Source organism: Carya illinoinensis, chromosome 9 (assembly GCF_018687715.1).
Source record: "Carya illinoinensis cultivar Pawnee chromosome 9, C.illinoinensisPawnee_v1, whole genome shotgun sequence".
Taxonomy (NCBI): domain Eukaryota; kingdom Viridiplantae; phylum Streptophyta; class Magnoliopsida; order Fagales; family Juglandaceae; genus Carya; species Carya illinoinensis.
In genome coordinates, this window is record NC_056760.1 from 5,658,259 (window position 1) to 5,760,271 (window position 102,013).

Sequence of the window (102,013 nt, forward strand, 5' to 3'; positions counted from 1 at the left end):
TAATTATAATATAATAATATTAATGTAATATAATATAATTATTATTATTAACATTTAATAATACTTTTTTTAATATTAATCTAATTAGAATATAATTATTATTAATATTTAATTGGTAGAATTACAAAATGTGAGAAAATTTATTAATTTAATAATATTTTATTATTATATAGAGAATAAATGATTAATCCAATGTGAGGATTAAATTTTGATGAAGTGGACAAATATAAAAAAGTGTTGATATTGACTAAATTTAAAGATAAATTTGACCAAATCAATGCCAATACTCTTAATGAGATCTGAATAAAACTGGCGACAATGGAGGGCCATCCCCTACTCCTGGTCCCCCCGGCCCCACGCCCAAGAAAAGAAATTAGAAAACATCCCCTTCAAGAAATTAACGTACGTAGAGTACCTAGCTTCCAGATTCCAAAATGTTTGAGAAATCTGAAGAAAATAATTATCTTTTAGTTTTTATAAATATAAAAAAATTGGCCTCCACATCTTATAAGCTGTAGATAAATATAGGAAATTAAAAAAAATAGAAACTCAAAAAACGTTTGGTCCAAAACTTTTAAAAAGTCTCCTTCAAATATATATATACGAGAAATGATATTTGCAGTCGTAATTGTGCAAACGGCGTGTAGTCGTTTTGAAAAAAATGAATTAATATGAGACTCACATGAAAAAAAAAATTAACTTTTTAATCGTGGACCTCACTTTTTTTCAAAGCGAGTGCATAGCGTTTACAATTCTACGACTGTATATAACATTACTCTATATATATATATATGAATATATGTACAGTACGTACACATGTATGCGGAAACTTATTTATTTATTTATTTTTAAACTGGAATTAAAGTCTAATATGAGACATTGAGAATAACCCTTATCTAATTAATATGAATATATATACACACGCACATAATCATTATCATATATTAACTCGACCGGCCCCTAATTTATACTCAGCATGTGAAACAGCATGCATCCTAATTAATTAATGCTTGATTGCAAAGAAGATTTGTACAGCCTACAAAGATATGGAGGCTAGGAAAAGAATTCAAACATAATGTTGATCAAAACAAATTAATATGAGTCGTTGGATAATTACCCAAGATCATTAAACCTTGTACGCCACATTATAATTTAAATTATTCATTCGTTTTTAATTAATCCTTGATTTTCTGATCTAGGATTGTTAACTTAAAAAATTATACGAAGTTAATTAATTTTCGTACTTATGAATTTTGAAATTATCTCTTTTCTTTAAATTAAATCGAATATATTCATTTTGATTATCTCTATTCACTTATTAATTTATTTTTGACCTTTTGAAACTCACTTCTAGTTGTAGCATTATTAAAAATAAAAAATTAACCCAATCGTACATGTAAACTATATTGTAGTCCCCAAATATCACCTTAATTGCCTCGTAGGATTAGAATTAATTAGTCCTAAGTACGTGGTCTTAGGCCGCGCACGTTATACGTACAATTCATGCATGCATGCGGTATTCCTAGCTAGTATCCACAAAGTCTAGACCTGTCACAGTACTACGAGTGCAATATTCAATAATATTGTGTGCAATATAAATTGTACATATAATAAGATTTTACAAAGTAAACTTTATTATTGGGAAAGGGGAATATACTGTGGATAATTTTAATCATGTGAAGAGAATCTCTGCATCGGTTGTCGATCACGGCGCTATCCAATTCCAGAGTCAAGATCAGCACTTTGAGGCCACGGAAATGAATTAGCCTATTAATCAGGGAAAGCTTTTAGTACTGTACGGAAAGAAGTTCTGTTCAGGAATCACGCGCATATGTTGTTTTCTGATCTGATTCGAGAAATGCAAAAGAAAAAAAAAAAAAAACAAAAAAGGAGTTGTTGGGATATGAATTAATTGACGTGTCCGTAAGCTAGCAAAAAATCAAGCTGTTAAGCCCTCGTGACCCCAGGATTAGCTAGATCAAAGAGCAATTAACTAGCTGCTAGTACTGACAAAACTTGCCTACAAAACCAATCAGTTTGGACTTTTCTCGAATACTTTATTTGGTGAAACAGGCCGAATTTTCCATTAGATAAATTAGGCAATTGCCTAAAGTTTATCGTGGAAGATGGTCTAAAAAAATATAATTTAAATAGTTTTTTGAAAAGAAAAAAATACCTAATAAAAAAATTAATTAATTTAATAAGAAAACATCAAAAATATTAAATAAATATTATGTTATTATTAATTTTAAAAGTATCTCATATAATAATTATTTCAGGTACTTTCGTGTTAAGAATAAACTTTTCTTTAATCATTAGTAATTTAATATATAATGTAAAAATTATAAATAGAAAAATTTAATTTTTGAATCTTCATAAAATTTTTTGTATAATCTTTTAAAGAGGCAATGACCTACTTTTTTTTTTTTAAATGTATAGGTTGTTTATAGAATTTTATTAACAATAATGATTATAATTATTTTTAGGATTTATTTGGATACTAAGAATATTTAAAAATATCTATGAATAATAGTGAAATAATTTGAGTTAAAATATTTCATTAAATTTTATAAAATGATAGAGAAAAAATTAAATTTGAGAATAATTAAAAATATCTAAAAAGAATTGTATTCTCGAAGTGGCCCTAAAAGACTAGATTTGATAAATTCATTTCTAAATTAAAAATTTTCTAACAAAGTTATCAGTTAAAAATGTGGTATAAAATCTTAATCAATAATTTTAATTTACAAAATTATAAATGTTATTTTTAAATATAAATATAAATATAAATAAATTTATTTAATTTTATTTTTAAAAATAAAAAATAAAAATCTCATTCAAAATTTTAGCCTTAGAATCTATCGTGCCGGCCCTGGATGAAACATGCCTAGCTAGTTTATAATAAGCAGTCATTTGTTTCTCAAGTCTTATTCTTAGTCAAGGGTTTCACTGTCGTTTTTCGTCGGCGTTGGAGTCAAAGTCTTTCAGCCAGCTTGGTCAACCAGAATACCGCGTACGCGTGTCCTAGTTTTGATTGAATTTGTACTAGTAGAGTTCGATTTGGTTTCGGAGTCTTGAAATCTTCGTGGAGTAATTATATAGAAAAATTCTATTTATAAGTCCATACATCATATATCAATTTTTTTTAATTTTTTTCTTTTATCAAATATTTGATATATAAATAATAAATAATAAATTTGAATCAGTTTAAAAAAATTAAAGTCAAAAAAAAAATTTTAAAAATAAAAAAAATGAAGTGTGTGATATATGAGGCTTATGAGTTGCAAAACTCTATTATATATATTCTCAAATCAAATTGATATATAAAATATATCATCTATATTATTTATAAAATCTTAAAATTTGATTAATAAGATATTTTAAATTTTAAATTTTATTTTTTAAATTAAATTATATCACGTAAGTACTTTAACAACTAGATGCATGTACTCTGCGCATTAACTTAATAATAAAAATTTTTACAAATGTAATATTATATTTTTATCTATAATAATATATAATTTTTGTAAAAATATAATTGCAAGCACAATTGTGTACTAATCTGTGCACCAATGTGATGTGATTGGCTAAAAAGTAGATTTTATTGAAAATAATGTTAATTTAAGTTTTAAGTATGAATAAATCAATATTGGTACACAGATTAGTACGCAACTATATTTGTATGTAGCAAAACTCATAGTTTTTTATAGAGTTTTGCTACATACAAGCACAGTCGCGCACTAATCTGTGTACTAATACTGATTTATTCATACTTAAAATTTAAATTAACATTATTTTCAATAAAATCTATTTTTTGATCAATCACATCATATTAATACACAGATTAGTATATAATTATACTTTTAACTATATTTTTCCTTTTTTTTAACTATTTGTCATGTCAGAAAATGATCAAATAACGATGGATGGCACTATATATTATTAATGAATTTGAGAAACTATTAAATATTTTTGGACCCTCTTATTTTATTATAAAATATTTTTGGAGTTTTAATGATCAGGTCACCCTCTTAGAAAACAATGTGTTCATACTTAAAAAACCTGCAAGAGAGTTTCTCCATGTGTTTTGTGTAAATATTATAGTTGGAGAAGTGCTATAATTATAAAGATAAATTTATAAATTGATATAATTTTATATAAATGTTAAATTTATTTTATAATAAAAATAATTTTATAATTTAACGTAAAATATCAAAACATGTTAGTTAAAATTTTTAAATAGTAATGAAATTTTTTAATTAAGATAAGATAATATAATTTATAAAAATAAGTATGTTTGAATAGTAAGATAAGATAAAATAGTTTTAACTATTCAAAAATTTGATAAAGTGGTAGGTGTCACCAATTATTGAAAAGTTTTTTAATTATTGAATTGAAAATATTATAAATATATTAAAAATAAGTATGTAATATCTATTATTAATTTAAAAACTCATAAGTAGAAGAAGACAATGTGAAAACAAATATGAATGCTTGTATTTATATGCAGACAATGAGATTGTCGATACCTTATGGCTAGCTCGTGGCAAAGTCAAGATTTCACATTTGCATAATATTCTTCATATTTTGAAAGTTTTTCGTAATATTAATTAATACTACCAAATTAAATCATGTTATTCTTAACAAGAAAATCGTTTATTGAACGGCCTGCATTCGTTAAGCAGTTACAATTTTTTTTTTCCTTAATTTCCTCATTTGATATTACTGCAATTTATTATTTATTTATTTATTTATTTATTTTTTGCAGAGAAAAAGGTTACAATTTTGTAAAATTATACTCATTTTAAAAAACTCAGTACTCTCAAATGAATTGCATTCCTAATTTCATGCAGGAAAATGGTTTACAATTGTATATTAAATAATTATTTTTTTTATTGTACTTTAAACTGTTATTAGGATAATTATTTTGAATTAAAATAAAAAAAATAATTTTTTAATATAAAATTATAGATAAATTATAGAATAGTTAGTGATGTAACATTATCCTTTCATGCATGTACGTGAATAACGTGAGTATGTGAATATTGTAAGAGAAAAACAAAATCCTGAACACATAAGTACTACTAACGGACAGTTTATGACATTATTGATGCTTGGAAAACGAAGGTTCAACGAAACGAGACGCACGATGCGTGCTTGGGACTTTCGGACGTGAACATCAGGGCGGGTCCGTAGCTAGCAATAATACATCATGACGGGTCACGTCACTACAGCTTGGCTTCCTTCGTGGGATCCTTTGGATTCCTATTAATTTTCTTTTATATATATTTATACACGCGCGCGCGCAAGTATGTGGTGGTTACGGTGGTTCCGTATACGGCTATATATTTTTTTCAAAAATTCTAAATATAAGTTCACACGTAATATTTATTTATTTATTTTTCATCAAATATTAAGTATATTAATAATAAGTAAAAAAATTCAATTTATTTAAAAAAATTATAACAATTAAATAAAATAAGTTGAGATGAATGGAATGCATAATCCATTGGATGCACTTTTAAGTTGTTTTCCTTCAAATTTTACATAAAAATAAGTTTTACAAAATTTATTGTGAGTGCTCTAAGATCCCTTGCTTGTTTGTTAGGATAAGTTGCTTTCAGCTCTCGGTCTTTAATTGGATTTTTCTCTTTGTTTTATTTGTCTCTTTTTGTAACTCATGTTTGCCCCAAAACAGAAAGAGACGGATCGGTTTTTATTGTATATATATATTTTTTCAATTAAGGGCTTTTTAATCTCCATGTCCTTGGGCTGGATTCTTGTATAGCTGTCCAGAACAGCAAAAGCTAGCTCGGGTCCAACAGCATCGGTCCTTTTGTAAACATTTGAATTTGTTTTGGGCTTTAGGTCATAAAGTCCACATGCCTTCACAAAAGCCTTTGTGAATTTTTCGGTTGGCTCCTGAAGTTGAAAGCATACATCAACCCAAAGCACTCCAGCCATATCTAATAAATATGAAAAAATTTTCTTGTCATTCTCACACTTTATACATTATACTTATTTTAATTTTTTTTATTTTTTTATAATAAATATGTAGTGTGTGGATGATAAACAGAATAATTCAATTAGTTTAATAAGAATAAAATGAAATAAAAAATAAAAAATAATATTTTAATATATAAAGTGTGTGGTGTGGGATGATGTATAACATTCCTCAATATATAGATGCTAATGATATGCAATTTTAATAAAGGAAATATTCTAGCTACAAAATTATTATATAAAATAAATTTATAAACTGATGTGATTTATTGTGATATGTTAGATTGTAATTTTTTTTAATTGTAAATTAACTCTGACGAATCCCATAAATCCTTATTAGTTTATATATTTATTTTTGTGTATGTAATAGCTCTTTTTTAATAAAGTCAATTCTATTTCTCAAGAAAGGAAGGGGTGATTAATTAGAGGGATGAATTAATTAATTAATTAGGTGTTAAGACTAATTATTTCTATATTAATTAGCGGTTGCATGGGATGGTCCCACAAGTCACACCATTTGTGAGCTAGCTAGCTGATCTTGTTGTCACGATTAATTTGTTACCGTGGAGAGATCACAGAATTATTCTTTTCTCATGAGGCCGGTGATCTTATCATCCCTGAGACAGAAAATGACACCATCCTCCCTTATAATCTTAACAAGGTTTTAGAGTACCACACATCAACAACCAAAATACGAAGGCAAAATATCCGATTGATTACTTGATTCGAAATCTGTGGATTATTAATTTAATGCTTAAATTAGGGACAATAATTGGTTGGCACACGTAATTAATTAATTAAGAGAAAAGCAATGATGAGAGACAATATATATTTCTATATATGATCATGAAATAAAAAGCCCATGTTCCCCATTTTTGAGTGTTTACATTTGAAATCCGAATCTGATAATCTTAATGTTGGAGATTATGACATGGATCGAATAATCCTACGTCATTAGTTGAAAAATATGGCCGAAAACTCATTTTTTCACGTCTTTTATGTGTAAACACATCATGATCACATCTTTCGATCGGTTTCTGAATTTTATAATACTTAAAATGTAAATAATATATATATTTTGACTTCAAATGTACTGAATTACGTACATATATATATACTTTTCATGATTAACTAATTGATCTTATATTATTGTATTATCTGCTATATATTTAATTATTAACTAATTAATTAGACATGTTATTTGCAAATAATTAAAGATGAGCAGTTGTGAGCTGGATACGTCATAATTAACTCGGAAAATGAAATTTGTTAACCTTGTTGATTCTCAATTCCCCCGGCCCCTTTTAAGTCATGCATTCAATTAACTTTTATCTGATCTGTTCTTAAATGCGCACATGATCATAAGTCTTTCTTTTCTATCCTTTACGATTCCATGATCGATCTTTTTGCAGATACTTTCAAAACTAACTAATTATTAAACGCCATAGCAGCAAGATTATATAGAATATATATATATATACTTCCCGCGCGCCATGCATTTGCACATGATGGACGTAAACAACCTACTAGAGTTTGAAGATGATTTGTTTTTCTATTTCTTTGTATTTTCCAGATCATCGATCAAGAAATTAAGACAAATATATAGGATTAAATCTTGCGAAAGATTAAAACAACAAAAGTTAAAAGAGAATATAAATTGACATAATTAATTAATAATTAAGGACGTAAAAAATCGGGTAGAAACTCATGTTTATTAGAAGTAATCATAATCATCCGATCGAGGACATCGATCGATCTTTGATCGTCTCTTACTAGCTAGCTGGTTAATTAATTAATAGACCAAGCCCACAAACAATTAATAAATGAATAATTTATAATCATATCGAAGCATATAATATTCAGGCCACTTTATAAATTAACTGATGTAATGAAAACTATACATAAATTAATATAACTGAAGATCATAAAATCCAGACGAAGAACATTTATTTCTATATATGAACCATCTCGATCTCGATCCACATAAATCTTCTCGTATACAAAATGTAAATATTAATTTCAGATATTCAAGTTGTGACATTCATTCATATATAATATATAGCAAGTTGTTCAGTATTTCTTAAAATGAGAAACAACAAATTAAAGGATCGATATACGCGTATGACCTAACCTGATATTTGCTGCTAGCTAGCTATATAGTTACACCAAGAGAAATTAACTCAACCTATTAATATGAATCAGTAGTCTGTTTCCAACCTATTGTCGCGAAGAAGTCTTCTAATGGAGCACTTTTTGACCTTGATCACACTCCTATTAAGAGCATCATATATGGATAGATATCATGTTTTATCATGAACAACCCCCATGACTCTGTACTACGAGTTCCAGTTCATGCTTGGAAGTTGAAATTGGTGCCTCAAAACCCCATCTCCAAGGGACCCAAGAAAGGCGTTTGGATGAAACTGCGCAGTGCCCTGAGGCAGCTGATTTAGAAGAGAAACAAAGGAACTGTTGTTTTCATCCAATCCCAGGCTTCCACCATTAAGATCACCTTGGAATCGCTTGCCTGAGCTAGACCCTATCGACCCTGTTCCATTCCAAAAGCTATCTGTTGGAAGCGTGCGTTTCCCCGCTAGTGTACTTTTCGAGCTAGAAGAGGCTAGATGAGAAATGGAGCTGTTTTGCAAGCCTTCTGCGCCTGTTAATATTCCATCGAAGTAGTTCTGATCATCGTTTTCAAGTGCTGCGTCGTAGTTTGCATTAGTCTTTGAGGGCAAGGGTTTTGGATTCTGCTGCGCAGCCAACAGAGGAATTATGGCTTCCACTGAATCCTCCTTGTCCTGATCCATAATCGGCCTCTGAGTGTTGTTTTTCTTATAAATCCGACACAAAACCCAGTCATCAAGCTACAAAACACGACAAATACCCAAGACGTACAACGCCATTACCAAACACAAAAACGAACAGTCATGTAGATATATCCCAAGTTAAGCAAAAAAAAAAAAAAAAAAAAAAAAAGGTCAAAGTTTTCACGTACCCTCAAAGAACCTTTCTTGTTTGCGGCATGATCAGCACCGGGAGGCTTGGAACTAGAAGTGTTATGATTGTCAACGAGGCGGTACTCGTGCATGATCCAATTGGTTTTAATCCCTTTAGGGGGCTTCCCACCGTAGAAGACAAGCGCCTTCTTAACCCCAACCTTCTGATTTCCATTAGATGTTAGTATAGGCTTGTCGGTCCCCGTTGCTTTCCAATACCCGGACGTGGCTGCCCTATTCGGCCTCGCTCCGTTCGGATATTTCCGGTCTCTTGGACTGAAAAAATACCACTCCTGTTCTCCAAACGTAGCCTTACCTACAAAATTTTCACAATTCATTACTTTTCTTAAACAAAAACCAAAACAAAATCTCCAAATTATGAGTCTCGACAGAGAAAATCAGAATAAAACAAAATTATACAACATATCAAACACTTGTATATATTAATATTACTTGGGAGCTCCCATGGATCAAACTTGTATAAATCGACCTCTGCTATGATGGTAACTGGAAGTGGAGCGGAGGCAGCCTTCCTTTTGAGATAGTGGACGACGAGCTCTTCATCGGTAGGGTGGAATCGGAAGCCCGGCGGAAGCTGAGGGTGTTGCGACCCCGACGATGAATCCGTGCTCTCCATAATTTCACCCATCAAGCTAGTGTTGATCAGATATCTATATACCTGTTCGATCTGATCTAAAAAATTAAAGTACTTCTTAATTTTCTTGCTTGGAATTATAAATATGACGCGATTAATATTATAGATCGAAGTATTAAGTAGGGTTAGAGCTAGCTAGAAAGGACGTGGCCAGGTGGTTTTTGGAAGGAAAACATAGGAGAGGTACACTGGCCGTGACTAAAACTTGGGTATAATTTATTTATTTATATATATTAGGAGGTTAGGCAATGGAGGCGGTTAGGTTCTCATAAAAGGTACCAAACGGGCTGCCATGATCACAAGACACGTGTGGATGGAGAGTTTACGACACGTGTTGAGAAAAAAGTGTGGGGACCACATGGGAGAAGAAGGCAAAGGTAATGGGGTTCCGAGGTTTAGAACTGCCTTGTACGCTTTTGATGTCATGCTTTTCTTATGCCGTGGATCAGTACTGGAATTAATATTGGAGATGGAAATATATAAGGAAGCCTAACGTCATATATTTTTAATTTGTTATTTTTTATTATTTAAATATTTAAATACGTGTACGTATAAATAAAAATAAAGAAATAATAAATTAGAAATATTTGGTATAAGATTTCGATATTCCTAATCAGTCAATTCCCACCTGGCCCCAACTCGAGTCTCGATCGAAGTCCACAAAACAGATTGGTGGTTGTGTGATGGGTTGGCATGTGTGCGCACGTTGATCTAGCTAATTATTACCATGCTTTCACACTGCAATTCTGTCGTTTTATTTATTTATTAATTTATAATTATCTGTGGCTGTTTTTATTTTTTTGTCTTTTATTGCATGATATGGTCAATGATACTTTTTGTTTAATTTGTACTGCAAGTTATCATGATCTACGTAGGGAGCGGCCTTCGATCTGGTTGAGACATGACTCTCATCTCTAGCTGCAGGATCCTGCGTACGTAATGCTTGCGCATGTATACGCCTATACGGGCAGAGCATTGAAACCTACTGATCTCGAAACTTCATGATTAATCGCTACATAATGCATGCATGGCCAGGTGTTTAAGCTTTTTTAAATTCTATTTCTTTCCCCTTACTTTTTCCGTTAATTTCTCGTGTACGTTGATCTACCAGCTAGCTTATGCATTAATACATGCATCATGTGGCATGGTAAATATATTGTGAAGAATTTTCATGATCACAAGGCCCAGTACGACGTTATACGCGCGATCCGTGTGATCATGTCCCTGTCATTCATATAAATTATGTCGCTTTCCTACATGATTGAGTTTATTGTATTTATACGTAATTTTCATAAGATTTTACTGTGGTGAAGGGAGTTGTTGGATGCATGGGTATAAGATAATTTACTGTGGAGATCATTCTGATCTCATCATGTGTTGTTTCTGTTATCCAGAAAGCTGGATCGATTACGTACGTAAATTTGGGCATAATTGGCACATGAATTAATTAAACAATAAATAAATATGATCCTGATAATGAAGCTAGGCTTATCATTGAATACATGTACGTACTGGGAATTGACAAAGTTAAAGAATACTACTACATTAAAGTCATAATTTCAGACAAAGTACTAAAGCAATATTCAAGCTGATAGACTGAACTATATATTAGAAGATTTCGTGATCTTCTATATGTAAGGCAATTATTATACGGTCATCGCCATATATATATATATATATATATAAATTATTGTACACGAAAGCAATATAGATATATCTCAAAGGCCGCGGGGCCCATGACCATACATCCAATTGATTCAAACGGGGACAACCTAATTAATAGAGTTGGCGGCCACTTGAAAAACTTGCTGTGGCCACCTCATTATTTTCTTTATTAAGATGATGAGCCTAACCAGCTTGCCGTGTTTGGTTAAAGAAAATGGTTTTATCTGGCCAGAAATTACAAAAAATATGAAACAAATGCCCACATGTAGTATATATATATAGTTAATAATATTACAATGAGGCAAAGTAATCCTCTATTTAGACCAATGAAACACAGCTTTGAAAAGTAATGGCATATGCCTGGCACCTTATCTTTGCAAGCATTGATGTTGCATGATTTGCGGCGTACCAACTATTCGGATCGAGTTGGCCCAGAGACAAAAATAAGATCGATAGATCAGAAACGTATGTAGGAGATCTTGATCATGATGATCTCAGATATTGGAAGCATTACAATAGAACGTACGTACTGCTTCACCAAAATGATACTACTTCATTAATATTAAGCCTAGCTGTATACATGATTGACTTGAGAAGTAAATAAGATTAATTAAAGCCAGAGACTCGGACGCCTGCTTGAATTATCAGTACTGTCGTTCCATGTGCCTAAATGCAACTGATATGTCATCAGAGGCGGCAGACCTAAAATATACACATTGGTTTCATTTTCTGTTTCTGAAGTACTTGATATTTCAGTATAGTAGACCTGACTGACTAGCTAGCTCTGATCTGTGTTTAGAAAAATGATCAGGCAGGCCGGTACTGATGTACCATTCCTGCTTTTGTACATGTACATTATTATTCTTGAAGATTGGTATTTGGTTTGATGATCATGAAATTAAGATTTCTTGGATTAAATTTTAACATATATATATATATATATACACACACACATTCTACCATGATAATTCAAACACATGATGCTTTTGTTTTTGGTGTGCGAGAGTCTCTCTAATGTCCATGGTCGGGGAAGTTTCCATTGCCCGCTGACCATTCCCCAGCAAGATTCATCTAATTGAATTCGATCAGAGACCTCACCATACCGTTGCACAACGCAATTTCTTGTATTTAAAAGAATGGCGCCGGTATATATCTTAATTTTATTTGTTACTCTCACTTTTTGCAGGGCAATATTGCAATAATACATTTGATCACTTAACATACGAAATATCTAATCGAAATGAGAGATGAAATCTCAAGATCTAGTAAGGCTTCGAAGTCAAGAGTATTTGCTCTACTTTAATTTCAAGTTAAAAAGTTAATAATTATCTGATCAAAAGCTTAAATTTATTATGAAAAGAAAACAATTATTTGAATTATTTCTCTAATATATAAGTGCTTCCCATGATCATTACTGTTACGTTTTTCCTGAACTTTAGCATAATCAGCTCCCAATATTCCAATCATTGTGTACGTACCTTCGTCGAGTTGTAGTGCATGAGGTGCACCAACATGATTCTCAATTCCAATCATTATCTTCTACTTTGTATATCTTCTGAATATATTAAAGCAGTCGTAGGATTCCAGCTTGTTTTTGTTCTATTTGATTTTAATTTCATTTAGGCTAGGGTTTTTATCCAATCACAAAATGAATTAATGACCTCGACAGCTTCGTGGTGGCCAAGAGATTCGTTGAATGTTATTTTCCACAGGCATAAGCAGTCATTACTTTGGGGGTAGTACACCAAATATGCTTTTAGAAGCACATGTTGGACGTACCAAAAGCCCGATTGTAGTCGATGGACGTTTGACTTCCATCTCTCTCTCTCTCGTGGATATATATGCGATTCGAAGCCCATCTCAATCAAACAAAACGTAGAAAGCTTATGCAGATGTAAGCTAAATTGTATGCTGGTGGCTGCCTTCAGGTGCATGCAATGTTCCGTTGCCTTTTAATTTAATTAGCTACGCATGCACTTGCGCTAGCTTCTAGACGAAAACATATATCTATAATAATGACTTTGATTATGGGTAATGATATATTTATTATTTTTTTATCATTTTTTTATTATTTGTAATGTATTTATTTTTTTATTATTATTTTTTGAATATTTTTTTAACATTTTTAATTATTAAAAAAATTTTAAAAATATATAATTTTAGTGATAATCACTTGTTTAATTATTAAATAAAAAAATTTAAAAAAATTAAAAAAATAATAAAATAATAATAAAAGAATAGTAAATCTATCTTGTTATACCCACCTGCCAAAATTTAGAAACTCGCCGACGTAGTGTCCATCATTACTCATGTGGCGGCCGGCAACAGGGTTCATCTTGCAGCTATTATGCAGGTGGGCTAGCTGTGACGCAATTCGTCCCTATTTCCTGCTAACTATTAGGCACCCTAAACATATCTATATTGACAATTAATATTACTTGTGCATGCATGATATATAATATTGTAGCACAACCCCATAACCCTTTCTTTTTTACAGTACATATACATACATATATACATACATACATATATATGTATGTATCATGTGTACGTACATGTGTCCGATCGAAGCTGCAAATTGTTGGAAAAATAATAAATGAGCAGCAATTATCATTAGCATTTGAACGTTCACTTTCAATAAATAAGACAATGACTAAATGTGATATCGTTTAATTAATAATAAAGGAATCTGTACATCTTGATTTTTTTTTTCTTTTGATTAAATGTGATATCGTTTAATTAATATTTAACGACAGGTTATAAATAGCATGGATATTTTTCTCAATTTTTTTTTTTTTTTTTTTTAATGAGCACCTTCGGCTTATACATATAACACGAGTGAAAGTGACTGCATGTGTAGCTCTCACAAATGGGTGTCTTAATCGAAATACAGAAATATATATATATATATACACGGTCCAATAGGCAATGACTAGCTAGCCATTTTCGAAAGGCCGACAACGATGATGGATTCTTGACTCCGTTTGCATAGGTGTCGAAATATCACAGGAACCTTTTCACTCAACAATCAATTGGCATGGCCATGGCTTACAACAAAACAACCTAGGACTGGAAATTAATCCCGACACCAAGGAAAAAAAAAAGTCCACTGTTAACAAAAGTAGGTCGTATACATATATAGATACAAATGCGGGATTAAGCTTGGGCTTGACGTGCTTGATACATAATATATGAATTGAGAAATCTTGGGCTCAGACCATTCATCAAAGAATGGGCCACATTTTCCACAGAAAGATCTTCCTTTCGATAGGGCAGTACTTCTGTCCTGCCTGTGGGATGCATGCTTGTCGGAGCCATATCTATGGTCTGCATAAAGATAATGGAGACACAGCAGCTAGCACCCAAAGTGCCGAGTTGCTTTTGTTTTGATTATAATCGGTGGGATGAGATGTCTTTGAAAATTACGTGTTCTGTTAATCAAGAACATAGGACCACATTTGTCAACACAAATTAATATATATATATATATACTAGGTGGGAGTAACGTGCAAAGCACGTTTATCTAATTTTATGAAATGATTATTTGTAAAAAATAATATATATTTTATAAAAATTATTGATGTCACTTAATAATTTAAGGCATATTGGAGAAAATAAAAAAAATTAGTTCAAAGTATCATATAATCCAATACATGTTTATAACATCTATAATTTTAGCAAAGATGTATACGAAAAATTTAATAAAAGTCTAACACAAATGATAGTTCAAAATATGTGTCGTTTGATGTTTGTATTATAATTCATCAATTTATGTCATCCTGTAGACAATCAATAGAGACAACATTGAAATTCTTATTTTGCTGTTGGTTGAGTTGATCAGAGACAACATAAAGTTAAAACATAATCTTTTTATAAAATTTGTGGTATAATATTTTCTATATATAGCATATATATAAATCATAAAATATATTTTGAAATTGTTGGCCGAATTTACTCTTTCTTGATTAGCTCAAGGATCACGGCCTTTGTCACGTGCCTATTATAGCAAGCCCACGTATGGAATATGACTTAGCGGAAGCTACGTCCTACAACCATGGGGAAAAAAAATACTTTGATTAAACACACTTGTATTATATATTATATGAGATTTTTAAATTTGGAATACTCAGTAATCTGAGTTAATGAAACGTATAATACACGTATATTATACTTAGGGATTCACGTCTTATGCACCTAATACACGTGTATATGTTAAGGAGAAAGAGAAAAATATAATAACTAATCTTTAATTACTTATTATTATATAAACTATTAAGTATTATAATTATTGAGATTAATAAATCATATAACAACATTGAATGCTATATCTCTCAATATTTATGTCTTCATTTTATGTGCCAAACCGTTAAAACAAACGGTGTTAACTTTAACGGAAAAACAAGAAAAACCGTTAAAACAAGATTTTCCGTTTCATACACACTTTTTATATATAGAAGATATAAGCTGCAGACATGACCCTTGATCTCTTTAAATATTTATTTACTGTTAGCTTTCTAAGCATAATTGTAAGTTTATAAATTCAAGCGTTATTCTACTTATAACTTAGTGAGTAAAAACATTACACATTAAGAAATCACGCGACAATATTGATCATATAAAAATTTAAATTATAAATATTTTTCATCCTAACTAATTAATACATCAGAAGTCAAGAGTTTAATGGTCAATGACATATAACCCAGTTCTCCAAATAAAAAATATGGTTTCGAGAATCAAAACCCCCACTCCGTATAAAAATAAAAATGAAAATGAAAATAAAAATAAATAAATTAAATTAATAGATCATGAAAAGTAGCTAGATTAGCAAATTATTCTAAATTTTAATGCTCTAAATTAATCACGTCAATATTTGTCTCCCCAACAGTTACTAAATCAATCTATCAAATTCCTAGATGGTATGTCATGCGTGACCATCATGATGATAAACACAAAAAACCAAAAGAGGCCTCGTCACTTTCTCTCTCTCTGTTTCTTTGTTGGGCTGAATGCCTCTCACTTCAAAAACTAAAAAACTTTGTTGAACAAACTGCAGATTGACAAAGCTGCTCTCGATAAGCCACCTTTCGCACCAAGAAACTACTACTTTTGTGTTGTGGGCGCGCGCACTATCCAATATTGCTTTGAAAATCTTCACCTTGATCAGTGTGTTTTGGGCACTAGTAATAATAACCATGAGTGTGTTTTCAGCAGCAGTAGTCGCCATAAAAGCATGCAAGATGATCACGGTCCAATTAGCATACAAGACGGCAGACCTTTCCTTCATAAGCATCCATCGACGCTCGTGAGGAAAGTTAGAAATAAAAACTGAGCATAGAAGAAGAGAAATGCAACCTAAATTGACAACAGAACCAACAATTCAGAAACCCTTATGAAGAAGATACGTAGACTGTAATTATACTCAAAGAAAAGTAACATCATAAATTATATGATCAAAGTTCAAAGTTGCCAGAATCCTGAAGCTCTCTCTGTGCGTTCAATTTGTGGGCATGATTACTCATATAAGCCGATTTCTAAAGCTTATATATAGTGCCGGAGAACCCAGTGCCGGTGATGCCGTTAAAGATCAGTCTGATTTTGATTTATGTTGAGAAGCTAAATATATAGGGCTAGATTTAACCTCAACAGAATTAAATAATTCATCCATCCTTCAATAAACTTGGGTTTTGGGTGGGGTGGGGGGGTCCCAAGCAAAACCCAACTCAAACCTTCATTGATTTTGATTTTGTGCAAAACATATATATTCAAACTGCAATAAATAGGTGCATTTAAAAAAAAAAAAGGCTGTCAAGTGAGATTTAAGAACGAGTTTCATCAGGGAGGTTCTTGATCTGTTTATTGATCATCGTCTAGAAACAAGAACTTCTTTGTACACTACTCCCAGTGGATCGCGCGTTTAAACCCATCTTTCATAAAGCCGATTTTTTGTTACAAAAGATCCAAAAAAAAAAAAAAAAAGAAAGAAAGAAAGAAAAAGAGAGAGAAAGATAGCAAGTAAATAAGCATACTGTATCCTTGTGGCAAAAAGTCCTTTCAGTTTAGCATATCATAAATACATATAATTAAATATCTTCATTTCATCAAGCTGCCTTCTGAGTGGGACACCATCTCTCACTCGACTATTATATATAGACCAAAGTGCCAAGCCTCTCATCCATTTAGATTGGGGTGAGAATGTACATCTTGCAAGCATGGGGAGCAACATATGCAGTCAATCGAGAACGCATCTTCTTTGAAACAAATGAGTGCTGCAAGAAGAATGATATGGGGTTTTTTTAGCTAAGAATATGGCTGAAGTGACAATAAATACATGAGTCTTAGAATACAGCCTAACATAGAAGTTCAAAAGAAACCACGTCAATGGAATCCAAACTGATAAGGAACAAAAAGAAAAACAAAAAACTGCTAAAAGCATAAAAAAAATGGTTCATACCGCCCATAAGTCTCGAACAGTCACAGACATAAATGGAGAGAGTCCAACGTCCCTCCATCCCACAGATATTGGAGCCCTGAATCTGCTTCTATTCCATAAGACTATCACTATTCTTCTCCTTGATAAAGGTCCTGCCCAAACCTGCATCACAATGATGAGAAACATAGAGAAACTTGTTGGGACCTTGTTACTTTTAAGATTAGAGAGACACACTCTCGACAAAGCCTCTAGAGGTGCTAGAGAAACTTAGGCAGGATATGACTACTTGAGTTATGATTCTTAAGTAAAGATAAATATTTTGAGATAGTTGTTTCAGAAAGGCCTGATCAATTTCGCATTCTTTTATTTTTCCAATATGTAAGATTTGAACTAAAACTATCCCAAGTTCCCAACACCATACCATCTCTTTACCAACTGGGCCAAGGCTCAAAGGTCATGGGAATGCAGATATCATAGGTTTTCCTGTATATATAGCTGTGGTATAAATATTTATATATCATTAATTTCACATATGAAGGAAAAGAACAACCTTCCGGATATACCTCTAGACCAGCTTCAGATCGAATTTTTCTGGCCTGAATTCCCAGTGGATCCTGATTAACACCAATCACCTCCTTGTTTCCAAGAATCCCAAGAGTCTCTGCGGTTGCAGATCGGATATCACATCCAATGAGTAAAGGAGCCTGTCAAATTAAGGATTTTGGATCAAACAAAATGGAAGTTGTAAAGATGAAAATGGGAAAGATATAAATTGGAGACGGACTTTCATTGCAGCCCAAATACTAAAATGAGATCGATACTCCTCAATACTCATCCCTCCATTTCCCACTTCCAACATGTCAGGATCTACAATGATCATAAGCAGGATTAGTTTAGTGAGGTTCCATATATGTTTATGAAGATTGACATAGTAACCTTTGCACATTCCATTTGTATCAGATCTATTGATACCGATACTAGCACAGGAACATGGCATCCGTAACTCAAGCTAATACTTAAACTTGACAATTACCATTCCACCTGCCGGGTCCTGCATATCTTCCCCAAATGTTGTTTTCATCTGCAATTGATGTGATACTGAAATGGTAATATATAATGATTAACTAATTTTCTCAGCCTCTAATGTCAGATTCCGTGTAAAATAAGAATCAATTTAAAAGTAAGCATAGGGGAAAAAAAAGGGGGGGGAAGGGAGTGCCACCTTTCCCAGATGTCTTTTATGTCTCCCGTAGTTCGCCAAGCATTACCATACCGACTGGCCCATTTTGCAGGATTGTCTTGTCCCCTATGAAAATGATGCTCTGTCAAAGCCATTTATATAGCATTCAAAAAGTTCGAGAAATCTGCAAGTTACATCTAGCTCTTGAATCCCAATGCTCACTCAACCACTGTTACTTTTCAAAATATGAAGCACATATATCACCTAAAACATGCCATAGCATGCAAATACTTACACCTATTACACCTAAAAAGAATTTGGGGTTAAGGGATGGTCAACCAAAATTCATGGGGCTTACCATTCACATATAGCATAAAGGATTGGCCTGCCAACCTTCTGTAATGCATTACTCATCCTAGCAAATCTGCAACAGAGGACAATATTTTCTAAAACACAGGCTCTGCACAGTATAGACGACCTTCTCTGCACTAATAGAAATCACACTAGGTACAAAGTATCAAAAGATAATACCTGTATAATGGCTTAGAACCATCATGATAGCAATTATCATACTTCAAGTAATCGATTCCCTGCAACCAAATGCCCCCATAAGACAATAGCTGTGCTTACTTTCCACTGAAACAGAAACCAAATGCCACTAATAAATCCGAGTCATGTTGTAGCAGACTAGAAAAACTAACCCATTCTGCAAAAGTTCTTGCATCTTGATCTTCATGCCCAAGAGATCCAGGCATTGTCTTGCTGCAAGTTTGGTAGCTAAGGATGCAAAAATATAAGATGGAAAATAGTGAACGTTTCGAATGGTATTTGCAATTGTATGGAAAAATAATCTGGGCTTGTATAACACTGGTCACTGTGATCACAGTTATTATATAAAATCCAAACAAAGGGCAGAGCTTTACCCAGCATCAGAATATATGCCAAGCTTTAATCCTTTTGCGTGAACATAATCTGCAAGGGCCTTGATTCCAGAAGGAAAAGTAGAAGGTTTTACCCTTAAATTACCCCTCCAGTCTCTATCTTTTTCTCCCCAGCAATCATCTGCCATTTAACCACCACTAAAAATATGTGAGAAGTGTTATTGCGAGCCACTATGTTTGCTAAGTTTTTTTATTCTAGTTTTTTTCCCCTATGTTAGCCATCACCATGGCAGATAAAGGGAAGAAAAAATGCTAGCCATAGGTTGCTAGCAGAGTAACACCTTGTTCCACAATCGGTACTCTGGAAAAAAATCACTAATTCTCACAAGAACTAAAGGAAGATAGTATGAGGATGGCATACCAATATTTACATATTTGTACCCAAGTGCCGCCAAACCAGTAGAAACAAGAGCGTCTGCTGTTCTCAGCAATAAAAAAGTTGCAAAGAATAAATAAAATATTAATCCTCAGAGAACTTGAAACCCTGAATAGATCAATGTAGGCAGCAAACCATCAAATATTCAAGTACAATTCATGCTAAAGAGACCCCAACTTCTTCACGCAGTAAATAACTTACTCCATGCCACATAATACAGCGTCACATGACTTGCTTGCCTATATTAGGTAATTCAGTTAGGTACTGTTCCGTATTAGATTAAAAATTGCGCGTGGATTTAATCTGCAATGACTATAGTTAAAACTTTTAATCAAGAACTTTCAATGGCTGTTGGAAAATCATTAATTGGGCTATTCTCTACAATCCACCCAACTTCTTAGTCATTCATGAGGAACCTAATCAGGAAGTTCCTTTGGTTTTCCTAGTTCGGTGAAAAACAGTTCAAGGTTTTGAATAACGTATTCCGTGGGATCGAAAATCTGCCTAGGCATTCCTAAATCGACAATACCTAACCTTAAATTGTTATAATTAATTTCCAAGGAAAGATAAAATAATGAATAACGCTACAATAATTTTAACAATGAGCGTCACTACAAACTTCAGAGCTGGTTCAAAGTCAACCCAGAAACGTGAATCTTCCTCCACGTTATTTTGATATAAATAATTCGTATGAATAAGAAAGAGTAAGTTTATATATTGTTAAAAAAATATGTTACTTCCAACTTTGCATTACGGAACAACCATTTTCATAACACAATTCAAGGGAGAGTCTTTGGAAAAAAAACACCAATATTCAATAAGCGTGGAGCGCAGTACCCGTGCTTTTCACAGTCCGCTCGTCTATATCACATTGAAAATGGTTCCAGCTGTTCCATCTGCACTCCAAACAATTTACAATCTCACTTGAGCATTCACACAACCATGTTGAAAGCAAAAAAACAAATAAATAAATAAAGAATTTCATAGCAGGCCGATGGAAGTTTACACACACCCCATGGGCGGCGTGTGAGCAACACCATTGGCAAGAAGGAACTGAGTGTAGTTTTCATGGGAATTGCTGCTGAGATCCATAGCATGTGCCACTTTGCCACTGCCTAAAACAACAACAATAAGAAGAAACAAGACAGAACCACCTCGCCAACCCATTGTCAAATGATAATAAAACAAAAACAAAGAGGGATCAAAGAGGTATTTGATGGTTATAATTATTTCATGATCCGTATTATTGGGGAGGCTTCAGAAGTGGAAAACTGGAGATCGAGACTGTGGGGACGGAAGAGCGTAGTTTGAACAAGTAATGGACAAATGCAAATGGGTATTGCATCGAGAGGATCCTCCATTAACAAAAGCGAAGGGGGCTGGTGTCGGTGGGAGACAACAATTCCTAGATATTGGACACTACGCGGATACTGTGTGGGACGAGCAAGTACTGACCTTAATCAAGTGGTCAATACGTAAATGCGAACTACTTATTAATTTTTTTTATATAATTCGGAAAGAGCTTCTTCTTACCTAATCACGTATCATTATTATAATTTTTTTTAATTTTTATATAAAATATAATAAATAATTTAATTTTTTAAAATTTTAAAATAATAATAATATTAAAAAATAATATTTTATTTAACTTTTATTTTTCATCTAAAACATTATCATTTAATCCAAACGAACCCTTAATACGAGAATTAAGCTGTCTCTTAAACTACTAACATTGAATTAATATTGGGCCTAGCTAATAGCACTTTCTAGTTGGTTAGGGTAAGGATATGGGCCGGGTCGAATCTCTGGCCCTGTCAAGTACTGCATGGGGCTTTCTATGCCCTGAAAAGTTGCTGAAAGAAAAAGAACAAAGAAAAATAAATAAAAAATAAAACCGAGTGACAGTGGAAACAAGTGGGTACCTCACCTGACATGATTCGGACCCCTAAAACATGCTAAACAGGTAAGCCAACTGGACCAAAAGAGACCAGTTGTAAGAGATTAATAAAATCTAGTTACAAACAATATGTATTTATTTAATATGTTTTATCAGAAAATAGATTTTTTAACTTAAATTTTAAATATAAAAATATCAATATTAATATAGAGATTAATATATAAATTTAATAAAACTCAATATATATATATACACACACGAGTAACACGAGGGAAGAGATCATAGGCTATCGCTAGCTAAGTAACTAGCTCTAGTATTAATTAAGCTAGGTTTGAAAGGAGAGAAAATAAATCAGGTGTAGGCAAAAAGACGAGACACAGAGAGAGAAAGAAGAATAAAAAAATATGTCAAAACGAACTTTGACAAAGCAAGGCTAGCTCCGAATACTCGGATTTAGCAGGGTTGACGAAATCACGACTGAGTTGGTACGACTATTTTAATTGACCGATCGAATTCTGAAAAGACAGGAAAATGAAACCCAAAAAAAAGGCTTTCTTTGCCTTCACTCAAAAGGTTAGAACCGCAGATCTTTATTTCAAGCTCCTTTTGATTTTACTGTAGCTTTGGTGGGCGGGTGATTCGGCTTTTGCTTTATCGCGTGCGTGCATGCATGCGTTGAATGCATGGATCAGATGGTCGGTGGACGGAAGTTAATTGTTGGCTGGCCTGAGTTTAAACCTTTTATTTATTATAATAACCGGTATTTGGATCTCCTGCACGATGAATGAATTACATATGCATGCATCTCTATCTGTATGTATGTAAAATAAGCATGCAAAAGCCCGTAAGAATGAATCGTATTTTCTTCTTCTTCTTCTTCTTCTTTCTTTTTTTAATTCTATTAAGGAAACTGCATTGCTTCTTCTCCTAATATCGTTCGGTGCATGCTCACACACATAAAGTGAAAAACACAACGGGCCTTTGCATTTGAAAGCACAAGGGATCTCGTTTTTTGTATATAACATTCTTCTCGTCGTAGGATCGATATATATATATAAGCTTTATATTTCAAAGGAAATTTAATATTCAACAGGGTCAAAGGTTGTAACGCTGAAATTTCTTTGCTTATAATTAATTATGATTATATGTAAATTCATCAACAATAGGCCGGAAGGTTGTACGTAGCTGCGGGTTAATTTCAACCGAACGGCCAGTAACGATTACGTTCACCTCGATATTGTTTATGATATATATTCAAATAGTTGACTTGAGTAAGCTTTCCTCCATTGCCTATAGCATTGCTAGGAAAATATTCGATGCCTTCCATTTTTTATGAGATAACGAGCTAGAGCTGAAACTAAAGAGGGAAAAAAATTGAATTTAGCAGTACTTTCTATATATAGAAGCCTGGGTTCTTATAAATAATCTCCAAGAATATGTACATACATTTACCATTAAATAAATTTACAACTTGGCAAATATATATAAATACATTGTAAGTACGTACGTATAAACTTTACTGTCACTGATCAGCATTCACAGTTTTATGTACACAAAATAAAGAATAAGAGCAAAAAGGGAAGAACTCGTGGCCCCATGCACCCCGATGCATGATAATCCACGTGAAAGATACAATAGCCTAAAATCATGTACATGATCTTTTATATACACATATATATTCACAGCAAGATATATTTTTACAATTTGATAAACGGCTTTAGTCGTGAACCATTAATATTATTGATTAATTTCTTCATACGAAGTTTAGTTATAATCGATCGATGAGATCTTGATTTAGTTTTTGTGGTATGAAAAGTGGATTAAACTTCAACTCTTGGCCGAGTGCTTGATTTTTAAATTTCTTCTCCCAATATCGTTCATCCCCACCTACCTCGAGTAAATTCTCTATGACTGCATGGGAAGCCCTTCTTAGGAACTCTGACCAATCCCTGAAATTAGGCCAAAAATAAAAGCAACATTAGAAATATGTATTATTAATTTATTTTTAAGAATAATATTTACATCAGAAATTGTGTGAAAGATTTGTTCATCAATTAATTAAGATACCAATCAAAACAATATAACAAGGAATTATAGGAAAACTGGAAAGTACCCTGTTGACGAATCGAAAGCAAGCCCTACGGTATATTTAGCTTCTTCGAGTGCCAAGCTGAATCTCTGAAGCTCCTCCACCGAACAAGTTCCATTGTCCTTCACCAATAGCTGGGATGGTTTTACGTCCCAAAAGATGGGTATAACTCTTTTCTTGGATTCCATGATCAAAGCCAATTCATAGAGACAAAACTTGGACTCACAATATCGGGGCGAGAACACAGCAACGCCAACCTTACAATTTCGGATAGCGATATCGATCTGGTCGAACAGCTTGTCCCCAGGTTTCATGTTTCGACTGTCGAGGAAAGGCCTAAGCCTCAACCTGAAAAGATGGTCATAGAGCAACCCGGTAAGAGTTTTCCTCGTATCATCTCCCCGGTGGTTTAAGAACACAGCGCATGATGGGCTTGGTATTGTTCTGATTGGGTTCCGACCGCCGGGATTAAGGAATTTGCGAGCAAAGTTCTTGGACAAATTAGCTGGTGAACGTTGCATGGCTGCTCCAAGAAGCTAGCTCTAGCTATTGGCATTGACGTGCTTCCAAACAAATAAAAAGTTTCTATATATATAGCTCTGTTCATAATTTCCATGCATACTTCCCTGAATATCCACAGAATGCTGATGGAAATTTCCATCTCATGGGATATGCCCCTAAACTGAGCATAATCACGTTCAACCATTAATTAGATACAAGGTTGTAACAGATCATAAGGCTCATTAATTAATTTTGTTGAGAAAATAAAGAAATAGCTTCATGCAATATTGTGTACGTCTATATATCAATGGAAAGTTACAAACTATTTCTCACTACATTTAGAGTAACTTCGAGTGGCGTGCGAGCGTACTGATGCCATTGAGTTTTGAAGTATTGATCTTACATTTTATGAAATTACTTCTCAATGCTTGACTTGCTGAGATGTATGAAATTAAGCCTGCATGCAGCATTCGTTCATCATGTAAAATGTTCAATTTTGTTCAATATTCTGTCCAATATCATGAGAATTACCATGTAGCTAACGTCAAGGACGGCGAACAGGCCTAGGATGACCCACGTCGGCAGTGCTCAATTCATACATACATACCTACCTACACACACACACACACATATATATATATAATTTAGGATGACCCACGTCGGCAGTGCTCAATTCATACATACATACCTACCTATACACACACACACACATATATATATAATTTAGAATGACCCACGTCGGCAGTGCTCAATACATACATACCTACCTATACACACACACATATATAATTATTCATCACAGATTCCACGGAAAACAAAAGCATGAATAAAATATTTCAAGCACCGACGCCGTGTGATCGAGGGCCTGCAATATCACTCGTACTTCACCAACATTACACTCTACAATAATAATATTTTATGATTCTATTGTGGAAAAGGAAAATTTGTTAAAGAATATATATATATATATATATATATAGGTAGAGCAGTTAGATCATGTCTCAAAAATAAAACAAACGAAGCGGCCGCGAATAATTAGCTAGAGCAGTAATTAGAACGTCCGTAGTGCCGCCAACCAATTGCCGTGCGTCTATACTGAACAAATTTGATTGGAAAAACAATGATATATTCGATTTCTTCACCGAGATCAGGTAATTAATCATGTGCTTAAATTCCTTTTCATATATATATATACATATATAAATAATTAATGATTAAATATTTGTAATTTCCTGCACATTTATATATTTATATACATGATAGTTGTAATAGTGCGTGTGCAAGTGTCGTATAATTATTTTAAAAATGTGAATAAATATGAGAGATTTACATAAAAAGAAAAAATTAATTTTTTAATAATAAAATTTATTTCAAAATTATTGAACGGCCAATTCTACCGTTAGCATTACTCTTGTTGGTAGGTCGTACCGCGTACGTAAGAGGCCCTTTTTCTTCCATTCCGCAAAAGTACGAATAATAGTGCAAAAGCTGCGATCGACCAGCTCTAATAAATTCAGAATCAACATTAACCCATGCATGTAAACCAAATATATAGCCATAGATTGCTGACCGTTGTTGCACGCTGCACATGAGAGGTGCTTCAATACTAGTATGGCTGCTCGCTCGATTCGAACTGATGGCTAAACCCTCTATGCCCAAAACATGGTACCTTAATTCCTTCTCTGATAGACATAGATTAATTCCCCGGCCAGCATGAGACCTTAGCTCCAGTACTACTACGATTCAGATTAGTACCCTTAATTAATCCAAAAATTACATCTACCAGCTGGGTCGAGGCGAAGAGAGTAGTTAATTTTGCAAGATGCACCCATGCACCCTGCGTGCGGAGTCCATATAATATAAAAGCTTAAGACGAGTCCAGCTAGCTCTCTTCACCGTTCCCACAATTAATTCGCTTCCACCAAAGTGCATGCATGCGACATTCCTTCTTCTTAATTAAGTCTTGATCAATAAGTCACTTTACTACAAATTAATGCCACAAGTAATACCGCACGGGGACTAAACCCGACATAATAACTAGACTTCTGTAATTAAGCCCTCATGAAGGAGAGATACGCAATTGAATTTGCCTTTGCAGACAATGCGTCCGCAAATTTGAGATGGGAGATAATCTTTCCCTTATCACATCATGATTTGACTTTTTGCAGGTCGCTCATGTCATGATATGTTTCAAAAGTTCGGAGATCAATTACTTCCATGGCTAGAACCAAAACGTAAGGCAACATCGAGTTTGATAACAAGAAAGTATCAAACTATAGGTATCATGAGCCTGATCATTATCATATGTATATAAGGTATTGAACCTCTTAGCGATGCTACAGTCTAGGCAATGGAGGAAAGATTTCGTCTAAGCTCACGGAGCTTGGAAAACGAGCGGTTTCCGTTTTTAACCCCCCCGAGTTAAGTCGAAAGTAGGTGGCTGATTTGGAGAGAGATCATCTTATTCAATTGCAGTATATATATATTTTGTCAAAACATGAGCGAAAAATAACCTAACGATCCTTCGAAACTTGGATTTGTCACAAATTAAAAGATCTACAAGGATGTGCACACAGTACCGTAAATGAATCGTGTAAAAATATTGATTACATGACATGAATACATGAATTTACAACTTGGAATACAAATAATTCCAGAAACTACAATCCTTCTTTATTGTCAGAAGTACTTTGCACATATCAACTTATAACCTCATTGATACGAAAAATTTTTATCTTCTTCGACCCTTATAACCTGCTTTAATGCACAAAAACCTAATAACAAACCTTTTTGAACGCATTTTATACTATGATGTTACAACATGGGGATAAAAAAATCAACATTAATGAATTTTAATGTTATATTTTTATTAACAGAATAGTTAATTGCTTTGATCGATCCCATGATTTGCTTATAATGAGAATCGATCTCTTGATCATTAATTGCTCATTTTGTTATTAGAAGTGAGCTGTTGCACTTCAGCACATGTTGTTTAGGACTCTTGACCTCCAATCGCTCCCGATCTACCTCGAGCAAATTCTCTATGATAGCATCTGAAGCACTTTCTAGGAACTCCGACCAATTCCTGAAAACCGAAAAAAGAACAAGAAAATTAGAGGTATTACATCAACCAAATAACAAAATATGCGAAATATACGTTCACGGATTTAAAAAGTAGTCGAGATTATGAAAGATTAATGCGTACCCTTTTGACGAATCGAATGCCAGTCCAACTGTATATTTAGCTTCTTCGAGTGCCATTCTGAATCTTTCGATCTCCTTCTCAGGTATGGGAGATCCATTGTCCTCAAATCGAAGCTGAGACGGTTTGACGTCACAAAAGATGGGAATGACTCTTTTCTTGTATTCCATCATAAGTGCCAGTTCACGGAGACAAAAATAGGATTCACAATACCTGGGCGAGAACACTGCAACCCCAACCTTACAGTTTCGAACGGCAGTATCAATCTTGTCAAACAACCTGTCCCCAGGTTTCAAGTTTCGACAGTCGAGGAAAGGTCTGAGCCTCAGCCTGTAAAGATGGTCGTAAAGTAACCCGGCAAGGTTTCTCCTCGTATCTATCCCCCGGTGGCTTATGAACACCTCGTGTGAGCGTGGCAGTTGTTGGATTTGATTCCAGGGACGAACAAAGCTCCTGGACAAGGCCACTGAACGCTGCATGGCTTCTTCAATAAGGTATCGGAATTCTTATGTTTCAAGACTCAAAAGATGATCAATCTGATCGATCTTGCAATATACGCGCGTTAATGTTTTTAGTTCCGGCCGGCCTTTTGTTTGTAGTAATTGTAGTATGGATCTAATAAAAGATATAGACCTGTGAAGCCAGGGTATATGTGTATATATAGTATTGAGGGGGTTCGCGGACTTTTGATCAATGACCAGAATCTGAGTTTGATTTTCAAGGTGGGAGAATTCCAAATCTTGGTTGGACTGTGAAGAAACTACCCGGTATTCAAGAAAGCAAATAATAGAGTAAACACGTTTGAATGTTTTGACGCTCTAGGCTTATTTGGAACTGTTTAAACCTTCAAACACGTTAATTATGTTATTAGCTTTAAAGGATCGCTGAAACGGTCACTCGTCTCCTGTTTGCATGGTTTTCTGAATCGGGAGATAATTAATTAGTGTGTAACTACTTTTTTCCCATGGTCCTTCTAGCTAGTTGCGGCGAGATTAATTAATTAATATTATTAAACTTTTTGCCTAATCAATCTGCCACTTCTTGACTGCTCTTTTCAATTTATATCTTTTGTCCCCTTTGCCGGTCGAGCGAATTCAGTCGATCGTGAAAAGTACTCAAAAACTGATCTCAAATTAATTATCATCATACGTGTGATATATAATTAATAGAATTATGTTACCTACAGTTATTTTTATGTATTTTTTATATATTTTATTAATATAATTTGGTAAAATAATTATTTTATTTATATATAAAAGAATGATGCAACCAATTGTATTAATATAATACACAGAGAGAAATATGTAAAAATGTCTACACTTAAAATTTTTTATAATATATATATAAAAAAAGGATATTTATAATTATAAATTGTACAACTACCGTTTAATCGTTTTAAAAAAAGTGTTAAAATATGAGACCCACATGACATAAAAAAAAATTAATTTTTAATAGTGAAGTATATATACTCTTTTTCAAAGCATTTATACAGTATTACTTAAACACTTTACGATCGTATGTAAAATTACTCATATATATATATATATATAATATGTCGTGGTAGTTAGAATCAGAAACTCATTTGAATTTTTAGAGTTTATTGATCATCGATCTGCATATAGTGTAGACGATTATAATATTGCGTTTCCAGCATCGCCCAGTGATCAGGATTTGTTTATTTATTTTCCTCTTCGCGTATGATCGCATATAAGAATTGAGAGAAGTATGTATGAACTCCAGAATCGTTCAGAGAAAACGTGGTCTTTGACTCGGTCGAGATCGCGACAAGTAGTACTGCATGGGCCATGGATGATCTGTCTTCATCTGATAAAGCGGAACGAAATCTTACTCGGTCGGGCGAAACGGCGACCAAAGTACGACATGGTCAGTAATTTTCCTTAATTTCTGGGTGATCTTGCATCGCATGCATAATAAAAATTAGCAACAAAAGTTTGTGAGCAGATCATTTTAAACTCCATACTTACTGAATTTCGTTTTAATTGCAATAAATTAAATTTAAGCAATATTAATGTGTTCATGTCTTAGACTGAACTATTTATTTTATTCTTGAAATTCAATGCATGCACCTTGGAATTTCGCCTAATATTAAATTAAAAAAAAATTTAGTTCCATTCCTAACCAAATTTTAAAATTAACAAGGGACCTCAACTAATTGCCTCCATGATTATCACGTACGTACTTGCAAGTCAATATATCGATATATATATTGTACTTCCATCCCAATTTGGTTTTATGATGGAGTTTCTAGTTAATATATCGATACATGGATATATTATAGAGTCACATTTCAACTTATCGATATTTAAATAATTTGTACATGCTATTTCCAAATTAAGAAAGAACTATTTATGTCATATAGGGTGCTCATGAGTTTGTCTCTGTTTTGATAATTTTAAACAGATGGGAACACTCTTCAAAACTTCAGTACTAGTGATGTTCATTAGCGTGCACTGAAGGCACCAACAAGCACAACTTGGTAGCTCTTTGATTTTGGATGTAGTAGAGACTTGAACATGTATCAAATATTAGTGATTATTCTCTCTCACATAATCAGTAGCTCAGCTTGTAGTTGATATGACAGTATAATGCACCATCCAGTGTAAAAATATATATGACTTTGGTCTCATTGACGACTTTACTTGAATATTGATATATTCCAAATTTGTTGATGTATGGATAATTAATTAGCTACTCATGTCAATCAGGTACATTTAGACGAATGACGGGCAAATATTTGGTTTTCATGATTAATGCATGGGTGAAAGATGAGACCCAGTATTCTTACTGGGTTTCATTTAAATGAGAACTCATTGGTCTCATTTAAATGAGACCCATGTAGGAATATTGAGTTATTAAAATTAGGAATTCTTAGGATTTTTCAGCGATTTTTTAATCGCCACCAAAAACTTACAAAACACCATAAAATAATTATAAAAAAATACTGTAATTCCAATTCCGGCGATTTGAAAATCGCTAGAAGATAATGAAATGGCTGTTATAGTATTTGCCGGCAATTTTCCAATCGCTGCTATATTAAAGCACGGCGATGGGAAAAATGCTATATTAAAGCACGACGATTTTATAAACGCCGGTAAATAGTTATCTAGCGTTTCATCAATCGCCGGTTAATAACTTACCAGCGATTCCTAAAACGCCGGGTAATAATTCTCCAGCAATTTATGAAACGCCACATAATAAATTTGCAGCTATTTCCAAAACGCCAGTTAATAAATTAACGGCGATTTATGAAACGCCGGCTAATAATTTACCAGCGATTCTTAAACGCCGGTGATTAAATTGCCAGCGATTTTTTAAACTCCGGTTAATGAATTCCCGTTTATCATTTATTTCCCGGCGTTTTATAAATCGCCGCCTAAGAATTTTACAGCGATTTATTTATCGTCGGCATTTACTTTTATATTTTTTATACATATATTCCGGCGATTTTCTAATCGCCGGGAAAGAGCGTGTATTATACGGCGATTTGGAAACTTTGCTGCCGTATAGAAGAAATGGCTGATTAGTACCGGCGAGTATATAATCGCTGGGATATAGATATAGCGGCGATTTTTGTTGTTTTACCGGAGATTTAAAAGCGCCAGCAAAAATGCTTTCTATTGTACAATTGTATAATTTGTCCACGTGCCTAAAACATTAGCGGTGAACGGATGATATACATATATATTAATCCTTTGTATACAAGAGAAATGGATAAGGAGATAGAGGGTTCCATTGTCTCAAACATCTAATCGAAACAATTGGCCCTTTAGGATCATCATTAATCAACACTGAGTATGTAATAGTAGAGATACACTTCATGATCATATTCACCAGCTTCTTCTCAACCCCATGGTACTCAAAATAGTCTCTAAAAAATCTCACTCAACATGATCATATGCTTTGCTCATGTTTAACTTTATAGACATGTGGCATCTTTCCCCTGCCTTCTTGTGCTTCAAATAGTGAACAAGTTCATAAGCAATGAGCACATGCATTATCAATTATAAGACGGTGTGGAACAAAAACACTTTGAGACTCCGAGATAAGAAAAGGGAGCACACTTTTCAGTCTATTAGCAATTATTTTGGCCATTAGCTTATACACAACATTGCATAGACTAATAGGAAGAAAGTCAGCCACTTTAGCAGGAGATTTCTTCTTAGGAATCAATGCTATCTAAGTATGGTTCAAAGAAGTGTGAAACTCACCACTGTTTAGAGCTTTCATAATAGCTGCAGTTACTAATCTATCAGCAACAGTCCAGAACTTTTGGTAGAAAATTGGGGTCATGTCATCTGGTCTTGGAGCTTTCGAAGGATGCATTTGCCTTAAGAGCTTCTATCTTCTCTCGCTCAATTAATGTACATTGGTGCTAAGCCTTCATTAGTTTGGTTTGTTACCCTCCCAGCTAGGCTTCCCAAAAAATCGATAAATCCTCTCTGATCAAAAGTAAAACAAAATTTTAAAGAAATCTAGGATAACCAATCTTTTCTATCACCATTATGCCATTCTCTATTATCGTCTTGAATTTTCAAGATACTATATATCTTCTTTCTCTTGTATGAAAAAACTTTGAATTCTGATTTCCTTCCTTCAGCAACAGAGTTTTAGATCTCTGGCGGCACATTAACTGCTCTCTCTCCAACCTGTTGAGCTTCCTTTCTAGTAGATACATGTCCTTCCCTATCAGCAAAGGTCGCTTTCTTGCATAAATTGTAATCGTTGTTGTGCATTCCTAAGTTTCAGATGAACCCTAGCTGTACCAAACTTAGGGTCACTTTCCTGTACGTAGTACTACTTCTCTAGGCTTATAGTACATAATCTGATCAGTACCATTGATTTTGGACACATATTATATTTATAACAATAATGACCTCCTAGCTACAAAGTACGTACATACGTATTTCTGGCACCCAATTCATGATTCACAGTCTGAGGGGCGGCCAAGTGATCTAACCTATTCATTGTTCGTATACTATTTAATTAACTCATGCGATGAGAGGGAAAAGAAGGCTAGCATGTATGCATCGATCTACTAATTTATTACTTACCATTAATTGTTTTTGTTTATTGGAGAAGAACATGAACCCTAATACATATATATATATATATAGTACTTGTATTTACCTGAAAATTTTTTATATATATGGGCATATAATATATATATAGTACGTACGTACGTACCCAAATGATCAGTTAAATAAAAACTAATAATTACATATGATGTCGTTGATATATATTAATGATGTTGAAAATACGACTTGACAACGGGTGGCCGTACACGTACTTCGGCCCGCCAAGAAGGAAGTAGCAAGAAATTAAAATGTACGTTGGATTATTTGAGTGCTTATAATACGTACGTACGTACCGCCCTAGCTGCATGCTAGCTAGCTGAAAGTATTAAGAAAAATAATACTGAAGATTAAGAAACAACGTACGTAATTAATAGTTTAAAATAAGAGTTTTGTTACGTACAAATAAAATTAAGTATTAATCTGTATATCGATATTGAGTTATTTATATCTAAAATTTAAATTAATATTATTTTTAATAAAATTTACTTTTTGACCAATCACATTAGAGTAATGTATATGTTAATACGTAATTCTACTTGTAACTATATTTTTTCTTAAAATAATATTAGTTGATGGGAATTTATGAGCGAATCATGATCATCAGTATCAGTGCGTGAGATCAATATTAATGCATATATCTTATAAAATATATATATATATATTGATGCATGATATATGCACCTTAATTCCTGATCTTTTCCAAGAACCTTCGCCTTTGCTCGATCGGCTGATGCAAGGAATTTACGTTATAAATTACTGCAGGGGCAACATTAATTTTTTGCATGCGAACGAGCGCGCAGTAATCAGCAAAGCTAGCAGTTTCAAAGCATGCATGCAAGCAGTTGCTTTTACTTTTCCTGCTATCTATTTTTTTCTTCTATATATATTCCGCGCATATGAATGCTAATTACGCACCTTCCTTACTACTTGGAATAAGACGTAATAAACTTCTCCGGGTTGAAGATTCTTCAATACCCATAAAATCTTCTTAAATCCTCAGCTTAGAAAACTTTTTTTTATGGCGACGTACGACCTACATTTTATTTTTTCGCCCTAGGCCGCCGCCTACGCCTCTAATTACTCTGTATATTTCCAAGTTCCTTCTCTGAAATTCTCATCGAAAAAGTTATACTCTCTTCTTTCGGGAGGTACGTACGTAATTAAAGGACAATATATAGATTCTAGAACATTTATTAATTTTCTGTGGGAAACTTCTATTAATATTAGTAGTACTAGTTCATAATTGTCGTTTCCATTAATTAAAACTCATCAATTCTCCTGACTGCATGCAATCCCTATCATTAAGAAAGCTATACATGCATTTAGGACTATTCATACGGGCATAATTTTATCTGGTCCGGTCTAAAATTTAGTAAAACCGGATTCTGATTTCGAGTTCCGGTCCGGATTAAATCCGGACTGAAATCCGGATTGTAAAATTCGAACCTATGCAGTTTGGATACGGATTTAAAATCTGAGTACCGGATTAAAAACTCGATATTTGGTTTCATTTATTTTTTTTCCCCCGGGCCCCGACTAAATATCTCCCCCCCCCTCTCTCTCTCTCTTTCATCTCAGAGTCAGAAATCCTAGTTGCCACTCATCTTTGCCTCATTCTCTCTCTCTCTTATCAGTCCTGGGGGCCTTCTCCAGAAGAAAAACCTTCTCCAGTTGAAATGTCGTCCCTCTCTCCATCTTCTAGCATTCAATTTCTAAATTCTATTACAGGTTTGTTCTTTACAATTTGGGTCCATTTTATTTCGATTTGGATTTGTTTTATAATGATAAGAAAAAGCTATCTACTGATTTTTTTCTCACCCTCGATCTCTCTCTCTTCTCACCCTCTCTATCTTGCATCGTCATATACCTTGGAATCACGATGATGAAATGGTATGGCTTGTGTAAGCTTTGTTCAGGTAAGATCTATGCTACGACATTCTGTGTTAGCATCCTTTTTCTGCTACGGCTACGACATTTTGTGCTAGATCTAGGTTTTTTTGTTATTTTGTTAAACATAAGTATAAAGTATATGCTGTTAGTTTGATAGATCTGGATTTTTTTGTTATTTTCTTAAACATGAGTATAAAGTATATGCTGTTAGTTTGATAGATCTTGGTTTTTTTTAGTTATTTTGCTAGTAAAATGGCCTAGATAACGTGCCCTTTCAATAGAAGATTATAGTTTCTCATTTGGCCTTAGGTCTATTTAAATAAGATGCCATCACCTTGGAAAAAAATAATTGAAAATTTCTAGCCAACTCTGCATATGATAAGATCATGTTTCCGATCTTTCCTGACCTTATGAAAGTCTTGTGGAAGGATCAATGATTTTAAGAACAACATGTTATTGTGAGCATATTTGTTTTCAATGACTTTCTGCATTAGCCTGTTTGGCTTCTAAATCTTTGCACCATTGCTAAATGTAACTGATACTTTTTTTTTCCCTAGATTATTCTGTTTCATTGTGCTATATGCATGTATAGATAATTGTGAGCATAATAATGAGGAATGGTTGCTACAATATGGCCAAGTATTTTGATTTGTAGCATATCATTTTCCTTTGTAAATGAACATGTGCTCTTATATCCCGCAAATTTTTTGGGGGATGTAATTACATTTATATAATACTTCATATTATATGTGGTTATATGGGGAAAAGAGGTATCAGACTTTTTTTTTAAGGAACTCTTGTTTATTTCAGCTTCTCAAAACAAAAAGTTGCCCCCCCTACCATGCAGTTCAGAGAACTATGGAATTGTGTGATTAAATTTGCTAGTTTTCATGGTTTCCTTGTATCTAGTTTTAGTCCTTCTAATTGGGCGTTCTCATTGTATACTTCCTATGTATTTGGGTTTAGACTCCTGTTTTTTCTTATCAATAAAATTTTATTTTACCTATTAAAAAAGGAAATTTGTCATGCCAAGTTTTGCATTTTATGTGTGGTGTCCTTGGAACTTGTATTGACAGAGTTGGACCAGTGATCTATATATCTGATCAGAGTTTATGTATGTACCAAATTGAGGTTGGGACTAATGTATCATCCATTAGGAGATGTTATATGATTTAAAGCTAAAATATGATTATGAAAAGCTTGTAGATGAGTGGATTCTTATAAATAAAAAATAGATGAGTTGATTACTTTTGTCGTGGTGTATGTCTTTGAGCTTGTTGCAAATGCATGCATTTATTGTAGTCGACTACTAATGAACTTTTTAGTGAGTCAGGTGTATGTGGTTGATTTTAAAAAGCTTAAATTAACTCCTGTAGGGTTGCTGTTCTACAACGTGGATTAGCATTCAACTGTTTTTCTGAATTATATCATAGCAATATGCACAACCTACCAATAATTATTTTATTTTTAAAAGTTTGCTTGTGTGTATTTTTTTTTAAGTTCTTTATTTTTTTGGATGTGCACTTACAATATCTTTATTGGATGTGGTACCAGGTTTTGTTGATCATGACAATTACAATGAGTATTGTTGCCTTATTTATTTAATTGATTCCCATGTATTTTGCTTTCTATATATATATATATATATATATATATTAATGTGCAAGGGGATGCCGTGGCATGTAATAGAAGTTCGACGTGCAAGGGGAGCAGTGAAGGAGAGCTGGCACCAAGTAGTCCAGAAGCTCTTCCTAAACTGATGATCATCAATCATGATAAATATTGTGTAATTGTTTTGTAATCATGATTATCAATCATGACTTGTAATTTTGTGTTTTGTAATGTAATGTATAAAATATCAAATAATGTAATATATATGTAGCAGAGTTGCATTATGTGTTGCATGTATTTTATATGATAAATATTGAATTTCTAATTTTTTTTTTTTTAGTTGCATTTAGTTGAAAAGATAAATAGTTGTTCTATATAAAAAAATATGTTTTTAAATTACAACAGAATATAGGCTGCTAGATTTTTATTTTTTTTTTTAAAAAAGGCTTTTAAGAATTCTAAAATATAAGCTTTTAAATTACAATAGAATATAGGCTTCGTTTAAAAAAAAAAAAAAAAAAAGGAGGGTACAGCCCGGAACCCAGATTCCGGGTTGTAAAAATCTGGATGCATTCAGGTTTCGGCCCGTGTTATAATCCTTGTATACCCAAGCCGCAATCTGACCCGGATTTACAATTCGGGTTTCGGGCCAGATATATCCAGATATCCGGTTCGAAACCCGGATAAACAGCCCTGCATGCATTATCTCCAACAAGTTTCAAAAAATAGTTGTGGGTCCTTAACTGTACGTCCGGCCCACTTGGAACCCAATTCAATGCAAGCGGGGTATAACTTTAAGCAATTATATAGTTGCATGCATGTTCATATGGTTGTCCTCTATATATATATATATATATATATGATTATCTCTTTATATATTGCCACCGGGGCGCCGCCTTGACACTTCGGTCACGGTGATATATAACATAAGAAGTTTAATTTGCATGCATCGTGAAGTACTGGAACTCAGCGAGAGGAAGAACTTTCATATCACTATCAGTTCTCAAATGAATGTATATAGTCTATTATTGTCCCCACACTATTAATGGACGAAAATAATGAGAGAAATTGTCTCAACTTTGAAGCTAGCTATATGCAAAAAATACATCTTTACGTCATATACAATATATATATATATATATATATATACATATTACAGCTAGCTGCAAAAAATAAAATATCATACGCACGACGAAAAAGAAAAGCTGCAGCTTGGAAACGACGATAATGTTTGTGATGCCCACACAGCAATGTGACACACTGCTCGTAAATATACGTAAAGGTTATAACTGGTTTACTTACCAGGAACATGAGAAACATTTGCATATATACGTGTACGTAATTGAATTTAATTGATATTGGAGGGACTCAGCTTTTCTCTCATTGATCAATAACCGTCTCTTTCTTTTGATCATAGTCTTTCTTACTATAGCCGCCAAAAGATAGCCCATTAAGTACCATATATAGAGAATAACGATTTCCGTTAACATAATTAATTATCCCGTATAAATTCTTGATTAATGGTGTTCATGCCTTATCTTGTATTAAACTTAAGTTCTTCAATTATTCTTTTTTTTTTTTAATTAAATTATTTCCAAATATTATATATACACATTATACGAAAAACACACCATGATTTGTTTAGAAAATCTACTGATTTTCTGAGAATTAAGAGAGTAGATATGGAGGAAAAAAAAAACAGTAGAATAGGACCTAAAAAGCAAGAGGGAGAGGTTCTTCAAAAAAAAAAAAGCATGAGAGAGAGATCCAACTGTCTCTATGCATGTGGGCCGCGCTGTCTACTTTGCATGTGGGCCGCGCGTTCAGATAGCGAAGAAATAGCCCATCACCATTCATGTGCTGTGCTTCATCAGTTCCCGCTGGCGCTCTCTCTATATCTCACAGTCAATGTACAGTTCATCTTACGATGCGAAATGCGACGTACAGGCACGTTCAAGAACGTGATCTTTCGCTCAATAATGTTTTAGAGCATCAACTTGCATTTCCAGCAACCGTTCTGAGATAGTTAACCTCTGAACCCTCCCTCTCTCACTCACTCATTCTGTTTTTCCGCCAAATATGGACTCCAAAGCTCGTCTCGATTATGCTCTCTTCCAGCTCACCCCAACTAGAACCAGGTTCCCCACTTTCTTTTCATGTATTTCGCTACAATTCTCTGTTTCTGTTCTTATATTAAGTTCTTAACTGATTGAAAAAAAAATGTCTTCTTTTGTGTGCGCTTGTTTGAATTTTGTCAAGATGTGATCTTGTGGTCTTTTCTGGAGGCATTACTGAGAAACTAGCTTCTGGATTATTTGACCCTTTCGTTTCTCACCTCAAATCTTTGAAAGATGAGATCTCAAAAGGTGGGTACTCGATCAAGCTTTGCCCATCCGCCCATGCTGCACCCTGGTTCACCAAAGGCACAGTCGAAAGGTAACGCTCACAGCTCATTTACTTTATGTCCTAAATTATAGTAAATTAAGGCCTTACCCATTGGTCCTGGAGAAACAGCATGACACCGTCCTTGATTTTGAATTTCATCGATTGAAGCATATGTCACTTAAGCAATTATGCTGCTGCATGATTTATAAAGGTCGGAATAATCACTGAGTTTTCTCATATTAATAAGTTGTTGACTGTGTAGGGAGGTTATCTACAGTCTGGTCCCAAACATTTCTTGGATTTCCACACTTTTTCTTATAGTTTAGGTATTTAATTTGGATCGGTTGCTCATATGTAAAAGTATGAGGGTTTGTTCTGAAAAGAATAGGTATTCTTAGGAAACAGGGGGTTATATCTTTGAGTTTCATAATTCATTGAACAATTTTGGGCAGATTTGTGCGCTTTGTAAGCACACCAGCACTTCTTGAGAGGTTCGTCAGCATAGAAAGAGAGATCTTGCAGATTGACAATTCAGTTCAAGCTAATGAACTATCCAATACCCATGTACATGGGCAACCGATGGAAGGTACACTCAGAACTTGGATACCATTGTTAAACCTTTTTTCCAATTGCGTTGGAGTTACTTCAGTTTGGTCCCCACCTCATAATTATTGAGCAACATGTTCAAGCCTAAATAACTCAAAGCTTCTCCCTGAGATTGGGTTCGATGATTTTCATCCATTAGTTAATATATTTAATGGAGTCAACATGATGCTCTGTTTCTGAAGCTTAATTTTTATTTTTATTTGTTATTTTTTATTTTTATTGTATATGCCCATACATATTGGATCACATATGAAATACATCTCTTTAATGTTCAAGTTTGACTTGTTAGTTAGGTGCATTCCATGTCAACTCTGCTTAACTCAAAAAAATCTTGAATTGCATTTAAGATATTGATTCTGAGTGTGGAAGAAAATTAAATGCACAAATAAAACACGTTTAAGGGATTATACATCTTTTCAATTTGATTTACTTGATCCTGGAAGAAAGAATTGGGAAGAGAGTTACAGTACTTGCTAGAATGTCGTAGTAATTCTATCTACTAATTAACTTCATTTTATTAGGAAGTGTTTTAGCTGCTAATGGTCTTACAAAGAAGCCTCCTGATTCCCCCAAGGTATTTCATTTGTTCAAATAAATATGAAATGGTGCTGCTTTTCCAGAAATTCATGTGATTAGTTTCTTAGTATATTCTTCCATTTTTCCTGCCAGCTAAAACCTGAAGTAGAATGCACGGATGATGTCGTGAAAGAAGAAAACTCCAGGTAACTCATCCTGTATTTTAATTTTCTGCATTTGCTGAAATGCCAATACACTTAATTGTAGTGCATAAAGTACTTTCATTGATACTTTCACCTTTGTCATGACTAGGATTCACCTCCAACGCCTTTTAGATAATCGGAAAACTTTGCTTCAGAAAGAGCAGGCGATGGCTTATGTGCGTGGTATTGTTGCTGGATTTGAGATGGAAAATATAGATGATCTCATTTCCTTTGCAGGTGCCTTTGGAGCATTGCGTTTAAGGTATGAACTGTCATGTTCTATACATGTTCGTTAGGCTAGAATTTGGGATGTAATGGAACTAAACCGTCCAAAGACTCAAGACCAAGATGCAGACACTCTATACAGTTGACCAATAAAAGTAAAATGAGAATGATAAAGATCATAGATTCTTGTTTTCACTAGTCAAAATTATGCTTCTTGTTTTTCCCTAATTTTCAATGATGGAAATTTCCTTCAAAAACGTTTTTTGGCCATCCAAGTAAGTCCATACTAAAAGAACTGTCGTCAGGGTTCATCTCATTTGAAAGCCTTTTTCATTCTTTTACCTTCTTCCTTTACTTGGCCAAAATATATCCCTACTATCACACGTTTGACTCACTAATTTATGTGCAACATTATGTCAGTCTTAAATAGTTTTAGGAGTATGATGTTAGTCTATGAAGGGTACTGTTATGCTTCTAGACTGTTTTAAGATGCATCGGGTAGCATAAACCTGTAAAATCCAAATCCCTTCGGTTTATTTCTCTCTCCCATTCAAGGAATAAAATTCAATCTAAAAAGTATATTCTTACTCAAGTCTTAAGATCAAGTGCCAACCATATGCAGGGAAGCATGTATTAATTTCAAAGATTTGTGCAAGAAAAAGGATGCAGATGGTCTTTGGATGGAGGAATTAACAGCCATGCAAGCATGCTCCCCTTCAGAACTTTCATATGTGGAAGCATCTGGAATTGTATTGAAAAATGAAATAAGTGCCCACAATCAACGTGCTGTGTTTGACTCATCCAAAAGTAGTGTCTCTACCATTAAAGGTGTGCCAAATGAGTCTTTGGATACATCAAAATCTGGCTCTTCTACAAGTCAAGCAAGTTTACACAGCAAAAAAGGCATTATTCATTGTTGTATTGCTTATTCGCAGTGCTATGAAAACTATTTTTCTGTGATTCAAGTTAGTAAAATTACTTCCTCATTCAATATGTATGTGTTCTGTTTTCACCTTGTAATATCGTGCTTTACATTCTTTCTATAGCATGCTGTAAACCATTTCACAGATAATCCACCCAGTGATAAACCGCATTTCAGGCATATTGAATTGATATGTAGACTCAAGTTTTTCTTTACAAGGAAACAATATATGTTTAACTATTAAAAAAAGTCAAATAGATACATCAATGGTGAGTTATAGACCCACTAGACTAACAATCTCCTAAAAAGCACTCAAAGACAAACAATTCCATTTGTCTTTTTGTTAACCTAAACTAAATGATCGGCATTTCAGTTAATAATACCTTACCTTTCCTCTAGGAATAAACACATCTTCTACTTTTCTATGCAAAAACAATTTAAAGTTTTTTATCTAATTGAATGCAATACACTTGAGGTTCTATAATTGCACCATTCTCTTAATCACTGTGTGTGGAACCTAGTAGTAAAAGTTTCACAGCAAATACTGCTGCTGCTTGCATAAACCGGAAAGTTACCATGAACTTATATAATCCTTATGTTTGGCGATGGAGTGTATAATAAATACAAAATCTAGACACCTCTGTTCTAAGGTAGTTCTGTGATGCTAAGGTTACATCATTTGCAGATAATACCTTGCCATCAGATCAGATACCATCCTCTACTGCAAAATTACAATTGCCTATGCCATGGACGAACCAGATTCCTCCATATATATACAATTTCCAAATTCCCATCCAACAAATACCTCCACATCAAGGATATCCTTTCCCAACCATGCAATCTGTTCCTCACAATGCAAAGAATATGCAGTGGCCACGATCCGATTATCATAGGAATCAGAAGTCATATTCAGTGGGGAGCAAGAAAAACTTTCCAAATAAAAAAGAAGTTGTATATTCAGAAGAAGACAGACAAACAGAGTCCAGTGACTCTGATTCTGGGAGCGATTCAGATTCAAATTTACCACAAGACAGACAGAATTCTTTAATGGAGCATTCATACAAAAAAGAACGCAAGAAGAAGTCCTCCAGAACAGTTTTCATTCGTAATATCAACTATATCAGGCCTAAGAGTACAGATGGGGACAGGGGTGGAGTCCCAGTTGAAACTTCTGCAGATGAAGAATTAATTAATGGAGATTCACTTAAACAGGCGATAGAGGATGCGATTGGATCATCTGAGAAGATACATTACTCAAACTCGCGGAACGAGAAGACAAGGGGTTTGGATAAGAGCTGCCACAGTTTGAACCAGTCAAGTGATGCCGCTGATCAGGATCTTCTTAGCGATCTGATCACAGATTCTTCTAAGGGAGAGAGAAGAAATGAGAACTGGGATTCTTTTCAGAACCTTTTGATGAAAAATGATGAGATGCATACTCGAGGGATGGAAAAACTGCATCTGATAAATGTTCAGAATGAACATTGTACAGTCGCAAACTCTGAAACGTCAATCTCATTCAAACCTGTTGTTGAGAAAACCCCAAACCAACTGACAGCTGCAGCTGATTCCTTTGTTGCAACTGAGAGGATGAGTGAAAGTGGTGGTAGAGTTGAATTGGAAGATTTTGAAAACAGCAAGAATTTCCATCATGTTACAAAGAGGAGGGACTCTGCAGATGAGGTATTAGTAATTCCCCATAGATTGGGAGAGTCAGGAACCGGACTTGGGATTACATTATCTAATTTTTCAGCTGAGAGGACAATAATCAAGACTGGGAGGACAGAAGATTGGTTTATTATCAATCACTCAGGAATGCCAGTAGACCAGGATGTAAACATCCAGCAAACGGTCCTTGATGACGATTGCATTGTGTCATTAGAAGGTGATTGCCCCCACACCGAGAAAAGTAGAATAGGGACACTTATTGATGATTCTTTCATGATAGAGACTCGATCAGCAGTTGATGATCTGTATGACTCACAATGGAAAACATACATGTGTATTGAGACTGATATGACTTTAGCTGCCCACTCAGAAAACGGAACTCCAAATATTTCGCAAGTGAAGCATGAAGTATCTAATGCCTATGATCCAGATGATCTTTGTGTGGTATTTGAACGAGATTCCAGAGTGGATTTTGCTGGGTTTTCTTTGAGTATGAACTATGGAAGTGACATCTCACTCACAGAAGCTAATGGAAAATGTTCTGGTGCTGGAACAAGTGAACATGTGGACCAGAAGCTACCTTTGAATTGTAAGAGCAGCAGTGTCAATAATAGTGAAGCTACTGGAAAAAAATACACCAGTAAAGAAGCAAGATCAAAGGTTTTGGGTGGAGCTCTAGGAAAAAGCAAATATCAGATCATGTCCAAAAGCAAGAAACCATCTCCTGTGAACAGGCCCATTGTCCAGAATAGCAAATTGGAGACGGTATTAACAAATATTCTGTTTCTTATTTCCTGAGTTAGTTCTTTGGTTACCTTCATTTCCAAGCACTAAAATTGAAAAATGCTTGTTAACAGGAAGAAGAAATCCGGAAAAAGATGGAAGATATGTTGATCCAGCGCCAGAAAAGAATTGCTGAAAAAACTGCAGCTGGTCGTTTTGCTCCAACAACATCAAAGAAAGTCGTATCACAAAGTAAAACAATGAAAAGTTCCTTTAAGAGTGAAAAGTTAATTTCCACAACTAGCAATACAAACAGGATTGGTTCTGTCAAAATCAGTGCTACTTAACAAATGCAAGCTTGAGAAGAAGATGATGTCGTGGGTGCACAGAAGCAGAAGCCCCTGTTAATCATGACAAAGCATTACTTGGTGCTTCTCTGAAATTTGAAAGGGTTTTCTTTACAGTTCAACCGCACCATTACCAACCAATGTGATGGAAAAGGAGCTAATTGACCAAAGAGATGGTCCCAGCCAAGAAAACATTCACCAAGCTGGATCGAGCTACTTAAATTTGTTTTTTCCCTACTTGTTAATGAGATGATACTGTTCCAAGTCTGCATTTGCAGTATTAGTATATATTACACGCCACATCATTTTAGTGTCTTTCACTTATTACCGATTCAACTGTTGCACCTGAATTCGCCTTTTACCTGCTGAATTCTTAAAACTTTTTATTTCAATGTGCTTCTCATATAGTTGATAAAGTTTTCTAGTTTAGGCCATTATCCCTTAGTTTGCAGATACTTTTTGAGTTCTATATGTAGATGCTGCTGGTTACTTTATTCTAATCTTTGAACTGCTGGTGTGCTCCAATGGCATATTTGGAGTTGAGATGAATGGTATCATAGATTGCCAGGAAAATAAATAGTAACCCATAAATTTGTTTGTTTCAATACTTCTGCTGTGCTTATCACTATCTATGTGAAAGAGAGTGATTATTATTGTCTGGATCAAAACATTTTGTGCGTATTTTTTAGTAACGGTCAACTTGGTATCAAAGTTTTAGACCTAGGTTGTAGCAGGCCAAAATGACATCCTAGGACAACTTCCATCTGCACCCTTTTGCTACTTCTCCCTCTTCTGGCTTAACTGCAACTGCTTATATTGCTTCCGTCCTTGAGACAAGTAATTCAGACAGATTATATTCAACATATTTTGATAATTACTAAATATTTCCATGCATCTCGGTTTCTTCTCCCGGAGCATTTTACGGAAGACTTGAGCATCTTTATACTGCTGTTAACTCTCATGGACAGTCAGTAGCTTTTGGCCACTTTTTAATATTTCAACATCTACAGTAATTTCTCCCTTTTCTCCAAATGATTGTTATTGAAAGATACCAATATGGCCAAGTCCTCAAGCTTTTCGTAGCCTTTTGAGATTTCTTGGAAGGAAACTCGTACCTCTTGCGATTGATGTATCTGTTTTGATTCAGTCGTACCTCTTGCGATTGATGTATCTGTTTTGACTCAGTCGTCCATTAACAACTGAAATTATAGTATGACTCTGTATGTCAACGATCAATGAAAGCGTGGTCGGTGGTTTGATCGACTCTGAACTGTTGACACCTTCATCAATTAAACCATGGGGCACACACATATATACATGCTTTGCGATACAAGAACTTGGACGTGGACCATATAATTGATATCGTATGTCGTGTGTTCCGGTCCCACCTCCCCTCCCCACCCACTGTCAAGGATGCTCGCCCGACCACCCTTTCTTTGGAAAAGGCTAACTCCATGTCACCCCTTGCCTTTTTTGTATATTTCATATAAAATAAATTTTTTTTTGTTATTTTTTTTTAGTTAATCTTAAAACATATGTGTTTGTTGTTTGTTAGAATTTAGGTTTTTTTTAACCGTGTTTACATTTTCAATTTATTAAATTTATCATGTTTAAATTAAGTTTTATTTTCTCTTGGTTTTATTTTATTTCTTCGCTTTGCTCCTTTTAAAAAATCTTGTTTTCCAAATTAATCTTTTGGTTTTCAATTTTGTACACGAGACAAGCATGTAACCTATCAATTAACACGTATTAAACAGTCATTTATATTTATGTGATTGCATTTTTAATAACTTGAAAAGTGTTTTATATTTGACATATGTTTGAGAAGAAAATTATTAGAAATTTTAAGAAATTTTTATCTCATCTCATTATTTAAACGTAGTCCAAATTGATCATTCCATAAATCATAGGAATGAAAATTGTGAATCAAGAACTACAGAACTAATTTGGATTTAAAGCAAATTACGATGATTAATTTTGTTTTTAATTATTATTAATTAATAAAACAAAGAGGATGGACCCTAGTCTAATAAAAGTGTTTACTGCAGATAAATTTAGGAAATTGTGGCACAATTGGGGAATTTTGTAACAGATTACAATGGTTCACACGACAACAACCTCAACCTGTCTCGCTCTTTCTTTAGCTATAGCAACCACCCAACCTTGCATCGAGTGGATTGTTTACCCGTTTCTGGTGCACCCACAAGCACAGACACTCGACCAAGAATGACACAAACTAACTCACTACAAAGACAGCAGCTCTTGACGCGGGATCGATGTCTAGTTGTTCCTCCTTAAAAGCACCATTCTTTTTTCCTTTGCTTTCTGAATCTCTCTTTCCCGAGAATTTCCAAAATGATGGTTGTCCATTAAGACTTGTATGAGCTCAAGTGCGCCGCACGTATTGATTTTTCTATTGATCTCAAATACTTTTTGTTTCTCCCGGCCTTTTGCAGCTTTCTACACAAAGCTTTTATAAATTCATGTATTAACTAAGCCTTGGTGTCTGACCAGGTAAGGTAGGGCAGATTTTTATGGTCATTGGTCATCATCAACATCATCATTATTTTCTTGCCGTTCAAGTCTTCATAAGACTAGGTGTGAAGAATTGGTGTTGTTGATAGCCATGGCTACAGGAAGCTGCTGCGGTTTGGTACCAACAATGCTGTCTCGTCTCAAGGCATATGGATTTGAGGTACGTACAACATGGTTTCTCAGTTTTTTCTTTTCTTTTTTCTTTCCTCTTTGTGTGTATCTTTTTTCTTCTTTATGAATTGTGTTAATCTCTTTTGCTTTATCTGTTGATCATCGTGGCCTGTTCCCGACCTTTTTACACATGATCTATTATATGTAGAATTAATATTGATTGGTTCTATGAATTCTCTGATGATTCTATGCCTTGCGTTTCTGGGAGCTTTTCCAATATCCAAGTTTTTTTCGTTAAACCCGATTGAACAACTTTTAAAATCAGTCAACTAAGCAATACTAGGTACATTGATTTGCGAAGAGAAATAAAACAAAACAGCATCTTCAAAGGTCTTGTCATGTAAGATACATAAAAGCATTTTTATTTTCAGAATTCATCATGTCGGTACGTGTTGCTAAAATATGTTGGATCCAATTCCTGCAATGAAAGGCAAAGAATTCTAGACTAGTAGAAACCTTTTGGATTCCCTACATAACATTGGATACAAATCTTTGATATGAAAAAGAATCTCTGCTACAGGAGATGAAAGGCCATGACATACCCAAGAAGCTTTCGGCCAAGAGTCACAAGAAAGTGCAAGGCATATCAATAGGCAGCACATTTGGTAATGCTGGCAACTTAATTTTGGCGATGGAGCTCCGAAACAAGATCTTGTCCTTTCGAGACATACTCGATCTGCCTCCTTGTCATGGCTCGGCTTCCATAAATGAAGTATCATTCCCATTTCTCTTTTTGCAACTTACCATAAGTAGCAACTCCTAGCCTCTTCTCTTGAGTTCTGCTGCATTTATTTTGGTCTTCCTACTAATTTGTCTTCCTACAGCTGTTGATCTGCACAATGGAAGATCTCCAAAAGCTTTACCCAGAAATAATATCCAGTAATCGGCTTTCAGAAATAAACGGAACATCTATGGATCAGGTTTATCATCTCGTAATACCATGATATATTAGCTTGAAGTTCTTAATTGGTTGCTAGAGTAACTTAGAGCAGTACTAATCAGGCTGTGTTCGGTGCAAACAGAGTCTAACTTGCTTCTTGGGGGCTTTGAAATCTATTGGAGATTCATGGATGATGCGGCATGATTGCGTCGACAAATTTAAATATGATTTCCCATCGTATAAGGAGAATACCAATCCGGAACAACTCGGTATAATACATATTCTCTCACCTCAGGCCACATTTTTCTCCTTAGAAAAGACAAAAGAAAGCATCTTACACGAAGTTTTTTTAAGATATTTTCTTTTCTTTCACCTTTCTTTCAAATTACCTTCACTAAGGCTAGATCCTTATTTTTTTGGTGGTTGTAGTTGAGATTGTCCTGGAAACACTTGATTTCATGAATAAGATGGCACGAGAAAAGTTCGATTTCATGGATGAAGATGACCAGAAGGACGACTGTCCACAAGCTGACACATTGCAGAAAACCTTCATGGAGTCGGCCTATTCAGACAGCAACACCTTCTGCTGCCCTTCTCCAGCTTCGCCAGCCACCCCGACCTCAGTGCTTCCAGATTCATTTTATAGTTATACGAAAACTGCAGAGAAAGCGAATACGTATTACAACCCACCAACTCTCTGGTCTCTCAGAGTTCGAGCAGTTGGAAAACTGAATCCTGTTGATGTAAAGCGCCTCGCACTAAATGCATTATCAAGTGTAGGAGGCCACGATTCCAATGCTTTGAGTTTAAACAAAAAGGTTAAGGAACCAATGACAGAAATAGAAAAAGGAAGCAATTTTGAAGTGAAAAATACCATTGTTGAAACAAGAGACAGCAGTACTAAAAAAGACACACCAGAGGTTCCGAGGTCTGACTTAAATGGTACTAGAAAAAGGGAAATAGTGAGAAGAATTGATGTTATTAACGACAGTCCAGCTACAACTCCAGAGACAACCCATATGATCACCTCGGTGACAAGCCCAACTGAAGAAATCCTAGCGCCAACACCACCTTCACCACTCATGCTGCCACCAAACAGGGATGTATCAGCAGGAACACCAATAATACCAATATCATCGCCGCTGCACCCCATGCTACAGGAAAACCTGGTACCGGCACCACCACAACCAATTAAACAATCACCACTCGGGCTTCCTTCAAATGCAGAACCAACCAGATTGCCTCTGCCTTCTCCACCACCGCCACCACCCATGCTGCCTTCCAAGGGTGCAGCACAGCCACCTCCTCCACCCATGTTGCCTTCCAATTCCAAAGGTGCAGCACCCCCACCTCCTCCGCTCATACTGCCTTCCAAAGGTGCAGCACCCCCACCACCACCGCCTATGATGCCTCTGAAAGGATCGGGGTCATCAGCACCACCCATGCCACTTGCAAATGGGGCTCCTCCTCCACCTCCTCCACTTGGCGCAGCAAAATCCTTACGCCCCAAAAAAGCAGCTACTAAATTGAAGAGGTCATCCCAAATGGGTAATCTGTATCGGGCTCTTAAGGGAAAGGTGGAAGGGTCTAACCTTGAAAGTAAATCATCTAATGGGAGAAAGGGGGTTGCTGGTAGTGCATGTGGAAAACAAGGAATGGCCGATGCTCTTGCAGAGATGACAAAAAGGTAGCTTTAACATTAGAAAATCTCTCTTAAGTGATAATATATGTCAAGGACATAGTATATAAAGGCAAACCATATAGCACAATTTATTCCCCTTTTTGTGTCTCAGATCAGCATACTTCCAACAAATAGAAGAAGATGTTCAAAAGTATGCAAAATCAATCACGGAGCTGAAGTCTGCCCTTCATACTTTCAAAACCAATGACATGGCCGAGCTTATCAAGTTCCACAAAAACGTGGAATCCATTCTTGAACATTTAACGGATGAATCGCAGGTCACTATGATATGAACTTCTTCAATATAAAATCCACTACTATTTATACTCCACAGTCATCACTGCCTAGCTATTTTGCTACTACTATTTATACTCCACAGTCATCACTGCCTAGCTATTTTGCTACTTACTTTCTTGACATGCAATACTGTAAGCTACAGGTGCTAGCAAGGTTCGAAGGCTTCCCGGTAAAGAAGTTGGAAGCACTAAGGACAGCAGCGGCATTATACTCAAAGTTAGAGGCCACAATCACTGAACTACATAATTGGAAGATAGTGGCACCCTTGTGCCACTTGCTTGACAAAGTTGAACGTTACTTCACTAAGGTAATTTGGGATCTGTAAGGCTTTGATCTTCTTCATCCATATATGCATATTCATAACGAACAAAAAAATACTAACATACAGATTAAAGGAGAAGTGGATGCACTGGAACGAGCCAAAGATGAAGAGTCCAAGAAATTTAAGAGTCATAGTATAGATTTTGACTTCAGTATCCTCGTAAGAATCAAAGAAGCTGTGGTGGATGTTTCCTCAGCCTGCATGGAGTTGGCTCTAAAGGTAATTGAGATACCCAAATGGGTGACCAAGTCATGATATATGAGATATTTACTAGGTTGAAGTACTTGAATTTATAGATAAAACATTTTGATTATCTCTTTTAGAATATGGTGAAGGCATGACGTCGTGCAATTTTCTTAATATTGACATGAATGCTAACTTGAAATAACATATACATCATATACAAATATTAGGGCTTGACTATATATGATCTTGTGTGGACGTTTTTACAATCTTATAGGAGAGGAGGGAAGCAAAGGCAATAGAGAAGAAAGAACCTGGATCAAAAAGTGACACACGAATGAAGGGATGTACCAAAATGCTTTGGAGAGCTTTCCAATTTGCATTTCGGGTCTATACATTTGCTGGTGGACACGATGATCGTGCTGACAAGCTGACAAGAGAATTGGCTCATGAAATAGAGAATGATCCCCCCCACTAGTACTGATCACTCGATCTCTCTATTTTCATTCCTACAAAAAGCACCAAACCACACAAGGCTAGCACACCTTATACTCTCGAAATAATGAGATTTTATTCATTCATGCCAAATCATATATTTGCTAGATGACATGGAAATAGATTTCGCAAGGTTTGCTCGATCGAGTTGCATCCAATGGTCGATTTTGGTAAGTTTATCTTGATAAGTCGGGACTTAGTACGGCTTCGGAAGTTTTTATAACTCTTGAATTCTTCACTGCTCCTGTTTGTAATATTTATGTGGGAGTTTTGTTTTGCGTGTGAATGATTCTGTAATTTATTTAAACACATTGCCTTTGCCTCCTCATGCAGGGATATATTTACATCATGGCCTCATCATCATGTGCAATTGCTTGCTCACACATCTTGACTCGTCAATTTCACGGTCTACTGTCACTCAAACGATGCTATAGATGTCTCTAGTACTCTTTTCTTTTCTCGTTTGAAATTTCAGGCATGAATATATATCATGTCGCAGATGGATCATGAAAATGAACACCCGATTCTCTAGAATTTGATCCATTTGGTTCGAATATCGTCTTTCGCATTAAATATATAAGCGGAGCCATGCATTAAATATTTAATTAAATTATCTAAATTAGGAGAATAATTAATAGTTTATTTATAAATCTGGTTACTAAACATTACAAAAAAAAACAAAACACAAGAATACCCTATCAATCGGTCACTCTAGAAAATAACCATACACGTTGCTTGAAAAAGAGTTTTGACATTTTCTTATTTTTATATCAAACACAAAATTTTTATCTCATCATTATAATTTTTTCAAATCTCTATATAAAATATAATAAATAATTAATTTTTTTTTTAATTTTTTCAAATTTTAAAATAATAATAATATTTAATCTTAAAATTCAAAATTCTTATTTAAAAATTCTCAATGACTAAACAGAAACTAATAAATATCATGATTTTCTCGGTCCTTGGGACTAAATTAAAATATATATATTTAAAATATTTGTTACCTGGTCAAGATTTTTTTTTTAATTCCCTGCCCAGGCATTCTTAAACTCAGTCTCCGTCCCCCCGTTCGGCGACGTCAGTTCTTGTTCCTGACGTCATCGCCCTTCACCGACAGGTACACATCTCTCCTCGTGGTGCAAAAGAAGGCCGCGCAGAGCTTGGGTTTGGGAAAGGAAGGAGGAGGGGAAGAAAATGAAAACCCTAGCGTCATTGCCCGTCCTCGACATCATCGCCCCATCCCTCACAGGCAGTACACATGATCTCGTGTATTTAGCAATTAGCAATTTTCTATCTCAAAACTTTATTATAAAAATCTCGTGTCGTTGAATTTTAAAAGATCCTCAAATTCATTTGTAACGCTTGAAACAGATAAATTCTAAAATAAGTTTCTAATCGTAACTTAATTAAATCCTACTAAACTATATATTATAATTAAAATCTAAAATTTGAAAGGAACAATGGTTGGCAGTTGGCCTGAGTTTTGAAACACGGAATATGGTAATTAGTAATTATAAAAAGAAAATACTGCTGTGCCGTTCGGGCGGTAGGTACAGTTCAAATGTATAGAGAAAAGATATATATTTTTATTTAATAATTAAGAAAATAATTTTAAATATATTGATATATATTTTTTATTTAATAATTAAAAAAATGATTAAAATATATGAAAAGAAAATTAAAAAAACAACCGACAGCACGCCAGCGGTAAAACTCACGCGGCACAGTAGCCGCGTCCATTATAAAATGTCATGTTGAGACAAAGTTATCACCGAACAATGCCAGCATTGCCAGTTAGGGCTGTAATCGAGCCAAGTCGAGCCGAGTTTTGACTTGTCGAACTCGAACTCGACTCAAAATACTCGAGATTTTTTTTAATTCTTTGTTCGAACTCGAGTCGATAAGTTGAAATCTCAACTCGAGCTCGAGCTCGAGTTCGTCCCACAAACGAGTTCGAGTCGAGTCGAGTCGAGCTCGAACTAGAACTTGAATTATTATTTTTAATAAGATTTCATAATTAATAAATTAAATAAATAAAAAAGAATTAATATTGAATTTATACAATTAACAAGTAGAACATCTATTAAATTATAAAATTTTAAAAAATTTATAAATAATTAATATCTAACTAGTTGATATTTTTCCAAAATAACAATATATTATATGCCTACATATATTATTAATACATATACTTAATATGATAAAATATATCTATTTCATATATGGTTTCCACATACTAGTATATGAAATTATTAAATTTTATCAACTAATTATTATACAAATTATAAAATATACCTATAAAGTATATTTACTATATAGATATAAGTAATTAGAATACATATTATATATTTAATTATAAAAGTGGTATACTTATATTATTAGCTAATACATATATATATATATATATGCATAGGTGTATGTATATATTTATTAATATATGAATAAATTTTAATCGAGTCGAGCTAACGAATCGACTCGAGCATAAACGAGCGAGCCTAAATGAGCCTTAGTCGAGTCGAATCGAGTTTTATCGAATATGTATCATTTACAAATCGAGCGAGCATTTGCTTTAACGAACGAGCTTTTTTTTTTTCACGAGTCGAGTTCGATTCGAGTTTAATCGAGCGAGTACCGAACAAGCTATCGAACAGACTGATTCATTTACAGCCCTCTTGCCAATGGTCCGTGCCTGCATCATTCTGTCAAGACACTCACCAAATTCTCGTGCTGGACATGCTGCCTTAGTTTATTTTTCTTCAAAATTTGTCAATCCAAGTAAAACAATTACTTTCTTTTTATATTATTTTATTATTACTTACATATTCTTAGAGATGCTATTTATAATCAAAAGAAATATTATCATTATATTAGAGATCCAATATATATATAATGAGAAATTTTATTTATAATTTTTATTTAAAAATTGTATATACAGATTTTTTATTAAATAAAAAAATATCATTTTAAGATGGATATTTTTATAATTTTAAAGATAAAATTATCTAGACTTATATTACAGTTTCTAAATAAAAATTATATGTAGCATTGCTCATGATAAGAAATAAAGAAAGAGATCTCAACCTCTATATTAATATAAGAGAAATTATATCTACGGTTATAGAGAAACAAGCATCATGTAGTTATTTTAAAAATAACTAATTAAATATTAGACTCATGAGAAAAAAAATTAATTTTTTAATAATAAATTTTACTCTTTTATTTAAAAAAAATGTGATATTTATATAATCCATGACGTGGGCTAACTCATTTTCAGCCGTTGGCTTTCCAAATTGAGTGATAGGGAGCATGTCTCTGGGCAAATATTTTTTTATAATTTTTATTTTTTAAATACTTTTAAAATATATTTAAAAATATTAATATATTAATAATTTCTTCTTTAATCAGGAAATAAAAAAATTAAATATAAAAGTGATCAAAATAAAAAGAAAAAATAGAGGTACAAAATAGAATTATTATTCCAAATTGACGAAACTCACCAAATTTAGAGTCAAAGAACGTTGGGTATGGACGGAAAGGTAACCAACCATACATTTATATATCTACTTTATTAGTTTGAGGGATATGCCATCCGATGGGAGCTATAACATACGAATCTTAGTGGATATCCAAGATATCAGAAGAGTCAGAGATTTTGGATAAGGTTGCTTGAGATTTCCTTAAAGGTTACTTTTCTTATCCCAACCTACTACATTAATTTGTTGTCAGACCCTACCATTCCAGTTTCAATTTCAGTTGATCAAATCTCAAGCAAATTAATTATATTTTTATGTTGACCGTTTATATATTTAATTTTTGTTATTTAATAATCAACAAAGTAATTTTTAATATATTAATATATATATATATTTTAAAAAATAAATAAATAAAGACGGCACACTAGCAGCAGCCTACTTGTTAAACATAACCTACAGATCTAGATATATATATAACAGGGTAAATGTATTCATGATTTCGTTAGATGATGGGATCGAGAGTTGAGAAAAACGTTCCAAATGTGTAAAAACTCATTTTTATTCCTTACTCCATACATGGTATTGCTTGTTTTATTCATTTGATCACAAACTTAGGAAGAAGAACGAAGAAAAAGAAAAAAGAAAATGCAAAATATGAAAAGTTGTGACCGAAACATTAAATTATTTAAGTAGTTTGCCCATAATATTGGCCAATAAAGCAAGGACAGCAAACAACTTGTAATTACTTACTAATTAAGTTCTAACCAACAAGCTCAATCTTGATCCCACTAATGGTGGCCTGCCCTTTCCCATACCGGGGTACCAAAGTCACCACCACGCTGTCATCATCTTCAGCTCCCAAGTCTTCCAACAAGTCAGAGATCCCTATCCTCAGGCGAGTTTTCTTCTTCTTCCCCTTCTTCTGCTGCGGCACGCTCACAAAGCTTCCTGCAAACTCCGTGTTTCCAGGCCCGGTAGGTGAGTCATCCTCGTCGTTGATAAAAACATCAAACTTCACTGGAACATCTCTCTCAACCTCAATGCCGTCAACCACTAAAACTTCTTCCTCGTCGTCCTTCTCTTTCTTGCTCCTCGATTTCTTGGGCCTAGCGACAACAGTCCTTATCACCTTGTCCAAAACAATTGGAAACTTAACGCTCGATGTTTCAGCCGCTTGTGCTACACTCCCATGTCCGACTGAAAAGACTTTAGCTACTTTCTTAACCTTAGATTTACGAGTCGGCTTGGTCTTTAGCCATGGAATCTCCACATCTTGATAAACATATCTCAGCTTAGTGTTATCAACGCAGTCCTTAACCTTAACACGAACAGGATCAGCATTTTCATCATAGAAGAAAAATGTGGAGTTCAACCAATCTGGGTCTGTGATATCTTTTCGTTTCCCCCCTAATGTTTTCCATATGGTCCACATCCGGTCCACATTGGAATGGTGAGCGAAAAAGATTGGATCTCTACCGGCCGAGTAGAAGTTCCCCATGTCCTCGTTGTTAGGTTGGGTGTCGTCACCGGTCCATAGGTGGACAGGACCGTGGGGAGTGGTCTCGATTGAGCCAGCACCTGGGTCAGGATCATCCCCAGCCCGGTAAGGGCTGCCGAAAAATAGCCTCGGGTTCTTGGCGCCGGACACCATCTGCCGGTACATGATTTTCAGGTTGCTAGAGTACTGATCTTCTTTTGTCGTTGACTCGTCCGTACCGCTGTAGTCAAGATCAAGTAGGGTCGGTGGCTGGTGGTCGGCGTCGCGCAGAGTGTTATAGAGTGCTGAGTTGGAGTTAGCATACAAGGATGGCAATTGCATGCCAGGAGGGGAGTCCCAGTTCCAGAATGGCAAGGCAAAGGTGGGATCGCCAATCAACTTGCCCAATATTTTCTCGTAGAAGTACACGTAGTAGCGATGGAATGGAAAGAAGAGCCAACAATCGTGAATTTGGAGGTCCAAGTCTGGAAAACCGACTTGTGTGTAAGCCCCGTCGCAGTAGGCGCAGTGGACATTAGCTTGTTGGGTGAAACTACGCGGGTCATCAGCTGGGAGGGCTTTCATGAGCTCAATGGCTTTGTTATATTTGGCTATGTAATCCTTGTTAACCAAATGAGCGGCAGGCCTAACACGTAAGGGAGAGTTTTGGGTAGGTAAAACAAAGTCTTTGATCTTCTTGGATGCCGGTGGGCAGCAATTGACTGGTAGTGCGCCTTCTGGAAGGTCTGCCTCGCTACACTTTGTTAACTCTGGCGCGGATATCGGATCTGCCAACGCAAACGGGTCATTGCGGAGATTGGCAGCACCATACATGCCTCCGAGGCCAAGGAGTACATCTCTTCGATCGAACTTCCCTTGAGGATTTTGTCCATTATTAATATTGTGCTGGTCACCATTTGTAGCTCTGCATGCCACTCTAGTAGTAATGCGGCGGTATAATTGCTTTCCAACTTTAGAAACTTGTGTATTTCTAGGAAAACAGGGAGAGAAAGAGGGGGTGGCCGGAATGGTGGTGGTGGCAGCCACCATGTTGGTGCTTCTTGGGGAGGAGGAGGCCAAGAGAGAAGCCATGTGCAACAAGTTGTGTGAAGGTAAAGCATAAAGGACCTTGCTTTTATAATAAAAATGGCAAGACTTTTCTCGATGGGAATTAATTCAAGGGGGAAAAAAATAAAATATAAAAAAGAATAAAATGGTCGTTTTAAATATGCTCATGGAGTGTCTATTCTTCGAAGCCGAAGCCGACAAAACTAAAAATAGCCACAGTGCGCGTGGAAATTTTCTTTTTCTTTTGCGGGGTACGTTGAAAATAAAGGACGAGGGGTCATTATAAAATGCATGTGACCTATTGTTGGAGGCATTGTATTGCTAATACGTAATTGGTTGTCTATCCGAGCAAAGCATTTATTGGTTCAACGTTTAACTTGGGTAACCAACGATGGCTAAGCTTTGTTACTTGAGAACGATATCCTTTATTCCTTTTAACGTATCGATGAATGCTGCAGTAGACGGCTGCTGCTAATCACATAGAGTCCACAGTCTCCCCGTCAAGGTCCCTTTCGAAGAGGAAAAGTAAAACGCACACCCTAGACTTTTAGCGACAAGGGATGGTGGCGTGGGCGTAACCTGACATTTTTCTGTGGGGTCACTTTTTCTAACGCGTAACATTTATGTAAAATAATAAATAAATCTTTTAAGTTTGAATTTTACGACATCATCATGAGTATATATAAAACTTACATCTCAATAAAATCATCTATTTAAAAAGAGAGCTTTCATTTCTAAAGAAAAATATTTATAATTTGCAATATATAGAAAATAAAATAAAATTTTTAAAAAACACAACTTAATATTTCTTTTTGATTTCTTACGTCATCTTTCTCAAAATAATATTAATCTATTAACACTTTTGTAATGATATTTTTCTAAATTTACAAGTGAATTTTTATAAATTCATCTTGCATTTCAGTATATAAGTTAGTTTATACAAGTTTTATGTAATATATAAATATTTTAATTTCACTATATACTAAAATTGAGATTTGAAATAACTATTTTCTTGTTTAATAAAATCTAAAGGATAAAATTTCTCATCTATTTCTTCAAATAAAATATCAACATTAAACTATTCTTCTAGTGTTTAACTTCAACTTTCATATTAAGAAGTTCAATATCGTATAAATAAGAAATTTGAGATCCATATTAATAATTTTATTCTTATTATAAATTTAATTTTAATTTTAAAATTTTCTAGAATTTATATATCTATCAAATTGAAAGAATTATCGGAGGCAAAGAAATTAATTTTGAAGGAGTCACATCATTGTAAATACATAACATATAAAATTAAATAAAATTTTAGATCATATAAAAAAAATTAGAGTGAGGCATTTCTATATATATACAAATTTTTAAAGATTTTGAAAAGCATGCAAGGTTTATAACTTTCTTCTATCTACATAAAAATTTGAGAAAAAAATGGAGGAGATTTTGAATTATTAAAAAAAAAAAAAAAACTCGTGGACCCCACTAGCTATAAGTTGCACGTTGTTCCATCAGCGTGCATCATCATAAACAGACCAAAAACCCTTGGGATTTTTTGTTTTTAACCAGAGATTTGGTGCGAAGTGGGAAGGCCGCCGGGTCCCCCCTGGTGAGTGGTGCCTCACCGCCCTGATTAACGCGTACTTAGCGGCCTAGTGATCCCGATAGATATATAAATTTGAATCATGTGATGTGTACGTACTGGGGTTGTCACGCGCTGGAGAGGGATATCTACGATATATCATATATGTGGTGGAAATTGAATAGGTATTCAAGTAATTAGGTTTCTCCCTTAACATTCGGTACCATTCCTCAACAACTAGTGTTCAACTTCTTAATCATCTTTTCCATGCATATTGTTGCAGCGTTGCTACTTAATTTGCCTGAAACTGCATGCGCTAAAACACCAGGAGATACACCCAGAATTATGTTAAGAATTAAACGAAAAAAAATAAGGGCGGATCTGGAACGTGGCAAACATCTACATATGAGACAGATGTGGGCCGAACTGATCTGTCTCCCCAAGATCTGATATTTTAAGTCAATAATTGCTTGTCAAGCCCCTTTTCGAGTTATCATTTCCACGTCGCACCTTTAAAGTCTTGAATCTCTCATCAGGATGTGGTTGGTGTGTGGTTAATTTCTACGGTCCTAGACTTCAAAGGTGAAAAAAAGTAGTAGGTGGAGGTCGTTTCCTCTTTTAGCTTTTTGGTTTCTTTTCTCCTCTCGTCATTATTCTCAGTACAACCACTCACCTGCTTCACTAATTACAGTGCTGAGGAATTGGAATAGGAAAACCACTTTAAAACTGTAAAAATTGCACACCGATCGATGCAAAGTTCATCACAGGCTGATTCGCATTCTTGCAAAAGAACAAAAAACTAGCTAATTCACTTCGAAATCTAATAGTCTGACCTAAATCTACGGTTGACCTGTCGGTGGTGCGATGTGACTTGGGAGACGCAATAATTCGTGTAGATTTTAAAAAAAAGTAGTAGTAGTATCTAGGGAAACATACAGAACAATAATGGCAAAAAGTGGATGAGATGCGTCAGGAACAGGCAATCCCAGATCAAGAAAGGGGGAAGGAAGGACAAGACCTTAAAGGAAGGAGCGATCGGCCGGTAACCATGCATCATGCAGATCGATGAAATTATGATATGAGAGTGTCGTTGGTGCTATATTGAGTAATTTATATATGTTTTGTTTTTTACAGTACAAGACTAATTTCTTGAGAGTACAGATTGATTTGGCAGTAGTACAATTCAGTACATGTTTCGAAGCTAGCTGGGAAGGAGTCGGACTCTATATTTCTAGTGGGTCAAAGGGAGCTTTCATTGGTCCCCAAGTAGGCCCAATACCAATGCCAATAGGACCCAAGATTTATCTAGTCCCGGGCCAGATCCAATGGTAACATGACCCAAAACTTGTCTTCTTCATAGTGGACTGATATTACCCGGTTTGGGCTTATCTTATCCGCGGCTCTGTTGGGCTGGCTCAGATTTGCCGCTAAAACGAGATGCTCTAATAATATTGTAAAGCAGCTATAATGATAAAAGACTCAACTATTAATTCAAAAATTTTAGGACTGTTAAATGTTAATTTGGTTAAATTTTTAACCTTTAGAATCATAATATTAAACTATGCTTCTGAATTCAATGTCCATGATGGCCCACTCTATCGAACCTGACTCGGTGGTAACCCTTTCCCTTTTGACAGCTTCTTCCATCTATCAATATTCAATGACTTAATATCATGTCTATATATAATACTAAAACATTTTAATCCAGCCTATAGTCACCTCATCTGTAACTTAAACTCATGACGTAATTCCTGCTCTAATATTATTTATTGAAGACTCAACTATTAATCTATAAATCTTAAAACTGGTAGATGTTAATTTGGTTAAGCATTTTGATTCTCAGAATATTACATATAATAATATGCCTGCGAGAGGACATTGCTCAGCAACTTAGAATTAATGGCCTAAACCAAACTGCAGCTGCCTACTAAATCTGAGCACGACTGCAAAAACATTTTCTGAGTTGCTTCCGGACTTTACAGAACTAGGTCGTCCATTTCCATCTCACCGGGAAAATTTTGAATTTGACACCAATACATACGAAACACAGGACAGGAGGGCATGCCTAGGGACTCTCGCAAAACGGTGATATAAATTTGAAAAATAAATATTTTAGTAATAAAGATATTACGTGAAGATAAATTTATAAATTGACATAAATTAATATGATAGTATGTTAAATTATAAAATTATTTTTATTTTAAAATAAATTTAACAAATCATATAAAAATATATTAATTTATGAGTTTATTTTTACGTGATACTTTTGTATCTATGACACTTGATCTCTTTTATTTATTTATTTTTTATATTGTATGCATGTGATTAAAGAGAAAATAATAACAGGATATACAGAGGCGTATGCAAGCACGCATGGGATGTGTAGACTCTTCCATTGAAATAAGAGTTACGAATAATATATATATATATATATATATATATCAATGCTAGGTTTTCAAAGTCTTTGTAAACACGCATTATATATATATATAAAATATAGAGAGAGTGAGAGGAAATTAAGCATGTTTTGGGGTGCACAGATTAATGTGACGTGACCATATGAATTGATTGCAAGTTGTTTAGTATTTATAAGGTATATCAAATTTTTAATTGTTATTGTATTTTATTATTTTGGTTACTTGAGACTTGAGTCGTTCATCTAAATCATTTCGTACTGTGCTTTTATTAATAATCCAAATTAAATAATTCAGGGGGTTTAATGCCATTTAGAAATTCTCGTGGTCTGCTATAAATGTAATAGAGTGTTTGGCAGGTAAACCTGCCCTCTGCTCATATATCTTGATTTAATGAAATGCTTACTTTTAAAGCTAGGTTGTGCACCAAGACCATCCTATAATTAATGATGCATGAATGGACGAAAATCTCATCTCCCATATAGGTGGGTAACCATTAATTCATGAACGATACATACAATCTCTCTAAAAAAATTGAAATAATAAAACCTGACTGCGTACGTGTGATATTGGCACTCACGTACGTGTGCATAAGCCAAATGGACAGACGGATGGGACACGTTGCAGGTAGTGATGCTATTTGGTGTATCGATAGCTTATAGATCAAGAGGTACTGAAGTAGGCCAGTACGTGATAAGTGTAGATAAAATCTCCCACCAAAACAACAGAAAGAAGGAAAAATTAATATAAAAAGTGAAAATACATCCATAATTTAACAATTACTTCATGACAAAAAAAATAGACGAGGGAGACGAAAAAGAGACGTGCACGGAACAACTTGCTTTAATTGACCAATCTCAGGATGAGTACTAGAAGATCCACCAAAAGCCGAAAGGGGATGGAAATCAATCGTGCTAGCTATACAATAATTTCTTTCTAATTTGGTAATCGTTAATGGAGCTTCATGTCCCGCCCTATGCATCTTTAATAATACTATTCAGATTCATCATGATTCATTATGAAGACAGGTACAATTCAAGGACGGTGGCTGTCCGGTACCACTCAAGAAAATATTTTAGATTACAGTATATATCTTGTTAAAAAAAAAATTATTTAATAATCAAAGAAGAGAAAATGATTTTTAATATATTGATATATTTTTTTATTTTTTTAAAATATTTAAATATTTTAAAAAATAATAAAAAATTATGCCAAACGGACACGCTCAGTGGTCAAAATTGGACCGCACCCTAACCAAAAAATAAAAAGGTTACCGGTGACTCTACAGAATAATGTTAAAAAAAAAAAAAAGAATTACCGACAACCTGGGTAGCTGTGCTTACTCCAAAAAATTAACAAATGGGATGTCAGAAAATCAACTGTAGACTATGATAAAGTTTCAAAACTCAAAAAATCCTCCAAATCCTAGATCTCACTGTTATCTAGCATGGCATCCAGTAACACATATTTTAAGCTTAAAGTAACAGTAGTAGCTCCCAATCGTTCCTAGCTAGCTAACAGGATCCTACTACCTGTTCATTTTTATTTTTATTTTTTCAATCTAGCTCCTCATTTCATTTTAAATTTTATTATATATAAATAAAATCGCGTACTAATTTATATATTAATATTGATTTATTTATATTTAAAATTTAAATTAATACTATTTTTAATAAAATTTACTTTTTGATCAATACATAAATTAGTACATAATTATGCTTACAACTATATTTTTCTGAGCAATATCTTTTTTTTAGCATAATTACGAGACACGTTTTCATCGTTGTATTTTTGAAAATATTTAGCTAAATTCATGATAAGTGAAAAATGATGAAGACTCTTATCATATATTTTATAATAAATGAATATTATCCCTTTCAAATGGAGAGTTTTGTTTATCTGATCACTCACTTATACCAATTATATATTCATATCGGTTTATATATCCATAACCATTTAAAAAATAAATTCATACAAATGAAGAAAACTCGGGCCCTTCCGAACGTGCAACAGTATGGGTGACAAGGCTTATTTCATGCATCCGATCGATAACCTTAATTGGCTGTCGACAAAACAACGGGAAAACAAATGGAAAGTGGAAAACCATAATGAACAAAGACAAGATCATGTAGATGATTTTATTAGATAGACAAGCTGCTGCCCAATTACAGGATAATTTAAAGAAAATAGCCCGATTGGTCGATTAATAACGTACCACAATTTCGCAAGAAATACCGGGTAGGAATTAACACAAAAGATCAAGAGCAGACCATGATGAATGGAAATTACCACAACAGTACTACTGATTGTTGAGGATTTCAATCACTTAGCTCAATCTTGATCCCACCAATGGAGGCCAGCCCTTTCCCATACCGTGGAACCAAAGTCACCACAATAGTGTCATCGCCTTCAGCATCTAAGTCCTCCAACAAGTCAGAGATCCCCAACCTCAAGATGGTGTTCATCTTCTTACCATGTTTGTGCTTATGCGGTACGTTCACAAAGCTTCCTGCGAACTCCGTCTTGTCTGGCCTAGTGGTAGGCGAGTCGTCCTCATCATTTATAAAAACGTCGAACTTCACCGGCGCATCTCTATCAAACTCGATGCCTTCAATCACTAACACTTCCTCCTCTTCTTCCTTTTCTTTCTTGCTCCTCGATTTCCTGGGCCTAGCGACCACAGTACTTATCACCTTGTCCAAAACAATCGGGAACTTGACGCTTGGGGATGTTTCAGCTGCAATTGCTTCATCCCCATGATGCCCTAAACGAATAAATTTCGCCACTTTCTTGAGCTTAGATTTGCGAGTCGGCCTAGAGTTTAGCCAAGGAAGATCAACATCTTGATAAACATAACCCAACTTGGTGGTGTCAAGGCAGTCCTTAACCTTAACACGAACAGCCTGTCCATTTTCATCGTAGAAGAGAAATCCTGCATTTAACCAATCTGAATCTGTGAAATCAGTTCTTTTTCCTCCCAATGTCTTCCATACGGCCCACATTCGGTCAACATTGGAGTGGTGAGCGAAAAAGATTGGATCTCTACCAGCCGAGTAGAAGTTTCCCATGTCCTCCAAATTAGGCTGGGTATTGTCACCAGTCCATATGTGGACAGGACCGTGGGGAATATTCTCTACAGAGCCGGCACCTGGGTCAGGGTCATCCCCAGCACGGTAAGCGCTGCCGAGAAATAGCTTGGCATTCTTGCCATTGGATACCATTTGCCTGTACATGATGCTGAGATTGCTAGAGAGTTGGTCTTGATTTGTTGTTGCCACATCAGTACCGTTATAGTCAAGGTCCATCAGGGTCGGTGGCTGGTGATTGGCGTTGCGAAGAGCATCATAGAGTGGTGACTTGGGGTCGGCATACATGGCTGGCAATTGCATGCCAGCAGGAGCGTCCCAGTTCCAAAATGGCAAGGCAAAGGTGGGATCCCCAATCAACTTTCCCAAGATCTTCTCATAGAAGTACAAGTAGTAGCGATGGAATGGAAAAAAGAGCCAAGAATTGTGTACTTGGATGTCAAGGTTTGGGAAACCAACTTGCTCGTAGGCCCCATCACAATAGGCGCAATGGACATTAGCCTGTTGTGTGAAATTACGTGGATCGTCAGCTGGAAGGGCTTTCATGAGCTCAATGGCCTTGTTATATTTGGCTATGTACTCCTTGTCAGCCAAATGAGCAGCAGGCCTAACACGCAAGGGGGAGTTCTTGGTAGGTAGCTTAAAATCTATGATCTTTGTGGATGGTGGTGGGCAGCAGTTGGTTGGTTTTGCGCCGGCCGGAAAGTCTGCCTTGCCGCACTTTGTTATGTCCGGTGCTGACACGGGAGCTGCCAAGGCAAAAGGATCATTGTAAAGACCAGCAGCACCATAGAGTCCTCCTAGGCCAATGAGGACATCTCTCCTGTCGAACTTCCCTTGAGAAGGCTGTCCATCTTTGGAGCTAGACGTAAGGTTTTGGTCATTGTTTGCGGCTCTGCATGACAGTGCTCCAGGAGCAAGGCGAAGGTTCCGCTTTCCAAATTTTGAAATCTGGGTTCTTTTTGGAAAGGTTGGATAGAAAGAGAAGTTGGTGGTGGCAGCGGCCACCGTGTTGATGCTAGTGGAGGGTGATTGAGTTGAGAGAGAAGCCATGGCTGCTTTTGGTGCCAAGTTAAAGAGCAAAGGCTTATGTTTTTATAATCGAACTCCGCAAGACTTTTCTCGATCTGAGCTCATGCCAACTCGAAAAATAAAAATAAAAATGGAAACAAAAATACTTATCTCAAAATGTTCATGCACATTGTCAATTTTGGAAGCTGACGATCGAGTTTATTTTGTAATGAAGACCACACGTGGGGAATTTTATCGGGGAATTAATTAAGCTTTTTGAAATTAAAATTTTGCTAATTAGTAATTAGTGATATAATTAGGATTCTATTTCGGTGCATTAATTTCACTGCTAATACTAATATTTAGCAACTAGCTTTAAGATTAATTAGTGATATAATTAGCCAACGTATTATAATAAGCTTTGCATGTGAAATTGTGACAGTAAGTCCTGGGATTTCTTTAAAACATAGTAATTTGAAATTCAATAATTAAGCAAAGTTTGGACGAATGCTAATAAATAAGCATATGTTGAATGTGTAAAGCAAATATTACACTGATGTTGATTCCTCAAAATCCTTGTCATCAAGAAAATCTCTAATTGTGAAAGTGGTTGCTTGTCAACCTTTCCAAGTTATTTTTTCTTTGTTTGCCAGTAGCTAGGAAGGGAGATAAAAGTTTTTTAAATTGGATTTTCTACATTGACCAAACTAATTTGAATTTTCTGTCGATCTAAATATTATCTTTATAATGAACGAGCCAATGCAAGTTATCTAGCTAGCTTGCTCTAGATCGACTACCATATATGAATATTAATAATTGAACACCGACTTTTTAGCCATTGGATTTGAAAGTTAGATGAAAGTTCGTCCAACTTATTAAAAGTTGATGAAAATAAATCAATAATAAGAAGGCACGAGGAAGAATAGTGCAGCCTAGCTATGCGGGTCATGCGGGACAACTCTAAAAGACAAAGTCAACAACGTGGCTTCCTATGATCCCATCCGATAAAAAAGCACGATCGACTTGGCCATCTCATTCACATGGGTTTTCCATTTAATTAAGTAAAGTCATCACCTTGTTTTTGGGGTTCGATCTATTATTTCTTAATATTATCTAGAAAAGGCATCTATATAATAAAATAGAGGGAAACCCTCACAAGTTGGGCATCCAGTGTAAATTTATTATATTTATATGATAAAATATGAAGTGATTTTCGATGTTTAGAGGCGACGAAATTGTCAGAACGTCATTTTTCACTGGACGCCTTAAAAAAATATTTAACCTAATCCTTGCAATATGCATGGGGTACTAACCTAGTGGGTTTGGTAGAGCTAATCCGCTTCCATTAATCAAATTAAAAAATGAAAATTAAACACATCATTTTCCTACTGCCATGCATGTTACTTTGCTCTCAACTCAAGGTACATAGGTTCGATCACTATGACTCAATTATTCACGAGCTAAATTATATTGATGATGCATGGGTTGTTGGAATAGTGAAAAAGAAAGAGAAGTAGTGATTCATTGTTTGAAACTAATATAAAAAAGGATAATTAGCTAGATTTAAACAAGAGTACATTATTACTCATTAATTCTCAAGAAAAAGACAAAATGGCCGCAAATTCATCGAGAAATAAAAACTAGATATAGATTAGAAGATTCAAAGAAATCATGCTCCGTTCATACCAATTAATGCCGACGTACACCACGAATAAAATGAGCGTAAGGTAGAGGTACTCCTCTAGAAACCGCCCGCAGGCCAGTTGAAAACCGGCTGAGTTCTAACTCCACGGGTCGTTGTACAGCATTGAAAAAATAATATAGGACAGCTTGCAGCTTGATTTTGAAAAATACCACGAATCGTTTTGAGTGTTCGTCTCGTCTTTCAATGGTGTACTGGCATGGGCGGTTGCGTTAGTATCTGGCGTAGAAGATCAAAAGATAAAGAGCTAGCTGGAAGTATTGTCTTGGGAGTCATGGAAAAGAAAAGACTAGGAGATCATGTACGTGAAGAAATAAGGAAACGGCCGTCGGCAGGAGGAGAGATCAGATCAAGAGGAGCCGTAAGATCCTTGAAGGAGGGCTTGGACAATGGACACCATGTATATATTAGCTAGAACTTAATTAAAGAGCTGAGGTTTTCTATATATAGCAATACATAAATCCAGTACATTTACATTCCTGTTAAGTTTGAGAGTAAGTACATGATATAGATTTAGCAGTACAATCCATGCAGTACACTTGAGGACACATCTCCATCGATAGGATTACTAATATGTCAATACCAAATATTGGGAGGGACCCGTGGGTACTTCAATGTGGAACATTATAAGTACATGCATAAACAACAGAAAAGTGCAACCTTTGTTATGTCTTGTTTGATTTGTAAAGGATGCCTGAAATGTCAAAGATATATAGTCTCAATATTATATTAAATTACATGCTTGTACGTGGATATGAAGAATACCATACAAGTATGGAATTAACGTCTTAAATTAAGAAACCGAAAAGGCTCTAGTATTTACTGCCCTACATTACAATGCCAAAAGCTTACCAAAAAAAAGTACGTGTTTGGTACTGAAAGGGGAAAACATGAGTTCTCATGGGATTTAATTGTTACTATTCTTTTTTGTTTTTATATTAGAGGATTGTCATGATTTTTTTATTCAGAAACCATCTCATCTCATATCTATTTATCATCTTATTATTATAATTTTTTTAAATTTTCACATAAAATATAATAAATAGTTTAACTTTTTTAAATCTCAAAATAATAATATTAAAAAATAATATTTTATTCAACTTTCAATTTTTATCTAAAACCATTTCATCTCATCTAATCAATTCATCGATCTCACCATCCAAACAGCCCCTAATTGATGTTTTGTTTGAGAGTTTAAATGATTAATGTTATTATTATTAGATACAATGCATGTTGTGTAGATTGTAGTGGGTACTATAATTTTTAATTTTAGCATTTTTAATTGTAGAGTTTAAGTAATAAACTTCATTGTTAAAAAATTATTTATTGTTTGATAATCATATATTTAAGACATTTTTCAAACACGTTATATTTAGAAATAATATAAAAAGTGTTTTAGAAGTATAAATGAAATAAAAGGTCATTTGAAGTAGTGCCTGTTAATTTATGATAAGATCACAGGGCAAAATTGTAATTATATAAAAATTATATGGGCACTATTGTCCAGTAATAATCTTTTTTAAAATTGAAATATTATTTAAAAGAATATGTTTGAGGAAAATGAGAAACAAACTTTTTATGTTTTTGGAGATTAAAAATCATATAATTTAACATGTAATAACCAAATAATCTAATTTTACCGTTAAAAATAGCTTTTTAGAGCAATTTTACGGGTGCGTCCTTTCCTAGACTACCACAACTGCAAATATCATTTCTCTTTTTAATTTATCCAAAAAAAGGCGCACACTATGGACTTTCCCTTCTTAAACTTCTCTCATTTTGCTCGCACAAAACATAACTGCTGCTACTGAAAATGCCTCCACTCAGAACGTGGAGCAGTTTTTGGAGGCAAACTGTCATGCCAATTTCAAACAATAAAGCTTGTTATTTAGCTTTAGCTATGTATGCTGCTAACTTCCCAACTGTCCAATATTGTGAGAACAACATGGCCTAGTTCAGTTACCTCCATGACTACCACAGACCATTTCTCTTTCACTCTCCTGCACACCAACTTCTGCCTGTAATCTATCTGCCGGAGGCCTGTCCGCATGATTATTCCGACATGTTTGACATTCTCTTTGGATGGAACAAAGCTTCTAAATGGTAAATTAGATGAAAACCATCTACATTATCTTTATTCTTAAGCAATAAGAATTGATTAGTGCTTATACATGTATACATCATGCTCGTTGCAGCAAGAAGTTGGTGAAACGCGTCCAGTGCCGTCTTAAGATTCTGAAGAAAAGGAGATGCTCAATTGTGAGGCATTTACGGGAAGACATTGCTCAGCTTCTCAAGAACGGCCAAGACGAAAGTGCTTTTGCCCGGGTACCAATAAATTTCTCTCTGAAGCTACCAAGTAAATGTTATATTGCCAATATAATGAAATAGATCACTGAGGTATAATTGTAATCGTGTGTTCTGTTTTCAGATATGATTGTGGCATAGGAATGAAATCATGTCATTTGGTTCCGTGCACAGAAAGATGCATGACTGTATAACTCTAGTAAAATCGATTCATCTTCTCTGTGACAAAAACTTGTGTTTGAATTTTCAGGTTGAACAACTTTTCAAGGACGAGAGCTTATTGGCTGCATATGATCTGTTAGAACACTTCTGTGGATTCATCATCATCCACTTCCCCTACATTCGCAGGCACAAGTATGAAAATTAAAGAACTATTCTATCTAATGTTAAGGTTGTATCTTATGTAAATACATAAGATGTAATTTTTTTTTTTTTTTTTTGTCTTTTATAGGGATTGTCCTAATGATGTTAAGGAAGCGGTTTCGACTTTGGTATTTGCCGCTGCATGGTTTGGGGATCTGCCTGAACTACAAATAATTCGGAAACTGTTTGGAGAGCGTTATGGACACATATTCACAAAGCCTTCTGTAGACATGTGTCCTGGAAGTCTTGTGAATCAAGAGGTTGGTGATTATCACTGACATTTCTAAGGATTTCCACCACCTATCTGTTCTCTGTGGTTGTTACTCTGCACTAACCCCCAACACTGATGTTTTAGATAAGGAAGAAACTCAGCATAAGCTCCGTTCCACATGAAGTGAAACTTAGATTGATAAATGAAATAGCTATCGATTATAGCCTCCATCTGGGGCAACTTGGATATGGTAATAAGCACAAACAAGTCATGCAGGTATATGTGTCCATGCCACAACTACTATGATATTATTCCTCCTCATTTCAATTATTATTTATGAAGTCTTATCATACAAACCCTGAAACGAGTCATTCAATTGCAGTTGTCAGGGAAACATGATTGCGAATGGGAAGGATTTGGTTTTGAGGGAGAGACTGGAGAGACCCAGGTCAATGATAACACTGAAAGTGGAGTCCATGCGTTAGTTTCATATGCTAACGTTGTCCCAACAAATGCGTCTTCCAGGGAAAATCATGAATATTTATATGAGCCTAAACGTTTCCCAAGTAACGTATCTTGCCAGAGAAATGATGAAAGTTTCTGCTCAGAAGCGCTTTCTGCAGCTTCTAATGATAACAGGGTAAAAATAGGACAAACAGCTACATCATCCGAGATTTCGTTTCAGTTTCACAGGAGAAGTATTGTTTACCTGGATGAAATACAAGAGTTTCAGTTTGGTGTACAAGATGACACTGGCGAGGATAAAAGGATATTTATATTCAACCCAACTATCCTCCCATGTAAACGCAATAACGGTGTACACAGAGCAGGCTCGTTTGTTTCGTCTCAGCTGGAAAGTTGTGAATCTGTCACTACAATACCTGAAACAAAGCACAAGAGAGCATGCCCAGGGGATCATTTCAAAAGGGTGAAAACAAGTTGGAAATGGTGGAAAAGGAGATCTGATTTTGAGAAGAGTCATTCAGACCAATCTTGTCCGTCACCAGCATTGAGCAGGAATCACGATGCGCGAGATCAACTTTCTTATAGTTCAACGTGCAAATTTTCACCAAGTAAAAAGTGCCTGTATCATCGATTCTTTCCGCAGATTAAGCACTGGAGAAGGATGCCAGCCCAAGAAGCCAGGAGCTCTTCATACAAATTTCATGAGAAGAGCTTGTCTCATCAGCAACTGGAAGTGCATGGGAAATGCACGCACAATCACAGGAGCTCAAACTGCATTATCAAGGACAAATTTGATTGGGAAAGTTCATCTTGGAGGCAAAAGAGGGGCATGGCTGCATTAGCAGGTTTCTCTATTCATCATTTTAGTCTAGAAAAGTGTCTACAGGTTTGGAATTCTCCTCCTAAGAACCCCTGGGGAAAAAACAGTAAAATGGCATCTCAGGCTGACCCTGTTAATAAGAAAAGCAATCAATTGGGAGGAGCAGAAGTATCAGATTGTCTAACCGGCGGTGCCTCGTCCCAAGAATCCTGCTCGAAGGCATCTAATCGCCATGCAGAGCCGGAAAGATTTGCACGTACTACTTGTTCTGGGACCATGGCAAACTCCCCTGAAAGACCAAAGAGCACCACCTCATCTCGTAGCCACGTGCACCCTAAGCTACCAGACTATGACCAATTGGCAGCCAAATTCAGGGCTCTCAAACAAGACTATCTGCAAAAAACTTCTGCAATTACTTCTGGCTTAAACATTGCATTGGCCTAGCCTGCCACTAAATACTAAAACACTGCAACTAGTCTTCATTTCTGTTTTTCTTTTATTTCCTTTTTTATTCTCTAAATCTGATGCAATGTAGGTTCAAATATGCTTCATGAAACAATATATATATATATATATTTTGGTCTTTTCACTGTAAAATCCAATTGAAGGTGGTCAACTGTTTGTTTGTCAGGGTTGAAGAAAGTTATAAACTCAACCTTATCAATTGGCAACCACTCTGTTAATCAAAGCATTAAAGAAATCAAGTTGGATTTATATAGACATTGGCTGATATGGGTTATTATTGTCGGAGAATTATAGAGAATATACGTTTTAAAAAGTCAATGATTTGTACTTGAACTTAAGAATTCTAAGAGATCACGTGAATGGGTAAAAGAGAATTTGCAGAGGTAGAACTAAAAGACCGTCCACCAAACATATGAATGCATTTACAACAATACGCTCATTAGTTTTAAAAAAAAAAAACTCGAAAATAAAATAGAATAAAAGTTACCCTCTAAGAACTTTCAGTATATAGTACTCTCCTTGGAATAGCTAAAGTCAAACCAATCCCCATATTAAATTATCTATTTGTTTTTTATATAATAATAAAATAATATTACTTTAATTTTTTTTAATTTTTAATTGATTTAATTTTATCATATTTTACTATTTTATCAATTATATGTTAATTAAAAATAATATTATAGTCCTAAAAAAACTTCCATACCATAAAAAATTCAAGCCAACATTATAACTATAATATAAAAAACATAAGGTCGAGCTACAGTAACAGGTCAAAATATGACCTGAGGAGTCAAATCATTGTAGCTCAAAATCAAATTTATTTGGACTTATCTAATCCAATGCATGTGTTTTTTATGTTCTATTAAGCAAATTTTTGACTTTGAACTAGGATGTCTAATTCAATAAGAGTGCTCTGCCGAAGAAAATCACAATGTGAATCTTATAGTTTTGTATTTATCAAATTAAATTAAACAACTTAATTGAGTTAGGTTGGTGTGACCTTGTCTAAGCGTAGTACCTCGGCATTTATTAGCAAGGCATGTGATCTACATAAGGGTGGTTAGTAAAATCCTAGGACTACAAACAAACTTGACAAGTCAAAGGTTGTGTCATGATGGCAAAAGACTCTGCCTTCAAAACAGAGATTTTGGTTTTGATCTTCATTCCTAAATCTCCCAATGTATAAAAAAATAAAAATAAATACACTTGATAAAGAATATCCACCATTTTCTTTATTTTTTGTTTTTTTACTGATAGACAAATTTTATTGATTATCCTTAATTACGGTGGAGGACGTCATAGGAAACGAAAAAAAAAAATTGAAAGTTACAAGAATAAAAAATAAATAAAAGTCCAAAATAAAATTTCTATAAAAAAAAAAAACATTAAAGAAAAAGTACAATAAAACTAAGTAATAAACTAAAAAAATTAGTGGTAAATAGACGGAAGACATGCACGATCTAAAAGAATAAAGCAATGATATGTTCGGGGAGATGAACAAGAGAAAGAAAAACTTACATTACATCCCATTTGAGTTTTACTAAAGTTGTTGAGCAATAGAGATTCTTCTGATATCATGAGCTTTAGTTTAGTAAAGAACCACCTTGGAAATGATTTCTTAAACTAATTAAAGGACCCAAAACAACACATCCTAGCTAGTTGGTGCATGATATTCCAATAAATTAACGAGCAGAATTGATGCACTTCTCCACTCGCCTTCATTTTGCTGCTTTGCAGGGCAACTAACTCTTTTAAAAACAATAAACCTTTCATTTACTGCATTTATCTACAAGTTTTGTTGTTTACAAGTAGAATATATAAACATATTACTTATTATAAATTTAAATGCAGATATTTTTATCTTAGTTGATGTACCATGTAACCGTTTTTTGTTAGTTGGTCATGTGGCAGATAACTGTTACGACCGACAGTGATATAAATCTGAAATTGAATGTGATCCCAAGTCCGTGTATATCACTTATATATAAAATTTGCACACTTGTAAGACCTTGGGTAGCCGGGTGGAATCATTGCTACTTCTAAAAATTTAACCCTATGTGGGTATGGAGGAGTTCAAAATTCAAGATATTTACTTTGATATGGTTTGAATTCATTAATTATTCTAAAAACTTATACTTACTTAAAAGTATAGATTTAGTTTTTTATATTATATTCATAAAAAATATTTTATAAAGATAATTATATTTTCATAAATTATATAAAAGTAAATTTACAAACTGACGTAATATATTATGGTGCGTCAAATTATAAAATTACTTTTATTATAAAATTAATATAGTAGATTATAAGTCATATAAATTTATGAATTTACTTTTATGTAATTTTTTTATGCAATTTATCTATTTAAATTAATATTTTTCTTTACACAAAAGAAAAATTCTACACATCATCTCTACATTATACATGATTTTTCTATTTTTTTTATCAAATATAGTATATGAATAATAAGTAAAAAAATTCTTTTAATTTAGAAAAAATAAAACAAAAAAAATTGATATAATATATAATATAAAGATGATGAATATAATAACTTTTCATAAAAAATCCTGGCCACCCAAGTTTTTTAATTAAAGAAAAACACTACTCTCACCTATAAAACACTTGTATAAAATCTATGGATTGAATATTTTTTTTTAACTCGATTAAAGAAGCATTTTTTAATAAATTTATAATTTTTAAATTTTAAAAAAAATATGTAAAGAAATTTTAAAAAATGTTTGAAAAAAAACCGTTCGGTGGCTTCGTAGCACCGCCACCCTTTTTCAAAAGAGTCTCAAAATGACATTATTGGTCAATGAAGCTGGACACGAATATTGATTGAAGGAAGAGAGTGCAAAATAGGTGGCAGAGCAAGGAAAAGGAAGAGAGTGCAACACTAGGTAAATGAGGATTCTCTCTCTCCCATCATACTCGATTCGAAATATTGTGCATTTTACCTCTCCCTCGGCCTCGGGTAAAGTAACCGGCAGATATCGAGTGCATTTATTTATTTTGTGTGTATATATGATAACAATTTTACCGTTTGTTTGTTTCTTTTCATGCAGTTTGGATTTCCTTAAGCTCAATAAACATTTTTGATCTTTTTCTGTGACTCTTTGTGAGTTGAGAGAGACATACACAGAGAGATAGAGTTACAACATTTCTAGGTCGTAAGTCATGGCTTCCACGCTGTTACTTGTCGTGGTGTTCGTGTTGGATCTGATAGCTTTTGCTCTTGCTGTTGCTGCCGAGCAAAGAAGGACAAAAGTTAGTTCGTCTTCCTTAAGAATCTGTTTGTTTTCATTATCTGTGACCGCTTCTTCTATGAAGTTTATGTGATTTTTGGTTAATGGCTTGAAGGCGTAGTCTTGGAATTTGGGTGTGCTAAGTGCGAAAAAAAATGGGGTCTTTCTGCGTTCGTATTGTGATTTTTTTGTGTCTTGTCTTGGTGTCGGGGATGGATTTCCAGCATTTGGAATGGATATTTCACCGACTATCTGTTTTGTTGTTTCTGCGGACCCATCTTTTTCGTCTCCTTTTGTCCTTTCTTGAGAGGGGTTTAGTAGTTGTTTGATACATAATCAAATCCGTTTGCAAACCCTAAAATGAAAAATTCAGAGTTCGTTCGTTAAAATGGACTATTCCTCCTGCTCACTGTGTGCAATTAGAGAACAGGGTAGATTTTCTGAACTCGTGTATGAGATGGTCCTAATCCTGATTTCCTTTCCTCTGACAGGCCCGGTTAACAAAAGATCCAAATTACAGTTATTGCGTTTATGACTCTGACATCGCAACTGGCTTAGGTGTTGGGTCATTCCTGTTCCTAATGGCTAGTCAAGTCCTGATTGTGGTGGCAAGTCGTTGCTTGTGCTGCGGGAAAGCTTTGAGACCAAGTGGTTCTAGAGCATGGGCAATTTGCTTATTCATTACCTGCTGGTACGTGCTTAATAACAACAGTCATATTAAAAGACTTGGTCTTTCTCACCGAATGACTTCATTCGAATGATCAAAATCAACCCTCTTGATTAGCCTGAAGTTGCTACTGAATTGAAATGTGCTATTTAGTGCCCTTTGGCCTTGGCGCTTGAGTCAAGTGACAGAGGGCAGGGCAGGGTTAGGGTAGGTTCTGTGTTTAGATCTTGCCCAACAGAAAAATAAGGATGTTTTTCCTTGTAATGATCTCAAAGTCGAGACTGACTTGCCGTACTACATTTCAGGGTCATGTTTATTATTGCTCAATCATGCTTGCTGGCTGGTTCTGTGCGAAATGCCTACCACACTCAATACATGACTCGATTGACAAGTAATCCTCCTTCCTGTGAGATGCTAAGAAAGGGAGTTTTTGGGGCTGGGGCTGCTTTCGTGGTCTTAACAGGTATATTCTCCCAGCTTTATTATGTTAGCTATTCCAAGGCAAACGATGTTACGTCTACCTATGCAAGGGACACTGGTGTGAGGATGGAGAAACTATAGTTCCTCTCTTGGAGAGAGGCTTGTGATATTCTAATATGTAATCGATCAGTTGATTGGGTTTCATGTCAACTGATCATATTCCCCTCTTAGAGCGTTTGATCATGTAATTGGATATCCACATCTGTATTGTGATCTGGATTAGCTTGAGGACTTTACTTTGTAGATCTTTTTGTTTCGAATAAATCTATTTGCAAATCGTTTATTGGCACACCACATAAATTTATTTGCCATTCTTCTATTTTAAGTTTGTAAATAGCAGATTTCTTTTGTTGAGCCTTGTAGTTTTTAATTTTGGCCACCTGTTGTTTTGATGCCAGCCTTGCCTTTTTTCTTTCCCCTGTTTCCATAGTTTTTAGTTCTTCTTCCAAATGCTCGAGCCTTGTTTGTTGTATTGTCTCATTGCTCATTAAGTTTTCTGAACCAAATAAAGAAAATGGTTGTTTAAAAGTACATGGGCAACAAAAACATTGCAAAGCGTGCCTCTCTCATGTTGCACCACTGGAGACTAGATGGCAGCGCTTTGGACCAGCTCTTATAGCCTGTGGAAATTAAGAACTTCTCTACAAGAGGCCATGCATACCTATAGCCAAAGTAATAGCAAAACATTGCATGTGCGGTAATGTTGGAGCAGGATGGTTGTTGCAACAAGCCAGCTTAAATCCCGAGATACATTAAAAGCTTACTCAGAAACATCCGTCACCAGTACTTTTTCAATTGTCATAGCCCTCGACTTTCCTCGAGAAATCAAGATAATGAACCAACTCTTATTTTCTTTCTTTATTTCTTTTCTTTTTTCTTTTCAAAATTAGAAAGGAAGACATATCTGCAGGTTTTTACCCAAATGTCTGGCCATTTCTGAAAAAAAAAAATGTGTGCATATATGCATCTGCATATATGCATATATACACACATTTTTTAAAGGAATCCCAAGTGTGTGTATAAATGCATCCCGATTTTTTTTTTTTTTAAAGCTCAAAAAGATTTACCTACTAAACAAAACAAATGCAGTCATTGTAATAAGAAAATTATATTTTCAAGTCTCTGTAGAATACTTTTACACACATTTTTATTAAGTGTGTGCATTATATAATTTAATTTTAAAGATTAATTTTAAAATTTAAATTTTATAAATCAAATTTTACTATTTAAATTATGTGAATAATATATTTTATTTACTGCCTTAATAATAGAATAATTCTTGTAATAATATATGCAAAATTATTAGATCCATTGAAACGTGGTAGCATGTAACCTAGCAAGATGGGTCAGGTACTAAACGACCTAGTCTATTGCATGGCTTAATTATTAGTAACCGTGTAGGGATTCCTTTCAACGTGATTGGGTGGGTTAATTTGGAGCCTTGTTTATGAATAAAAAGCTGAATTTGTACAGCAGATTCCTTCCCCTAATGGGGCTCAACCATGCATTGAACCGTAGGAAAATATAATATCATAGCTAGAGGAACAATCATTTAACGGTGGTCACCACCATGCACATGATGATGCTGATCAGTTAGGCTAGGCTAGAAGGAGAGGATGCATGAGAAATGACCACCTTGGAAAGAGATTTTAGTCCTTAAAGTTAGAGCTAGCCTATATAGCATGAAGCCGTCAAAACTACAATATGATTCCAGATGAATATAAAAATAATATCTAAAGAACTACTTTACAACCAAAATGAGGAAAGAATTATTCTCATGAACAAGTGGTCATGAACCAAGAGCAAACAAATCCCAAGTAATTAATATCAATATTCAAATTAATCCAAATACACATATCCACAAGAATATTCTTACATCACATTGTGTCAGATCAGCCCTGCTGGAGTGGAGATCACCCTTCTGTGATCATGATCGAAGCATCCAAAATTCTATCGACATCTATGGTTAAGAACAAAACTGAGCTCCTTACAACATATATCATGACACTATTCCATCAAATTAAGGAGAAGATCAAGAGAGAGGGACATCATGTAGAGTTACTGATCATAGGCACCTTAGCCTGAAGCTGAAACTAAAAAAGACAGCTTCAAACAGTCCACATCTCTCTACTGCGCTCACCGATTGAGATACCATAAAGATGTACGTTCACCTGAAAAAGAAGATCAACAAAAAGACCGGCGACACTGTGAAAGAAGTGCCTATCTTTTACGGAAGATATATGTAAACACCCAGTACTGGATTCACACTAATAGACACTGCTAACCTGGTTAAACTTTTTTATGGTTTGATTTCAAAATCATCCCATTGTAGATTGAGATCGGTGGAGGCAAAGGTATCAATATCATCCCAAGTCCAGTAAGTCGACACGTCCATACCACTAGTTGTTGTAGGTATCTGCCATGGCTGAGTGGCAGTGCTCCTTGGGTTGGCCATGATATTGGTAATGGTTGGCTCCCCCATGGTTTTGAACTCTTGATCCGTACTATGATTATTATAAACATCTGAGGACTGGAAAGAGGTTGGGATTGGAGATGGGCTTGTGTTAAAAGAGCTTGAGCTTGAGAAGGGAAAGTTTAGGTTTTCGTCTAGAGGAAGAGGCGGAGTTGAACCCAAACAGACGTTGTTGGCACTGAGATTTTTGCTGTCCAAGTTGCTGGAGTAGAACAAATTCTTTTGCGGCAGCGAAGATGGTGGAAGAATCAACGCCTGGTAGAGGATATCAGGCATGCGTTTCTGATCACCTAGTGAAAGAGGAAGATTGTGCCTCTGCTGCTGAGCTTGAATAGCCATGTGCGCCGTCTTGAGCTTATTATCGACATCGCTATTGGTGGTGCTGGTGGTGGCTGCACTAGCGCTGGTGCTGGTGCTGGCAGAGGTAGCAGTGCTTGATTTTTTTAGCCTCTTATTCTTGCGGCCGCCACCAACCGGAACGTTGCGTAGAGTTCCACCCTTAGTCCAGTGCCTTTTACAAGCTCTGCAGAAATGCCGAGGCTGGGACTTGTTATAGTTGTTGTAGTAACAAAACTTCGTGTTTGATGAATCACACCTCGGACACTTTAATGGCTCGGATTGTTGCTGCTGATTTTGTTGCTGTTGCCGTCTCAAGATCGGAGGAGTTTTTGGCAGCTCCAAAGTTGTTTTTGGCGGCTCCAAAGTTGTTTGATCCTGCAAGAAGGCTCGACTCCAATCAAGCCCATCGCCAGAAACCTGCTTAGAACTCAAACCCATCTCTCAAAACACCCAAAATTAACAACGGGAAAAGATATCTTCAAATCGAGGATTTCCGGGAAACAAGTAACAAGTTCTAGCCTTTGGATCGAGGAGCAAGAAGAGAAATCAATCTGAAAAAGAGCAAGAGGATGAGATTGTTGCCTATAAACCAAACAGTGTGTTTCTCTAGAGAAATTGGTGAGCCGACAATATTTTTAGAAGCAAGGAAATGGCTAGGAAGATGGTGAGAAGCGAGCATGTCTTCGAGTCTTATCTTTTCTTTTCTATATATCGAAGCGATCGATTATCTAAGGCTACAAACCTATCGGTCTATATATGACTCGATCTTAATAATCGCTACGAAATGAGTAATAATTATAACATGAATAAAAGACGATCAAAAATTACTCGAGCTTTGGAAGGACCGAAAGAGTTTTGATTGATATATGTGGGGTGCAGTTGTAGTAGTGGTGGCAACCCTATACAAAATTATGCAGAACTTTGGCGATAAAACTATAACTACCAACACAATTTTATAGCAAGAAGACTTTGTGGGGGGAGGAAATAAGGGAGGAGAGAGAGAGAGAGATGAGTTTCTTAGCCCCGAAGTTGTAAATGTGGGTTGGTGACAAGTGGGCGGACCAAGACCGTCGATAGTGGCCTTGCGTGCTTGGGTTGTAAAAAGAACGTAGATCTGCATGCTGTAATAATAATATGTACATGATTACTTAAAACCATGAATGCATATAAAGTTGGCACGATGGAATAACAAGTACACTACGGTCCATGCACTCATCTTCTTCTGGCCCATGAATTATTAATTTCTTCTAGCTAGGTCGCTTATATGAAAAATAAAATAAAAAATAAAAAATGGGACCCTGCTCATTTTGTATGGTTAAAAACAATTGGCATCACGTGGGTTCTGGGTGGGATACCACAATAGATGTGGGGATGATCCTATGGACCTATGTTCATGTGACTACACGTTACAAACGACCTAGGGTACTCGTGTTTCATGCACGTGTTGTTCGCACGAGTGAGCATTTTGATTTCTATGACTCTATCATGTCGATCCATACATTAATAAGAAGATCATGATCAGTCAATATTGGACATGGGCACTCTCTAATTAATTTGTTACTCTCTTTTGGTTGGTACGTGTTGGATTTGGTAATGATCATGATATGTTTTTAGTATAAATGGGGATTTATTAATAAAATTGATACCATATTTTCTTAAAAAAAATAAATCAATTATAGTTATGTACGTTTTCACTAAGACATGAGTCAAGTCATTGACGTTGTACGTGACAATTAAATATGGTTTGATTACTTGCTTGGTCTAGCCTTTATATATCTTGTGGTTGGTCTACATTCTATGCTTGATGATCTTATCGATCAGCTAGCTTAGGTTAATTAAATTCCAATTGCGTCAGATAATGTCTAAGATATTCCTTAAAACGTCCCATCATTATAATTAACGAAATATCAATTCTAGCGGTACACGTACATTTTTTGAAGAAGATGGAAATCCAAGGCCACGTAGGACAATTAATTATGACCGGACCACGAGTGCCACATGCATTCTATTTAGCGAACGTACGTAAGCTTAATCTTAAACAATATTTTAATTATCTTTAATATAAAGATATTGCCGATCAGGCGGAATGTGAATGGAAATCAAACTTGGTCGGTTGGTTAGGTAAAGTTTCTTGTATGGTCGTTTTCGATCTGCAATCTCAAAATGACAAGACAGAATGTCTGTCTTTATTTTTATTTTTATTTTTTTTATAATTTTTCGTTCAGAGATTTTATAGTATTATTATTAGAAATTAGAATGAGAATTTTAATAAACACTTCAAAATAGGAGATTTATTAATATATATATATATATAGAGAGAGAGAGAGAGAGAGAGAGAGAGAGAGAGAGAGAGAATAAATAAAAGAAATAGAAATTGATACTAAATAATTGATTTAATCTCGTACTTACAACTTGGATCATAAACAACGAAAATGACTGTCGGGAGGAAAATTACTGGACGGGCCGCCTTGTGAGACACTGAGATATACCGCAAGGGTATCTAGCTAGCAACAAATAGAAGGGACAAACTTCTTCGGGTTGCATTCTGGAGGTAAATAGTAATAGATAATGCTTTATCCATGTAGAAAAGCCACCGGTTTTTTTTTTTTTTTTACTTATTAATTAAGAAATTATTTTTAAATGATATTGTAAATTTTATTTTAAAAATATATTTAAAGATATAAAAAAATGTATGAAAAAAAAAAAGAAATCTATTTGGTGGCCTTTCTTTGTGGCTTTAGCAGGGTCTAATAGTAATTGAAGGTCCTTATTTCTTTCCCCAAACTTGGATAGAGTAAGGCTTTATTTGGATAGGGGAGTGATTTCAACTCTATTACTATTTTATATTTTATTATTATATTTTATTTAATTTTTATTATTTTTTAGTATTATTAATTATTATTTACTATTTTATCATTAATTTTATATTACTTTTCATTATTATTCACAAATTATCTGAAATCACATAATTACCTAAGTATAGCTTAAGACGAGGGTTGGAATAAGAATTATTCTTACGGTTAGTTAATCAATAGACATTAGGTATTAAGATTAAGAAAAAAATACAGCATAAAGAGAATTCTTAACTTTAAGAACTAAGTTTATTCATAAAAATTGAGAATTGATTCTGAAACCACAAGTTAGGCTTAAATATTAAAAAAAAAAATTGAGATCTTGAGAATTTTGCCCAAAAGGGTAAAATCACAATCATTACGTAAAAGTAAAATACAAAATAAAATAAATATTTTACCAAAAATTTGTTTCAAATCAAAATAAGAATTATCTTTAAAAGTGACAGCAAAATATTATCATAAAAGAAGAAAATAACTTAAAATGAATATTTAGAGAGAAAAAACTTGATTTTGGGGTTGAAATAGAGACCATTAGGCATGATGTGGTGATCTTGATGTGCACACAAAAATAAAACTTTTTGAATTAAGATCATATGTGCAATTATGATATCTCTAATCAAAGTTATAGTCAAAATATTACGTGTGCGCAATATTATTCTAATTCGCAAAATCTCACATTTTTCTACTATATTTTGATTGATCAATCTTTTCAAAATGGTCCAACACTATCGATGTAAAATCTACCAACTCAACATGAACAAATGCATGCATGGGGGTAAAGGTGAGATCTGTCTTTGATTAGAAAATGGAGGCTAAAGTGCCATCATTGAGGGCGGCGCGGAAAATTCATGAATGTCGATGACAGCGTGTGAAAGTCACACGCCGATGAATGTGAATGGTGAAAGGGTTGATTTGGTGAATTGGCACGTGGGAATGGTGATCGTGGTGGGATAAGTAGAGATTATCAATGGAATCACGGCAACAACTCGGACAAATCATATCCAACAAAAATAGCACAAAAGAAAAAGGAAAGAGGGGGGAAACAAACTGGTGATTAAAATGTTAATAATCAGCATATAATGATCTGTTGGAGAAAGATTCCAACATGTCCATCTGGGAAGTTATATATATAGGTTAACAGTTCATTATATATATATATATAATTTATAAGAAAAATATTTTAATTACAAAAAAATTTTATAAAAATAGACTCATAAATTGATATAATTTGATATAATATGCTATAATAAAGTTATTTGTATTATAAAATAGATTTAATATATCATATAAATTCATATCGATTTTTCTTTAAAACTTAGAACTATATCACTCCCTCAATTTATAATTCATTTGATTGAGCAAACAAATAATTCAGAGCTTAAACATCAACTAATTATTGGCTTGCCAATGTTTGGTGGCCACAAGAAGCAGCCTGCAGCCTCCTTAGTTAATTAAAATACCTTTTTAATTTATTAAAGATTAATATTTCAATGTGAGTCCGTATATAGGAATGATCCAGAAATTATAGCACGTGTCACTGCATGATGGGGGCAATGGTGCCCTTTCGGCACCACTTGTGTCATTGATGGGTCAAGGTGGGGAATGTCATCTCAACTCTTATATATGAAATTCAAGAAACTACAAATACTAAAAATTACGAGGAAAAACATAAAAAATGGAACAACGTCTAATGGGATTTTCGTTTTCTTGTTTAATTCGAAGTGCAATTGCTAATTCCCTAATGGAGTTAGAACATAAAAAAACATTCAAAAGAGGTAATGATAAAATATGGGAAAACTACGTTGCCAAAGGTACGTAGAGCCAAATGCAGCCTGACACATCAAAATGTGAGGATACTTTTGCAGGACTTTGGCGCGATCAAACACCTGTGATATCGATGGATGATGCACATATGATGGCTCTGTCTGCCTGCATTGTTCCATATAGAGACCGTACGTACCTCTTTGATCTGTTCATTTCTTTTGTCATCGATCACCAATATCTGAGAAAATTACCACATGTCTTCTTTCTAACGTTTTTGTTTTAACGAAAAAGTCTCAAGGTCTTTAATTACTGCAGAAAACGTCGTACATGAACCGAGAATTTAGATGGTAGGATATTCCATTGACATGTAATTTCTTGACTAGTTTATTAAATTAAACATGCCATTTACCTCAATAAAATTATCACTTATTTTAAAATTTTAAATTAATAAAAAGATATAATTAAATTTTATTATTTATTTTATTTCTTAACACTACTCTTCATATTTAGACTCGACTCTCCCTTAATAGATAGAATATAGAATCAAAGTTCGAACCCAATACCTCTTCTTTAATATCATATAAAAATACTACTTATCTCAAAAAGTTATACTATTAGGAAGATGTAGAATTTATTATTTATTTTATATTGTAACAACCTTCAACCCAACTATACTTGATTCGTTTTCAAATTCAATACTACTCTAACCCTGCTAGTCGTCTATTCGGATTGGGTAGCATATACATAAGTATTTGTTACAATCATGTGCTAGCTGGGCCTTAATGATCATGTCATTAATTAATTAATTAATTGATCAAGTTATAAATTTCTTTCGTTGAAAGCCTAATGTTACCCAAAAATCGACTTCCTACCGATCAAGTTCAATGTTTATGGTGGCAAGTGGGCATGCATGGATCAAAGAGCAGCACACAAAGCATGCATGCAGTGCTTGTGAGAACTAGAATTTGACTCCAACAGATCCTTTATGCTGCTTTTGATAAGGACAGATTAATTTAAATTGTTCTATTTTATCCATATAGTTTTTCAGCAGTTTGACACGTAATGTTTAGATCCATCTGGTTTACTAAGTCGAACCAAAACGGTGGTTAATAGGGGTGGGAATGGGAACAAAACTTAAAAGTAGTTCCTGGTTTCACTTACGTACTGTTGTTTCAGTGATGAAACAGGTGCATGGACTGTGGACAAGTGCAAAACCAGTCAGCCATCGAATATATAATAAAATAGAAGTCTCGTTGGTATATAACCATCAGATCAGATCCTTCCTACCACTTGAGGTATAAATCGTGGTGGTAGGTCCACCCCTGATTCGACATTGTATGTCTGTAGCGGCAGACGGAGTAACGAGGAAGTAAGGAATATATGTTTAATTATATATGTGTATATATATATAATTTAATTATATAAATTATAGGTTTGATTAGTCAATTAGCTGCATGCACGTCTGGCAAAAAGAGATAAGTCAGAAGAGTAACGCAGAAAGTACAAAAAAATGGATTCTAATTCATAAGAGTAATAATAATACTAAAAAACCTAGTGTCAAAGTAGGCTTTGATAGCAACCTTTGCCACCAAACAGATATCCAACAAAATGGACTGCGTCCACGCCAGACATGGGTCTTGTTTGGCTGTTGGCATGGCACGGCATGCCGCCCCCCTATTCTATCTGTCCATTCTTACCTTGATCATCATGGAGTTGTCTTATAAATCATAACATCCCATGACAAACCATATTATATATGTACCTGAATTCGTAGATTCGGGCTTTAATTAAAAGGCAATACCAGGATGCAATATGGTACTTGAACAATATGATTAATTATATTTAAATTGTTTAATATTTTCGGCTTCTTTTTTATTTTTTATTTTTTCCTTTTGGTAGCTAGCTTGTTATATGGAGATACCTCTCTTCTCTCTCTGGTATTGCTTAATGGAGAAGTTGTTAGCTAGACAGTAGTAGCAAAGTCGGTGATAGATGATAGCGACGATTCAGTTTTGAATCTGCAATCTTTTTATTTCACTTTATGACTTTGGATGTTTTTCCATGGAAAGGAAGTGAATAAACCCCCTACATTTGGCATTGCAAGTCAGGTCCAACTCAACATTTTCCTCTTGTCGAAGGAAAAAAGAAAAAGAAGGAAGAACGAAAAAATAATCTTGCAGTCGAGGCACAAAGCTGTCGTGCGGAGTTGGCATTTTTTAACGTGACCAATGAATGGCAAGTCTTGATCTTTAATCCCAATTATACATAATGGTTTAAAAAAGAAATAAACCATCATTCCGAAGTTGCCATTGTATTCTGCCAGGATGTCTTCAGTTGTGTCTCGATGCACCGAGTACAACCAGGAACTGCAAATAATATAAAAGAAAAAGAAAAATTTGGGATCAGGACCATTCTAAATCCACCATACGATATTGGTAGACCGAACTAGAGAATTACAAATAACGTGTCAGACTATTAGTCTGTTACAAATACAAATTGGCAACAAACATTCTATACCCTCCATGGAAAATGCTGCTAGCCTCATGATTGCCCTGGCTACCCTCCTCAAGGAACACCACTCGGACATGCGCTCTAGAACTTGAAATCCTTCTTCTTTGACTTCCCGTCCTTTTCTTGCATCTTCCGCTTCCTTTTCTTCTCATTCTGCACAAATTACATCTCAGAATCCCATAAACAAATTCAAATGAAAAATCGACTAAAATGGGAAACGTTCATTTTGTACATGTGCCTATCACCAAGTATATCCCGCCCAACGACCCCCACCCCACCAAAACCCTTAAATATATCTCGTCAAGGCTGAATTTTCAAGTAAATTCTTTAAGATACATATGAGGCACACCTCTGCAACCATGTCACTGAAATCTTCCCGCTGACTCCGCAGCTTCTCTTCCTCCCTTGCTTCCTCATACCTATGAAAATAGAACAAAGTTGAGAAGACTTTCTGCCTCAGAAAGAACTAACGACAATACTAATAATAGCAACAATACTAATAATAGCATACAAAAAGGATCACTTACTTAGCTGGCAACACATTCTCCATGGCTTCCAACTCTTCTGGCAATAGAGTGACATCAACTTTATCTGATTTCTGACCTCTAAGCAGATCAACCTGCAAGAATATGACCAACTAGTATTCAGCGATCGACACTCCTACAGAGCAATAAACAAAGTAGATCACTCATTCCCAACCTCAAATTCGTATCTTATACCAGTAGAATGAAGGAAAATTACTTTTGATCAGAATCAGAATGCATGAGTTCATGATTCTATGACGATAGAGTTAAAATCAAGCACCTCAGCTTCTTTAAGTAAGAACCACAAGCTTAGTTACCATGGTCAAAATTTGTTTTCAAAAGAAAGGAGAGGCATTCTTACCCTTTTGGCAGCTGCCTTGTCTTGGGTGCCAGTGTTAACAACGTATCTGGAAGCAGAAAGGTGAAATAAAATAAGTCAAAGGAAGTAAAACTCATAACCAAAAAGGGCAAAAAAAAAAAAAAAGTGCTAAACAAGAACATTTCATACGTGTGCGTTGTTCCAAGCAAGGTCCCAGGAGCAATTTTCTCTTCTTTTTCTTCCAGTACCTTAAAACAAAACACAAACACAAAGACAAGGTTTAGGTGATATCATGTATGGAGGCATCAAATACAAACAAAAAGCTAATAAAACAGAGTTGGAATCTTAAATCACAACACTGACTTGGTAAAGAGGCCTTTCAGGTTCCTTTCTCTGCTGCTTTCGAAGGTCAATAACATCCGGTGTCTCAACACCAGTAGGAGTGCTGAAAAAAAAGAAAAGCAATCATGGAAAACGCAATATGCAATCCACAATCAAGCAATGATCTAAGGTACAGTATTTAGGTATACATATGTGCAAATTCTAGCCCAAAAAAGTGGAGGTGCTCGAATATAAAAAAAAAACCTCCGAGTACAAACACTCCTAACATGGATAGAATTCATGGATTAAACAGGAATCAGGAACCATTTGTGATCAAAGAAATACTATATACCTTGAGAGGCTATCTACAGACTGAATGCCAGCCTCTAATTCCTCTTCTTCAATCTCTTCTTCCTCTTCCTCCTCCTCTTCTTCTTCCTCCTCCTCCTCCTCCAAATCCCCCCAGTGTTTGGTCTTATCAACTGGCTCTTCCTACATGGCCGTACAATTTATAATTAAAACATGCGCAACATTCAATCTAATGGAAAACCACTCTGATCAGTCAATATTCTAAATTAGATGTAGAATTCTGATTCTACTTCACATTTAATGCAGCCGCCATCCTACTATGACCATCTTAGCCAGCTTCAAAAGTTAAAACTAAAAACAAATATTTGACTTTTTCAATCAGAAGCAGAAAACCCATTATGTGAAAGTACCTCATAGTTAGGCTGCTCTTGTTGATGAACACCAAATACATCTCCGTACAAAGGACGTCCAAACTATTCAAAAAAAAGGACCAGTGAAATGATTAAACACCGACAACATTTACAGAAAGCTGCTGTAGAAAACTAATGTAAATCAAGATACAAGCTATCAACACTTAGAGAACTTACCTCATCAACAGGAGGCTTGCCCCAGCCACCAGGATGGTAACCAAAGCTAGCCCCAGGAGGGATAGGAGCATTCAAACCAGGAATTTTCAGATGTGGGTATGATGGTGGCGGACCATATCTCTAAAAGAACATCAACCATTAGAAAAAAATTACATTTAAAATATTTCGGAAATATTACATTGTCTTCTTCAATCCACCAATATTACATTGTCAAGACATATATTACATTGTCAATATATACATTTAAAATATTACATTGTCTTCACATATATACATTTCCCTGACTCAAGACAATGTATATATGTTGTGCCAATATTACGTAAAAACCAAGCACAACATATTTCGGAATCTGACCTGCATATTAATGAGCCATGGGGGAGGAGCACCCTCTGGCATACCGAGAGCTTCTTTTAGTTCTTGTGACAGCATGCCTGGCTTCATTTCCCTTAATTTCACCTATACACCAGGAAAAAAGATGTAATGTAAATCACAGATTAAGTTTCAGTCCCCAGAAAACGTCTTTCTTAAGATTATGACCATGATAAGTGGGCAGTTTTGAAATCATCAAAAAATATCCTAAACATAGAAATATTATGATTACAAATACATTAACCAACATCTTGAAAAGAAAAAAGTTAGTTTAAACTTTTTCTGAGTGATCATAAAACATTTATGGTTTGCATACATAAGTAAAATCTAAATTCTCCAACATAGTCAATGAAAAAAACAGTATGAAAGCATGCAAGAGGGTGAATATCACAATAAGAGTTATTCATAAAAAAAAAAATATATCACAATAAGATTTTTACCTCGAACTCTTTCCCTTCATGATACAGATCTCCAAGACTTGTAAGCTTTGGCTTAGTTTGGTATTTAAAGAATGCATCATGAAGAACCTAACAAACAGCAACCATAAATTGTTAATTTGAAAATAAGGAATCATTCTAAACTAACACCACAGTAAAAACAAGAGATGAAAAAGAAAAGAATCATAAAATACTTGCACAGGGTATATATATATATATTTATTTATAAGTAAAAGTACAATTTTATTGATAGTTAAGGCATAGCCTAAGTAAACCGGAAGTATACATCAAACATGCCTAATTACAACTTGTACAAGGTATATTAATCATAAAAAATAAAAATAAAAATAAAAAAATAGAAAAAAAGGAAAAAACCTGATAGTCAATATCCATCTTTCCCATCTTTGGCTGCATCCGCTCTCGTTGCTTCTGCTTCAACTTTTTACTGTCCTCTTTTTCAATGTAAGCCTGTATGAGGCCACCAGGAAACAAATGCAATGGGCCATTAGCCTCAGCGAAATGTATATATTGGCAGATGAATCAAGACAAAATTAAAAGTTTAAAACCACCAAAACAAACTAACTACAATTTAGATCTTGATGGTTATAGGTAAGACTCAAAACACCACAAAAAGGGTGAGGAAATGTGATATTTAACTTGCTTACTCATCACCCTCAGGCCTTTTGAAAAAAAATAAATTTCGCAAGATAAAATAAAAAACCGTTACAAAAAGGACCATAGAGGTGGATGAAAACAGCCAAGGACAAAAAACCTATCTCTCCAATGGAAAATGCAATTATTTGACACTTATATTTATAACTATAATTTGAATTGGGTAAGGCGGTCTTAGAGCTACACAAATGGTCTATTCTTCATTTTTAAAACTATAAAGATTAAAAGAATGAGAAGTGCTACAACGACAAAGAGATCCCACAAAAATAAACTCACAAACTTGCATGGTTTTATATGATTTTTTTTTTTTTTTATAAATAATTTTTTTATATGATAATAATGATATGTTAGATCTACTTTACAATAAAAGTAGTTTTACAATCCAACTTAATACATCAAACCACGTTAGTTTGTGGGTTTACTTGTTTGGAATCATTTTATGGCTAAACCATTTCTCTAAAAGAATACACAAGAAATCAAATTCAACTGTAATAAACTCTTGAAATTGAACATACCTGTCGGATTTTCTCAATTCCAGTTGCAGCAATAAAATCAGGAAGCTGGAAAGGTTGTTTCTCGATACCACGTTTTCCCTACAAAACAATATCCAATGCCTGATGAGATACCAAGTACAAATATGAAATCAGTTCTGCATCGGAATCAGGTCAATAATTAGATTCTTTCAAAACTAAGAGGGATTCAGCCTGAGCATTAAGCACAATGGAAATTCATCTGTAAATTCAAAGCAGATTAACTAGCACCTTAACTATAAACAAATCCCCAATAATTATGATGCAAAGGTACTTTGATAAAACTAAAAGCTTAAATTTCCACATGAATGGAATCATATAATTTCTACACCTGTGATACCACATATTAACTGATAAGTGATAAGGGTAAATGATATATGAGAACCCACATTGCTTGAGAAAAAGAAGTGTTTGCTCTTTATAATGGTTCCAATGGAACTCCACTTGCATCATTCTTTTGGAGTATAGGCCCAGCTGTGGATTGGGCTTCCTTTGGGGTGTTACAAATGGTATTAGAGCCCATCCCAACCCGAAATATGGGATTTAAGTTGTGCCACCTACAACGGATTGGCCAGATAAGGACGTCGGAATTTAAGGAGGGAGATTGTGATACTCTATATTTTTTTTTTTTTTTGATAGGTAAAAGTAAATATTATTCATAAAGAGGCATAGCCTGAGTACACTAGAGGTATACCGATACTCTATATTAATTGATAAATGATGAGGGTATATGGCGTATGGGATCCCACATTTCTTGGGAATGAGAAGTTCTTGTTTTTTATAATGGTTCCAATATATCGCCAATTATATCATTGACTAGTCTTTTTGGAGTATAGGCCTAGATGTGGGTTGGACCTCCCTTCGGCATTAGAAACCCCCCCCCCCCCCAAAAAAAAAGGCCACAATAGAAAACATATAAAAACAAAATTAATTTAAGAGTCCCCATTGCCAAACACCTACATTTCCAGGCTCCACGATTGTCACTGCAGTTCCCCTGCAAGAACCACATATGTACATATAAGAGAAACCTTATCGACGTGATCTTCCCACTCCCTCCCTATTCCCTAAATCCCACATGTTCCCTCTATCTATCAGTTAGGTATGCACATTTTAACCCATAAGCCTTTACATTAACACCAACCTTTTACTTATTCAAAATAAAAAAGAGGAGGAGGAGAAGTCTTTAAACCTAGTGAGGCTAGCTAACCTGCAAAAATTTCCTTTTCTGGCTCCAATGCCTAGGGACTGGAACGGTATTTCGGTACGATTTCAAATAAACCAGCAACTTTGGGTCTGCAGAGGTTGCGTCCCACACCTAGAATTGAGTAAAAAAATATATTCATAAGTTGAGAAAAATTTTCTTAGAAGTATACGTAAGCAGAGAACAATAACAATAGGAAGAATAAGAAGCAATCAAAGCACAATCAAAGACCTCCTACCTCAACAACATCAGGCCTTGAGCAAATTTGCTTCAGTTCAGCAATCTTCATCCGCCTTTGAAGCTGGAAAATGAAAACAGAAATCTTTAGCCCTTATTATGATAGAATATTGCTACCAAGATGGTGACTTTTTTATCGGTAAACAAGATTTTATTGATCATAAGGATAGGCAAGAGCCCAAGAACTGATTACGTATAGGGAGAAAATAAATGCTAACAAGACAATCATACCTTTTTTTTCTTATTGGATACACCTTTCTCTTTTTGTTGGTTATCTTGTTCTTCCTCTTCTGAATCTGAGTCAGCCTTCTTGGTCACTGCTGCATTTGGTACAGACTCGTCCTTGTTATCATTCTCCTGGATGATTTGAATAATTAATGTATAGGGTCATACTTTTCCTAACAAAATATGAGAATTATGTGATGGAAAATTGCACTCGGAAGAAAAAGAATCCCTTTACCTGAGTACTGGCAGTTTCACGAAAATTGAATTTCTCAAAAACTTTTCTGAATTCTTCATCCAGGCCATCATCAAGCTCTGCCTGCTCTGGGACATACTCCACTTCAACTTGCTCCACAAGCTAAAAAGGTCTCAAAATAAGAATTATACACATGTTCAGATCCACATACAAAAGCTACCATATTTATAAGGCACCAAAAAATGAGGATATGGATCTATTACAAGATCTTAATAAGCTTTACAATGTAATGCAGAATCAGCCTAAACTGAAAATGAAACATCTATTTACTCAATTATTCCTCTTATCTAGTAGTGTAAATACTAAATATTAATATTTTTTTATTGAAAAATAAGATTTTATTGATCATAAGAATAGGCAATAGCCAAAGTACATAGGACATGTACAAGAGCAAGGCCTAGGAGTGATGTAAATATTAATATTACAAGTAAAAAAAACCAAGATCCTTACTAGGAAGAAACAACACAGGCTACACGGTTCCCAAAAGAATAAAACCTAGTTTCTTTTTCCCTTTCTTTTATCCAGATTCTAGAAGCAAATATGGAACCTAAGTATCCCTTCAATATTCAACATGATGAGACTATGACGCTCTAGAATTCCGAGCTGCATTATTTCCTTCATCAATATTTCCAGATTTGAAAATTCCAAACAGAAACTGGAATACTAAACATAAGAATTCAGCCAGGTTCTGAAAAATGTTGATTGGACTAAGACTTGAGCATATATTCATTTTAAGCTCACAAAATCAGTCACTTTATTGCTCAACCTGATTGAATATACATTCTTAGCAGTTCCTTTACTTCCTCAAGCGTTTCTCTCCACTCTCTAGAAAGATAAGCGAACAAGTCAAGCAAGACATGAATCACCAGCCAAGAGTCAACTCAAAATAACACAAAAACCCTAGTGTCACCTATTCATTACCAAATTCAAAAGGAAAACCTTCCAATTAAGCTTCAATGCAGTGATCGTAAATTCACTCCAATCAAACCGAAGAACGTAGAATCAAGCATTTCGGATCCTAAAGTCAACCAGAATCCTAAACGAATAAGACATATATATATACACAGAGAGAGAGAGAGAGAGAACCTGTTGAGGATCGTTATTCTCCTTGGCATTCTTATCGGCAGCGTCGCCGTCGTCGAAGGCCGAGGGGTACGCCGCCTGGGAGGCCTTGCTGTTCTTTTTCTGCTTCCGCCGGCGGCGACGCCGTTCGCTCTCACGCGATTTCTTGGCGGAGGCCGGGTCAGGGTTAGGGTTTAAGCTTAGACCTCCGTTCGCAACGACGCCGTTAACGAGCGGAAGAGTTTCCACGACCATCTTCGGGTATGCGTCAAGCCAAAGGTTAGCAAGAATAGAAGGGATCTGAACATAACGATAAATGGCCCGTCCGGTTCGATTAGAAATATCCGAGAAAGCTTAAGCACATGTGAATCCCTTATTGCCACGTGACTATTCAGGATTAACATGTAAAAGATAAAAAATTATATTGTGTAAGTAGACTGTAATTTGTAAAGCAAATTTAATAATACTATATGGGAGCATCGTTCAATGCATATTTGCATAGTTTTATGAAATAATTATTTGTAAAAAATAATATATATTTTATAAAAATTATTGATTTCACTTATTAATTTAAGACATATTAGAGAAAATAAAAACATTAGTTTAAAATATCGTATAATCCAATATATGTTTATAACATCCATAATTTTATGAAAGATGCATGTAAAAAGTTTAATAAAAGTCTAACAAAATTGATAGTTTAAAATATATATCGTTTGATATTTGTACTATGATTCATTAATTTGTGTTATGTAAGTGCAAATTTGTTAATTCGAATGCAAGGCATATTTGAAACCCTTCTAAGCATATTCGTTAATAATTAATGTGTAATATTTATTTATAATGAAAAGATTTGCCTTGTCATTTTCCTATATATATAAATAATAATAATAATAATAATAAAATATAGATGTAGGAATTAATAAAAGAAGATGTTAATTTGTACATTATCCAAACTCTTTTTTTAAATTTAACATATTTCTCTTTAGTTTATTTTATGATTTTAAAGTTGTAAAATTTACGTTGATGTGTTTTCTTGGTATTAATTATTATTTTATATTTAAATTGTTTTCTGCTTTAATTTGTTTTATTGTTGGGATTTAATTATCTTATTTTATTAATATTTAATTATAGTATTTTTATTTGACTTTTATCTATTTTTATTGTGCTCTTTTTTATTTTATAGAACGTTTATTTTTTAGTTTAGGCTTGCTTTTAATGGATTTTCCTTTGTTTTTGGGCCTAGCTCATTCGGAATTGAAGCCCAATCATTGTGTCTTGTGAAGCCCAGCCCGTTGGTCTTCATTTCAGCACTCTCTCTCTTGAACGATGCATTTTGGCCTCAATGCCCTTAGGGTTTGAATTCTTTTCTTTCATTTCTCTAGCCACGCGTCTTCTTTCTTTTTCTTCATTGTCTTTTTTCCTATTCTTTTCTTCTCCCTCTAGTAAGTTTTTCTTTTGGTTCTTTTCTTTTATGTTTTTGCTATTAGACCGTGTTTCTCCTTCTTCACCATTGTTGTGCTTCCTCTTCCTCTGAAATTCTTGGTGCCGCAGCTCCTATATTTTCTTTTCCTTTCCCTCATCTTACGCGCGCCCACCAAAGTTTTGAATACCGTACTGGATGTCGTATCAATCAAGGCACTAGAACAAAATATTTCGATATCGGTACCGTTTTGTGTACCATTTCAGGATAGTTGATATATAAATAAATTATATATATAAATTATATTTTAGAATAATAGTCTATATATAAATAAATTATACATAAATACATATATATATAAATTATAAATAATTTGGTCTGAATTATGAGTCAAAAAATAAACTAATAGTTTGAAGAAATTATTAAAAAAAAAAGTAAAGGCCAAAATATGGATCGCTATAGCTAGTATTTGGGACAGTACAAAACAAGTATAATACCCATATCGGACTAGTAGCCGATACAATATATATCAATCGTATCGATCAGTACGATACAATATTTGAAACAATGGTGCCCACTCCTCCCCTTTCATTTTTCTCATTTCCTTTGATTTTTCTCTTCATTTCTCTACTATGCCGAGTTGCAACTTATTCTTTTTTATTCTTTTTGGTTTCTTCTTCTTTTGCAAACCTGTGTTGTTGTTGCTATTGCTGCAACCCGTGACTTCTCCCTCTTTGTTTTTGAGTTGCAACGTCTCCCGCCTCCTCCAGCGAGCCACCTCCATTTCTTCCCCAAAGTCGTGAGCCTTGCTCTATTTTTTGGCCCATTTTTGTGTCATGTTTTCTCCCCTAAAGCCGTGAGCGTCCATATTGTTTCTCTCCCTTAATTTCTCCCTTGATTATTTCATGTTCAAGCTTACGAAATCCTTTGCATTTCCATTTGATTTGGTCTCATGGTGGGGTGCACTGGAAGGGGTAAGTAACATACTAAATTATAAAACTAACGGAAAAATAAGAAAATCTATTAGATAGACACTTAGTATAATAAATATATATTTACGTGATATAATTTGATTTAGAAAATAAATTTTAAAATTTAAATTCAATAAATTAAAAATTTACTATTTAAATGAAACAAATAGGATATTCTATTTCTACCATATAATAGAATAATTCGTAAAATATTGGATTAGTTTTCTTACCATTCCTGATCAGATTTTATGATCTAAGTTGGGAAAGGAGTCATCTCAGCAATTTCTCCTTTAACATTCAATATTTAATAAATATTATATAGTCTATTTTATTTAATTTTTTCTGGTATTTTAATTCCATGAGGATGTTTGAGAAATGAAATGAGATAAAAATTTCGTGAATAGTAATAAGATAGTTTGTGAATATTAGTAATATGATACAAGTTAAGTATTTATTAGATTTTAGAAAATGAGATAAAAAATTGAATAAAAAAATTATAAAATTAAAATATTGATAGAATATAATTTTTGTTTTGAGATTTAAAAAAGTTGAGTTGTTTTTAATTTTTTGTTTAAAACTTTGGAGAAGTTGTAATGATTAATTTGAAAATATTTGTATTTAAATGATATTTTAGAATGAAATGAAATTGGATGAGATTGAAACAATTTCCAAACATTCCCTTAGAGTTTGTGTAGTAACAATCCAAATTTTAAAAAGAAAATTCTTTATCTTACTTTCATTCCATTACAAGGAGATAATATTTTTTTTTATCAATTATTGAGTATTTCTTTAAAAATAATAAATGATGATTTAAATGTGATAAAAAATATCACATTTTATATAATGGGATAAAAATAAAATGAGACTATAGCTCACATATTATACCATTAATTTACAAGTATTTTTCAATTTTAACTTGAAATTTAACTCTAGAGTTTATTTGGTAATACAACCGTTTTCAAGTATTCTCAAATTCTTAGATATTTTATTTTAAAATATTACTCAAACACAAAATTTTCAATTTCAAATTTTTAAATTTTTTTTCATTTAATTATTATAAGTTTTCCAAAATCCAAAACAAAACATAAAAAGTAATACAACATTTTCAAATTTTCAAATAATTATTATATTAAATTTTTTAACTTTATAATATGTTTATTTAATTTTTTTTAAACTTAATAAAATATTTTAACCGGAGTAAGTTTATTACCATTTACAGATATATTAAAATATTTGAAGTATCCAAACTCGTTGTTATGGTAATCTTATGTCTCAATCAAGGTGGACCGTACTATTGGGCCCCTAATAAGCCGCTTAGAGGCCCGCATAGTTGAAAGTGCATAAATGATCGAGGGCCTGAAATCTAGCTAAAGCAGGCTTTTTAATTGGAAAATGCTATTCGGCCTCCTCATATCTACCGCTGATTATTATCGCTTGAGCTGGCACAACCACGTGGCGGCAACATGTATAAAAAAATTCGAAAAAACTGTCCACCACCAGTGTCTGAAATTCAAAATCAGAAAAACTCCAAAAATTGGTTCTCCCATCTTTCGAAATTCTTGAGTTTCAATGGTGAAAGGTGTTGATAATAGTCGTAAAGAGTAATAAAAATATATATATATATATATATATTAAATAATAATAATAAAATAATAATAAATAAAAAAAGCCTTAAATAATGTCATACCCTAAGAGCACTCAATGGGTTTTGTAAAACCCTAAAACTTCCATTCGGAAAATCATTAGATCTATCCAAGCACAGAGAGACCCAATTCACCAAATCACTAGATCTATCACATTTACAGGGAGAGAGACTTACCGAGAGGGAGAGAGAGAGGGTTTTTCTTCATCGGCACTAGAATGAAGACTCTCAGACTGCGGGATCCCAAGCTCAAGCTCGACGACAGAGAAATCGTGGTCACTGGGGGGGGAGTTGGGGAGTGAAGAACGAAGGCGGTTACGGGGTGGCTAGGGTTTCGTGTGCTCGAGAGAGAGAGAGAGAGAGAGAGAGAGAGAGAGAGAGAGAGAGAGAGAGAGAGAGAGAGAGAGAGAGAGAGAGAGAGAGAGAGAGAGAGAGAGAGAGAGAGAGAGAGAGAGAGAGAGAGAGAGAGAGGACTGGGAAGTTGGGAGACGGGGTCATGGGACTCGGGAGACGAGGCTTTAGAGAGAGAGAGGGTTTTTTTGAAGCTTTTATACAAACCCGGTTAACCGGGTTCTAAAACGGAACCCGGGTTTCATACCCGGGTCCGGTCCGGATCTATTTGGTTTTGTAAATACGGAGTCCGACCCGGATTTTATCCGGGCCGAAAAACCGCAACCGGAAATTCGGTTTTCCGGATTCCGGGCCGGACCGGATAAAAACCGGTCCAGATGAACAGCCCTATGTAAAACCCATAAAAAAATATAAAGAAAAATGGTCTAAAACATGCATCCAACGATGTCTTATTTTTTTTTCTATTTTACATTTGTGTATAGTGTTTCCTCTAGATGTAGAAGTAACTGTACACAAATGTAAACATATTTTAATTATTTTCTATCTTTTCTTGTACTTTTTCATTAAAATTAATTTCTTTTATTGTACTTTTTTTCTTATAAAATATTAAAAAGTATAATATTAAAATGATACGAAAAAAAAATAGATAAGTTGATGTATGATATATTATAAAAATCAGTATGTAAAATAAAAAAAATGAGATTTAGTGATGTATTTTAAAAGATAGGATAAAAAATTCATTGGGAGTCCTCTAACGTAACCATCTCAAATCATTAGGAAATTCTGTCCAATCAAATCTTAGCTATCGCATAACTCTCTCTAAATCCAAAACTCCTTTTAAAATCCAACTGTCACCGACCAAAGCAAAAGAGTTTACTTGCAGAGCAGAGAGCAGGGTTTAATAATTCCACCATAAAGCTTCAAGTAATATGGTAACAATCGTGTTGATATACAAGGTACCGAGAGCCCAACAAACCTAGAAAAATACACCCACAATCTTGCCAAGAAGTTTCACCAGAAAAATAGTTCTTCTTCCTCCACGTTGTCAGCCGAAAGCCCCCGCAGAGATGGAATTGCAAATAAGATAGAAGGAAAAGAGATGCCTTTGTGCTTCGGAGGGATTCTTCTCATCAATCCCACGGCCGCCTCTATTTTCTCTATCTTTGTCCTTAAGATTTGCACAACTACTGGAAGAAGAAGAAGGTGGTGATCAAATGAAAAAAAATAGAAAGTGGAATGGACCCAACCTGATTTCGGTAGCTCGAGGACGGAGTGGAGGCAGGCCATTTCGGCAGCAAGAGAAAATTCAGTTTGGTCGACAGGCGATTTCAGCAAGAGAAAACGCGGTTTGGCTTTAGCCATTTGTTTTTTAATTTTTTTTAATTTTATTAAATCACTAAATCAGTAGCTGCCACGTCTAAAAAGTCATTCCCAATCCCATACACGGGCTCATTGTCAAACTTATTTCCGAGATTGAAATCAATCTTTAGAAGTTTAGGACAACATCGGGCTTGATCCTTAGATAGTGACGTGGCGCAAGATCATTCGTAGATGGAAAAAGGAAATAGCGAGAAATGCTGGGCAAGGAAGCGTAGGGTAATTGTCGGTCGACGCTGGGTTTTCTTCCTCGTGCCGGAATATAAGTTGCTTTTTTCCTACAAAAATAAAGGAGAACAGGTCCCTCTTTGACAAATGTCAATTACCATTGTTTAAGGAAAAGCTCAGTTGGAGTGGGGACCACCGCTGCACACCTCAAATGTGTAACATTCTACCCTCTCAGCCAAACCAGATCTGTTGCTTTGCAAGAAAATCTTTTCCTCGGAAGAATAGTCAAAAGTCTCTGCCTTTCTTTCCCAGTTTTCCTATTGCTTCCCAAACACCCAAAGAATTAGGGGGGAGTAGCCCATCAATGATTGTACCTTCATCCATGCTGATATAACCAAACTATATAGATAAGAGAGAGAGAGAGAGAGAGAGAGAGAGAGAGATGGGGCTGGTGGGTGATGAGGAAAATGGGAATGGAGAGGGGCTGGTGGAGATTCCTATTGGAAGCAAAAACAAGTATAAGAGGATGAATACTGATGGCACAGAAGAGGATGTGGTATTTTCCAATGAAAGTATATCAATTAGGAAAAATACCACCCGGAACTTTGTGTTCGTCTGTGCCATCTTTGTCTCCCTCAATTCCGTGCTCCTTGGATACGGTTAGTCCTTCCTTATTGTCACTTTTTTCCATATAATCTCCTTGTTTTTAGTTTGATCCGGTTGATTATCACAACCCTTAATGATATTTTTTTTTTCTTTTTATTCATTGCTGCAACTTTTATCTTTCCTCTTTGATCTGCTTATTTGGCAGGAATTCCATATTATGTAAATTCAAAATTAAAATCCCATCTGATGTAATGTGAAAATGTATTGTGGTTTTAAAATGATGGATGTGCTTAAATACTGGAGTACAGCAATATTTGTCTTTAACTTAGAATGCTATATTCATCAAAGGAATGGGGAATTGGTTGATAAGCTCTCGAATGTGAATTTGAACGAGGAAAATGCCAATAGGAGAAAATGGTAGAAGAAAGTTTGAATGCAATTTCCAATCAATGTTTAAAGACAATAATTTTTATGTTAAGACGCCGTGGACCAGGGAAGGCAGTCGGCTCCTGGTCCATTTAGACATGACTGAATGCACATGGGGATCCAGTTAAGCAAGTTTATGAAAATGTTTTCAGAAAAATTTGTTAACGTAAAAATTATTGTATTTGTATATTATGATAACAAAATTTAGTCCAATTAACTTGTTATTTTGACTTCTTAATTGACTGTATCTAGAATTCAAGGTTTGCAAATTGTACGTATGATTATGCAGATGTTGGCGTTATGAGTGGAGCAATTTTATTCATTCAGGAGGATCTGAAGATAACAGAGGTACAAGAAGAAGTCCTTGTTGGAATCTTAAGCATAATATCGTTGTTGGGTAGTTTGGCTGGTGGAAAAACATCAGATGCCATTGGCAGAAAATGGACAATTGCCTTTGCAGCCATTGTCTTTCAAACAGGTGCTGCTGTAATGACTCTTGCTCCGAATTTTAGAGTTCTGATTGTTGGCAGAATCTTGGCTGGGGTAGGGATTGGCTTCGGGGTCATGATTGCTCCTGTATACATTGCCGAGATATCACCTGCCGTTGCTAGAGGATCTCTTACCTCCTTCCCCGAGATATTTATAAATCTAGGAATCCTTCTTGGATACGTGTCAAACTATGCCTTTTCAGGACTGCCCACTCATATAAGCTGGAGGATCATGCTTGGTGTGGGAATTCTTCCCTCCGTTTTTATTGGGTTTGCCCTGTTTGTGATCCCTGAATCTCCAAGGTGGCTAGTTATGCAGAACAGGATTGAGGAAGCAAGAGCCGTGCTGTTAAAAACAAATGAGAGTGAAAGAGAAGTGGAAGAAAGATTGGCAGAAATACAGGTAGCCGCTGGGATGTTTAATGCTGAGAAGTATGAAGCAAAATCTGTCTGGCGTGAAATACTAAAACCTTCTCCTCCAGTCCGACGGATGCTAATTGCTGGATGTGGAATCCAATGTTTCCAACAGATTACAGGTATTGATGCAACTGTTTATTATAGCCCCACAATCTTCAAAGACGCTGGAATTAAAGGCAATACACAGCTCCTTGCAGCAACTGTTGCTGTTGGGTTTACCAAAACATTGTTCATCTTGATAGCCATATTTCTTATTGACAAAGTGGGGAGAAAGCCTTTGCTTTACATAAGCACAATCGGAATGACTACTTGCTTGTTTTGTCTAAGCCTTACTCTGGCTGTATTGGGGAAGGAAAAAATGGGGATCGGATTGGCAATTTTAGCAGTTTGTGGGAATGTAGCTTTCTTCTCGGTAGGGATTGGCCCGATTTGTTGGGTATTGTCATCTGAAGTTTTCCCTCTAAGGCTTAGAGCCCAAGCATCAGCCCTTGGGGCAGTCGGTAGTAGAGTCAGTAGTGGCTTGATTGCTATGTCTTTCCTCTCAGTTTCTCGGGCAATTACGGTGGCTGGAACCTTTTTTGTTTTCTCTATACTTTCAGCTCTCTCTGTTGCTTTTGTCTATACATGCGTTCCTGAAACAAAAGGGAAGTCTTTGGAGCAAATTGAACTGGTCTTTCAAAACGAGGGAGAAGCGAGAGGATGTAAGATGGAAATGGGAGATGCAGAGCGTCTGGTCCAGAGAGAATGAGTGGCTTCATGCCTGATTGCTAAACCACTAAACCACAATCTCCCAAGAAAAGGCTTGTAATTCTAGAACCCCTTCAGCCAGTTGGAGGTGTTTCAAATCCACCGTGAAATATACCAAGTTCATATCATATAAGATTCTTCTAAAATTCGAAGATGGTACCTTTTGAGAAATCCAAGATCTCTCGGACAAGAGCTATTACACACATAAAGGAAGCATAAAGGAGTGAATACTTCTCCTCTTAGAGTACAATGTTAGTTCTTTGGACCAATGTGCCTGAAAAGATTTTTTAGATTAATATGTACATTTCCTCGTGGATGATTCTTTCATTTTACATTCCTGTGGACTGTGTGGGAGATTGACCCTGGGAGCAGATTCAAGTAACTAGTAAGAACAGTGTATCTAGACTTATAATTGAGGTCTTGACTTTGAATATGCCTTCCATAATTGTTTCTCTGTGTATCCGAGAAAACGTAGGAAACGGAAGAAGAAATTTGATTAAATATTTTTTATGGTCAATATGTGATATTCTTGGCTTCACTAGTCCAATGCCTCTGATGCTTTTCTCTTCGGATGGATTAATCATGACTCCCGGTTGGACCAGCGGCCAGCCTCTAAAGCTAGAGCGTCAATCTCCCTCTACTGGTGAGCTCTAGATAAAATCATTTTACGATTTCTTTATAATTTTATAATAAAATATTTTTATTTCTAATCAAATATATAAGAGTCAAAATAATAGGTAGATAATTTTTTTCAAAAATAAGATTTTATTATGTTGTTGTGCTACATATAATAATATTTTATTATATTTTTATTTATTTATTAAATAGTGCTACATGTAATTACAATTTTACCACTACATTATATGCATTGGGTAAAAACTA

General features: G+C 34.7%; 13 protein-coding genes across 18 annotated transcripts; 5 read left to right on the forward strand and 8 right to left on the reverse strand.

The window, feature by feature from the left end:
- Positions 1-7,933: 7,933 nt before the first annotated feature.
- LOC122277416 (NAC transcription factor 25) lies at positions 7,934-9,868 on the reverse strand. Its single transcript, XM_043087386.1, has 3 exons — positions 9,456-9,868; positions 9,002-9,318; positions 7,934-8,870 (listed from the first exon to the last, which is right to left on the reverse strand). The coding sequence occupies exons 1-3, from the start codon at positions 9,649-9,651 to the stop codon at positions 8,340-8,342; spliced, it is 1,044 nt and encodes a 347-aa protein (XP_042943320.1). The 5' UTR covers positions 9,652-9,868; the 3' UTR covers positions 7,934-8,339.
- Positions 9,869-17,328: 7,460 nt separating this feature from the next.
- Positions 17,329-21,712, reverse strand: LOC122277415 (alpha-galactosidase-like). 3 transcript variants are annotated; one of them, XR_006229003.1, is made up of 13 exons: positions 21,262-21,712; positions 21,087-21,145; positions 20,235-20,291; positions 19,856-19,994; positions 19,634-19,709; positions 19,464-19,522; positions 19,291-19,356; positions 18,975-19,058; positions 18,786-18,850; positions 18,537-18,619; positions 18,303-18,456; positions 17,774-17,914; positions 17,329-17,588 (listed from the first exon to the last, which is right to left on the reverse strand). XR_006229003.1 is itself a non-coding variant. In XM_043087384.1 (13 exons), the coding sequence occupies exons 1-13, from the start codon at positions 21,414-21,416 to the stop codon at positions 17,499-17,501; spliced, it is 1,215 nt and encodes a 404-aa protein (XP_042943318.1). In that variant the 5' UTR covers positions 21,417-21,709; the 3' UTR covers positions 17,329-17,498. The 3 variants fall into 3 exon arrangements, 2 of the variants coding, with proteins under 2 accessions (XP_042943318.1, XP_042943319.1); XM_043087384.1 differs by having other exon boundaries at positions 18,316-18,456; positions 21,262-21,709; XM_043087385.1 differs by lacking the exon at positions 17,329-17,588 and having other exon boundaries at positions 17,878-18,235; positions 18,316-18,456.
- A 2,525-nt stretch (positions 21,713-24,237) lies between these two features.
- On the reverse strand, positions 24,238-24,776 carry LOC122275221 (TIR-only protein-like). The gene has a single exon (XM_043084203.1). The coding sequence runs from the start codon at positions 24,754-24,756 to the stop codon at positions 24,238-24,240; it is 519 nt and encodes a 172-aa protein (XP_042940137.1). The 5' UTR covers positions 24,757-24,776.
- A 2,906-nt stretch (positions 24,777-27,682) lies between these two features.
- On the reverse strand, positions 27,683-28,417 carry LOC122275985 (TIR-only protein-like). The gene is made up of 2 exons (XM_043085385.1): positions 27,942-28,417; positions 27,683-27,821 (listed from the first exon to the last, which is right to left on the reverse strand). The coding sequence occupies exons 1-2, from the start codon at positions 28,415-28,417 to the stop codon at positions 27,683-27,685; spliced, it is 615 nt and encodes a 204-aa protein (XP_042941319.1).
- Positions 28,418-38,413: 9,996 nt separating this feature from the next.
- LOC122276547 (COP1-interacting protein 7) lies at positions 38,414-44,522 on the forward strand. Of its 2 annotated transcripts, XM_043086366.1 has the most exons (9): positions 38,414-38,673; positions 38,795-38,971; positions 39,373-39,506; positions 40,048-40,100; positions 40,196-40,248; positions 40,355-40,507; positions 41,093-41,373; positions 42,078-43,825; positions 43,918-44,522. In XM_043086366.1, exons 1-9 carry the CDS (start codon positions 38,615-38,617, stop codon positions 44,128-44,130), a joined length of 2,871 nt encoding a protein of 956 aa, XP_042942300.1. In that variant the 5' UTR covers positions 38,414-38,614; the 3' UTR covers positions 44,131-44,522. The 2 variants fall into 2 exon arrangements, with proteins under 2 accessions (XP_042942300.1, XP_042942301.1); XM_043086367.1 differs by lacking the exons at positions 38,414-38,673; positions 38,795-38,971 and having other exon boundaries at positions 39,371-39,506; positions 40,052-40,100.
- Positions 44,523-46,348: 1,826 nt separating this feature from the next.
- Positions 46,349-51,248, forward strand: LOC122276548 (uncharacterized protein At4g04980). The gene is made up of 11 exons (XM_043086368.1): positions 46,349-46,825; positions 47,357-47,548; positions 47,661-47,756; positions 47,859-47,985; positions 48,146-49,403; positions 49,510-49,675; positions 49,837-50,001; positions 50,083-50,235; positions 50,477-50,676; positions 50,803-50,864; positions 51,028-51,248. Coding segments are annotated over exons 1-10 (2,427 nt in total). The 5' UTR covers positions 46,349-46,756; the 3' UTR covers positions 50,804-50,864; positions 51,028-51,248.
- A 3,463-nt stretch (positions 51,249-54,711) lies between these two features.
- Positions 54,712-57,380, reverse strand: LOC122276549 (polyphenol oxidase, chloroplastic-like). The gene has a single exon (XM_043086369.1). It carries the CDS (start codon positions 56,737-56,739, stop codon positions 54,931-54,933), a length of 1,809 nt encoding a protein of 602 aa, XP_042942303.1. The 5' UTR covers positions 56,740-57,380; the 3' UTR covers positions 54,712-54,930.
- A 5,437-nt stretch (positions 57,381-62,817) lies between these two features.
- On the reverse strand, positions 62,818-66,916 carry LOC122276550 (polyphenol oxidase, chloroplastic-like). The gene has a single exon (XM_043086370.1). The coding sequence runs from the start codon at positions 64,845-64,847 to the stop codon at positions 63,027-63,029; it is 1,821 nt and encodes a 606-aa protein (XP_042942304.1). The 5' UTR covers positions 64,848-66,916; the 3' UTR covers positions 62,818-63,026.
- A 2,036-nt stretch (positions 66,917-68,952) lies between these two features.
- On the forward strand, positions 68,953-71,214 carry LOC122277736. The gene is made up of 4 exons (XM_043087836.1): positions 68,953-69,168; positions 69,266-69,437; positions 69,533-69,664; positions 69,771-71,214. The coding sequence occupies exons 1-4, from the start codon at positions 68,966-68,968 to the stop codon at positions 71,115-71,117; spliced, it is 1,854 nt and encodes a 617-aa protein (XP_042943770.1). The 5' UTR covers positions 68,953-68,965; the 3' UTR covers positions 71,118-71,214.
- A 2,681-nt stretch (positions 71,215-73,895) lies between these two features.
- LOC122275312 lies at positions 73,896-75,819 on the forward strand. Of its 2 annotated transcripts, none has more exons than XM_043084321.1 (4): positions 73,896-74,038; positions 74,204-74,405; positions 74,875-75,074; positions 75,356-75,819. In XM_043084321.1, the coding sequence occupies exons 2-4, from the start codon at positions 74,316-74,318 to the stop codon at positions 75,609-75,611; spliced, it is 546 nt and encodes a 181-aa protein (XP_042940255.1). In that variant the 5' UTR covers positions 73,896-74,038; positions 74,204-74,315; the 3' UTR covers positions 75,612-75,819. The 2 variants fall into 2 exon arrangements, with proteins under 2 accessions (XP_042940255.1, XP_042940254.1); XM_043084320.1 differs by having other exon boundaries at positions 73,956-74,112.
- Positions 75,820-77,328: 1,509 nt separating this feature from the next.
- Positions 77,329-79,289, reverse strand: LOC122277290 (dof zinc finger protein DOF1.4-like). Its single transcript, XM_043087240.1, has 2 exons — positions 77,816-79,289; positions 77,329-77,701 (listed from the first exon to the last, which is right to left on the reverse strand). The coding sequence occupies exon 1, from the start codon at positions 78,778-78,780 to the stop codon at positions 77,830-77,832; it is 951 nt and encodes a 316-aa protein (XP_042943174.1). The 5' UTR covers positions 78,781-79,289; the 3' UTR covers positions 77,329-77,701; positions 77,816-77,829.
- Positions 79,290-85,230: 5,941 nt separating this feature from the next.
- Positions 85,231-92,841, reverse strand: LOC122277216 (splicing factor 3B subunit 2-like). 2 transcript variants are annotated; one of them, XR_006228957.1, is made up of 19 exons: positions 92,540-92,841; positions 91,436-91,555; positions 91,207-91,332; positions 90,977-91,039; positions 90,745-90,852; positions 89,523-89,600; positions 88,711-88,803; positions 88,339-88,425; positions 87,884-87,985; positions 87,530-87,649; positions 87,353-87,415; positions 86,986-87,125; positions 86,676-86,757; positions 86,502-86,560; positions 86,355-86,400; positions 85,997-86,088; positions 85,819-85,888; positions 85,476-85,622; positions 85,231-85,324 (listed from the first exon to the last, which is right to left on the reverse strand). XR_006228957.1 is itself a non-coding variant. In XM_043087143.1 (18 exons), exons 1-18 carry the CDS (start codon positions 92,768-92,770, stop codon positions 85,551-85,553), a joined length of 1,752 nt encoding a protein of 583 aa, XP_042943077.1. In that variant the 5' UTR covers positions 92,771-92,841; the 3' UTR covers positions 85,231-85,550. The 2 variants fall into 2 exon arrangements, 1 of the variants encoding a protein (XP_042943077.1); XM_043087143.1 differs by having other exon boundaries at positions 85,231-85,622.
- Positions 92,842-97,754: 4,913 nt separating this feature from the next.
- LOC122276605 (probable polyol transporter 4) lies at positions 97,755-101,648 on the forward strand. Its single transcript, XM_043086453.1, has 2 exons — positions 97,755-99,106; positions 99,769-101,648. Exons 1-2 carry the CDS (start codon positions 98,890-98,892, stop codon positions 101,130-101,132), a joined length of 1,581 nt encoding a protein of 526 aa, XP_042942387.1. The 5' UTR covers positions 97,755-98,889; the 3' UTR covers positions 101,133-101,648.
- Positions 101,649-102,013: the final 365 nt, after the last annotated feature.

Excerpts from the sequence above, each read along its gene's own strand:
- LOC122277416 (XM_043087386.1), bottom strand. The coding sequence starts at position 9,651 with ATGGGTGAAATTATGGAGAGCACGGATTCATCGTCGGGGTCGCAACAC. Across the intron at positions 9,319-9,455 it reads TGATCCATGGGAGCTCCCAA|GTAAGGCTACGTTTGGAGAA; the intron begins GTAATATTAATA and ends AAAATTTTGTAG. Across the intron at positions 8,871-9,001 it reads ACAAGAAAGGTTCTTTGAGG|CTTGATGACTGGGTTTTGTG; the intron begins GTACGTGAAAAC and ends CGTGTTTTGTAG.
- LOC122277415 (XM_043087384.1), bottom strand. The coding sequence starts at position 21,416 with ATGGGTTGGCGAGGTGGTTCTGTCTTGTTTCTTCTTATTGTTGTTGTT. Across the intron at positions 19,523-19,633 it reads CAAGAACTTTTGCAGAATGG|GGAATCGATTACTTGAAGTA; the intron begins GTTAGTTTTTCT and ends ATTTGGTTGCAG. Across the intron at positions 18,851-18,974 it reads ATAAAAGACATCTGGGAAAG|TATCACATCAATTGCAGATG; the intron begins GTGGCACTCCCT and ends TTACCATTTCAG.
- LOC122275221 (XM_043084203.1), bottom strand. The coding sequence starts at position 24,756 with ATGCAACGTTCACCAGCTAATTTGTCCAAGAACTTTGCTCGCAAATTC.
- LOC122275985 (XM_043085385.1), bottom strand. The coding sequence starts at position 28,417 with ATGCAGCGTTCAGTGGCCTTGTCCAGGAGCTTTGTTCGTCCCTGGAAT. Across the intron at positions 27,822-27,941 it reads GCATTCGATTCGTCAAAAGG|GAATTGGTCGGAGTTCCTAG; the intron begins GTACGCATTAAT and ends TTCGGTTTTCAG.
- LOC122276547 (XM_043086366.1), top strand. The coding sequence starts at position 38,615 with ATGGACTCCAAAGCTCGTCTCGATTATGCTCTCTTCCAGCTCACCCCA. Across the intron at positions 41,374-42,077 it reads AAGTTTACACAGCAAAAAAG|ATAATACCTTGCCATCAGAT; the intron begins GCATTATTCATT and ends CATCATTTGCAG. Across the intron at positions 43,826-43,917 it reads AGAATAGCAAATTGGAGACG|GAAGAAGAAATCCGGAAAAA; the intron begins GTATTAACAAAT and ends GCTTGTTAACAG.
- LOC122276548 (XM_043086368.1), top strand. The coding sequence starts at position 46,757 with ATGGCTACAGGAAGCTGCTGCGGTTTGGTACCAACAATGCTGTCTCGT. Across the intron at positions 47,549-47,660 it reads GCTCGGCTTCCATAAATGAA|CTGTTGATCTGCACAATGGA; the intron begins GTATCATTCCCA and ends GTCTTCCTACAG. Across the intron at positions 47,757-47,858 it reads ACGGAACATCTATGGATCAG|AGTCTAACTTGCTTCTTGGG; the intron begins GTTTATCATCTC and ends CGGTGCAAACAG.
- LOC122276549 (XM_043086369.1), bottom strand. The coding sequence starts at position 56,739 with ATGGCTTCTCTCTTGGCCTCCTCCTCCCCAAGAAGCACCAACATGGTG.
- LOC122276550 (XM_043086370.1), bottom strand. The coding sequence starts at position 64,847 with ATGGCTTCTCTCTCAACTCAATCACCCTCCACTAGCATCAACACGGTG.
- LOC122277736 (XM_043087836.1), top strand. The coding sequence starts at position 68,966 with ATGTCATTTGGTTCCGTGCACAGAAAGATGCATGACTGTATAACTCTA. Across the intron at positions 69,169-69,265 it reads CCCTACATTCGCAGGCACAA|GGATTGTCCTAATGATGTTA; the intron begins GTATGAAAATTA and ends TGTCTTTTATAG. Across the intron at positions 69,438-69,532 it reads GAAGTCTTGTGAATCAAGAG|ATAAGGAAGAAACTCAGCAT; the intron begins GTTGGTGATTAT and ends CTGATGTTTTAG.
- LOC122275312 (XM_043084321.1), top strand. The coding sequence starts at position 74,316 with ATGGCTTCCACGCTGTTACTTGTCGTGGTGTTCGTGTTGGATCTGATA. Across the intron at positions 74,406-74,874 it reads CCGAGCAAAGAAGGACAAAA|GCCCGGTTAACAAAAGATCC; the intron begins GTTAGTTCGTCT and ends TTCCTCTGACAG. Across the intron at positions 75,075-75,355 it reads TGCTTATTCATTACCTGCTG|GGTCATGTTTATTATTGCTC; the intron begins GTACGTGCTTAA and ends ACTACATTTCAG.
- LOC122277290 (XM_043087240.1), bottom strand. The coding sequence starts at position 78,780 with ATGGGTTTGAGTTCTAAGCAGGTTTCTGGCGATGGGCTTGATTGGAGT.
- LOC122277216 (XM_043087143.1), bottom strand. The coding sequence starts at position 92,770 with ATGGTCGTGGAAACTCTTCCGCTCGTTAACGGCGTCGTTGCGAACGGA. Across the intron at positions 91,333-91,435 it reads GTGAAACTGCCAGTACTCAG|GAGAATGATAACAAGGACGA; the intron begins GTAAAGGGATTC and ends CAAATCATCCAG. Across the intron at positions 85,889-85,996 it reads GAGAATGTGTTGCCAGCTAA|GTATGAGGAAGCAAGGGAGG; the intron begins GTAAGTGATCCT and ends CTATTTTCATAG.
- LOC122276605 (XM_043086453.1), top strand. The coding sequence starts at position 98,890 with ATGGGGCTGGTGGGTGATGAGGAAAATGGGAATGGAGAGGGGCTGGTG. Across the intron at positions 99,107-99,768 it reads TTCCGTGCTCCTTGGATACG|ATGTTGGCGTTATGAGTGGA; the intron begins GTTAGTCCTTCC and ends ATGATTATGCAG.